The 144,179-nt window shown below is 41.5% G+C and overlaps 5 protein-coding genes across 11 annotated transcripts in view; all 5 read left to right on the forward strand.

Annotated features, from left to right (window-relative positions):
• Window positions 1-2,844: 2,844 nt before the first annotated feature.
• Window positions 2,845-32,807, forward strand: LOC108695697 (guanylate cyclase 2G). Its single transcript, XM_041570025.1, has 22 exons — window positions 2,845-3,282; window positions 6,240-6,588; window positions 7,629-7,753; window positions 9,783-9,956; window positions 12,220-12,364; window positions 12,779-12,914; window positions 16,456-16,559; window positions 19,100-19,266; window positions 19,572-19,721; window positions 24,066-24,152; window positions 24,364-24,468; window positions 25,502-25,573; window positions 25,663-25,831; window positions 26,178-26,333; window positions 26,447-26,624; window positions 26,892-27,032; window positions 27,585-27,777; window positions 29,064-29,238; window positions 30,361-30,459; window positions 30,661-30,752; window positions 30,854-30,961; window positions 32,446-32,807. Exons 1-22 carry the CDS (start codon window positions 2,845-2,847, stop codon window positions 32,449-32,451), a joined length of 3,369 nt encoding a protein of 1,122 aa, XP_041425959.1. The 3' UTR covers window positions 32,452-32,807.
• Window positions 32,808-45,544: 12,737 nt separating this feature from the next.
• On the forward strand, window positions 45,545-57,798 carry LOC108696003 (pleckstrin homology domain-containing family S member 1). Of its 2 annotated transcripts, XM_041570110.1 has the most exons (14): window positions 45,545-46,063; window positions 48,621-48,667; window positions 48,907-48,977; window positions 49,891-49,997; window positions 50,105-50,242; window positions 50,788-50,914; window positions 50,995-51,087; window positions 52,074-52,115; window positions 53,297-53,389; window positions 53,546-53,596; window positions 54,153-54,232; window positions 54,615-54,701; window positions 56,274-56,409; window positions 56,605-57,798. In XM_041570110.1, the coding sequence occupies exons 2-14, from the start codon at window positions 48,634-48,636 to the stop codon at window positions 56,701-56,703; spliced, it is 1,158 nt and encodes a 385-aa protein (XP_041426044.1). In that variant the 5' UTR covers window positions 45,545-46,063; window positions 48,621-48,633; the 3' UTR covers window positions 56,704-57,798. The 2 variants fall into 2 exon arrangements, with proteins under 2 accessions (XP_041426044.1, XP_041426045.1); XM_041570111.1 differs by lacking the exon at window positions 53,546-53,596.
• Window positions 57,799-59,099: 1,301 nt separating this feature from the next.
• Window positions 59,100-99,011, forward strand: casp7.L (caspase 7 L homeolog). 2 transcript variants are annotated; one of them, XM_041568399.1, is made up of 8 exons: window positions 59,100-59,237; window positions 63,895-64,025; window positions 94,278-94,423; window positions 95,718-95,846; window positions 96,561-96,736; window positions 97,795-97,933; window positions 98,243-98,476; window positions 98,789-99,011. In XM_041568399.1, exons 1-7 carry the CDS (start codon window positions 59,235-59,237, stop codon window positions 98,473-98,475), a joined length of 957 nt encoding a protein of 318 aa, XP_041424333.1. In that variant the 5' UTR covers window positions 59,100-59,234; the 3' UTR covers window position 98,476; window positions 98,789-99,011.
• Window positions 99,012-103,477: 4,466 nt separating this feature from the next.
• Window positions 103,478-120,592, forward strand: LOC108696004 (pleckstrin homology domain-containing family S member 1). Of its 4 annotated transcripts, XM_018224970.2 has the most exons (17): window positions 103,479-104,477; window positions 109,182-109,229; window positions 109,697-109,758; window positions 111,536-111,648; window positions 111,781-111,915; window positions 112,272-112,332; window positions 113,509-113,574; window positions 113,892-113,954; window positions 115,569-115,634; window positions 116,089-116,184; window positions 117,104-117,184; window positions 117,267-117,343; window positions 117,764-117,883; window positions 118,017-118,118; window positions 118,397-118,532; window positions 119,142-119,230; window positions 119,895-120,592. In XM_018224970.2, the coding sequence occupies exons 2-16, from the start codon at window positions 109,199-109,201 to the stop codon at window positions 119,208-119,210; spliced, it is 1,278 nt and encodes a 425-aa protein (XP_018080459.1). In that variant the 5' UTR covers window positions 103,479-104,477; window positions 109,182-109,198; the 3' UTR covers window positions 119,211-119,230; window positions 119,895-120,592. The 4 variants fall into 4 exon arrangements, with proteins under 4 accessions (XP_018080461.1, XP_018080462.1, XP_018080459.1 ...); XM_018224972.2 differs by lacking the exon at window positions 115,569-115,634 and having other exon boundaries at window positions 103,478-104,477; XM_018224971.2 differs by lacking the exon at window positions 113,509-113,574.
• Window positions 120,593-135,949: 15,357 nt separating this feature from the next.
• Window positions 135,950-144,179, forward strand: part of LOC108696005 (pleckstrin homology domain-containing family S member 1) — a 13,501-nt gene continuing 5,271 nt past the window's right edge. Inside the window, exons 1-9 of one of the 2 annotated variants that reach the window (XM_018224975.2) lie at window positions 135,950-136,053; window positions 138,803-138,916; window positions 139,385-139,446; window positions 140,553-140,665; window positions 141,056-141,196; window positions 141,793-141,835; window positions 142,184-142,252; window positions 143,271-143,366; window positions 143,510-143,608. In XM_018224975.2, the coding sequence (XP_018080464.1) occupies window positions 138,886-138,916; window positions 139,385-139,446; window positions 140,553-140,665; window positions 141,056-141,196; window positions 141,793-141,835; window positions 142,184-142,252; window positions 143,271-143,366; window positions 143,510-143,608 (654 nt within the window). In that variant the 5' untranslated portion in view covers window positions 135,950-136,053; window positions 138,803-138,885. The remainder of the gene's footprint in view (window positions 136,054-138,802; window positions 138,917-139,384; window positions 139,447-140,552; window positions 140,666-141,055; window positions 141,197-141,792; window positions 141,836-142,183; window positions 142,253-143,270; window positions 143,367-143,509; window positions 143,609-144,179) is intronic. The other variant, XM_041570112.1, reaches the window with a different exon arrangement.

The raw sequence follows: 144,179 nt of genomic DNA on the forward strand, positions 1-144,179 counted from the left end.
CTCGCCCCACAGGTTACTAGGGACTGCAAAATACCAATCCTGGAATCCTAACAGCCAACATTTCTGGGTGGGGGTATTGGAAAGGAAACACCCTCCACCAGGACCGGACTGAGAATTAAAATAGGCCCTGACATTTCAGCTATACAGAGGCCCAATCAGCCCACACAGAGGCTCAAACAGCTCCCACCAGCCCACTAAATAGTGACTTTCTATGGCACCTTATAGCAGCCCCTCTGGCATTTGCCAGAACCCACATATTGCCAGTCCGGGCCTGCCCTCCACCCTCTCATTGGCTGTAGGTACAGTACTTCCTGGTTATGTCACAGGACACTTTCCCTCACTCTCTCATTTGCTATAAGTACTTCCTGGTTTCCCCACAGGACACTCCCCCTTACTCTCTCATTTGCTGTAAGTACTTCCTGGTTACCCCACAGGACACTCTCCCTCACTCTCTCATTTGCTGTAAGTACTCCCTGGTTACCTCACAGGAAACTTTCCCTCACTCTCTCATTAGCTGTAAGTATTTCCTGGTTACCTCACAGGACACTCCCCCTTACTCTCTCATTTGCTGTAAGTACTCCCTGGTTACCTCACAGGACACTTTCCCTCACTCTCTCATTTGCTATAAGTACTTCCTGGTTACCTCACAGGACACTCTCCCTCACTCTCTCATTTGCTATAAGTACTTCCTGGTTACCTCACAGGACACTCCCCCTCACTCTCTCATTAGCTGTAAGTACTTCCTGGTTACCTCACAGGACACTCAGGACAATCATGTTCTTTATTGGCTATTATTCCCTCACACACATCTACATTCTGTAGATTCATTTCTATTTCTCCGCCAATTAATATCTAGAATCTCCTAATCTGATCAGGGTCGGGTCAGGGGGGGGGGTCAGGGCCCACCATGGCTGACACATCAGGGCCCTGCCGCCCCCCCCCCCAGTTACAAGGCCTCTCCTGCTGCCTTCAGGACACTGGAAAAAACCCGGTGAGCCTCGGCCTTCATGGGCCCCGCTGACCCAGACAGCATCGCTAGACATTGCTGGTGCTCATGACCTCCTTCTGCCCAATAGCGTATGGAAGGCAAGAAGCAGGTGGGCGGAGGGGGGGGCGGCCTCGCAACTAAGGGTGGGGCCCTGATATGTCAGCCCCGTTGGGACCTTACCCCCCAGTCTGACCCTGGTCTCCGTGCTCCCCCTCTGCACGGGGAGGTCAGGAGCTCCAGCAATGTCTTGCGATGCTGTCTGATATCCCAATAAATAGTACTAAGTGATGTCATTGGTTATAATTGGAGCTTAGTGATGTCATTTCTGTCACATGACTCACTGAAACTTGTGTATTGTAATAAATAAAGTACCCCCTGTTGCAGAATATGAAGATATTAGAAGTCACCTTGGAGATCCATGACCTGTATAAAAATATATTTATATATCTAATATAAATGGTCATGGGACTCCTTGTTAACTTATAATATCCTTACATTTTACAAGAGGGGGCACTTATATATAGTCACTATATAACAGAAACTGAGCAGGCCACAAACAGTGAGTTGCAGTTTCACTGTTTATTTTTATGATGCTATGCTTGCAAACGGTAATATTTTGGCTATTCATTGCCATATATTAATGACAAAATGTGCCTTATTGAAATATATATATGATATATATAATCCTTATGTATCCGCACTGTACCTGAGCAATCACTGGGGTGCAAGGTCAATCTTCAATCATGTAATCATAACGTGGAAGGAATCATCCCTGGGCCAGCACTTCCCTTTGTGAAATCAGTATCTTTTATTTAAATACACATTTTACAGTGCTCCAAAGTTTCGGTCCATGCTGGGACCTTTTGCAGGGACCAGACGTTGGAGCACTGTAAAATGTGTATTTAAATAAAAGATACTGATTTCACAAAGGGAAGTGCTGGCTCAGGGATGATTCATTCCACATTACAATTATATATTTATATAATACACAAAAGCCATGAATATCTTGTAAATTATATCCTTATAAACGGTGAGTTCTGATGTCATCAGTTATAAACGGTGAGTTCTGATGTCATTTCTGTCACATGACTCCCTAAAACTTGTGTATTATAATAAATAAAGTACCCCCAGTTGCAAAATATGAGGATATTAGAAGTTACCTCGGAGTTCCATGACCTGTATAAAAGCACTCGACCTTCGGCCTCGTGTTTTTATATGGTCATGAAACTCCTCGGTAACTTATAATATCCTTATATTTTACAAGAGGGGGTACTTTATTCACTATATATTTCCCTTTAAATTGCTGCTGGACACTAACAGTATGGGCCTCTCCAGTGGAAGCCTCTCCGGGATAAGCATAGCCTGGGTCCCATTCTGGCAGACCCCACAATATTTCTCTTGATTTAGTTCTCATAAGTCTCAAGGAACCAATTTGTGAAATGACCTCTGTTCTGCAGATGTGCTGCCCCAATGGCTGGTGCTATATATATATATATATATATATATATATATATATATATATATATATATATATATATATATGTATATATATATAAAACAGATGATAATTTATAAGCAGAGAATGAAAGGGAATCAACTGAGACTCCTCAAGAGGATGAAATTACTTTACCGATACTGTGCCAAAGCAGGTGTTAGAACAAGCAAGTTGAGGCAGAGATCTCTGGGATGAAAGGGTTACAGAACAAACAGAGAGTAGGCTGGGGACCGTGGCCTCCTACTAATTAGAGCTGATTAATTGGAGTCACATGAGAATTAATTGGAAGGTTCCAGCCACAGGTATAAGTAGGGCATCTGGAGAGGCAGTGGAGTCTTCTTGAGCAGAGAGGATCCCTGACATGGCCAGGAGGGAAATCAATGTTCCTTATCTAATCCTCTCACTACTCCCCCCTCCTGCATTGGTATCTGCCCTGCTGCTTTCGGCTCTTATTCTCTATGCTCCCAACTGCCAGGGGCAAATACAGACCCTCACCAGCCTCAATTTTTCCCTTGGACTTGGAAGTGGAGGCTCAAGCTCTAAGATAGTGGTAGGATTCCAAGCACCCTGGAACTTCTCTTATCCTTTTAGCGCCCAACGGTTGGGTTCAGCAATCCAATTGGCTGTGGAAAAGATCAACCAAGAGTGGGACTTGTCCTTCCTGGATAACAATACATTGGAGTTTGTGTATGCCGACTGTGGCTGCAACTCCAAACGCTCCCTCAGCAACTTCATCTCTCAGTACCAGAAGCACCACATCTCTGCCCTGTTTGGGCCTGTGTGTCCTGAGGCGGCTGAGGTAGGAACCATTGTTTTGTCAGAGAATAGTCCCGTCCATGGAATATTTTGTAAAAGAGCCACATGGGTCCGTAGAGGAGACTCTTACCATTAAATGTTGCAGATGGAAGTCACCTAAACAACTTCAGCTGATTTACTTTACAATTGTTATGATCCTCAATGACTTCTAATATCCTTATAATTTACAGAAGAGGGAACATAATCCCTCAGAGTTCCCTGAATAACACAGCCTGCAGCCTTGTGCCTTTATATGGTCACAGAATAACCCCTCAGTGACTTCTAATATCCTTATCATTTACAGTAGGGGGTACATTATCCCTTATAATACATGAGTGATACTCAGAGTTCCCTGTATAACTCAGCCTGCAGCCTTGTGCCTTTATATGGTCACAGAATAACCCCTCAGTGACTTCTAATATCCTTATCATTTACAGTAGGGGGTACATTATCCCTTATAATACATGAGTGATACTCAGAGTTCCCTGTATAACTCAGCCTGCAGCCTTGTGTCTTTATATGGTCACAGAACAACCCCTCAGTGACTTCTAATATCCCAATATCCTTATCATTTACAGTAGGGGGTACATTATCCCTTAAAATACATGAGTGATACTCAGAGTTCCCTGTATAACTCAGCCTGCAGCCTTGTGCCTTTATATGGTCACAGAACAACCCCTCAGTGACATCTAATATCCTTATCATTTACAGTAGGGGGTACATTATCCCTTAAAATACATGAGTGATACTCAGAGTTCCCTGTATAACTCAGCCTGCAGCCTTGTGCCTTTATATGGTCACAGAACAACCCCTCAGTGACTTCTAATATCCTTATCATTTACAGTAGTGGGTACATTATCCCTTATAATACATGAGTGATACTCAGAGTTCCCTGTATAACTCACCCTGCAGCCTTGTGTCCTTATATGTCACAGAACAACCCCTCAGTGACTTCTAATATCCTTATCATTTACAGTAGGGGGTACATTATCCCTTATAATACATGAGTGATACTCAGAGTTCCCTGTATAACTCAGCCTGCAGCTTTGTGCCTTTATATGGTCACAGAACAACCCCTCAGTGACTTCTAATATCCTTATCATTTACAGTAGGGGGTACATTATCCCTTATGACACACAAGTGATACTCAGAGTTCCCTGTATAACTCAGCCTGCAGCCTGGTGCCTTTATATGGTCACAGAACAACCCCTCAGTGACTTCTAATATCCTTATCATTTACAGTAGGGGGTACATTATCCCTTATAATACATGAGTGATACTCAGAGTTCCCTGTATAACTCAGCCTGCAGCCTTGTGCCTTTATATGGTCACAGAACAACCCCTCAGTGACTTCTAATATCCTTATCATTTACAGTAGGGGGTACATTATCCCTTATAATACATGAGTGATACTCAGAGTTCCCTGTATAACTCAGCCTGCAGCCTTGTGCCTTTATATGGTCACAGAACAACCCCTCAGTGACTTCTAATATCCTTATCATTTACAGTAGGGGGTACATTATCCCTTATAATACATGAGTGATACTCAGAGTTCCCTGTATAACTCAGCCTGCAGCCTTGTGCCTTTATATGGTCACAGAACAACCCCTCAGTGACTTCTAATATCCTTATCATTTACAGTAGGGGGTACATTATCCCTTATAATACATGAGTGATACTCAGAGTTCCCTGTATAACTCAGCCTGCAGCCTTGTGCCTTTATATGGTCACAGAACAACCCCTCAGTGACTTCTAATATCCTTATCATTTACAGTAGGGGGTACATTATCCCTTATAATACATGAGTGATACTCAGAGTTCCCTGTATAACTCAGCCTGCAGCCTTGTGCCTTTATATGGTCACAGAACAACCCCTCAGTGACTTCTAATATCCTTATAATTTAAAGCAGGGGGCGGATTAAAATACCAGCTAGGATGCAACCTTATCAGCAAATAAAGTGCTAAGTACAACTCATTAGCAAAATCAGCAGTGTTGCTGGCTAGACGCCTGGGGTGAACTCTGATCAATTTAGGGCCCCTAATAAATTTTTCATCATTTTCATTCCTTTTTGAACACATACTAAAACTGCTTATCAATCAGTGTATCACTGGACCCCTCCAACTCATGGTCTCGTCTGCTTCTTCCATTGTTACACCCTTGGCACGTGCTGATAATTATGGTACAGTAAACTTCGCAAAGGGGACATCAGTTGCTATACCATCTTCAGCCAGCAGATGGCAGTAAATAGTATATCCAGTTCCCACCATGCCACCTGTAGACAGAGAAACTTCAGTATGTTTGATCAAAAATGATGGGGAGCTGCAAAAATCGTGGGAGTAGAGCAAGCCTCAAAGACAACTCCACCAGTTAAATAGCATTGTGCAGACCAACTGCATGAATATGTTCTGCAGTCCAGTAAAACATTCCCCTGGTCACAGTGTATTAATTGATATTTTGTCTCAGCTACCTTCATTTGTCAAGCTGAATTGTGGTTATTACATCAGAATATATATAGTGGTATAGTTCTATGGGATCTCTCTATACAGGCTATGAGCAAACTTAGGGGCTGTTCCTGCTGAATTGTGCTTAGTACAGGGAATACCTATGTGCCATAGTTTTATGGGATCTCTCTGTACAGATTATGAGCAAATTTAGGGACTGTTCCTGCTGAATTGTGCTTATTACAGGGAATACCTATGCTGCCATAGTTTTATGGGATCTCTCTGTACAGACTATGAGCAAACTTAGGGGACTGTTCCTGCTGAATTGTGCTTAGTACAGGGAATACTTAAACTGCCATGCTTTTATGGGATCTCTCACAGGCAGAATGCAGTGGAATCAATTAGCCAATATGTTTGGTTGCGCTCAACAATGCATCTCAAACGCTCCAAAAAAATGCTGTGTGTTGGAGCCCTTATAGCAGCAACTTATTTGGATCTCATTTTCTTACTAATTTCCAGGTGACGGGTCTTCTGGTTTCCTCCTGGAACATCCCCATGTTTGGTTTTGTCAGTCAGACCCCCAAGCTGGATGACCGGCTGGTGTATGATACTTATATCAAGATGGTGTCCCCCCTGCAGAGGATCGGGGAGGCTCTGGTGAAAACCCTGCTTTTTTTTAAATGGGACTACGTAGCTTTGTTTGGTGGGGCAGTGGCAGAGTCCACCTGGGACAGAGTCGATGAACTATGGCAGTCCCTGGACAATCACCTATCAGCCAACTTCACCGTCACCGCCAAGATAAAATACGACCCCGTGAGTCCAGATAGTCTTCAGAAAAATCTTCAGGCTGTGGCTCTTGTCTCGAGAGGTACTCAGTACTGCTATAATGTTTTAAATGGAAACTACTCTATATTGTATATATTGCAAGTGTTGTACTAAGGGGGCCCTCCTGCTCTTCTGCTCAGGGTAAATGGCCCCAGTGGTGGAACTATAGAGACCAGTAGCCACAGGGGAGGCCTGGCTGTTCTGTTTGGGGCAACAGGTGACTTTCCCCACACACATGTTTTAATTATGTGTCAAAGTGGCCCTTGATTTTGGCTGGGGGCCCAGAATAATCATTTTGTGTAGGGGGCTGGGACCCCACTAAATAACCCTTTTTGTCCCCCACTCCTTTATCCTCCACAGTTTGGCAACCAGCTTCTGTTGTACATAGAAAATTCTAAGAAGAGATCCACTAATAGTGTCCTTTATTAGGACATACATAAGCCTAACGCGTTTCGTGCCTGAATGGGCACTTACTAATAGGCTGATGAAACGTATTAGGCTTACGTATGTCCCAATAAAGTCTTTTTAACTTTATAAATACTTGGGCTACTGCCTTACTAGTAGCGGATCTCTTCCTATTTAGAATTTTCCGTATACTCCAAACAGATTGCTAACCCTTGGACCCAGGGAGAGAACACTTTAAAACTTTTTATTTCTTTATTTTTATCTATAATTTTTAGTTTAGAACAGAGCCATACACCATTGTGTTTAACCAGCTTCTGTCTGCCTCTTCTTAACATTACAAATGTAATTGTTCCAGTAAGGAAAGAATAAGAATTTAAAGGAAATAAATAAGGGAAAAATAAAGACAAAATAATTAGCACTATACGTCCAGTTTTTGTAAACATAAGTAACGTAGTAGCCCTTATTGTTTTTTTTTTTTTATAAAAAACTATTTGACTTCTTGCCCATCCAGGGATTTAAACTGAGAGCTGACAAGTAGTTCTCTAGATCAATAAAACGAATGATGAGAATGCACGTTTACTGTATTGGTTTTTCTGATTTCTGATTATAAGTAGCATTAATAAAGGGTAATAAGACTAGCAGTGGCGCAGTGATCGTCTTTACCTCGTGTTTTTTCAGTGATCGTTTTAGTGACCAGCTCAGTCGATGCAAGATCCATTCTGATTGAAGCTGAAAAACAAGGGTTAACGGACGGAAAATACGTTTTTATTATGGTACAACAGTTTGAGGTCAGCGGTTTCATGGTAAGTAGTACTGGAAGGATTTAAAGGAACAGTCCAGTATAAAAATAAAAACTGGGTAAATAGATAGACTGTGCAAAATAAATAATGTATCTAATATAGTTAATTAGCCAAAAATGTAATGTATAAAGAATGGAGTGACTGGATGTGTAACATAATAGCCAGAACACTACTTTTCAGCTCTCTAACTCTGAGTTAGTCAGTGACTATAAGGGGGGCCCACATGGGACATAACTGTTCAGTGAGTTTGCAATTGATCCTCAGTATTCAGCTCAGATTCAAAAGCAGTGATGACCCATGTCAAGTCTCTGATTGGTTACTGCCTGGTAACCAATCAGTGGAAAGCAAGAGAGCTGAAAAGCAGGAAGTAGAGTTCTGGCTATTATGTTACACATCCAGTGTCGGACTGGCCCGGCGGGATACCGGGAAAAAACCCGGTGGGCCCCGACCCTTGTGGGCCCCCGCCGGGCCAGAACCCTTCTCCCGATATTTCCAATCACTAAATTTTTTTTTAATTCCGGCGATGCGCAGCGCCGCCTGCGCATGCGCGCCGTGTGGCGTTGTTGCGCATTCGCGCCGAACGGCTGGGCCGACAGGCTTTAGTAGGGTGGCGGGGGCCGTAGGGGGGCGGGGGCCGGCGGGGGGCCCCTGGACAGCAGTCCCGGTGGGCCCCGGGCCTCCCAGTCCGACCCTGTACACATCCAGTCACTCCAGCCTTTATACATTACATGTTTGGCTAACTAACTATATTAGAAACATTTTTTATTTTGCACAGCCTGTCTATTTACCCAGTTTTTATTTTTATACTGAACAATTCCTTTAACGGCAATGGCATGGGAGATTTCAGGAGTTTTACACATTTTTTGCAGCCTCAGAATTTCAGAAATCCTCCTCCAATTTGCCTTTCTAAGAATTAACTGAAATAAGAATCACCAGTGCTAATGCTAAGTTACAGTTAATAAAGCACAATTTTGTTTTTCACATGCAGAATTATTTAGAAACAAGGGATGCTTTCTCTAGCTAAGGATCCATGCGTTGAGCTGTTGCTACTTAATGATTATACAGGTATGGGATCCGTTTTCCGGAAACCTGTTATAATGAAAGCTCAGAATTACGGAAAGGCCATCTCCCATAGACTCCCTTTTATCCAAATAATCCAAATTTATAAAAATGATTATTTTTTTCTGTGTAGTAATAATAATAATAATAAAACAGTATCCCAACTAAGATATAATTAATCCTTATTGGAAGCAAAACCAGTCTATTGGGTTTATTTAATGTTTATATGATTTTCTAGTAGACTAAAGGTACAAAGATCCAAATTATGGAAAGATCTGTTATCTGGAAATAGGTCCAATACCTGTACCATCAAACACATAAATACATGAAAATAACATGAAAAAACATTAGATCAAGTAACATCATGTTTCATTAAGGGGCCGATTATCCCTCGATTAACCCTCGATATTCGACTAGGAATTAAAATCCTTTGACTTCGAATATCGAAGTCGAAGGATTTAGGGCAGATAGTACAATCGATAATTCCATCGATAGAACGATTAAATCCTTTGAATCGAATGATTCGAAGGATTTAAATCCAACGATCGAAGGATTATCCTTCGATCAAAAAAAGTTAGCCAAGCCTATGGGGGCCTTCTCCATAGGCTAACATTGACTTCGGTAGCTTTTAGATGGCGAACTAGGGGGTCGAAGTTTTTTTTAAAGAGACAGTACTTCGACTATCGAATGGTCGAATAGTCGTACGATTTTTACTTCGAATCCTTCAAATCGAAGTCGTAGTCGTAGTCAAAGGTCGAAGTAGCCCATTCGATGGTCGAAGTAGCCCAAAACAAACTTCGAAATTCGAAGTTTTTTAACTTCGAATCCTTCACTCAAAGTTAGTGAATCGGCCCCTAAGTTAATATTTCAGGTCTGCCCTCTGGATGCTTTTCAGGTTAATATGTTGCAGTGCTATTATGGAATATCCTATTGACTAGGGCTGTATGTCAATCATACGTGTGTTTACTTACAGGACAATTTCTGGAAAGACACCCTGAAAAGTGAGAATGAGGTTATCTTGAAAGCCTATGAGGCAGTGCTGATGTTAGCCCTCAATTCTACCTATAGCTACGCGGCCTTCATGAAGGAGGTGTATCATAAGCTTACGGAGGCCCCGTTTTATAGCGAAATCATTTCGGAAGCCCAGGTGTGATGATTTTCTTCCTACTTTACCTTTCCATACCCTCCTTTTGTTCCTTCCCATTGGGGCACATTTATAAAAATATAAACCTAATATGACCAAACATTCACACAAGTGTTCCCGACTAAAGCAGAATATTAGAGACACTTCGGGGGGGGGGGGGGCTTATGCAGTGGATTTTGATTTTTTTGTCTGGGGGAGATCTAAATGCATTTAGTGCAGTGATGGAAAATGCATGGATTTTAGATGGAACTCAAAGGGGCAGATTTATCAAGGGTCGAATTTCAAGGGTTAATAAACCCTCGAATTCGACCCTTGAAGTAAAATCCTTCGAATTCGAATATCAGATTCGAAGGATTTTAGCGCAAAAGCTTCCATCAAACGATCGAATAAAAATCTTTAGATCGAAGGATGAAATCTTTAGAATCGAACGATTCGAACGATTTTAAGCGATTGATCGAAGGGTTTTTATTCGACCAAAAAAAACGTAGAAAAGTGCAGCGGATGGTCCCCATAGGCTAACATTGGACTTCGGTAGCTTTAATTTGGCGAAGTACGAAGTCAAAGTTTTTTAAAGAGACAGTGCTTTGATTATCGAATGGTCAAACGATTTTTACTTCGTATCGTTCGAATCATTCGATTCGATCAAATGCGATCACAGATGACCAATTCGATGGTTGAAGTACCTAAAAAATTACTTAGAAATTCAATATTTTTTGATTTCGAACTATTCACTCGAGCTTAGTAAATCTGCCCCAATGTGTGTCTATTCCACAACTTAAAGGGGTTGTTCACCTTTAAAGGAGAAGGAAAGGTTAAAACTAAGTAAGCCTTATCAGAAAGGTCCATCTAAATATACCAGTGAACCCCCAAAGTAGTGCTGCTCTGAGTCCCCTGTCAAAAGAAACACTGCATTTCTTTCCTTCTATTGTGTACTCATGGGCTTCTGTATCAGACTTCCTGTTTTCAGCTTAAACCTCATTGCCCTGGGCAAGAGCATGCTCAGTTTGCTCCTCTTCCCCCGCCCCCTCCCTTCTCTACTGTAATCTGAGCCCAGAGCAGGGAGAGACTCAGGCAGGAAGTGATGTCACACCACGTTAATACTGCAGCTCCTATTCTAAACAAATAGAGAGTTTCTAGAGCTGTTTACTCAGGTATGGTAAAGCATTCTACAGAATAAATATAGCATTCTAGCTTGCTCTATTGCAGCTAATCTATTGGCAATAAAATGCCTCCGTAGCTTTCCTTCTCCTTTAAGTTATCTTTTAGTATGATGTAGAGAGGGATATTCTGAGACAATTTATAATTGGTTTTCATTTTTTATTATTTGTGGTTTTTGACTTATTTAGCGCATCAGCTCTCCAGTTTGCAATTTCAACAATTTAGTTGCTAGGGTCCAAATTATCCTAGCAACCATGCACTGATTTGAATAAGAGGCAGGAATATGAACAGTAGAGGACCTGAATAGAAAGATGAGCAATACAAAGTAGCAATAACAACAAATTTGTAGCCTTACAGAGCATTTGTTTTTAGATGGGGTCAGTGACCCCCATTTGAAATCTGGAAAGAGTCAGAAGAAAAAGGCAAGTGATTAAAAAAACTGTAAAAAGCAAATAATGAAGACCAATTTAAAAGTTGCTTAGAATTGGCCATTCTATGACATATTAAAAGTTTACTTACAGGTGAACCATTTACGTTCACCTTTAAGTTCACTTTTAGTAATTTTCAGAATGGCCAGGTTTTTAATTGGTCTTCATTATTTTTTCAATAGTTTTTGATTCATTTGCCTTTTTCTTTCCAGCTTTGAAATGGGGGTCACTGACCCCATCTAAAAACAAATGCTCTGTAAGGCTAAGCATTTATTGTTATTGTTACTTTGTATTATTCATCTTTCTATTCAGGCCTCTCCTATTCATATTCCAGTCACTTATCAAATCAATGCATGGTTGCTAGGGGAATTTGGACCCTAGCAACCAGATGGCTGGAATTACAAACTGGAGAGCTGCTGAATAAAAAGCTAAATAACTCAAAAACCATAAATAATAAAAGATGAAAACAAATTGCAAATTGTCTCAGAATATCCCTCTCTACATCATACTAACAGTTGATTTAAAGGTGAACAACCCCTTTTAAGGTTTACACTGTGCTCCATGTGATGTCACAGGGCCACATACCCCTCTAATGCAGGGACACAGTATGTTCAACAGCCCACCCCACTCAATGTTCCGCAATAAACAGAGCATATTTGTCTTTATAATTTTGCCTCTAGGTGAGTCCCTATTCTGCATATCTCTATGACTCTGTCCTGCTATATGCTTTGGGCCTGAAGGAGATTTTCCGGCAAGGAAAGAACCCATCAGATGGCAGAGCATTGGTGGAAAGTATAAAAGGCTACAACAGAACAGATTTTTATGGTAAGCTTGGGCCTCTTTAATAGGCAGAATTGGTAGAAGGAGGGATATTTGCTCCAGCTCTGTATTTTGGCTTAGGAATGATACAATTTCCTATTGGAGGGCAAGGGCATAGTACTACAGTATATTTTGGTACAAAAGCTGTGTACTGGCTGAATGTATATCAGTGTTATTAGTGTGTATTCCTGAGAAGGTACTAATAAACAATTTAGTGCAGAAAGCAATTTTCTACCTTAAACTGACTCAAAGATTATCAGAACAATATCATAAATAAACAGTATTCCAACAATAATGTACTGAAAGGATAGACCGTAACTCACAAAAAACCCAAATTGTAAATGACTTTGCTTCAGCTGCTTGAAGGGGTCTGATCAATGTGAGATTTCCAGACATGTTGTGCTCATTTTTGTCATTTAGGGATCACGGGGTCACTGAGCATTGATGATAATGGAGAGAGATTCATCGACTATGCAGTGTATGATCTGCAGCATTCTGATAATACGTCCAGATTTGTTCCTGTGCTGCGCTTCGATAGCCACAAGAAAACTATTATGTAAGTTCAAGGCGCTTGTTCCTGGGAATCATTGCAGTCCTGGGCAGGGCCGCCATTAGAAATAACGGGGCCCCTTACACCAAAATTTTTGGGGCCCCGCCCACCCTCATGCCCAAGCCCCACCCCATATCAAGCCCACTCCACATCACAGTTAAAAGACCACACAAAAAGTAACCCCCACACACACAAGTTATAAAAAGCTATTGATGGTCAGGGCCCCCCTTATAAGTTAAAAAAAATTGGGGCCCCAAAAAAAATGAAGAAAAAAAATGTAAATTTAAAAAAAAACAAAAAAACATTGGTGGCAGGGGCCCCCTTACAAGTTAGAAAAAAAAAACAAAAAAAAAACATTGGTGGCAGGGGCCTATAGAATATTAAAATAATACATTGTTGGCCACGGGATTAAAAATAAAAAAACACAAACTGGTGTTCAGTAGAATTGAACTCAAGGCTTCAGGACTTCAACTTCGCCTCCTTTTGTGACTTCAGGACTTTTCACCACTTGAGGACTTCAATTACAGCTGTTTTCATGACTTCGGGTCTTTTCGGCACTTCGGCTGTTCGGCTTTTCGGCACTTCCGCATTCGGCAACCTGCGAAATGGCCGCACGGCTCGGGCGCTCGTAAGGGGGGCTCGGCTCTTTCAAAAATGCAGCACTGCTGGGCCCCCTTCAGGCCTGGGCCTGGGACACTTGTCCCCCCTGATGGCGGCCCTGGTCCTGGGGAATAAGGATGGGGTGATATCTACAGTGAAGTCAAAATGGCAACATTTGATAGAGCTTAAGAATGAAATCTGGAGACCCATGGCAAATTCAGTGTAGTTTCTCACAACATGTTTCGGATATAAATATCCTTCATCAGGTGCTTGTTGACAAATAGCAGGATAAATACAGGGTCAATCCATGTATAATACCCCAAAACACACAGCAGATAAATACAGTGCCTATTCCATGTATAATACCCCAGAACACACAGCAGATAAATACAGTGCCAATTCCATGTATAATACCCCAGAACACACAGCAGGATAAATACAGGGCCAATTCCATGTATAATACCCCAGAACACACAGCAGGATAAATACAGTGCCAATTCCATGTATAATACCCCAGAACACACAGCAGATAAATACCGTGCCAATTCCATGTATAATACCCCAGAACACACAGCAGATAAATACAGGACCAATTCCATGTATAATACCCCAGAACACACAGCAGGATAAATACAGTGCCAATTCCATGTATAATACCCAGAACACACAGCAGATAAATACAGGGCTAATTCCATGTATAATACCCCAGAACACACAGCAGATAAATACAGTGCCAATTCCATGTATAATACCCCAGAACACACAGCAGATAAATACAGTGCCAATTCCATGTATAATACCCAGAACACACAGCAGATAAATACAGGACCAATTCCATGTATAATACCCCAGAACACACAGCAGATAAATACAGTGCCAATTCCATGTATAATACCCCAGAACACACAGCAGATAAATACAGTGCCAATTCCATGTATAATACCCCAGAACACACAGCAGATAAATACAGGGCCAATTCCATGTATAATACCCCAGAACACACAGTAGATAAATACAGTGCCAATTCCATGTATAATACCCCAGAACACACAGCAGATAAATACAGTGCCAATTCCATGTATAATACCCCAGAACACACAGCAGATAAATACAGTGCCAATTCCATGTATAATACCCCAGAACACACAGCAGATAAATACAGTGCCAATTCCATGTATAATACCCCAGAACACACAGCAGATAAATACAGTGCCAATTCCATGTATAATACCCCAGAACACACAGCAGATAAATACAGTGCCAATTCCATGTATAATACCCCAGAACACACAGCAGATAAATACAGGGCCAATTCCATGTATAATACCCCAGAACACACAGCAGATAAATACAGTGCCAATTCCATGTATAATACCCCAGAACACACAGCAGATAAATACAGGGCCAATTCCATGTATAATACCCAGAACACACAGCAGATAAATACAGTGCCAATTCCATGTATAATACCCAGAACACACAGCAGATAAATACAGTGCCAATTCCATGTATAATACCCCAGAACACACAGCAGATAAATACAGGGCCAATTCCATGTATAATACCCAGAACACACAGCAGATAAATACAGGACCAATTCCATGTATAATACCCCAGAACACACAGCAGATAAATACAGGGCCAATTCCATGTATAATACCCCAGAACACACAGCAGATAAATACAGTGCCAATTCCATGTATAATACCCCAGAACACACAGCAGATAAATACAGTGCCAATTCCATGTATAATACCCCAGAACACACAGCAGATAAATACAGTGTCAATTCCATGTATAATACCCCAGAACACAGAGCAGGATAAATACAGGGCCAATTCCATGTATAATACCCCAGAACACACAGCAGATAAATACAGTACCAATTCCATGTATAATACCCCAGAACACACAGCAGATAAATACAGGGCCAATTCCATGTATAATACCCCAGAACACACAGCAGATAAATACAGTGTCAATTCCATGTATAATACCCCAGAACACACAGCAGATAAATACAGGGCCAATTCCATGTATAATACCCCAGAACACACAGCAGATAAATACAGTGTCAATTCCATGTATAATACCCCAGAACACACAGTAGATTAATACAGGGCCAGTTCCATGTTAATTTAAATTATAATACATCCCAGAACATGTCAGGATAAACACAGTGTTCATTTCATATGTAATACCTAAACCATGGCAAGTAAAGTGCAGTGACAAATGAATGCCTAAAGATGTAGAGGCCCCAGTGAGTCCCTAATTAATGAACAATTTCAATATATCTTGGTAGAATAGGACGACTTACCAATGTTTTTGTGTCCCAAACTTTCATTTTAATTTGGGGTCCAGTAACATCTATTTACGCCACTGATGGGGGGTACTGTATATTGCTAAAGGTATATTGTGATTTATAATATTAGAAGAAATAATTTGTGTGCAGAGGGGTTATATTTAGGTGACCTTGCTCATGGTCACCCATCTACTAATCATCTCAGAGCATAGCCAGTAGGTTGGACACATATCCTATATATTCTGCATATGTTGTTCCCTTCCTATATACTGTATATATATATATATATAATACACAAAAGCCATGAATATCCTGTAAATTATATCCTTATAAACGGTGAGTTCTGATGTCATCAGTTATAAACGGTGAGTTCTGATGTCATTTCTGTCACATGACTCACCGAAATTTGTGTATTATAATAAATAAAGTACCCCCAGTTGTAAAATATGAGGATATTAGAAGTTACCTCGGAGTTCCATGACCTGTATAAAAACACTCGGCCTTCGGCCTCGTACTTTTATATGGTCATGAAACTCCTCTGTAACTTCTAATATCCTTATATTTTACGAGGGGCTACTTTATTCACTGTATAATGGAAGTAGAAATTGTGCTCAACCTAATGCAACTATATGTTGATTGGTTTAGTCCCACCTCAGCACTCCCTTTCATTAACTGGCCAGGAAGCAGTCTCCCCAAGGACAGGCCTCAATGTGGATTCCAAAACGAGTTCTGCCAAGCGTCCGTAACAGGTACATTATTAAAATTCCCATTTGTTGTGTGTTGTGGTGGAGCAATGTGACTGCAAACAATCAAAGCAAACTACAACTCCATGCAAGTAAAACTAGGGCCATTTGTGAGGAGATGTTTAGTTTGAAACGTATTTCATATCAGACATTGATAATGTTTAATCCGCAGCTTTGCTTTTATCTATCCCCAGCTATAAATGGGGGCGGGAGGGGGTTAAAGAGCAAATATCGGGATATCCAAGGTTCAGTAAGTACCCACTGTACTTGATTATAAAAAAGAAGCAATAGTACAGAGCTTTATATTACTAATCATTAGCCAATGATTAACTGTGGGCCAAGCCTTAAATTCTGGATCTGCAGTTACAATTTAATCATTGACTGATGACTGGTGGTTATAAAGTCACTCACACTTTATAATTAGCAAATTAAAGGGACTAAAGAGTAATTAACAAATAATAACATTTTAAAGGGGTTGTTCACCTTCCAAACACCTTTTTTCAGTTCAATGGTTTTCAGATTGTTCTCCAGAGACATTTTTCAGTTACTTTCCATTTTTTTTTTTTTTTTTTTTACAGTTTTTCCAAAATCAAAGTTGGAACCTGTCTCTGGTGTTTGAGTCTGGCTGCTCAGTAATTCAGGTGCAGACTCTAAATTGTTACAGTTTTGCAACATTTAGGGTAAGGCCAGACGAGGAGATTCGGGGAGATTTTGTCGCCTGGCGACTTATCGCCACGTCTTTTGCGTGACTATCTCCCCGAACTGCCTCAGCGTCTTTTCCGCATAGGCTAGAATGAAAAGTCGCCTGCGCTAATGCACACGCTGCGATGCGTTTTCAATAGTCTATGTATAATACCCCAGAATAATAATAATAGACTATTGAAAACGCATCGCCGTGTGTGCATTAGCGAAGGCGATTTTGCGCTGTAGCCGATGCGGAAAAGACGCTGAGGCAGTTCGTGGAGATAGTCGCGCAAAAGACATGGCGGTAAGTCGCCAGGCGATAAAATCTCCCCGAATCTCCTCGTCTGGCCTTACCCTTAGGGCTGAGATAGATGAGAAGCCCTCTTCTTCGGGCGGCTGATCTCCCCAAACTTCCTCCCTTCGGGCGACTTCGGAGAGTGAAGCGTTCTGAGTGCCATGTGTTTTCATCTCTGGAGTATTGTATCAATTCTAACATCTGCCTGTAATGAAACCCAGGGATTCTGCTCAGCAGGGACAAAGATAAGAAATGGATCAACTAAATGTATCAGTTTAGAACAGTTTACAGGGTCGACGACCCCCCCTCCCAGAGCTGCTTTAGAAGGTGAAAAATGACACTTTACACTTCAATATTAGAAACACACAGAAAATAGAAAGAAATGGGAAAAAGTCTTTATTTCTAGTGACCTGTCTGAATCCAACTGAAAGAGTGTTGGAAGGTGAACAACCCCTTTAAATAGGCTTAAAGGGATTGTTCACCTTTCTTTTAACTTTTAGTAAGTTATAAAAAGATCAATTCTAAGCAACTTTTCAGATCTTCATTAATTATTTTTTAATTATTTGCAGTCTCCTTCTGACTCTTTTAAATCCATAAACAAATGTTCTGTAAGGTTACAGATGTATTGTTATTGGTGCTTTTTATTACTTATCCTTCTATTCAGCCCTTCTCCTATTCATATTCCAGTCTCTTATTCAAATCACTCCATGGTCTCTAGGGGAATTTGGACCCTAGCAACCAGACGGCTGAAATTACAAACTGGAGAGCTGCTGAATAAAAAGCTAAATAAGTCAAAAACACAAATAATAAAAAATGAAAACCGATTACTAATTGTTTCAGAATATCACTTCCTATATAATACATGTGGGTAAAGACAGTTATTCTCTGAAAATTTTTATTGTGTTTGCATGCAAGGAAAAGGGAGGAAAAGAAAGACTTGTCTGTTGCTTCTGCATGGAGCCAAGCATATTATATGGAATATAGCAGCTGCTAGAATCATTATTGATGCTATGTTTATATATGATGTTGAGTTTCTATATATGTGTACATATCATGGCACCTTCACTTGGTTAGCTGGGGTGGGAACCTTTAACTGATTTTGCTGTGGGGCAAAGTAACTATGGTATATGTTATATAACAACAATGCATAGGGGAGTTATGATCGGAGAACTGTATATTCATTAGGGATGCACCGAATACACTATTTCGGATTCAGCCGAATCCCCGAATCCTTTGTGAAAGATTCGGCCGAATACCGAACCGAATCCGAATTAGGGGTGGGAAGGGGGAAAAAAATGTACTTCCTTGTTTTGTGACGAAAAGTCACGTGATTTCCCTCCCCATCCCTAATTTGCATATGCAAATTCGGATTCGGATTCGGTTCGGCCGGGCAGAAGGATTCGAACTGAATCCTGGATTCGTTGCATCCCTAATATTCATGTCATTTGCTGTTCCGTATTGGTATGGGGAGCCAGTAACCCAACCTTCAGTTGTTTCTGGGGAATATAAGGCTGGAAGTACCTACCCTGTAATTAATATTTCTCTACTGCTCTCTTGTCATTCCCAGATACCCCAGTGATCGCGCTGATTGCCACCTTTGTGCTCACAGCGGTGGGAGGGTTAATCTTTCTCATTTTCCTTGTGATGCAAAAGTGGAAGCTTAAGAAGCATTTTAATAGTGACAATTGGTGGCACATTAACTATGCAGATATCACCATTCTCAAGGATCAAAAGGTAACAATTGTTTTCCCTTTGGTTTGGCTAAATATATACAAGCTGGCTGCAGGCTGCCTAATATACCCTCATAGTGTACTGAAGAATACATTATGGCAGCTTTCAGCCACATGTATAAATAAACACTGACGGAATGTTTTGTGTATACTAAAACCTCTGCGCTCATACTGTACAGTCAGTGCAGAATGTATGGATAAAGTAATGGCAATTGCCACACATATAAACACAAACATTGAGACAAATGCATGAAACTTGATTGATGATTTCGGCATAAAGTCTTATCAGCACCCAATCTGCCTCCACAGAATACTTCAGGAACCTCCCCCCTGAGTACCCCGACATCCAAAAGACTTGGAAGCTTTGGATCTAGCGCCATGGTCTCAAGCAACCAGAGTTATGGTTTTACCGACAAACTGGGCAAGGAAGCCTTCTATGCAACCATAGGCCTCTATCAGGTACAGCAAGGGTAATCTTCAGCCTGACATTGACATGGGCCCTTTGTGTCTCACAGGTTCTGTACGGAAAGTCCTTGTTTTCTATTGCGTAATGCAGGGATAAATGATGGGCTATTCCATAGACACAATGTATACACAGACAGTAACTGTATAATACACATATATATATATATCTATATATATATGAAAAAATGGCAGAAAGGACCAGCACTCCGTGTTCCAAAAAATTCAACGGTTTATTCAAAAACTCACAGTGTCTCCAACGTTTCGACCCTCTTTGGGGTCTTTATCAAGGATCCTTGAGTGCTGGTCCTTTCTGCCATTTTTTCATATATAACTATATTTGACCTAGCACCCGGCAAAAAAATACAAGTGAAGGAGTGCGGGTATTTTCTACTTTTCTGCTATATATATATATTATATATATAGACACAGTGTCACCCCCATATCCATATCATATATACACAGACAGTAACTGTATAATATATAGACACCCCCATATCATATACACACAGACAGTAAGTGTATAATATATAGACACCCCCATATCATATACACACAGACAGTAACTGTATAATATATAGACACCCCCATATCATATACACACAGACAGTAACTGTATAATATATAGACACCCTCATATCATATACACACAGACAGTAACTGTATAATATATAGACACCCCCCATATCATATACACACAGACAGTAACTGTATAATATATAGACACCCCCATATCATATACACACAGACAGTAACTGTATAATATATAGACACCCCCATATCATATACACACAGACAGTAACTGTATAATATATAGACAGTAAGTGTATAATATATAGACACCCCCATATCATATACACACAGACAGTAACTGTATAATATATAGACACCCCCATATCATATACACACAGACAGTAACTGTATAATATATAGACACCCCCATATCATATTCACACAGACAGTAACTGTATAATATATAGACACCCCCATATCATATACACACAGACAGTAACTGTATAATATATAGACACCCCCATATCATATACACACAGACAGTAACTGTATAATATATAGACACCCCCATATCATATACACACAGACAGTAAGTGTATAATATATAGACACCCCCATATCATATACACACAGACAGTAACTGTATAATATATAGACACCCCCCATATCATATACACACAGACAGTAACTGTATAATATATAGACACCCCCATATCATATACACACAGACAGTAACTGTATAATATATAGACACCCCCATATCATATACACACAGACAGTAACTGTATAACATATATATAAACAGTGCTGTCTATAGGAAGCAATAGTGCAGCTCCCATCCATATGTATAAATACAAGTTCACATAGAAGGAATGCACTGGGGATTCAATAAGTTATAGCCTTATACTGTGCTGAATGTAATCAAAGCTGAACCCCCTTTAGTGCAAATCATATCTGCTATTAACTCTGTGTGTTCCTTCCGGTTTCCTTCCTGCGGTTCTGGGGCCTATGGGAGCAGGTGAAATGTGTACTATCTACTAAAAAGGCTAAAGGTGAAAACAGCCTTCAGGATTCCCAGGTAGGAGGTGGGGTCTGTGACACAATGTCTGGGCAGCGCGCAGCAACTTTATATATAAGATATTATAATAACCGAGGCTGCTGCCCAGTTTTATCAGTGAAAATATATTTTATTGTGAGCAATTTTAACCTATGAAAATTTTCTGTGTCATTTGTCTGTGTCCCCACTTCCCTGTGTGTCCTGCAATGGATGTCTGGCCTGGCCCAAATTTAAGCCCCTGCTCGGTACCCCGCGGCAGATTCCCACCATTTGCACTAAGCCTCATGCACCCTGCAGGCTTCCATCAGATTCCAGTTGGTTCTTGCAACCCTTGGGATGGAACTTATTGGTCACATTAAAGGATAATCATTTACATTCATTATTTTTTTTAATTCCAAGATATTAAGGGGTACACATACTGTTAAAATTAATGCATTTTGTTACAACAGCGCCACCTGCTGGCCAGTTTGTGATCATTGTGACCTCCCAAGTGTCCGCCATTGTGCAGGACAGTCCCGATTTTCACCTGGCTGGCCGCAGTCCAGAATCACCTGTCAAATGAAAGCTTGCAGGCGAGATTGTGACATCACCCACTAATTTTCTGCATTCAAGGCCCATGGCAACCTTGAGAATTTGCAGAGGGGAGCCTGTAAAAACCACTAAATGTGATGTAAAAAGGGGGCGAGTTTGCAAACATACATGCTAATCATGGAAGCATGGCTACAACAGTGGACGTGGTTTCTATCGCCAAACAGGTGTCTTAAAATTTGGGAGGTTTGCGCAAAGTAGTGGAGGGAGTTGTCAGGAGGAAAGAAATAGGGTTGTACTAATGTTCTTCTGGGTTAGGAAATATTTTAGAAAAGCTATTTATCTACTCATTTGTGTTTATTCATATGCATGGGGGCTGCCATGATTACTCTGCTGAGATAATCTCATATACAGAGTGTAATGAATAAATAAGCAGAGGACATGAAGCATAAGGAACTACTATATCCCTACACCCTACAGACAAAGCCAAGGAACACATACTGTATTATACATTGTCATGAGTCTTATAACACACTCAGTACAGAACTCACACAGGGCACACACGTCTCTAACTAACCTGCCCCAACAGGGCTCATCTGCACCTCATGTGTTATCCTGCTCCCTCTAGACTAGAGTGTAAGCTCCTAAGTACTGACCCTTTTCACCTTTTGTATCCGGCACTTGCACATGTTTGTCTGTGCCACACTATGTCATGGATACTTAAATCCCTCTCCAGCTTTCACTGTGCAGAAAATATCTCTTTATAAATATGTTATTTAATAATATTGATTGCCATTGTCTCTTATAAATGTGTATTATAGGGTTTTTACTAAACAAATGGGCACAAAGTTTGCTGTGTTTTCATTTTGCATCTTGCCCCTGGTTTGCACTTGGTGGAGCCAAGAGCTGCTCAATATGGGTAGCCCTAATCTGTCTTTCTTTTATAGAGAGACTGATGACAGGATCTAGCTACCCCTTACTATTCCTGCACTGATAATGGTTCCACAGGAGACTCAATCCAATTAGGAATGTCTCTGGAAAAGAAAACCCTGAGACAGCATAGCTCATATATTATATATTATTACACAGCACCACCTAGTGCCCAGATCTGGGATAAATAGGGGACATACTTCTATAGACTAAGGGCTTCCGTTGTGACCAAACCTTAGGGGAATGCAAAGTAAATTGGGATTACATTTTTCAGTCCCCTCTACCTCTCTCATGCCTACCCATAAAAATGTCCCCTAAGCCCTTTTATTCCCACTGATATATATGTGGAATTCCAGCAGATCACTGATGAGAACCCAAGTGCAAAAAAAAAAGAGATATAACAGTTGAAATGGTTGACAATGTCAGAATTACTACAATTATTAGTGAAATGAGGACATGGCATGCAACTCCTCTGTGGTTAAACTCACTCTAAGTGATTGTGATCTGTGCTGCCGGGTTCTATGTCCAAGAGAGTTACACGTGGTGTATGTGTCATGCAGGAAAGCAACATACAACTACATTTATACCTTTCAGCATACTACAGCAAATCATCTGAAACATCTGAATTTCATGGAAAATTGAAGCAAAGTGCAGTGTCGGACTGGGACAGCAGGGGCCCACCAAAAAACCTTAGACCAGGGGCCCACCAAAAAACCTCAGACTCGGGGTCCACTCTCAGTACTATTTTCTTCCTCTCCTCTCCTCACTCAACCTCTTTTCTCCTAGACTCTTTTTTTTAAATACTATAATCTATTATTCCATCTTTTTAGCCTCTTTTTTAAAAATTTAGCCTAGAAATAGGGAATAGCCATGAAATAGGCCAAATGTTTAGAAGCAGGAGGGCCCACTGACACCTGGGCCCACCGGGAGTTTTTCTGGTATCCCTGTGGGCCAGTCCGACACTGGCAAAGCAGCTTAATATTTCTCTAATTAAAATGAAATGCACCTCCAAATGTAGTTGGGCCCCAACACACAAGCATCACCTATGCCAGTTCTGATTTGTGGCCACAGTAACTGTGCAGTGGCCACAAACAAGCTGCCATATTAGTCTGTGCTTAGATTGTGATCTGCAAGGGGTTATGTAATAAAAGGTGCAAAGCTTGCTACAGTTATAATCGCCTAAAGCAACCAATGAGCAGGTAGCATTTAGGTAGCAAATATTTTATTGGTTACTATAGGTTACAGCACCTGGCAAACTAAGTGCCTTTTATTACATGTGGGGGGTTGATTCTAACGGCTTCTGTTGATTTTAGGGTAACATTGTTGCAATCAGACACCTCTCTGACCAGACAGCTGGATCCCGACTCAGGAGGCCGTCAGTTGTGCGTGAATTCCGCGTGGTAAGACAAATGCTGGATTCATAATTACCAGTTGTCCCTCCTCTCAGTAGACAAAACACCCTAAAAGAGGCAGGGCTTAAAATAAAGTGGGTGGGGTGAGTGGGTAACATGGCATGTTCATTCTCCAGGAATCCATGAACTGTGCCCAGCTGTTGATAAACTGCAACTCCCAGCTGCCCAGGGATGTTAATCAGTCTCTTCCACCTTTCAGATGCGAGAGATGAAAAATGAGAATCTGCTGACTTTTTTTGGAGTGTGCACCGAGCCTCCTAATGTTTGCATCGTAACGCAGTACTGCAAAAAAGGAAGTCTCAAGGTAAAGTCCTGTGCGGGTCCATTTTTTGAAACCCGTTCCCAAAACCCGGACCCACAATCTGAACCTGCAACCTGATATTTTACCTGCTTGTTCTCGCTACATGACCCGCAATGGGCCAACTAACCTTTCAACCCGGTGGACACGCAAAACCGGAAGTGCCGTCACTCCGGTGCCCAGTCTTCCCAAAAATATTACAAACTGGAAGAACCACAAGGGTGGGTGGGAGGTATCAAGCCCACACCTTTGTTGGGTATCCATCTGGGTTACCTGTGGGCTGCCCGCACTTGGCGGCTATTCCGAGGGTTCCTCCCCTTGATGTTTCCCGACCTGATGCAGGACTCAAAGTATGGGTTACTGAATCAACATGGCAGCTACCACAGCATTAGATAATGCCATTCATCCTGAACAGTAACTGAAAACTAAGAGTTACTTTGTGCCCCGGTGCATAAATCAAATTGGCAGTGCAGTCACTGCCAATTTACTGTGTAAAAAAAAAGTCACTTGCCAAAAAGAGATGGTGGCCCGGGTGCCTTGCCCAGGACCCATAGCTTAAAACTTCAATTTAGACCCGAAAGTGACAAGCACTCCAAAGAATCCGCTTCAGCTGAAGATATAATGGAGATTGATTTCAAATTGTTAAAAGCAACAAAGCCTGACGTGTTTCATATCTACACAATGCATACTCATAGGCTAGAATACATTAAATTCAAAAAGCCGTTATATTGGAAATGAGGTCACTTAAGAAGTGATGTCTTAACAAACTTATTAACATAAGTAAAAACGAAGCAATGAACAGTATGTGAACAACAGAGTTTGCCATATACAATAAAAATCCCAAAGTGAAAATTTGATAATATAATTGGAGTTACCTCCCATACACAATTATATACAGAGGAGGATTTCTAGGGGTTTGATTATTCATGAGGTGGTACATCCTGGTAAATCAGAGGCTCTCCTATTGAAATTCCCAAATGAAGGTTGCCGTATGGCATGACTATTATCTGATGGCAAAACTGTTGTTTATCTCTGCCAGGATGTTCTGCTGAACCACGACATTGAGCTGGATTGGATGTTCAAGGTTTCCTTTGCCTACGACATTGTCAATGTAAGTGTTTGAGCATGAACCCATTCTCCTTCTACATAACAAACTAGATTTATATCCCCTTTACTCTTCTCATTCATATTCAACTATAGGGAATGGGATTTCTCCACAACAGTCCCGTGAATTCTCACGGGAACCTCAAGCCGACCAACTGCCTGGTAGACAGTCGCATGCAGGTCAAACTCTCCGGTTTTGGTTTATGGGAATTTAAACACGGGACGAATGTTCGGGATATAACAGGGAAAGATGTCAACTATTCAGGTGGGGGCTGTGAGTAGAGTAAAAACAGTTAAAGTTCACCTAGTTGCTTAAATTACCAGATGCTTATGGTTCTGTTTATTGACTGGGTCCCAGTGAATTCTGGCATAGGTATTATATGACATCATGACCATGACTGTAGACCAGTAAAATTGATTTGTAGACATTCTTTAAAGAATAATAACTGGGCATGTAGGACACACATGGACCTACATCACCAAACCTGATGCCTTGTTTCTTTCCATGAGTAAAGCTTCCTGCATTTTACAGCTGTTCTTTCTGGTCTCATGGAACTGATAATACAGTATAACAATGTTTATGAGTGTTGTTGTCTACCTATTGTTGGTAGAACTCTACTGGACAGCTCCAGAGCTTTTGCGACTGGAGAGATTCCCCTTCCAGGGATCCAAGAAAGGAGATGTTTATAGTTTTGCCATACTAATGAGAGAAGTGCTTCACAGCAGTGACGATGGACCATTTGAAGACCTCTCTTTGGAGCCTCAAGGTGATTTTAGTTTCTACTTGACAATTTAAGTTGTGTGTTCTGGGAGGGGTTATAGTTACTTGCCTGGTTTTAACAGCTACTTATTAAGTGAAGGAAGAATTTGTGCACTGCAGAAATTATCAACAAAATTAAAAACCCTGATTCACGGGTTCCATTGAGACCGTCGCTGTCAGTCGAAAAGTGCAACGAGAGGATTGTGACTATGCTGAAACTGTGCTGGGATGAGAATCCAGAGAGGCGCCCCTCCTTTACCACCATAAAGAGGAGTCTCCGAGATGCCAGCCCTGAGGGGTGAGACACAAGCTTTATGTTTTGCCAGTTCAGTTCTATTATGGGGTTTTCCATCATGGAAACCACTGAGAGCCCTTGTACCGTACCTTTTTTTTCTAAAAAGAAAACTGACAAACCACCAGACCACTATCACATGTCTCCATTTTGTTTATTGCGTAATAATGAGCTGATGGGTATTAGCCTTGACCGGGGTTCACCTGCTTGACCCTATTACTTTCATGATTTTCTTCACAAGTGAGTCTGAGCCCATGTTCGTTATCTTTGTAGACATGTCAGTATCCTGGACAATATGGTGAACAAACTTGAGAAATATGCCAACCACCTCGAGGAAGTTGTGGAAGAAAGGACAGTGCAGCTGACGGTAGAGAAAAAGAAGACCGACAAGTTATTATCTACAATGCTGCCCAGGTGAGCCATCCCATTATACCATTAATAAGTAGTATATGCTTTGTTTCACACTATACGGTCACTTTTATTGTGTATTTCCATTTACAAAGGTTTAAAAAGCTTATTGAGGATATAGTAAAGGCTCCCACAATGCCTGCGTACTTGATGTGATGCACAGAACATGCAAGGCATTGTGGGGATAGAGTCTTATCTAGGGTAAAGCTGCAGTATTTTATCAGTCATCACAGGACAGAGAGAAACTGCATTCAGTATCAGTTACAGTTACATTTACATGCTTACAATGGGCCTCAGAGAACTCTGATGTAAAGATAGCTAGAACCTCAGCCAAGAGCTATGGTACAGGCGAATTTGAGCATTATGCAACCCGCAGGATTTCCACCTAGGTAGGCAGGTGGCAGAATTCTGGGATGTGCCTCTTTATTAAATTTCATGGAATTTTGACCCTGCTCATGTACCCACGGAGCATTCAATTGCCACTTCTATACACTCGTCTATCTGTTATAAAGGCACGTGGATTTTGATGATAATATGTTTATCTGGTTCCTCGTTCAGCTTCATTGCAGAGCAGCTCATGTGTGGCAAGTCTGTAGAACCCGAGAGCTTCTCTTCCGTCACCATTTTCTTCTCTGATATTGTTGGGTTCACCACATTGTGCTCGGCCAGCACCCCCCTTGAGGTGGTCGATTTGCTGAATGACCTGTACAGTTTGTTTGATGAGATCATAAAAACCTATGACGTATACAAGGTACAAGAGACCCTTTCCCTAGCCTGATACACACACAGAGAATAGAAAGACTAACGTGACCTGTTAATAATATCTAATAATATAATTAATAATATATTCATAAAATATTCCCTTTTTATTTCTATGGAAAAGAAATGATGTGCATTTTTTACTTTTAATCTCAAAATTACTATTTTTTGATGTTATACCCCATTTCATTCGTGTTCTGATTTCTAAATGCTTTCAGTCACTCTTTCTGCATTCCACGTTTCCTTTCACTTTTATTTGCCACTCTTTGGGGCAAATTCACTAAGCGCCGAAGCGCCGAACGCTAGCGTCAATTCGCTAGCGTTGGGCATTTTCGTTACTTCGCAAATTCACTAACGAACGCTGGCGTAGATTCGCTAGTGTTACTTCGCACCCTTACGCCTGGTGAATTTTCGCTACGGACGTAACTACGCAAATTCACTAACGCGCGCAGTGTACCGAACACTACCTTTTACGCTAGACTTCCTTCGCCACCTCAGACCAGGTGAAGCGCAATAGAGTAGCTAGGGATTGCTTCAAAAAAAGTCAAAAATTTTTCTAAGTCCCAAAAAACGCTGGCGTGTTTTCTACATTATTGGTGATAGGCTGAAAAAGATCGAAATTTTTTTTGGGGCTCCCCTCATCCCCCCCTACATTTCCTGACTCATGGCAACTTAACTATACAGTGGGCACATGTGTAGGGCAAAATAAAATTTTTATTTGATGTTTTGAAGGTTTTCTAGCCATTTGTAGTGCTGATACGTGTTCCTCCATTGAAATTTGAATTTGGCGCCGTATGCAAATTAACCTTTGCTAGCAAAACTTCGCTTCGCTTGACGAATCAACGCTAGCGCAACTTCGCAAACTTACGCTACCCCTGTGCGCAACTTCGGATTTTAGTGAATTTGCGGAGCGCTGGCGAAACTACGCCTGGCGAAGTGCGGCGCAGTGCGGCGAAGTTGCGCCTGGCGCAACTTCGAATCTTAGTGAATTTGCCCCTATATCTTTTGTGGTATAATACCGTGCAATTACAGTTATGTTTCATTTGTAGAAATAAGTCAAATCAACTGGACTTGCTGTGTTTTTTCCTTGAAGACGTTTCACCAGTCATCCATTGGCTTTGTCAATTCTGAACTGAGAAAGCCAGTTGGATGACTGATAAAACGTCTTCAAGGAAAAACACAGCAAGTCCAGTTGATTTGACTTGTTTCTACAGATATACCATGACCTGGATAAATAAGAATCTTCGCAAACACTTGTTATGTTTCCTTTCCCTGCAGGTGGAGACCATTGGAGACGCCTACATGGTCGCCAGCGGCCTCCCGATACGAAATGGAATTCAGCACGTGGAGGAAATTGCCACGATGTCTCTGCACTTCTTAAGTGCTATGCTGACCTTTAGGATAAGGCACATGCCACAAATAAAATTAAAGCTCCGCATTGGGCTGAATACAGGTGCATAAGGCTTCTCTGAAGCCCATTTTTTTGTGGTCATGGGGCCTCTGGCTGTATGAGGTCCCATCAAATGGCAACTGTCTTACATGCCTTCTTCTAAATGCTGGATGATTTTTGTCTTTGGTGGGGCTACTTAAATACACATTCTACACTGATTCCATCATAGTATACAAGGGCCTATCACATGTACAGCATAATACCCCAGAACACATGGCAAGACAGAAGCAGGGCTAATGCCATGTTTAATAACCCAGAACAAGATAAATACAGTCCTTACTTTGATTTTTTTATGCTTTCAAGAACACAATGCGGGATAAATATAGTAATTATAATACCCCAGGGCACTCATTATCAATTTCATGTGTAGTAACTCCTGACATTCCATATATGTCTTGTAGGAAATTCATGAGCATTGGTTTGAAAAGGCTTTGCTTTACTAAGAAGTCTAAAATCATTATCTATTTGTAGTCAATATGGAACGCTGCATACAAAAGTATTTTCTTTTATTAGAAAAATATTCATTTTTAGGTTTACAACCCCAACAGTTAAGGGCCGATTCACTAACTTCGAGTGAAGGATTCAAAGGTAAAAACTTCGAATTTCGAAGTTGTTTTTTGGGCTGCTTCGACCATCAAATGGGCTACTTCGACCTTCGACTACGACTTCGAATCGAAGGATTCGAACTAAAAATCGTTCGACTATTCGACCATTCGATAGTCGAAGTACTGTCTCTTTAAAAAAAACTTCGACCCCCTAGTTCGCCATCTAAAAGCTACCGAAGTCAATGTTAGCCTATGGGGAAGGTCCCCATAGGCTTAGCTAACTTTTTTTGATCGAAGGATATTCCTTCGATCGTTGGATTAAAATCCTTCGATTCGAAGGATTTTATCGTTCGATCGAAGGAATTATCGTTCGATCAAACTATCTGCGCTAAATCCTTCGACTTCGATATTCGAAGTTGAAGGATTTTAATTCCTAGTCGAATATCGAGGGTTAATTAACCCTCGATATTCGACCCATAGTGAATCGGCCCCTTAATTGATTAAGTGGACTCCTCAGAAGGTTGGCTCTTAACCTCCTTTTCATGGCTCAGTGATACTAACAACTCCTATGTTTATCCAGGTCCTGTGGTGGCTGGCGTGGTCGGAGTCACTATGCCGAGATACTGTCTATTTGGTGACACCGTAAACACAGCATCGCGAATGGAGAGCAACAGTTTACGTAGGTAAACTCTAGATCTTTCAGTAGCTCTCTGGCATCAGTTACCTTGTGATAAAGCCATGTCAGTACAAACAAAATCCACTAATTGTGTTTTGATATTAATTAACTAACGAGATCTGTATAAACAACTTCCCCTTTTTGTCAGTTTGTTGTAGGAAATCTGTTTTTTACAAGTTCAAACAGACCTTTTATTTTTTGTAGCCCTTCGTATCCATGTTTCTGAAACAACAATGGTGGCTCTGGAATCTATTGGGGGCTATGATTTAAAGCAAAGAGGGTCGATTGAGATAAAAGTAAGTGTTAGCTGTGCAGGTTAGTATTTGTAACATATTTGTACTATTGTACTACAAAACTGTATTGATTTTTATGATCTCCTTGTTTCTTTTCGGCACAGGGTAAAGGAAGACTGAAAACATACTGGCTAAGGGGTAAAAAGGGATTTCAGATGCTCCTTCCAGAATTCCCAGAGGACATGGAGGATCCAGTTAATTCTGTATCTGATGTAAGAACTGGTTTCTTTTTAGATTTAATTGCAAGACACACTGGTGGGAATGGCCATATGGACGGCACAATAGCATTTAGGATTGGTTCCCCTTACAAAGAACTTATAGGGCGGATTTATTAAGGTTCGATTTGTTTTTTTCTTTAATTCGAGTTTTCAAATTTTTGGTCAAAACTCACCTGAAAATAACTTGAAAAAATACCTGTCGAGGTCATGTAGGAGTCAATGGCAGAGGTCCCTTGAACCATTTGAAGAGCTTAACAGCCTTCTTGATGTTTTTTGGGAGGGTTTTGCCTGAAAACTCAAATGATTCAAGCGATTTGAGTTTTTTTTCACTGAAAACTCAATCAATTCGAGTTTTCGTGTTGTGGGCATCGAACTCAGGCTTTTCACATTCAAGTTTTTTCTTAAGTAAGGTATCATTCAAATTTTAAGTTCATTCCAGGTAAAAAAAAACTCTAACACTCGACCTTTAATAAATCAGCCCCATAGGGTCATGGCACATGTAGGTTTTCAGTTTTAACCACAACAGCATCACAATACCCCAAATCATCTTCATGTATCCCAAGTTTTCACCTGTATATGCTAATGTGTGTGTGTGTAATTGCATCCCTAACTTGGAATTGAAAAAAAATGTTCTTGAATCCTAGTTAACTAAATAACTGTGATAGTTAAAAAATATTAATAATAAAGTGTCTATCCCTCCAATGAATCTGCTCTCTGGTATCTGGGATACAGAGATACAATATGGCAAGGGCCTGTGCACAAATTACACACCAAGACCAACTGGAAATGATCTCAATATATATTGCTCATCGTTAAGGTGATGGTTTAAGGTTATCTGCCCTATAAATTAGAATGTTATCATTTGGGGGTAGGAATTTATCCTTCCCTTATTGTTTGGTTTCCCAAGCAATTTATACCTGTAGATAGAGAGTGTTGGTCAGTGTAAGGGCAGTTTGGAAAAGGTTCATCCCCATATATATGTAGATATTCCCTGTGGAAGGTGGGGAAGTCCCATTGGTACAGAGATATCAAAGGCCTCCCCATTAGTAGTTTGGGGGTAGATATGTTACTTTTGGACTCCTAGTTTGGATTAGGAAGAGGGACCTTGTCAACAAGTACCAGCTGATGGTTGACTAGTTGCTACATGCAGTTGCTAAAGAAGTCAGAGATGCTTAGTAGAGCAGCATGAAGCTCAAGAGGGTTAGTGATCTACAAGTGTAGGGAATCAAGTTTGATGGCTCAAGGTAGTGGACAACCTATTGAAGTTCTACTTGTAGGGGTTGGAATGGTGGGATTGTGCCATCAGAGTGAGAACTACATCAGTCTATTGAGGGTCTTGCTAAGAGTGAGCACCTTGTGTATCCTGTACTCTGTTTGACAATGAAATTATTATTAATCTTTATTCCTCTTCGTTTTTTTATAATGGAAACCAGTTCAGTGTACAGAGAAATAACCAGTCTCCCTTTGTTCTGTTGCAGCTCTGAGACCAGGAATCTCTGTATCTCACTGTCTCTCACCAGAGGCACAACTGATCCAGCCAGAGATGTCATACACACATTGTCTTTCCTGGGAAGTAAATTACCAGAGCAGAGTCTTATCCATATGATTAACTACCCTTTCGGATCTAGCCTATAACTAGAAGACATGGGCCCATTCTGCCACAGATCAACATATAAGCGATGTTCTGTTACTCAGACTGTTGTGTGTAAGAAACAATATGGCAGCTCCCACCCACATGTATTAATACAAATATACAGAGAAGGAATGCTCTGAGCACATAATAATCTATTCCCTCATATTGTACTATCTAAGGGAATCAATATGGCACCTCCTCCCATATGTATAAATACAAATATACAGAGAAGGAATGTTCTGGGCACACAATAAGCTATACCCTCATACTGTACTGTCTAAGGGAATCAATATGGCACCTCCTCCTCCCATATGTATAAATACAAATATACAGAGAAGGAATGTTCTGGGCACACAATAAGCTATACCCTCATACTGTACTGTCTAAGGGAATCAATATGGCACCTCCTCCCTTATGTATAAATACAAATATACAGAGATGGAATTTTCTGGGCTCACAATAAGCTATACCCTCATACTGTACTGTCTAAGGGAATCAATATGGCACCTCCTCCTCCCATATGTATAAATACAAATATACAGAGAAGGAATGTTCTGGGCACACAATAAGCTATACCCTCATACTGTACTGTCTAAGGGAATCAATATGGCACCTCCTCCTCCCATATGTATAAATACAAATATACAGAGAAGGAATGTTCTGGGCACACAATAAGCTATACCCTCATATTGTACTGTCTAAGGGAATCAATATGGAACCTCCCTCTTCCCATATGTATAAATACAAATATACAGAGAAGGAATGTTCTGGGCACACAATAAGCTATACCCTCATACTGTACTGTCTAAGGGAATCAATATGGCACCTCCTCCCTTATGTATAAATACAAATATACAGAGATGGCATTTTCTGGGCTCACAATAAGCTATACCCTCATACTGTACTGTCTAAGGTAATCAATATGGCACCTCCTCCTCCCATATGTATAAATACAAATATACAGAGAAGGAATGTTCTGGGCACACAATAAGCTATACCCTCATACTGTACTGTCTAAGGTAATCAATATGGCACCTCCTCCTCCCATATGTATAAATACAAATATACAGAGAAGGAATGTTCTGGGCACACAATAAGTTATACCCTCATACTGTACTGTCTAAGGGAATCAATATGGCACCTCCTCCCATATGTTTGAATACAAATATACAGAGAAGGAATGTTCTGGGCACACAATAAGCTATACCCTCATATTGTACTGTCTAAGGGAATCAATATGGAACCTCCCTCTTCCCATATGTATAAATACAAATATACAGAGATGGAATGTTCTGGGCACACAATAAGCTAACGGTATTAGATGCCAGTTGCACATTTATTTTATTATCCTAGTTTAACCCCCCTGCAGTGCCACTAGGTGGAGGCACTGTGCTGTAAACTCCTAGTTTCCCAGTATCTTCCACGAGCAAAGAGGCTAGGCTTGTTGCAAAGATTTGGTGCAGATTTGATGCAGGTAACCAGCCAGGTGTAAGTGCGATCTATTGTACAGGAGTGTGCCAAGAATGGGTTACAGCTGCATATGACACAATAAACAGAGAGGAGTGTCAGCTCACTTTAACTGTTCCCTCATTGCTTACCATATATACTCGAGTATAAGCCGAGTTTTTCAGCCCCCAAAATATGCTGAAAAACTCTACTTCGGCTTATACTCGGGTCAAGCGTAAAAACGGTCGTTGGCGTCTAAGAATAGTCGCCGGCGTCCAGGAGTAGTCGCCGGCGTCCGAGAATAGTCTACAAGAATATTCGCCGGCGTCCAAGAATGGTCGCTGGCATCCAAAAACGAGACGCCGGCACCTCCAATGGGAGCAGAAACCCTCAATTTTTTGATTGAAACTTACCAGAAGCTGCTGCATTTCTCACCCTAGGCTTATACTCGAGTCAATAAGCTTTCCCAGTTTTTGGAGGTAAAATTAGGTACCTCGGCTTATACTCGAGACGGCTTATACTCGAGTATATACGGGTTAGATTTATAACAGTTTGCCAAAACAAAATGTAACTGGCACAGGGGTAAACAATGTAAAAATTATCTCCAAGGAGGCAACTAAGTGGATCTCTGATTTAAATTCTCTGCTCCCATGTGAGGAAATGCTGGGAATCAAAGTCTCATCTGCTTGTTGAACCATAACTGCACTCTTCTTCTGAGCCACTGGGACCTCTTTGAGTTATATGGGTTTGTTTTCCTGTTGGACTTTTGCTACCTCTCTATGCTGCTCTCTTGCCCCTCCTTTCTTGTTAAAGGGATTCTGATTTTTATTATGATTTTATTATGATTTTTAACATTTACTTTTTATTTCTAAATTACAAACTGTTTACGTTGCAAATAATTCACTCTACCATTTCAAATTTCATTCTTGAACTGAGAAATGTTTTTTTTTTAGCTGTAATATTGGTATGGAGGCAGCCATCTCAGTGCAATGTGCCTGATTCTGAGTTTTGAGAAGGAACCTTAAGGTGGCCATATACGGAGAGATCCGCTCGTTTGGTGATGTCGCCAAACGAGCGGATCTCTCCCCGATATGCCCACGTTCAGGTTGGCAATATGGGGCTGATCGGATTGTGGGCCCTAGTACCCAACGATCGGATCCTAACGAATAGTAATGGGCGGTCGGATCGCGGGACCGCATCAACGAATAGATGGGGCCGGATTTTTTGTCCCATCCGATCGAGAGTCGGCCAGATCTCGATCGGGGAAGCTCGTCGGGGGGGCCCCATACACGGGCCAATAAACTGTCCGACGCGGCCCGTGTATGGCCACCTTTACTAGGGTGCTAGTCTATCTCATGTCTACCACGTAGTGGTAGACATGAGAATAACACCAAGTCTTCCACCTAGTGGTAGACATGAGAATAGCACCCAAGCAGGAAAAAAAGCAGCGATTTTCCTGCTTTGGTGCTATTCTCAGGTAGCTTCTATCTGGTTAGCTGACCGTTATTCTGTTGATAGGCTTCTGATGGTCTGCTGGGGAGGGAAGGGAGGGGAGCTATATCACTCAAACCTGCATTGTAGCAGTAAAGAGTGACTGAAGTTTATCAGAGCATAAGTCACATCACTGAGGGCACCTGGGAAACTAACAACATATGTAGCCCCATGGCAAATCTCAAAATGAAATATGAAAAAATATGTTTGCTCTTTTAAGAAACAAATCTCAGTGCAGAATTCTGCTGGAGCAGCACTAATAACTGACGCATTTTCCCGCAACAGTATCCCTTTAACGTTATGTGTTGTCAATTAGCAATTCACCCCCTTTATAAGCCAGTTACAAGCAACAAGCATTGAGCTCCTCAGCCTGATCTAGCCTGTGACTCCATGATATACTTGCCTCATCCCAAGTCTCTGAGCCCTTTCCCTGTTACTGTGCTCTGCTTCTTGCGGATCTCCTGGTACTGACCTCAGACGGCTCTCTCGACCTTCCCACTGACTTTGTTCCTGCTTTGTGTGGATCTCCCGGGAATGCTTTCTGGACTTTCCCTCTGGACTTCTGCCTGTCCCGACATTGACTTGTTTATTGGACCTTTGCTACTTGCTGCCTGTCCCGACGTTTGGCCCATTGACTGGACTTTGCTTTGCCTACCAGTACCTCATATTCTGTTTATTCATTGGTTTCACCTTCACCTTTTCATGGCTTCCGGACTCTGTTCTCCAATTTACAGTTATACTCCGGGTTATCCAGCATATCAGCTCCCTTCTTCTACCTGTCCTCAGTGACGGAACGTAACAACCCACAAGAGTTAAATACTGAAATAGATCTCAATGCTTTATTCCAGACAAGATATAGAAACCAAATTGTAAAGATACTAGTAAATGCATAATTAACAAAAATGAGTGCTTAAATGATAAGGCCCTGTTATAAGATGTTTATGTACCAGTAGGATAAAACCGCAAAAGTCAGAGCAATGAACTTTCTATTGTCTTATTTTGTGCCGTAAGTGCTCTGTGTAATGTCCCACTTTGCAATTATTACACTGTATCAAGCGAATTTCTCAACTTTATGGAATGAATTATTCTTAAAGTGATACTGACACTAAAAGACTATTCTTCAAAATATTTATGTACATTAAAAGTTGCCTATAGGTCATGATGATCATTTTTCACTGATTGGTCTGCTTTTGTAAGTAATTGTTACTCAAAGTTCCTAAACCTGTCTGTTTTCCAACCTGACTTTCCCTTCTTAAAGGAAAACTATACCCCCCAAACAATGCAGGTCTCTATAAAAAGATATTGCATAAAACAGCTCAAATGTAAAACTCTGCTTCATGTAAATAAACCATTATCATATTAATATACTTTTTTAGTAGTATGTGCCATTAGGTAATCGTTAATAGAAAATTGCCATTTTAAAAAATAATGGCCACCCCCTGGGATTGTATGATTCATGGTGCACACAAACATACCAAACAAACCATATATGTTTGGTCACATGAGCCAATTAACAGACAGTTCTGTCTTTTGCTGCCACACTTCTTCCTGTTACAATTAGAGCTGCAGTATTTCTGGTCAGGTGATCACTTCCTGTTACAGTTAGAGCTGCAGTATTTCTTTTCAGGTGATCTCTTCCTGTTACAGTTAGAGCTGCAGTATTTCTGGTCAGGTGATCTCTTCCTGTTACAGTTAAAAGCTGCAGTATTTCTGGTCAGGTGATCTCTTCCTGTTATAGTTAGAGCTGCAGTATTTCTGGTTGGGTGATCTCTTCCTGTTACAGTTAGAGCTGCTGTATTTCTGGTCGGGTGATCTCTTCCTGTTACAGTTAAGAGCTGCAGTATTTCTGGTCAGGAGATCTCTTCCTGTTACAGTTAGAGCTGTAGTATTTCTGGTCAGGCGATCTCTTCCTGTTACAGTTAGAGCTGCAGTATTTCTGGTCAGGTGATCTCTTCCTGTTACAGTTAGAGCTGCAGTATTTCTGGTCAGGTGATCTCTTCCTGTTACAGTTAGAGCTGCAGTATTTCTGGTCATGTGATCTCTTCCTGTTACAGTTAGAGCTGCAGTATTTCTGGTCAGGTGATCTCTTCCTGTTACAGTTAGAGCTGCAGTATTTCTGGTCAGGTGATCTCTTCCTGTTACAGTTAGAGCTGCAGTATTTCTGGTCAGGTGATCTCTTCCTGTTACAGTTAGAGCTGCAGTATTTATGGTCAGGTGATCTCTTCCTGTTACAGTTAGAGCTGCAGTATTTATGGTCAGGTGATCTCTGAGGCAGCACACAGACCATCACAAAATGGTGGCTCAAGGCAAGAGATGTTAAAGGGCAGTTTTTACTTAAATATATATTCCAGTTTGATAAGATTCTTTCATATGCCACTTTATTTGATATGAGCTATCTGTTGCTTAAGTATTCATTTTGGGGGTATAGTTCCCTTTAACCTGTTAGTTAGAGCTTCTAACGCTAATGGACTACTACTGCAGAAATATGGTAGCCCCCTCATAGAGGAACATGGAAGATATATATATATATATATATATATATATATATATATATATATATATATATATTTCATGCAAAGACGTAACAGAGATGCTATGATGATAAATGAAACAAGATGTTTAATTTCTGGTCTCAGTATCTCTTTAAAGGGAAAGTCAACCCCAAAAATAATGTTTGCCTAATAAAACACTAAAAAAAAACCATAAACACAATCAAAGGATAAGTAAAAAAAGAACAGCTGGAGATGTGGGGTGCAGACTTTCACCCTGGATTAGTGATAGGATGTTTTGAACAGAATACTTGGTGAGAACATATAACACAAGGAAAAAGCCAGTGTAGAGCATAATACATAATCTGCAACTCTTTTTCTTTATTAGGATTGTAGGGAAGGAGACAGGAGCAAGTACAGTGATGGCAGCTGTGATGGTGTGCAACTACAACTCTCAGCTGCCTTGTAAGTACACTCTTAGAACATGCAGCCCTGCAAATATACCTTTAAAGGATAACTAAAAACAAATGATTGTGAAATGGATGAGGGGGCTATTCTAAGAACGTTTGTAATTTACATTCATTATTTATTTTTCTTTAATTCCAAGATATTAAGGGATACATGTACTGTTAATATGAATGAATTGTGTTACAACAGCGCCACCTGCTGGTCAGTTTCCCACCAGTCTAACCAGCAAGTAGTCAAGGAAGTTGTCAGGAGAAAGAAAGAGGCTGATGTTCTTCTACTTAGGAATAAAATTAGAAACCTTTCTCACATCTTTCCTAAGCAGAAGAACATCAGCCTCTTTCTTTCTCCTGACAACTTCCTTGACTACTTGCTGGTCAGACTGGTGGGAAACTGACCAGCAGGTGGCGCTGTTGGAACACAATTCATTCATATTAACAGCACATGTATCCCTTAATATCTTGGAATTAAAAATAAATAAATAATGAATGAATGTACATTGCAAAAATTCTTAGAATAGCCCCCCTCATCAATTTTACATTCATTTATTTTAAAGGTTTTCTTATCCTTTAAAAGTCTAGGCAATGCCTACTTGTCTACAGCTCCCATTCAACTCCATACATTCACTTCTTAATCTCTCTGCCATCACAGCTCCTTCCCAAAAATCCCTTTTGTCATCTTTCTTAATGTGCCCCTTCCACTCCATCACCAATCTTCCACCGCCCACCCTGTATATTATCCCCCATCTGTGTAACATCTTTAGTGGAGAGATGGTTATTCCCTAGTGTAGTAGGATCCATAGTAGGTTTGGGCTTATTCGCCTGCACATGGCCCCTCCGAGAACTTTCCATGTTGACATTCTATAAATTGACTATTTCTGCTGCAAGTAAATGCACATCTGCATCCCACTAAAGGACTAGTGCATGGCTGCAGTGGTGCCTGTTTGCTGCAGTGATTTGCTCTGTCCCATAAAGGGCACTCCAACACTGCACTCTATACTGCACTTTGTGTATAAGCAGAGGAAATCATGGGAAACCCAGTTTTGCTCCTAAATTCCCATTTTTACCAGCTGGGTTTTAGGGTTCACCAAGGTCAGCTGCCTGTCTGTTATACCCCTGGGCTACTGTACATACAAATACATTGAAATAAACCCAACTGGAGTACACTGTAATGCATTGTGTTATTGTTACATAAATCATCATTTTCATTCTCACTGTGACCATTTCTGCTTCAAACTTCTGGAGATTTTTTGTTTTGGACTTTTTTGAACTATTTCCTTTAGCTGTCATTCATTTCAAGTCAGATTTCACCTGTCTTTTTAAAACCAGTTTAGACTTGGCTACTTGCTTTTTACCTTAATGGGGAAATACACCTTATTTATAACTAGTATCAGTTTCCTTCTCTGTATATTTGTATTTATACATATGGGAGGAGGGAGGTGCCATATTGATTCCCTTAGACAGTACAGTATGAGGGTATAGCTTATTGTGTGCCCAGAACATTCCTTCTCTGTATATTTGTATTTATACATATGGGAGGAGGGAGGTGCCATATTGATTCCCTTAGACAGTACAGTATGAGGGTATAGCTTATTGTGTGCCCAGAACATTCCTTCTCTGTATATTTGTATTTTATACATATGGGAGGAGGAGGTGCCATATTGATTCCCTTAGACAGTACAGTATGAGGGTATAGCTTATTGTGTGCCCAGAACATTCCTTCTCTGTATATTTGTATTTATACATATGGAGGAGGAGGTGCCATATTGATTCCCTTAGGACAGTACAGTATGAGGGTATAGCTTATTGTGTGCCCAGAACACTCCTTCTCTATATATTTGTATTTATACATATGGGAGGAGGAGGTGCCATATTGATTCCCTTAGACAGTACAGTATGAGGGTATAGCTTATTGTGTGCCCAGAACATTCCTTCTCTGTATATTTGTATTATACATATGGAGGAGGAGGTGCCATATTGATTCCCTTAGACAGTACAGTATGAGGTATAGCTTATTGTGTGCCCAGAACATTCCTTCTCTGTATATTTGTATTTATACATATGGGAGGAGGAGGTGCCATATTGATTCCCTTAGACAGTACAGTATGAGGGTATAGCTTATTGTGTGCCCAGAACATTCCTTCTCTGTATATTTGTATTTATACATATGGGAGGAGGAGGTGCCATATTGATTCCCTTAGACAGTACAGTATGAGGGTATAGCTTATTGTGTGCCCAGAACATTCCTTCTCTGTATATTTGTATTTATACATATGGGAGGAGGAGGTGCCATATTGATTCCCTTAGACAGTACAGTATGAGGGTATAGCTTATTGTGTGCCCAGAACATTCCTTCTCTGTATATTTGTATTTATACATATGGGAGGAGGAGGTGCCATATTGATTCCTTAGACAGTACAGTATGAGGGTATAGCTTATTGTGTGCCCAGAACATTCCTTCTCTGTATATTTGTATTTATACATATGGGAGGAGGAGGTGCCATATTGATTCTATTAGACAGTACAGTATGAGGGTATAGCTTATTGTGTGCCCAGAACATTCCTTCTCTGTATATTTGTATTTATACATATGGGAGGAGGAGGTGCCATATTGATTCAATTTGACATTTTCTAACATTGGTCCCTACTGTTGGCCCCTTTGATTTAGGTGACTTTCTTTCCAAACCCTCAGCCTGTAACCTTGACTCTATATTAATACAAAATTACCTGTGTGTTTGGCCGGTACTGTGTATCTTCTCTGCTTATTTCCTCATTCTCATTTTTCTGCAGCTTCTCTCTTTATAGGTACTGTGTGTGTTAGTTATTCCCCCTTCCACCCCAGCCCCATGAGACTGATCATCTACTCTCCAAGTAGAAAGACATTGTAGCACACATATGGACATTCAGTTGCCACCTTAACTATGGAGACACCTGCAACCAAACCACCCAAGAGTAGTTAGGCAGAATAATAAACCCAATGTGAAACCCCTGCAGTCAACTGGGTTTGAGGTAATCCAGGAGGACACTTGGTCCAATCTACAAGAAGATCATCATCTTTTCCAAGCTGCTTGTTGCACTACATTATTTTGCCAGTGGGGATTTGGGATCAGATGGGGAACTTCACATCTTAGGTTTTTCCGTATCTGACTAGAAGAATGAATCAAATTTGAGACTTTTCCCCCCCAACGTCAATTGAAGCAGTAAAATCTGCATAGTACATGTCTGAAGGTGCTTCCTCAAGTGAGGACCTCGATGCGGTCTAGACTTGGGGATCTTTGGAATTTCCATAATAATCAGACATGAACTTATATATATATATATATATATATATATATATATATAACATTTGTGTCCAAGGACTAATCTCACGATTCTCAAAATTCACTTTTTATTGTCAATGGTCTGTACAAATTACTCAAGGGTCAACTGTGGCCCCATCCATAATCCTAACACATCATCTATAAAATAAAAACAAATACAGTAAGCATCAAATAATGCATTTTTATATACATGCTTTTCTTCAAATAAAGACATATAGATGTTAGTATGGGGCTGTGCACCATCCAAGGTTTATCTATTCAATTTCTGGAGGACACTCAAGATTCCTATGAATCAGATGGAGCACATGGAATACAGCTCTTAATGGATTAATATGGAGCATCCTCTGGGTAGACATTTTCTTATTGGAAGTCAATTCTTTCTGCTCTTTTCATCTCTGAACTTGCTTTTCATAAAAAGTGAACGGAAAATGGCAATGTTATTACAGACTTCCCTGCATTATAAGTTAACTAAACCTCTGAGTAATGAATAGTAGAACCCCTTATCCAGTCTCCCCCTAACTGGCCTTCAGACTGGGCCCCCTTAGCTCATAACAAGGTTACAGATATATAGAAACATTGGGGTGTCACCCTGCTATAGTTCCAGGGGTACCCAGGGTACAAATAATCACTCACCCCAAATCTCCCCCTAACTGGCCTTCAGACTGGGCCCCCTTAGCTCATAACAAGGTTACAGATATATAGAAACATTGGGGTGTCACCCTGCTATAGTTCCAGGGGTACCCAGGGTACAAATAAACACTCACCCCAAATCTCCCCCTAACTGACCTTCAGACTGGGCCCCTTAGCTCATAACAAGGTTACAGATATATAGAAACATTGGGGTGTCGCCCTGCTATAGTTCCAGGGGTACCCAGGGTACAAATAACACTCACCCCAAATCTCCCCTAATTGACCTTCAGACTGGGCCCCCTTAGCTCATAACAAGGTTACAGATATATAGAAACATTGGGGTGTCACCCCTGCTATAGTTCCAGGGGTACTCAGGGTACAAATAAGCACTCACCCCAAATCTCCCCCTAACTGACCTTCAGACTGGACCCCCTTAGCTCATAACAAGGTTACAGATATATAGAAACATTGGGGTGTCACCCTGCTATAGTTCCAGGGGTACCCAGGGCACAAATAATCACTCACCCCAAATCTCCCCCTAACTGGCCTTCAGACTGGGCCCCCTTAGCTCATAACAAGGTTACAGATATATAGAAACATTGGGGTGTCACCCTGCTATAGTTCCAGGGGTACCCAGGGTACAAATAAACACTCACCCCAAATCTCCCCCTAACTGGCCTTCAGACTGGGCCCCCTTAGCTCATAACAAGGTTACAGATATATAGATATATATAGATACATTGGGGTAACAGTCCCCCTGCTATAGTAACAGTACTAGTAAGAGTCATGTGACAGGAATGACAGAACTGAGTAGAGAAGCATCAAAGGATCCTTCCTGTATCAGTAACTTCGCAGATGCCATTTTGTCGGGCCACAAAAAGAAGAAACAAGCAAGGGTCGATGCTGTTACACATTTATAGTATTAGAGCTGTAAAATGAATAGATAACCATTTATGTAAATTATAGGTGAATTTGTTTCCCATCACCGATTTGACGGTAAATAAAAGGGGAAAAAGGGGGACTTTTTGTAAATGTTTCACATGTTTAAAATCTTGTTTGACAACATTGTGCGTGCAGACGTCTTTGCCTGGAAATTCAGATGTATTGTTTGCTTGGATACGCTCTGGCTACTTTAAATAAATACTCTCTTTCATTGCAGGTCAAACACCTTCAGTGTCGGAGATGCCAGGGGCCACCAGAAACACTTAGACCATGGGACCACTTTCCAAACTATTATTCCTCCTCTCCTCACTCAACCTCTTTATTCTCCTACTCTTTTATATCTACTTACTATATATTATTAAGCCTAAGAAATAGGGAAAGACCATGAAATTTTTCATGGTATGCCGGTGGGCCAGTCCGACACTGAACACATTACTGATTAGAGCGCTGAGCTGACGCTCCTTTTCCATCTCCAAGAATGAGTTTTTTTGGGGTATATTGAGCCATTTCAGGAAATGTGCAAAATCTGAGGCTCCCGCCCACATTTGACTCTCATCCATTTTTCTTGGATCCACCCCTTATATCATGAGTTGGTACAGTCCTGAAGAAAAGGGGGCACCCCTATAAGGGCTTTTTGCCTTGATCCCAATAGCCTCATGTGATAGTCTCTCTCTTAGTTCCACTGCACCCCTCTCTGCTCCCCAATATTTATACCCCAGTATGGGAGGTACAGCCTGTCCCTGGCTACAGTGTGTGTGTGTGTGTGTGTGTCCATAAACAGCTTGTTTTGTTTCTCTGCTATTTACCTTAGATACCTGCCCATGTTATTACATCATACCTTCATAATATGTGTCATACACCAGTCATGATGTCCTGCATAGCAACCTTTATTTTGCTTTTCACTGTGATTGGTTGCTAAGGTACCTGTTTGCCATGGAACACATGATTTTTTATAATAGGTAGTACATTTAACACCATGTTTGTACAGTATCACAAGGGATAATGTACCCCCTACTGCAAATTGTAAGGATATTAGAAGTCACTGAGGGGTTGTTCTGTGACCATATAAAGGCACAAGGCTGCAGGCTGAGTTATACAGGGAACTCTGAGTATCACTCATGTATTATAAGGGATAATGTACCCCCTACTGTAAATGATAAGGATATTAGAAGTCACTGAGGGGTTGTTCTGTGACCATATAAAGGCACAAGGCTGCAGGCTGAGTTATACAGGGAACTCTGATTATAACTCATGTATTATAAGGGATAATGTACCCCCTACTGTAAATGATAAGGATATTAGAAGTCACTGAGGGGTTGTTCTGTGACCATATAAAGACACAAGGCTGCAGGCTGAGTTATACAGGGAACTCTGAGTATCACTCATGTATTATAAGGGATAATGTACCCCCTACTGCAAATGATAAGGATATTAGAAGTCACTGAAGGGTTGTTCTGTGACCATATAAAGGCACAAGGCTGCAGGCTGAGTTATACAGGGAACTCTGAGTATTACTCATGTATTTTAAAGGATAATGTACCCCCTACTGTAAATGATAAGGACATTAGAAATAGCAGAGAGAGATTTTATCATGATTTTGTAGAACAAAAGTGATTGATCCAAATGCACGTTTAGGGGCAGATATATCAAAGGTCGAGGTGAATTTTGGAATGATAAAAAATCGAATGTTGTGCTATTTTTTGTGTGCTTTGACTAGGGAATAGTCCAAATTCGATTTGAATTTGAAAAAAAATCAAAAATTTGAATATTGAAAATTATCACGTACTGTCTCTTTAAAAATTCGACTCCGATCATTCACCATCTAAAACCTGCTGAATGGCTGTTTTAGCCTATGGTGGACCTCCTAGAAAGAATGTATTTGGAGTCAATTGGTGGACTTTGAAAAATCAAAGGTTTTTTTTGGGGAAAAACTTCGAATCAAATACGCTATTACTTCGATTCAACGATTCTAATTCTGCCGAATATGGACGAATTCCATCGGAAAATGGACCTATTCGACCCAAAGAAAACTTTGGGGTTAATTTATCAACACTGGGCAAATTTGCCCATGGGTAGTAACCCATGGCAACCAATCAGATTGCTGCATTCATTGTTCTACTTGCAGCTGGTTTCAAAAAGCTAATCACTGATTGGTTGCTATAAGACACTGCCCATGGGCAAATTTGCCCAGTGTTGATAAATGAGCTCCAGTCTGACTTAATTTCAGTCGGTGTTTTTGAATTTGAATTTCGAAGTTTTTTCAATTCGAAATTTGACCCTTGTATTTCAGTTGCCCAACTGGTACAACCTCGGGCCACTGTCGGGCCTTTGAAGTCACAGAACTAGGATTTTGTCCCAATTGTGCTGTATCTGTATTCACATTGCAACATATCAAACATACAGGTCACCTATACAAATTATACACACCCTACTCAACAGAGCTTACAATCTAAAGTGTCACCATATGGCAACCCAGGGCAGAGGGTTATGTATCCATTACCCAGTTGCCTACCTGAATTTGACTTTTTCCTTGAATTTTCATGTTTTTTAAAAGCAATTTATGGGGATTTCCTTCTTTGTCAGCAGGTATGAGGACACGGGGCGGAGCCAGTGATATGTATTAAAAGTGTAAGCTGTGCTTTCAGTCCAGGACACCGACAGAGGAAAGATTTACCTTCCAGGTAAGTACCCTGGTTAATCACATTCTCCCGTTAACTGAGCTAAGTGTACAGTGCCAGCTAGTAATGATACCAGCAGAGCACTCAGTGTGTTCACCTTTAAATTAACTGTTAATATGATGTAGAGGGGGATATTTTGAGACAATTTGTAATTGGTTTAAATTTTTTACCATTTGTGGTTTTTGAGTTATTTAGCTTTTTATTCAGCAGCTCCTCAGTTTGCAGTTTCAGCCACCTGGTTGCTAGCGTTAAAATTCACCTAGCAACCATGCACTGATTTGAATAAGAGACTGGAATATGAATAGGAGAGGCCCAAATAGAAATAGAAATAATAAAACGTAGCAGTAACAATAAACGTGTAGCCTTACAGAGCATTTGTTTTTTAGATGGGGTCAGTGACCCCCTTTTGAAAGCTGGAAAGGGTCAAAAGAAGAAAGCATATAATGAAAATACTATAAGAAATAAATAACGAAGACCAATAGAAAAGTTGCTTAGAATTAGTCATTCTACAACATACTGAAGGTGACCTACCTCTTTAAATCAATATACAGAGTTGTAGTTAAAGGAGAACTCATCCTCAAAATTCCTGCAAAACAACGTCTGTTTGGCTGTTTATATGCTCTGCACTGCTGGTTCTTACTTGTGAAACAATTTAGTGCTGAAGTGCAGCTCTTCTAAAAATCATTGCTATGGTAATATACTAATATAATTATAATAAATATTAGCATATAGTACTATATACAGTATAATACATTTTACTTTCAGTAATAGTATAGTAATGTATTTCCCCATGTGTGTTTGAATTCCTTCTTTTAAGTTCCCGCCACACCTGCTGGGAGGCAGTTCTCTGTATCTATCCCTCATTCTGTAATAAAGTGTTCCCTTACATTTCCTTTCTGTTTTACTCCCTCCGTCTTCATGTTGTGATGCCAGGAAATACTTCCCCTTTGAATACTGTTATTTCCCTTGATATATTTGATTGTATCTATTATATCCACCCTCTTCCTTCTGTCTCCCAAGCTGTACATGTTAAAGGGGTGATTCACCATTTAGTTAATTTTTAGTACGTTATAGAATGACCAGTTCTAAGAAACGTTTCAATTGGCCTTGATTTTCATTTTGTTTTTTTATAGTCTGAATTTGTCGAGCTTTTAAATGGGGGTCATTGACCCCATCTTAAAAACAAATGCTCTGACACCCATTATTCTAGTGGTTGTCGGGGTAATTTGGACCCTAGCAACCAGATTGCTGAAACTGGAGAGCTGCTGATTAAAAAGCTAAATAAGTCAAAAACCACAGATAATAAAAAATGAAAACCAATTGCAAATTGTCTCAGAATATCCCTCTCTACATTATACTAACAGTTAATTTAAAGGCAAACAGTCCCTTTAAGGTCCTGCTGGGCAGTTACTATTTGATGAATCTTTTTTGAGACTGCTCCTCCAAACCCCAAGGCAATATTCAAGGTTGGGGTCTCACCAGTGACCTATAAGGTGGTAGTATAGTCCCCTTCTTTTTTTACACCCTGTATTTGATTTTTCCATCCCCTCTGCTTTACTCATCACATTCTTTAAAGGCAAAGTTCATATTTTAATTCACTTTTATGAAATTTTAGCCAGTTTGGAAATGTAGCAGCTGGTTGTTATGGCCAGATTTACCCTAGCAACCAGGCAGTGGTGATGAAAGCAATAAAAAGCAATAAGTAACAATAACACAGAGCAATAGTGGTGTATAAACGTTCAGTATTATCTATAAAACAACAGGTACTGTTTGTTTTGCATCCACCTCCTGACCATAGACATTTAACCCTTATTTACCTGCCTGTATGAGCTGTTAGATTTTGGGAATACCCAGCAGGCACCTGTACCTTCAGCCCAGCATGTTTTTTTCTAGTCTGAGGCAGGAGAAATGTCAGGAGGAAGAACTGACATTCACTAAAGGGGAACTTCCTTAGAAAAAAAAACTTTCCACCATTCAGTATAAATGCATTTCAAACATATTTGTAAATGTTAATCGCTATGGAAAGCCGGAGAGGTGAAGTTCCCCTTTGTGACACACAGCCATCGTTATGAGTTGCTTTATCTCCAGGAGAGAACAGAAATAGTAGCTACTAATCTCTATGGTTGCCATTAAATCATAGAGACAGACTCGTATTAGTCTTATAAACACTGTTTCACACTCACTCACACTCACTCACACTCACACTCGCATACAACCACCATCAAACCTCACATCATGAGCGGTAACAACTCATAGACACCCTCAAACACATTTCTACTTACTCACACTTACTTGCTCACTCACACTCACACTACACCCTACTGCTGATGTCACTGGCTCACTGGGATTGGTTGCCAAGAATCTCAGTATGACCAATCACTGCTCAGATCCACCACAGGGGTAACAAACTGGCTCAGGCTCTGGGCACTGGGCAACATGGGACCACCAGGTTCTACAGTCTGGCCTTTTAGCTTTAGGAGTCAACTACAAGTAGCAGCTGCAACTCTTATTGTATAACATTACTCTTCTGATATTTTACTGTTATTTTATTTCTGTGCAGACAGAACAAGAGAATGATGCAGCCAGAAAGGTCCGGTGTGACTCCAGGTACATTAAACACTAATTATGGCTTCTGGGCCCAAAATCATATATATATATATATATATATATATATATATATATATATATATATTATTTTTTTTTAATATAAAGTCACTTTTCCTCATATTGTTTTGTAAATCTGAAATGAAAACAGCATTAAAAAATGATATACTGTAGTAGGGAGTAACTACTAACTGTACTGTAACTGTACTGGTGCATCTGCTAACAATCTATTCTTATTTCAGAGCCGTGTGTCCTATACAAAGGATATGCGACAAAATCCCCCCCTGAAATGTTCTTCCTCCAAGTGAAAATGGTAAATAAAGATTCCTTGCAGTTATGGAAATTGAGTGAATACGACTATACTATTAAACGTAGGAGCAAGTTGGGGAGCCCTGTAGTTAAAGGGGTGGATTACCTTTACCTTACCTTTGAATTAACTTTTAGTATGTTTTATGGCCAATTCTGTAATAAAGTGTTCCCTTGCATTTCCTTTCTGTTTTACTCCCTTCATGTTGTGTCCCCCTAGTTCCTTGTGCTGCCAGAAAATACTTCCCTCTTGAATACTGTTATTTCCCTTGATATATTTGATTGTTTCTGTTATATCCACCCTCTCCCTTCTGTCTCCCAAGCTGTACATGTCAAAGGGGTGGTTCACCTTTAAGTTCACATTTAGTATGTTATAGAATGACTTATTCTAAGCAACTTTTCAATTGGTCTCTATTATTTATTCTTTATCATTTTTTTTAATTAATTGCTTAACACTCTTTCCAGCTTTCAAATGGGGGTCTGTGACCCCATCTAAAAAAACAAATGCTCTGTAAGGCTACAGATGTATTATTATTGCTACTTTTTATTCCTCATCGTTCTATTCAGGCCTCTCCTATTCATATTCCAGTCTCCCATTCAAATCAATGCATGGTTGCTAGGGGAATTTGGACCCTAGCAACCAGATGGCTGAACTTGCAAACTGGAGAGCTGCTGAATAAAAAGCTAAATAACTCAAAAAGCACAAGTAATAAAAAATGAAAACCAATTGCAAATTGTCTCAGAATATCCCTCTCTACCCTGTACTAAATGTTAATTTAAAGTTGAACAAGGGAAAGTTCCCTTTAAAATTAACTTCTGGTTGGTCATACATTTGGTCAGCCTATTCTAATCAATGGTGTTATTTTGAGTGATTTGGGGATCAGTTAATTCATCGGGTTCATTGGACTCTTTCTGTGCAGTGGAAGGAGAGATTATTCATCTTATGGACCTATTCGTATGAGTGTAACCTGGTGTATTATGTCACAGATGGAACACACAAGAGAAAGGGGGTGATACCCATCAGGGAGTAAGTACCCAGCAAATATCACCCGTCTATTGAATGGCTGTTTGTCTGGGCTTCTAGTCCGACTTGCGAGCTCTGTTCTCTCTTGTGATTGGTGCTTTTACCCCCAGGATTAAAGATGTCATGAAAGGTTGCGATTGCAACGTGGGCGATATCTCCTCCATCATGATGATACACTTGGTCCACCCTGAGAATGTGCTGCTGATTAGGACAAAAAAACGGAAATACTACCTGATGAACAACGATAAGTAAGTAGCGACGGTATCTGGGGGAGCTGCTGGTCTGTAGGATGTGTGGCTTCTGATGTGATGGATTAGGGCAGGGATCCCCAACCTTTTGAGCAACATTCAGAAGAAAAAGGAGTTGGGGAGCAACACAAGCATAATAAATGTTCTTGGGGTCCCAAATAAGTGCTGTGATTGGCCATTTGGTACCCCCCTATGTGGATTGTCTACATTGAGGTTCTGTTTGGCAGTGCACCTGGTTTTTATACAACCAAAACTTGCCTCCAAGCCTGGAATTCAAAAATAAGCACCTGCTTTGGGGCCACTGGGAGCAACATCCAAGGGGTTGGAGAGGAACATGTTACTCATGAGCTACTGGTTGGGGATCACTGGATTAGAGGCAGCCAACTGCCATCTGACCTGAGCTGGAGTTGACAGCTGGTTTGTCACTTCACTAACCTACAGCCGACCCCTCCGGATATTGTGGGGCTGCATATTCTCCCCAGACTTGCTTTATTTCTAGGGGCGCCACCCTCTCTAATTCCATCCTTGTTTCTAATCACCCACAGAGATGAGATAGAAGCTTGGTATCAGCACCTTACTGCCGCCCGCCAGTGGCAAGAGCACCCACAGCCCCAACAACGTCCCCATCCAGAGGTTTCTCTTTCAATTCCTGTCCCAGAGACCATGTTTAATGTAAGTCCTGCTCTTGGGGTGAATTTGGGAATCTCAGGAAATGTTTCCTATGCCTGGTTTCACATTTGTTTCCCTTGCAGGAAATTAGAAATCCCACTCCATGGCCTATTCCTCGTGATCTCGGGGCTTCATTACAGAAACAAAGAACCCAATGGTATCAGGATCTCAAGCAGGTTCAGTATCCAAACACTGACATTTGCAAGCTGGGGGGCCAGTGAGCTCTAAGCCGTGACCAAGGGGTGTAGGTAGATGCCACTGTATCTTTCTATCCCATAAATTGCATAAAATGAATGAGAGCACGGGGGTCTAAATTGCCAGTCCAGATTATGGCAACTGAGTATCAGGGACTTGCTCCAGTTTTCAAAGCACCATTATATGACCAATGAACAAAAATTGTTCCGATGCTCATAAAAAGTAAAAATACAAGATTATATTCAATCAATAGTAAAAAATACAAACATACTGACCCCGTATGATCCACCTTACGCATTTCGTACCCTCCGCTACTTAATTATAGGAATTTCATCCCACAAATTGGCATACAGAGCCAGGGTCGGACTGGGGGGCCCAGGGCCAACCAGAGCTGCTGCTTCAGGGGCCCCACTGGTCCCCCATCCCCAACGCCCCCCTTCCCACACATACTTTTTCCTTCTTGTGCCCGTGACCAGGGAGGTTCTGGGGCAGCAGCAATAGTGGGTCAGGGCTGACGGGGCCCACTGGGTTTTTTCCTGGTGTCCGGTTGACCCAATCCAACCCTGTACAGAGCCAGTATAATTGAGTAATTGAATAATGACTGCAGCACCGTACCCTAGTTAATGGGTCCTTATATCTTTTACTGAGCCTGTTTAGCTGTGGTTACTGTGGAGCTGAAAACCTGCCCTTCTCCAATGAATACTGAGCTGCCTGAGTTTAGCAGTGCTGCATTCACAGGGGTCAGGGAGGGTGTAATAAGAGGGTGTCCCCTTGCACAGCATTCTTCTTATTATTATTATTGTGCATTATTGTGACGTGCAAGCTAAGCAGTAGTGAGACAGGGTTTGCACTTCGGCACTAACACAGGGTAACCAATCAGATCATAAGCAATGTGGGTCAGAGGAGCTTTCTGTGCCCGGTATCAGTTTCTGTTCTTTCTGTCCTCATCACTGTGTTTGTGTTTCAGGAGAGACCTATCACCTACCCCAACACTAAGACCAAGAAGAGTGTAAGTTGCACTGCAGTCTCTTTACTCCAAACTTTATAAGCACAACAAATCCCTTGGTTTATATCCCTGGGCCCCTACTTGTTCTAGTTTCGGGTGGTACCGTGTTCTGCCTCCAGTTCTGAGCAGCAAGGAAAGTCCAGTCAATGCAACTTCAACCGTAAAAGCAGCGGCTGAGGAGGGCAGGTCTCTGTACCATCAATACTGTATTTATAAACCGACACCAGGAAACCTGCAACTGAAAAATACATGTTCTGGCTCAGCAGCACTTTCCGCATTCCTAAGTGCAGATCTGCTGAGAGAAAGAGAAAAGTTCCCCGGCCCAACCTGTGCTGCATCCCCCTAGTAGAGAGACTGTGTAGTAGTCGTACAATATACAGCATACGTTTTATTTAATTTACTTTGTATTTATTCCACCCGAAAACTATACTTTGCATAATGATATAAAATCTAATTTTAAGCAACTTTGCAATATCCATCCATCCAGTGACGTAACTAGGGCCCGCCCCCCTCCGTACACCCGTAACCGCCCGGGAATTGTGGCGCGTGAGCTGCCGGGGGGGGGCCCTGAGAGGGTGCGGGCCCTGGCCCAATCGCACCCCCTGCTCCCCTGGTAGTTACGCCACTGCATCCATCCCCCTTATCCAGGATTCGCTTCGGGATTCGGCTTTTTTCAGCAGGATTCGGATTCGCCCGAATCCTTCTGCCCGTCTGAACCAATCCAAAGCCTAATTTGCATATGCAAATTAGGGGCGGGGAGGGAAATTGTGTGTCACAAAACAAGGAAGTAAAAAATGTTTTCCCCTTCACACCCATAATTTGCATATGTAAATTAGGATTCGGTTCGATGTCCCTAGTGTATATGAATGGTGTCCGTCCGGCTGTTAATATTGCTCTGCTGGTTCCGATTCGTGATGCATTGTAGCAGCTGACCCGGAGAGCTGACTTCTGCTACTGTTTCAAGAGGGATAAACATATACATAGTGGAGGCAAGCCAATGCAAGACTTGATTGTTCTCAGTAGTGTTGCTATGGGCAAATATGCCAACTAAGCTGCAACCAGAGCAAGGGCAAGGTGCTAATACCAACCATATGTAATATTGATAAAGACATCAATAAAAACACCCATAAATCTACAACACCCATAATCCTCTTGACCCAAATTCTTATCTTTTATATTTCTAGACTGAGCTCAGAGACAATCGTTCTTACAGCAACCCAGACAAATGCCGACGTCCCGTTCATGAAAATCTTATATTACCAATGTTAACCTCACAGGTACCTTCAAGTTTTTTTTTATTTTGCTTTCCAAACTCAGTAGTAGAAAATGTATCAAGGGTTATCACTGACAGGCACAAGGGCAACTAGTACTTGCTAGGAATTATTTTTTAAGTCCATAACTTAACTACTTATTCAATTTCTCCTTTTTTGAAGATTGCAAATGAGGCAGCCGGCTCTGGGCAGTCGGACTCTGAAAGTGACACCGTAAGTAAACTTGTATTTTGTTTCTTGGTATCTGCCTGTATATTGGGGTTTGGGGGGGTAACATGGGACTGCACTGCAGCTTTAAGTGTCTTACTCTTGAGACCTGTGACTTTAAGGCAGCAGAGATGAAGCAATTGTATGGCCACAACTTCATCAAGTCAGTCGATTTTTGCCCAATTTGGCTGCGAATGTTGTAGGGCTGATTTTGATCGTATTGATTTTATTAATGTTTGGGCCTAACCCAGCCTAAGGTTGAAAGGGTGTTTAAGAACCTGTATCTGCACTGACCCTGGAAAGGCAGCAATTATTGGCTTATGTCTTGCCAGTTTCATCATTTTCTTCCAATAATTGCCGCTAATGTGGCCCCTCTCCGGCCCAGACCCTCAAGCTGCATCTGATCCAAATTCAAACTGGAGGTTGGTTCAGATGCAACTTGCACCATGTCCTGGGGGGAATATTTTTTAGGGCCATTGTTTTGGCCAATTTTACTAAATATCAGTAGTATTTCTCTTTCCCAATTACAATGTATAATGACCCCAATTCCATATCATTACAGAGTGAATCGGACCCCCAGGAGAACAGTGAGCCTGACAGCGATGAGGAATTTCCCCATAAGAATGGTCAACCCAGAAATGTGTAAGTACCGACCTGCGCTGCGCACACTGGGGATGATTTATATATGTAGTACCCATAGCAACCAATCAGCAATTCGTTTTCACTAAACATTTGATTGGTAAATGTGTGTGTAGCAAATTAGCCCTATTTATTAGTTTATTGGCTTAAAACTAGATATATTTCAGAAGCATTTCTGCACTGCTGCTTTTGATGTAGCAGAAGTCAGTTCTCTCCCAGCCATGTCTTCCCCTATACCTCACATGATCTGTGTGATTAATACATTATTACATTAGTATTATTACATGAGTATCATTTCTTTATCATGCTGTCTGCCATATTTTAACCTTTGATGTTTCTGTGAGTGATTATAACAATGCACCCCCACATTTTTTTATAATGCTAGTGTGAAACAAAATACCTTCCAGAAGAAAAAAGTGATGATCCCCACAGAAGACCTGAAGAAGTACTTTGATGTTGGAGAATGTTTATAGTAAGGGAACATCCATCTGTACAATGTATACCCCACCTACACTCGTACTTGAGAAAAATATATGGGTCCCAGAAAGGAAGTAGAGACAGAGACTTGAGTCGCAGAAAGGAAGTAGAGACAGACACATGAGTCCCAGAAAGGAAGTAGAGACAGACACATGAGTCCCAGAAAGGAAGTAGAGACAGACACATGAGTCCCAGAAAGGAAGTAGAGACAGACACTTGAGTCGCAGAAAGGAAGTAGATATAGACACTTGAGTCGCAGAAAGGAAGTAGAGACAGAGACTTGAGTCGCAGAAAGGAAGTAGAGACAGACACATGAGTCCCAGAAAGGAAGTAGAGACAGACACATGAGTCCCAGAAAGGAAGTAGAGACAGACACATGAGTCCCAGAAAGGAAGTAGAGACAGACACTTGAGTCGCAGAAAGGAAGTAGATATAGACACTTGAGTCGCAGAAAGGAAGTAGAGACAGAGACTTGAGTCGCAGAAAGGAAGTAGAGACAGACACATGAGTCCCAGAAAGGAAGTAGAGACAGACACATGAGTCCCAGAAAGGAAGTAGAGACAGACACATGAGTCCCAGAAAGGAAGTAGAGACAGACACTTGAGTCGCAGAAAGGAAGTAGAGACATACACATAAGTCCCAGAAAGAAAGTAGAGACAGACACATGAGTCCCAGAAAGGAAGTAGAGACAGACACATGAGTCGCAGAAAGAAAGTAGATATAGACACTTGAGTCGCAGAAAGGAAGTAGATATAGACACTTGAGTCGCAGAAAGGAAGTAGAGACAGACACATGAGTCCCAGAAAGGAAGTAGAGACATACACATGAGTCCCAGAAAGGAAGTAGAGACAGACACATGAGTCGCAGAAAGGAAGTGGAGACAGACACATGAGTCCCAGAAAGGAAGTAGAGACATACACATGAGTCGCAGAAAGGAAGTAGAGACAGACACATGAGTCGCAGAAAGGAAGTAGATATAGACACTTGAGTCGCAGAAAGGAAGTAGATATAGACACTTGAGTCGCAGAAAGGAAGTAGAGACAGACACATGAGTCGCAGAAAGGAAGTAGATATAGACACTTGAGTCGCAGAAAGGAAGTAGATATAGACACTTGAGTCGCAGAAAGGAAGTAGAGACAGACACATGAGTCGCAGAAAGGAAGTGGAGACAGACACATGAGTTGCAGAAAGGAAGTAGAGACAGACACATGAGTCGCAGAAAGAAAGTAGATATGACACTTGAGTCGCAGAAAGGAAGTAGAGACAGACACATGAGTTGCAGAAAGGAAGTAGAGACAGACACATGAGTCGCAGAAAGAAAGTAGATATGACACTTGAGTCGCAGAAAGGAAGTAGAGACAGACATATGAGTCGCAGAAGGGGAAGTGCTCGCTTAGGGTCCAAGGCTAGCAATTATATTCACTGGGGAAGAGGGTCCCTTAGAAATGTGCCCAAGGAATAACATGTTACTTGTCCTTTAAATACCATACTAGAAAAATGAAGGAAAAATGTAAAGAAGGAAGAACATGACAAACAACTCAAATTTTCTTTATTTCCATCTTTAAAGTGTCACGAATTGGAAGCCCCCTAATGATACCGGCTGCCAATTTAACAAGGGGGATCTCATTTACGCCATCAATGGATTCAGGCTGAACTGCCGGCAAATGCTGTTCGACCTGCTGAAGTGCTGCACAGAGGAAGAGGCGAGTGTTGGGTGCTGGTGCGGGTGCTATAGAGTAACATAGGTTTCAGTTCTACCCACAGTTCAGAAGTTCAGGTCATTTAGGGGATCCCCCGGGAACCCTGGTTCTTCTGTCTTCCGTGGCCCTTTGATTTGAAATGGCAGGTGGGTTCCCCAATATCTTGTTCAGTTGCCTAATGGGTTCATTGTCTTTTAGGTGACCCTGACTGTGCTCCGTAGCAGGGTGGTGCCTCTCTTCCATTCAATGGGCTGCTCCTGCACTTCCCCTGGCTCCAACGCTGAAGCTTTCCATTAATTTCCATTGGTCGTTTGTCCTCCTTCCCTAAAAAAGCTAATGAAGAAACAAGCCCAGGCCAAGCTGGATATTCATTTATGCAGTCGCTTGGGGTCTGGAGCAAACACAGTCATAAAGCGTCGGATCTCATTTATCAACATGGGACCAAATGGAACTATTCCGGAGCAGATTTAAATGAAAGTTCACCATGGTAACATGTCATATTGATGCCTATGGGGTTCTTAAAGGCCTATGGATCAAATGGTGAACTCTAACGTTCATAGTTTTACTACGCTGAACTCTAATTTCACACTTTGATCAATCTACCCCTAAATGTTGTCTTGTGTATAATAAATATCAGCGTTATATGAAGGAGAGATGGGAATAAAACTTATGGTGCAGTCAATGGATAACAACAAAAAATGGTTAAATACTAAGGGGCAACAGCCAGTGCTCTACTCCCCTCTCCCTGTAATTCAATCTTTTACCTGAGTGCTCAATCCACTCTGAGGATTCAGTAGTCAGTAAAGTATGGCGACAGTGAGCACAGGAGCTTGCACTTTATTATTTAGGCATTATATCCACTTACTACACTATACAGCCCCTAACACAAAGCATTAATAATCTCAAAAGAGACTATTTTACTCAACATGTCATTGCAGCAGTGTGGTACAGTGAGTCCTTACCTGCCGCAAATATATTGGCCCTAAACTGCACCTGAATTTGCTTCTGAATTGCACCAGTGCAAGTGCCCTTAGCAGCCAATCAGCAGCAAGTTTGGATGAGCAAAGATTTGATTGGTTGTTTCTGATACAGACAGCCCTCCCATTGGCCAGTCACATATAGAACATGAATTCCGTTGGAGCAGAAAAAGAAAAAAATAACAACAATTTCCTGGTGTTTCTATAGAATCAGTAAATGACAGTTTTTTCATTACAATTCACTTGTGTTCTGCTCAAACCTCCAGTTCATTGGTCGTGTGATACAATTATTTACAGATCTCTGTAATGTGTCAGTACATACTCATGTATGATCCTCGTTATGTTTATACTTTTATATTTGTACTTTTATATTTGTACTTTTGTTGCCTCATTCTGTGACCCCCCCTCCCCGAAAATAAACTTCTGTAAAAAATAACCAGCTCCTTTTATTTAAATCACTGGAACATTTCACTCAACTCTCAGATTCCTGTTCCCAAAATGGATAATATTGTTGTAGATAAATGACCATTTCTGTACAGACTATGAGCAAACTTAGGGGACTGTTCCTGCTGAGTTGTGCTTAGTACAGGGAATACCTATGCTGCCATAGTTTTATGGGATCTCTCTGTACAGACTATGAGCAAACTTAGGGACTGTTCCTGCTGAATTGTGCTTAGTACAGGGAATACCTATGCTGCCATAGTTTTATGGGATCTCTCTGTACAGACTATGAGCAAACTTAGGGGACTGTTCCTGCTGAATTGTGCTTAGTACAGGGAATACCTATGCTGCCATAGTTTTATGGGATCTCTCTGTACAGACTATGAGCAAACTTAGGGACTGTTCCTGCTGAATTGTGCTTAGTACAGGGAATACCTATGCTGCCATAGTTTTATGGGATCTCTCTGTACAGACTATGAGCAAACTTAGGGGCTGTTCCTGCTGAATTGTGCTTAGCTTAGTACAGTAAAAAACCAGTGCTCAAAAATACCCCAGACCAGTGCAATGTTCTGCTTACAGGCACAGCAGTACGGAGTATCAGATAAGAAGTTATTACTGGTGCCTTAAATTTTGTGGGTACATTATCCCTTATAATACATGAGTGATACTCAGAGTTCCCTGTATAACTCAGCCTGCAGCCTTGTGCCTTTATATGGTCACAGAACAACCCCTCAGTGACTTCTAATATCCTTATCATTTACAGTAGGGGGTACATTATCCCTTATAATACATGAGTGATACTCAGAGTTCCCTGTATAACTCAGCCTGCAGCCTTGTGCCTTTATATGGTCACAGAACAACCCCTCAGTGACTTCTAATATCCTTATCATTTACAGTAGGGGGTACATTATCCCTTATAATACATGAGTGATACTCAGAGTTCCCTGTATAACTCAGCCTGCAGCCTTGTGCCTTTATATGGTCACAGAACAACCCCTCAGTGACTTCTGATATCCTTATCATTTACAGTAGGGGGTATGTGATTGTTTATTTAAATACACATACAACACATACTACATTTTACATTATTTTAAATCATCACAGCAGGTAAGTAATATGCTTATACTGTAAATAAATGATAGATAAATAGATAGATGATCTCATGTAACACACATATACTGTATATATATATATATATAATTGCTGCTAGGAGTAAGGAATAATATAGGGCAGGTCTTTCTCCTGTTGGAGGTTTTGTCTCAGTGACTGGTGACAATAAAGTTGGTTAAATCCCACAGTCTGGGGAGGTGGAAAGTCTGATCTCTATTTCCTTAAAGGGGAGGGGAGAGCAGAAGTGACAGTGAGCAGCCGACACTGAGGATCTGGGACAGGAAACATCACAATCAGTTAATGGTAACACTCGAATTGTTTCTATGGGGGGGGGGCGGGGGGTGTAACATGTAGGGGTAACTGGATACAATGTGTCACTTCTGGGGGTTATTGTCTCACTTCTGGGGGTTCCAGGTTTCTTTTCAGAACTGGATCAGCACTTGGGCTCAGTCCTATAGAGAGAGACAGACAGGGGGTTAATTTCTCCTATTTGTTGCTTTGTGTAACAGTTTGTAGGATTGTGATACATTGTGTCCTGCACTCACTGTTCAGCCTGGGACTGGATAATGAAAGTAAAAGTAAATGAAAGTTTCCCGCTTTGTTACTTGTGTTGTGGGTGTGACTTCCCCTACTGATTCTCTGCACTTGTATCAAACTCTTCTACACACACTGTTGTGTGTCCGGCAGTGTTTGTGTGTGTGTGTGTTTGTGTGTCCGGCAGTGTGTTTGTGTGTCCGGCTGTGTGTGTCCGGCAGTGTGTGTGTGTGTGTGTGTGTCCGGCAGTGTTTGTGTGTCCAAATGTGTGTGTGTCCGGAAGTGTGTGTGTGTCCGGCAGTGTTTGTGTGTGTGTGTGTCCATCAGTGTGTGTGTGTGTGTGTCCGGCAGTGTGTTTGTGTGTCCAGAAGTGTGTGTGTGTGTCCAGAAGTGTGTGTGTGTGTCCGGCAGTGTTTGTGTGTCCAAAAGTGTTTGTGTGTGTGTGTGTGTGTGTGTGTCCGGCAGTGTTTGTGTGTCCAAAAGTGTGTGTGTGTCCGGCAGTGTGTTTGTGTGTGTGTGTCCAGCAGTGTTTGTGTGTGTGTGTGTATCAGGCAGTGTGTGTGTGTGTCCGGCAGTGTGTGTGTCCATCAGTGTTTGTGTGTGTGTGTCCGGCAGTGTGTTTGTGTGTCCGGCAGTGTGTTTGTGTGTCCGGCAGTGTGTTTGTGTGTCCAAAAGTGTGTGTGTGTCCGGAAGTGTGTGTGTGTGTGTGTGTGTCCGGCAGTGTTTGTGTGTCCAAAAGTGTGTGTGTGTCCGGCAGTGTGTTTGTGTGTGTGTGTGTCCAGCAGTGTTTGTGTGTGTCCAGCAGCGTTTGTGTGTGTGTCCGGCAGTGTGTTTGTGTGTCCAGCAGTGTGTTTGTGTGTGTGTGTCCAGAAGTGTGTGTGTGTGTGTGTCCGGCAGTGTTTGTGTGTCCAAAAGTGTGTGTGTGTGTGTGTGTGTCCATCAGTGTGTGTGTGTGTGTGTGTGTGTGTGTCCGGCAGTGTTTGTGTGTCCAAAAGTGTGTGTGTGTCCGGCAGTGTGTTTGTGTGTGTGTGTATCAGGCAGTGTGTGTGTGTGTCCGGCAGTGTTTGTGTGTGTGTGTATCAGGCAGTGTGTGTTACACTTATCTCTTTGGGGCTGATTTATCAACATTCCAATTCAAGTTTTTACCATGATTCCAATTTGTTTTCTGCTAAACTCCAATTCGTTTCACTGAAACTGGACTTTATGGGATTTATCTCAAAAACTTGAATGGAAACAATGTGCCATCTGAAAGCTGTCGGCTTCATGTAGAAGTTACCGGGAGTTGCTCTTGACAAAACGTGGGTGTTTTTTGTTTTTAAATTCAACATGAATGTTTTCAGTTCAGTGAAGATTCAAATTCACAAATTCAAATTTTGATAAACAGACCCCCAGCATTTCAAGTTATTCCCTCGTGTAGAACCCAAATGCCTCCCCTTAGATCAACATGTGGTCCCTGGCTCCTCCCACCCAGTCCTGTACCCGGTATTTTATAGGGGTGCCCCCTGCTCTCTGTGTAAGTCATTAAATGGGGGGACGTGATGCATCTCATACATTTCTGAATCCACCCACATATTCCTGCTTCACCTTTAACTTCACTTTCAATATGTTATAGAATGGCTAATGGCTAGCAGCTTTTCAATTGGTCTTTATTGATTTTTTTTTATTGTTTTTGAATTATTTCCCTTCTTTTTCTGACTCTTTCCAGCTTTCAAATGGGGGTCACTGACCCCATCTAAAAAACAAATGCTCTGTAAGGCTACAAATGTATTGTTATTGCTACTTTTTTATTGCTCATCTTTCTATTCAGGCCTCTCCTATTCATATTCCAGTCTCTTATTCATATCAGTGCATGGTTGCTAGGGGAATTTGGACCCTAGCAACCAGATGGCTGAAATTACAAACTGGAGAGCTGCTGAATAAAAAGCTAAATAACTCAAAAACCACAAATAATAGAAAATTAAAACCAAATTCAAATTGAATGCTAATTTTATTTTGAATGCAAGATTCAAAAGTGACTCAACCCCTATGACTTGCACCCAGTACCCAAATACAATTACAACTGGGGTATAACTGGGTCATTGGTCGCAGTCACACTGGAATTATGGGTAATAGAATGCATTAGGGATAAACAGTGGGACAAAACTGCACATTGCAATAGTAAATGACCCCTATAAAATCCACCAACTGCATCGTTTGTTTATATGCATGCTGCAGTCTGCACAGCTTCTATTCAGCCATGTTTAGATGAAGTGCTAGTTAGGAATGTTACAGGTATATTTTACAGGGGTATAGTTTGAGTTGTAAGTTCAAGTGCACCCTAAGAATAAATGTTACTGATTCTATAGAAGTAGGGACAGAGACTGGTGTCAGTTCAGTGATTCGGGAAGGATGGGTGCAAAGTGCAGTTTTTGAAATGACCCTTTGTGAGCTCTGTATAAACAAACTGTTCCTTTAGCTGAAGCTTTTGTTAGGCTTTGAGGGAAGAAGCAGCTCACTACACAGGGGGTTTCTCTGGGGACTGGAGATCAGTAACGTAATTAGGGGACGCGGGGGCCGGGGTGCAGACCATGCAGGCGGGGCCCCCCATCCCCATCCAGAGGATTTTTTTTGGCGGATTCACGTCCCCTTTATGTTCTTAATTTTAAATATCAAAGTGCAATTGTGGACATTCCATGTAATGCTGTGCTACCCTAGTCTTAGCACTAACCCTAACCCTAACCTTAGCACTAACCCTAACCCTAACCTTAGCCTTAGCACTAACCCTAGCCTTAGCACTTACCCTAACCCTAACCTTAGCCTTAGCACTAACCCTAACCCTAACCTTAGCACTAACCCTAACCCTAACCTTAGCCTTAGCACTAACCCTAACCCTAACCTTAGCCTTAGCACTAACCCTAACCTTAGCCTTAGCACTTACCCTAACCTTAGCACTAACCCTAATGAGCCTATGAGTAAGTGCCCAACCTTGGCATGAAAAGTGTTTGTATATGAACTAATAAAGATTTTCATCTCTGCTCCTTTTCCAACTAACAGTAAGTCTGTCCCCCCTTTGTTTTCATCGTTACTTAATCAATTAAATGATGTGGCCTTTGGACTGAGTGTCTGCTTGAGATTAGACTTCTGGGAATGACTTTACAATGAAATAAGGAACTTTTTGAAATCTACATTTATTTTGACCAAAGCTCCAGCAGTAGAGATACACACCACTGTAAATCAGTTTAACCCTAACCGTAGCCTTATCAGTGACCCTAACTCTAACCCCAGCAGCAGAAAGTGAAAATGTGTTTTGAACTTTGTGCTCTGATGCAAAAACCACATCAAGTCTTATTTATTGAGCTCGGCCTGAAGAGATTGGTACATTCCATGTGATTCAGTGTCGCCCCTAGGCCTAACCCTAACACATTCCATCTGATGCTGTGTCGCCCCAGCCTTTACCCTAACCCTAGCCTTGTCCTAACCCTAGGCCTAACCATAGCCTTAGCCTTAGTACTAACTGGAACTCTAACCCTAATACACTAGCACTAGCCATAGTACTAACCCTAGCCTTAGCTCTAACTGTAACCCTAGCCCTAGCCTTAGCTTTAACACTAGCCCTAGCACTAGCCTTAGCACTAACTCTAACCATAACACTAATACTCTAGCCCTAGCCTTAGCACTAACTCTAACCATAACACTAATACTCTAGCCCTAGCCTTAGCACTAACTCTAACCCAAACCCCAGCCCTAGTCTTAAGCTTCTATATATCCACCTGTTATTCCACACTACATATGGGTGACCCCTGTCATATATGAGATGGATGAGAGTTCTGGTTGCCAGGGTCACTGGCCACACTCCTATTACTCACACAACATAGTTTTGGGGTTTTCCTTGCCCCCCCCCCCAGCACTGCTCAGCCTTGTACAGACGGGCTGTGGACCCCCCTGTGCTTATTCTGTGTCCCCTGTCCCAGTGAGACAATGAGATCTATTACTATTACACTGGTATGTGATATTAAATGGCAGGAGATACTGGAACAAAGAGGGGGGACCCACAGGGAACACAAACCTACTAAGGGCCCGTGGGCTTTAGAGTTGGGTCAGAGAATGAGCGGAGCCATAATGTCAGGGGCTGGGGCCCAACTAGGGATTATACATTTACCAGCAAGTACTTTGCCTTTACATTTATAATACAAGCCCCAGCGTTGGCTGCTAGTTTACCAATAAGGCCAGTGAAATAGTGACCAGGTGACAACCTTAGTGGCACAAATGCTGTTGGTGTTTAGAGACGTGTGGGTCGCTGGGCTTTATCCTGGGGCCACTAGAACCTGAACTCACTGGGAGATGCTCTGCTACTGGCAGTCCAGTCTGACCCTGGGGGCCAATGTTCTGACCCTCAGCCTCTATATTGGGTTTCTCATGTATTTTGAGTCATTTTCCTTAATTTCAGATGGATGAGAAAGAGGAGGCTCTGGTGCCCGAATCTGACATCAAGGACGAGCCACGCCCCGAGGAAGAGGAGGGTGAAGACTCAGTAGATGCGAAACCTGACAGAAGCCAGAGATTCTCCATTTTCAGCAGGTGAGATGAGAAAGGGACCAATAGATCTGGGGGGGTCCTGCACCCTGCGCTACTACTTTACATCTACTGACATATCTGCTACATTGCGCTGGTGCCATTACCCATAGCAACCAATCACACCTTTGCTTTCATTTTCTATCTGGTAAGTGCTGATTGGTTGCAACTGGTAACTTAATTAGAATTGAATATGTAGGTTAATAAATAAGCCCCACAATAAATACTGTGCATTTTAAAGTGTTTGAATCCCTTAATGTAGGTGCTCTATCATCATGGCTGTTACCCCCAAGTTTCTATATTTTATTAATAAGAATATTTCTGCACCCCCTGGGCCCCCTTCAGAGGCTGCTCCTGGTGTTCCTGTTGCTGCTCCTTATCCCTGTTACTTGTTTCTCTGAACGGCCTCCAGGGGGCAGACTCTGCTCAGTCTGTAACCCTAAGCCTAACCCCAACCCTAACCCTATCCCCAACCCTAACCCTAACCCTATCCCCAACCCTAACCCCTAAACCCAACCCTAACCTAACCCCTAACCCCAACTCTAACCCCAACTCTAACCCCTAACCCTAACCCCTAACCCCAACCCCAACCCTAACCCCAACCCCTACCCTAACCCCAACCCTAACCCTAACCCTAACCCCTAAACCCAACCCTAACCTAACCCCAACCCTAACCCTAACCCCAACTCTAACCCCTAACCCCAACCCTAACCCCAACCCTAACCCTAAACCCAACCCTAACCTAACCCCCAACCCTAACCCCAACCCTAACCCCAACCCTAACCCTATCCCCAACCCTAACCCCAACCCTAACCGCAAACCTAACCCCTAACCCTAAACCCAACCCTAACCCCAACTCTAACCCCAACCCTAACCCCAACCCTAACCCCAACCCTAACTCCAACCCTAACTCCAACCCTAACTCCAACCCTAACTCCAACCCTAACTCCAACCCTAACTCCAACCCTAACTCCAACCCTAACTCCAACCCTAACCCTAACTCCAACCCTAACTCCAACCCTAACTCCAACCCTAACTCCAACCCTAAACTCCAACCCTAACTCCAACCCTAACTCCAACCCTAACTCCAACCCTAACTCCAACCCTAACTCCAACCCTAACTCCAACCCTAACTCCAACCCTAACTCCAACCCTAACTCCAACCCTAACTCCAACCCTAACTCCAACCCTAACTCCAACCCTAACTCCAACCCTAACTCCAACCCTAACTCCAACCCTAACTCCAACCCTAACTCCAACCCTAACTCCAACCCTAACTCCAACCCTAACTCCAACCCTAACTCCAACCCTAACTCCAACCCTAACTCCAACCCTAACTCCAACCCTAACTCCAACCCTAACTCCAACCCTAACTCCAACCCTAACTCCAACCCTAACTCCAACCCTAACTCCAACCCTAACTCCAACCCTAACTCCAACCCTAACTCCAACCCTAACTCCAACCCTAACTCCAACCCTAAACTCCAACCCTAACTCCAACCCTAACTAACTCCAACCCTAACTCCAACCCTAAACTCCAACCCTAACTCCAACCCTAACTCCAACCCTAACTCCAACCCTAACTCCAACCCTAACTCCAACCCTAACTCCAACCCTAACTCCAACCCTAACTCCAACCCTAACTCAACCCTAACTCCAACCCTAACTCCAACCCTAACTCCAACCCTAACTCCAACCCTAACTCCAACCCTAACTCCAACCCTAACTCCAACCCTAACTCCAACCCTAACTCCAACCCTAACTCCAACCCTAACTCCAACCCTAACTCCAACCCTAACTCCAACCCTAACTCCAACCCTAACTCCAACCCTAACTCCAACCCTAACTCCAACCCTAACTCCAACCCTAACTCCAACCCTAACTCCAACCCTAACTCCAACCCTAACTCCAACCCTAACTCCAACCCTAACTCCAACCCTAACTCCAACCCTAACTCCAACCCTAACTCCAACCCTAACCCTAAACCCAACCCTAACCCCTAACCCTAACCCCAACCCCAACCCTAACACAGACCTCTGGTGACGTGTAGCCCCTATTGTTATTTTCCTTCCTTCTGTTTTTCCTCTTTATTTGTTATTAGTATTATTATCATTATATTGTGTTTGGGGCAAATTATTAGAACTTGTTACAGTGTTTCAGTTGTGAATATTAAAGGAGAACTTAAGAAGTAGCTAGAAATGTTGTACATGATGTTTTGTGCTTCTGTACCAGCCCAAGGCAACCACAGCCCTTTAGCAGTAAAGATCTGTGTCTCCAAAGATGCCCCAGTAGCTCCCCATCTTCTTTTCTGCTGATTCACTGATTCACATGCTCTGTGCTGCTGTCACTTACTGAGCTTAAGGAGCCACTCACAATATACAGTACACATAGAATAGAAATGTCACAATATAAGGCTGATTAGTAATTAATACACATAATTACTACATGGCAGCACAGAAACCAGTGCAATTAGCATCAGAATTGAATAATCAGCAAACCTGTAGTATCAGCTTATAATACACAAAAGCCATGAATATCCTGTAAATTATATCCTTATAAACGGTGAGTAGTGATGTCATCAGTTATAAACGGTGAGTAGTGATGTCATTTCTGTAAAAATTTGTGTATTATAATAAATAAAGTACCCCCAGTTGTAAAATATGAGGATATTAGAAGTTACCTCGGAGTTCCATGACCTGTATAAAAACACTCGGCCTTCGGCCTCGTGTTTTTATATGGTCATGAAACTCCTTGGTAACTAATAATATCCTTATATTTTACAAGAGGGGGTACTTTATTCACTATATATTACAGCCAGGGAAGCTCATTTTCTGCTGCTGGATAATTAGTGACGAGCCCTAAGCTTAGCTTCTCAACAGGCAATCAGTAGTAATGGGCAAATTTATTCACCAGGTGCGAATTTGCGGCGAATTTTCGCGATTCGTCGCCAGCGAATAAATTCGTGAAACGCCCGGGAAAATTCGCGGCAAAAATTCGCCGGCGTCAAAATTTTTTTTTTTGAAAAAACGGGTCCCAGCGTAAAAAACGGGCGCCGGCGTCAAAAACGGGCGCCTGCGTCGAGAAAACGGGCGCTGGTGGCAAAAAACGGGCGCCATTTCGCGAATTTTTCGCCGTTTCGCAAATTTCGCGAATTTTTTGGCGAAGCGAAATGGCGCAAATTCGCCCATCACTACCAATCAGAGCCCACTGAGCATGTGAGTGTCACAGACACTTTCCAAGATGGTGACCCCCTGTGACAAGTTTGAAGTCCTGGATCATTGCTGCTATTGACAAGCTCAAACTTTAGCCTCGTGCAATAAGTTCACTATATAAGATAGGACATTTTTAGCCCTATTCATTTTTAGGGTTTAGTTCTCCTTTAAATGCACCGAGGCAAATGGTGCGGCTGAAGGCACAGTCCTGTCTAATATCTGTTTATGGGGGTGAGTCAGGGAAGTTGGGGGAGAAAATGGAAAATGGGGGGGGGATATTTGGGGAAAAGCTGAATGCAGAGGTCGCAGTTCACGGTGCAGAGGAGGTTTGACTCTGGGGAAGGAATAGAGAAAAGTGGGGGAAATGATGGATTGGGGGAGGAGGAATAAAAACCCCACTAGATATTTGTCAGGAAAGACTCGGGTTCATTCCCGTAAAGGTTCAAGTTATTTACCTTTAACCCTTTAAGTGCCACAGAACGTAGAATCTACGTTCTGTGGATCAAAGGACCAAAGTGCCACAGATCGTAGATTCTACGTTCTGCAGCACTTCCGGGTTTGCGAGCGGAGGAGCGGCTGTTAGAGCCGCTCGCTCCGCTCCTTCACGATCCCCTGCCCCTAGGCAACGAGCAGAGCAGGGGATCGAGTGGCCCCTGGGGCGCGATCGCCCAGGGGCCCAAAAACAGCAGCAGGCACGTGTTACTTACGTGTCCTGCTGCTGCAGCCTACACCGCGCCGGAGATCTCCGCCCCCACAGCACAGGGACACAGATGACGTCGCAGATGTCTTCCAGAGGCTCTTCCTGATCGTGTGCAACAGTCTCCAGCGACTTTTTCAGGTTAGTGCAACAATTACACACACAAACACACCAACACACACTTATTACAGTAATACACACTTAGATTCACACTTACACACACTTACACATACATTTTTGGGGATTGGGGGGGTCACTTACACTCACTGCACTTACACACACGTGCACACGCACACACGCGCACATAACATGTAATTTACCATTTGTACACACGCACACGCACATACATGGCATTGTGGCTTTTTTTTTTTTTTTCTTATCGCATCGTTTCTTTTTTTGGCTGAAAAAAATGTTTTATTGCCATTACGAATAGCGTATTCGCTAACCGTACTGTGCAATATCTTTTGTATGTTATTTCGGTGATTATATTGCAATTTTGGGTATTTTGGTGCATTTTTAGCCATTTTATTGAATTTTTAGCCATTTTATTGCATTTTCAGCTCTGCGTATGTTGTGTTCACTTGTTTCTAGCCGTAGAACCTGTTTGGCCCAGCTAAAATATTCAAACTGTGATTCTGACGGCCGATAACACTAGTCTGGAAAAAAAAACATTGATTTTTGTGGTTTTATTGAATTTTTTTTGCATTTCACTCTTTACTGCCTTATTTTGTTTTGCCTTGTAAATTTTTTCTACTATATATCCATTTGGGGGTCTCTGTGTGCCACATAGTTTGGTATATCTATGCATATTGGGCATCAAAGTGTTCAGTAGACCCCTGGCGTTCATATTTAGGATGTTTTATGCTGATAAGTTATGAAATGTGTGGCATATAATGGGGTAGAATTGAAGCTTTGTGACGATTTTCAGAAATTTGATAAAAACCGTTACGTTCAGCATTGCTTTGCAGTTTGGCAGTTTGCAGTAGAAACACTTATTTACCCATATTGGATTCGTCAGAATGTGTACTTTCTGAAAATATATGGTTTTCTGGGGTCTCTGTACTGTTAGGGGGTCTAATGTCGCATAATACACACACCAGGTGCTCATATTGCAGCAGCCAGCGCGTCAGCCGTGAAAATGTATATACACTATTGTCATTTGGGGGTCTCTGTGCGCCACATAGTTTGGTATATCTATGCATACTGGGCATCAAAGTGTTCAGTAGACCCCTGGCGTTCATATTTAGGATGTTTTATGCTGATACGTTACGAAATGTGTGGCATATAATGGGGTAAAATTCAAGCTTTGTGACGATTTTCAGAAATTTGATAAAAACCGTTATGTTCAGCATTGCTTTGCAGTTTGGCAGTTTGCAGTAGAAACACTTATTTACCCATATTGGATTCGTCAGAATGTGTACTTTCTGAAAATATATGGTTTTCTGGGGTCTCTGTACTGTTAGGTGGTCTAATGTCGCATAATACACACTCCAGGTGCTCATATTGCAGCAGCCAGCGCGTCAGCCGTGAAAATGTCTATACATATTGTCATTTGGGGGTCTCTGTGCGCCACAAAGTTTGGTATATCTATGCATATTGGGTATCAAACTGTTTAGTAGACCCATATGTTTATATTTAGGATGCTTTATGCTGGTAATGATACATGGACAATACGATGCTGGAAAGTTGAAGCTTTGAGGCAATTTCCAGATATTTCACCAAAACCGCCAAATTTGGCAAAGCCTTGCGACTCAGTAGTTTGGAGCAGAAAGGCATGGGTACCCATTTTAGATTCGGTAGAATGTGTACTTTCCAAAACTATATGGGTTTTGGGGGGCAAACATATATTTCTGTGTTTTTACCCCACAAAAATGCAGTCAATGTGTTGATTTCTCATTAGCTGAAGTTACCCACGGAACTGTTTGTATGCGCAAACTTCATTTTGGGGCCTCTAAATGCCAGATACTTTGGTAAACTTATGAACAATGGCCACCAAAATGTTCAGAGGAACCCTGGCAATCATATTTAGGGTGCTTTTTCTTAGTATGTAATGATACATGGGTGATATGGTGCTGGGAAGTTGAAGGTTTGAGGCAATTTTCAGATATTTCACCAAAACTGACAACTTTGGGAAAGCCTTGCGACTCAGTAGTTTGGAGCAGAAAGGCATGGGTACCCATTTTAGATTCAGTAGAATGTGTACTTTCCAAAAATATATGGGTTTGGGGGGTAAACATATATTTCTGTGTTTTTACCCCACAAAAATGCAGTCAATGTGTTGATTTCTCATTAGATGAAGTTACCTACAGGACTATTTGTCTGCGCTAACTTCATTTTGAGGCCTCTAAATGCCAGATACTTTGGTAAACCTATGAACAATGGCCACCAAACTGTTTGGAGGAACCCTGGCAATCATATTTAGGGTGCTTTTTCTTGGTGCATAACGATATATGGGTGATATGGTGCTGGGAAGTTGAAGCTTTGAGGCAATTTTCAGATATTTCACCAAAACCGACAATTGTGGGAAAGCCTTGCGACTCAGTAGTTTGGAGCAGAAAGGCATGGGTACCCATTTTAGATTCGGTAGAATGTGTACTTTCCAAAAATATATGGGTTTTGGGGGTAAACATATATTTCTGTGTTTTTACCCCACAAAAATGCAGTCAATGTGTTGATTTTTCATTAGCTGAAGTTACCCACGGGACTGTTTGTATGCGCTAACTTCATTTTGGGGCCTCTAAATGCCAGATACTTTGGTAAACCTATGAACAATGGCCACCAAACTGTTTGGAGGAACCCTGGCAATCATATTTAGGGTGCTTTTTCTTGGTGCATAACGATATATGGGTGATATGGTGCTGAGAAGTTGAAGGTTTGAGGCAATTTTCACATATTTCACCAAAACCGACAATTGTGGGAAAGCCTTGCGACTCAGTAGTTTGGAGCAGAAAGGCATGGGTACCCATTTTAGATTCGGTAGAATGTCTACTTTCCAAAAATATATGGGTTTTGGGGGTAAACATATATTTCTGTGTTTTTACCCCACAAAAATGCAGTCAATGTGTTGATTTTTCATTAGATGAAGTTACCCACGGGACTGTTTTGTATGCGCTAACTTCATTTTAGGGCCTCTAAATGCCAGATACTTTGGTAAACCTATGAACAATGGCCACCAAAATGTTCAGAGGAACCATGGCAATCATATTTAGGGTGCTTTTTCTTGGTGCATAATGATACATGGGTGATATGGTGCTGGGAAGTTGAAGGTTTGAGGCAATTTTCACATATTTCACCAAAACCGAAAATTTTGGGAAAGCCTTGCGACTCAGTAGTTTGGAGCAGAAAGGCGTGGGTACCCATTTTAGATTCGGTAGAATGTGTACTTTCCAAAAATATATGGGTTTGGGGGGTAAACATATATTTCTGTGTTTTTACCCCAAAAAAAATGCAGTCAATGTGTTGATTTCTCAGTAGCTGAAGTAAAGTCCTGATCAATTTGGATGTGCTAACTTCATATTGGTGTCTCTAAATGCCAGATACTTTGGTAAACCTATGCATAATGGGTATCAAACTGTTCAGTGGACCCCTGGCAATCATATTTCAGGTGCTTTTTCTTGGTACCTAATATAGTTTGGGATATGCGGAGCAGCAAAATAAAACCTTTGAAATGATTTTTCAGAATTTTGAATTTTTTTTTGAAGAACCGCTATGTTCAGACAAGCTTTTATGTTTGGTAGTTGGGAGTAGAGAGACATAGTTACCTATTATGTAATCGGCAGAATGTGTACTTTTCAAAAATGTATGGTTTTCTGGGGTAAACCTACGGTTTCAGGAGTTTTTGCCTTGGAATCTAAAGCATGCCGTTTTCTGCCTTAGTGCTTTCAAAATTCGGCAATATACTGCCGGGAGTTTTCCCTAAAACTATACATATCTGGTATTGGCACGTTCGAGAGACATAAGGCTTTCCAAATCAGTTGGATTTTCATCCGTAAAATGAAATATTTTTCTGGTATAAATTGATATACGAAGAAAAATGGTAATTTTTCTTTTTTTTTTGGTATTTAGCACTATAAATTTTTTTGCACAGGTGGAAATACATGAAAACTCAGGCAGATTTAGAAAGCTCAGTTTCTACCGAAAAAAACAATGTATAGTTTTCCTAGGTAAACTATAGGTTTCCCCTCAGAAAATGCCCCTAAAGTGAGAGAGCACAAAATGTTTCAAAAACGGCTGGCATTTCGCGTAACCAAAATGTGAAATTCTGCTGGCACTTAAAGGGTTAATATCACACCGTTTGGTAATTGGCGCCAAGTTCCTTTGTTTTCCTGGAATGGGACGAGAGACCAGGGGGGGGGTGTTAATGTTAAACAATCAGACCAATGAGTCCAGATAAATAAGCTTTGTTTTCTCCCAATAAAACCTTCTCTATATAATTAGAAAATAATTATCCTACAAACCCAAATTCACTGCCGGACCCTGTGACTTTCACTAGGAACCAACCCCCCACCTTTGTGACACTTCTAGAACATTCCTGACTGACTCTTGTAACCATTCAGCTCTCTCCATACAAACTGTTCATGGACATTCACTTCCTAAAATCCCAAACTACACCCAGTTTATTATTATACACCCATCTTATTATACACCCATCTTATTATACACCCAGTTTATTCTACACCCAGTTTATTCTACACCCAGTTTATTATTATACACCCATCTTATTATACACCCAGTTTATTCTACACCCAGTTTATTCTACACCCAGTTTATTATACACCCATCTTATTATACACCCATCTTATTATACACCCAGTTTATTATACACCCATCTTGTTATACACCCAGTTTATTATACACCCATCTTATTATACACCCAGTTTATTCTACACCCAGTTTATTCTACACCCAGTTTATTCTACACCCAGTTTATTCTACACCCAGTTTATTATTATACACCCAGTTTATTATACACCCAGTTTATTATACAACCCAGTTTATTATACACCCATCTTATTGTAAACCCAGCTTATTCTACGCTCAGTTTATTCTACGCCCAGTTTATTCTACGCCCAGTTTATTCTACAGCCAGTTTATTCTACATCCATCTTATAATACACCCAGTTTAGTCTACACCCATCTTATTCTACACCCAGTTTATTCTACACCCATCTTATTATACACCCAGTTTATTATAACCCAGTTTATTGTACACCCATCTTATTATACACCCATCTTTTTGTACCATCAGCAACAAAATATATGGAAGAACTTTAATACTGATAGTAAGTACTCTAATAAAGAACCTTTTGTTATATCATGTAAGGAAACTTTAGGTAAAGTCTCGTGGGCATGAGGATTCCATTTTAGTTTTTGGCAGGGCCACCATCATGATGTTACTCAGTGTTGGACAGAAGCCATTCGGGGTCTCTGGGGACTGAAGCTGTAGATCCCTCTGCCCTACACCAACTGTCCCAGATCTCCCCTGTACTGAATGCCAATCATGCCCACCCAGTCCCACCTTGGGGTAAAGAGAGTAATTATTATTAATAATAAGGGAACTCTGGGGGGGTAGAGCCCTACTAACATAGTAGCAGAGATTCCTAATTGTGGTCCTGTGTAGGACGCTACTCACAAAGGGGCCCAGGGGACTAATGAGCTAGTAATTGCCCCCCAGGGGAGATGAACCCTAATAACTAAACTGTATGTGGCCCAATAAATCCTGATTCTAATCCTGAGGGGGGTTGATTAGGCTTTGGGGCTCAGTAAAGACAAATGAAACCAGTGACATTTCCCGCATCATTGTCTGGTTTGGTGCCTTGAGAACATGCTGATCCCCCCCGCCCTGATCTCCCCCATCCCCCCCGATCTCCTCTCCTGATTTCCTTGTTCTTCTTGTTTATTTAAATCATTTACTTTCTGGCGAGTGAGACGAACATTTGCCCCGAGTGCATTTCCAGTTTGTCTGGTTCCAGCAGGAACACGTGGGATCCAGTAAGTTACTAAGTATTTGGCACATCCAACATTCTTGGCTTTGTTATTGTGGGGAGGGAGCCAGTGAATAAATGACACGATTAGACGTCACTTAAAGTCAGAACTCGGGGGGTTGTACAAGTATGGGGGGGTCCCACAAAGCAGGAGCCGAATGCAAAGGGACAACTGTGCTCCCTTTAAATCATTCACGTCTTGTAAAGGGAAAGGGCTGCAATGCAACAAAAACACTCTGTGGGACATTCACTAAGATTCGGAGTTGCACCAGCGTCCGCTTCGCCGCACTTCGCCAGGCGTATTTTCGCCAGCGCTCCGCAAATTCACTAAAACCCGAAGTTGCGCTCAGGGGAAGCGTAAGGTTGGGAAGTTGCACTAGCGTTAATTCGCCTATTACGATAGCGATGCTTAATTTGCATACGGCGCCAAATTGAATTTACAATGGAAGTATTCGTAGCATCACTACACAAGCCTGGAAAAACCTTCAAAACATCAAATAAAATTTTTATTTTGCCCTACACATGTGCCCACTGTATAGTTAAGGTGCCATAAGTATGTAGGGGGAAGGAGGGGAACCCCCCAAAAATAAAATCTATCTTTTTCAGCCTATCACCCATAATAAAGAAAAAACGCCTTTTTGAAGCAATCCCTATCTACTCTATTGCACTTCGCCTGGTCTGAGGTGGCGAAGGAAGTCTGGCGTAAAAGGTAGCGTTCAGAAAAATTTGCGTAGTTACATCCGTTGCGCAAATTTGCCAGGCGTAAGGGTGCGAAGTAACACTAGTGAATTTACGCCAGCGTCCGTTAGTGAATCGGCGAATTAACGAAAATGCACTGGCGAATTCACGCTTGCGTTAGGCGCTACGTCGTTTAGTCTATGTCCAAAATCCCTGGAAATTTAGCAATTGCCCAGCTCACCCTCCCCCCCCCCCAGGGAAAGAAAGACAGAAGAGGCCAAAGAAGTAATAATAATAATAATAATATAGTGAATAAAGTACCCCCTCTTGTAAAATATAAGGATATTATAAGTTACCGAGGAGTTTCATGACCATATAAAAGTACGAGGCCGAAGGCCGATAGTTTTTATACAGGTCATGGAACTCCGAGTTATATTTTGCAACTGGGGGTACTTTATTTATTATAATACACAAGTTTCAGTGAGTCATGTGACAGAAATGACATCAGAACTCACCGTTTATAACTGATGACATCAGAACTCACCGTTTATAAGGATATAATTTACAGGATATTTATGGCTTTTGTGTATTATATTATTATATGCACACACAGGCTGCAATTACAAATGGAACAATGGAATCTTATAAAGGAGTGAAACTGCTACCAGTCAAAAGCCCCCTAATAAAATCTGTAGGAAACAAATGGCAACTAATAAATGAATCATCGTGACTAATAATAGAAAGAGAAATAACAAATAGCCGGATGTGGCCGTTTCATTGGAAGTGCTGGTTGCCTCATCAGAGCAATCATGGCCGCTCCCAGGCAGTATAAACAATCACAACTTCATTTCAACACTCAGACAGGCAGCTTCATTGATCGTGAACCAAGTTTGGGGGTGCAGTTTGGAGGGGGTATAGTTATGCTGCTAGAGGGAAATTTCCCAGCTCTCTGTCCTTGTACAAGATTTTAGGGTCACATGTATTGAAGAGAGAATTGACTGTATATTTAACTAGAAAGGGCTAGTGCCCCATGGTGAGCTCTGTTTCAGCCCTTGATAAATGCCCCCCTATAGAATGGTGGACACAGGCGAGTTTAAGGGGCTGATCCAGTTTCTGTTGTTATATAACTGTAACTAAATATCACATTCCTTCCTGCTCAATGGCTGCAAATTTCCCCTCCTGGGTGACAACGAAGGTGTTTTCACATTCATTGTGCCAAAAAGGTTTGTTCTTAGATCCACTTGACACACTTACTGGTATATTTCACTGGTGTGAGAATGTGGGGCCCTTAGAGTTGGTTGTGTGTTTTCTGTGCATTGGGATTTGTTATTGTATTTTACTCATTAAATGGGTACGGCCATGGCTATGAAATGTCACAATTCTTTCTTTCAGTGTTTATATGTATAGTGATTAGATCACTACAGACCCCCATAGTAGTAGTAGTCGGCAAATAAAAAAACAAACACAGCATTAATATGCCTAATGAGTGCTCTCCTCATTTCTCTTTAATTTGAATTACTTATATCAGGAATTTGGTGACCTGACTGAGGAAAATTGCACTCCAATCTTAAATTGAGTTGGCAGTGGTTTTTTTTGGACATCTTACTACTTGAGACCCTCTATAACCTTCAGGGGTTGGTAATATCTGCTCCCAGCAATATGTCTCAAGCTAAATGGCACTGAAGGGGCACCAGGTGGGGGAGGCCATCACACCCACAACTAATATTCCATCCAAATGGTTCCAGTGCCGTACATAAAATGTTTGGATTTGGCCCAAATCAGTAACTGTACCAGTAGAACAAAGCTACAAGGAAGTGCACAAAAAAAATATAATAGTATAGTCTGTTTAAAAAATTTAAAGTGGCAGCACCAGCAAAAATAGTGCATATGCAATGGAGATCCTCTTCCAGCTGTCAAATGGTGAGTCAACCTACTCCCCTGTACTGATATAGATATCCAAGATAGAGATCCAATAGATATCCTTCTCTAAAAGGAACATTTTATTTTTCACACCAAGGAACACGCAAATGGACGCATAATGCAGCAACGCGTGTTTATAAATCATTCACCACCCTCTAGACCAGGAGAGATCTGTTCCAGCTCCATAACCACGAGGGTCACTATTATGTTGTTTTTTTAAAATGTCAGAGTTCATTATGATTAACCTTGTTCTTGTTGATGTTCCATACATGGTGGGCCACTCTGGTACCTATAGATCTAGTGCTCCAACCTACATAAAGTTTCTTGCAGGGGTAAATAAGGAGGTGCACTGCATCAAGGTAGAACATACTAACAGGTGTCCCATTTCTTTGTTGGAGCAACTATACGTGCCCTTCCAACCTCAAATAGGTTCTGCCTGTAAAATGTGCAAAATTCTTTTGACAATGCTCTTAATCCTGTTGGAGGCGTCATACAATTTTGTATGAAAACTAAAACATGATGGTGGAATTCTGGGTTGTGACTTAACTGTTGGCAAATCCTCCCTCACTGTGGTGGTAGCTAAACTCTTGGCTTCATTAATTCATTGCGTATTGTAATCTTTTTCTAGAAGGAGGAACTTACAATATAGGAACTGACAAGGGCTCCATAAAGAGTAGAATTAGAGGGTCCTGCTCACATGAGCTTACAGTCTAAAGGCACGAAGAACAATGGGCACATACATTTGTTGGAAAAACTGGTCATGATTCTTTATGGTAGAGTTCTGCTTCAGTTCGATTACCTGCAGAATACCCGCAAAGTCGTTGGGTTATGGGTAGAAAGTTTTGGGTACTGAGCTAAGGTGCGGGACTGGTCCCACCCACTCTTGCTAAAGTTGTGACAATTTTTCTCCCTACCCGTCTGATTAGGCTCCTGTGTGAAGGCACTAATGGTTTCATGGGTCAGGGAGAAGGTCTAGTTTGGGGAACATACTAGATGGTGAGTGTGGGTCAGGTTTCAGGTCAGTGGGTCTGGGTCGGACATGAGTCTGCCCCACTAGACCCGTGCAGAACTCTGCTTTATGTCTTGTTGACCTTGGGTAATTTAGGGTGTATCCAATGCACTCCTCTATACAATTGGGTCTTTATGGAGAATAGACATCTGCTCTACTAGATACTCCTGAAATCCCCACTTGAGGGTCAGTAAGGGAGAGATGTGGGGTGAAGACTGGATGGCTTATATACATGGCTATTTACTATATCTGTAACTTTATTGTGAATGAATGGGGTTCGGCCAAAGTTTTGAACTTCAAGAATTATTACATGAAAGGAACAATATGAAAAAATGTCAATGAGGAAATATCGGTGTCACAAACGGCACTAGAGTAGAAAATATATGGGAGGAGTCGGCATTGGACCGTGTCGGAGGCTGAGGAGAGACCCAAACTGCGGGGAATACAGAAGGGACGTTTGTCAAAAGAAAAGTTTATTTTTCTGCAGAACATTTGGGTGAGGCCCTAGGCTCTGGGTCATTGTTACCCTAGAAATTCCTACACTAGAAATCATCTAGAAATTCCGGTTTCCATTAGAACAGAACCAAAAAAAGGGGGTTTTTATTTACTAAATGTGGGAGGTACCTGGGCCGTGCCGCAGTTTTGTCCCTAGAGAACCAATCACAAGATGGAGTGGGTGCTGCTAAGGGTGCCAGGAGCCCTGTGCTTTACAGCTGCCATTGACTGTGGGTTGAGTTCCCCTTTGTTGTCGCCTTTTTACTGACTGAATAGTGAGATTATGGGGAGTGTAACACAATGCCACTACACCCATGTGACTCCCTCCTGCCAAAGACCTGAGCAATTTGTACATGTTTAAAAAAAAATCATGTGACCCCTCCCCCACACACAATTTGCAGGACACTAGTGCTGTGCGGGCTGGCCTGAAGCCTGTGGCACCCACGGGTAGCCGGAGATATCTTCGGGCCGTGGACGGGTTCGGGCTGAGCTTTCGCCTTCATTCACCCAGCCCATGGTCTTCTTTTGCCCCACTTACGCCTCTGTGTGTGCAACTTTTTATATACTTACAGGGGGAGCATGCTGGGTTAGGGTCAGGTGCGGGTGGAGGAGCAGCAGGTTAGGGTTTGGGTGGAGGAGCAGTGGGTTAGGGTTGGATGGTGGAGCAGTGGGTTAGGGTTTGGGTTGAGGAGCAGCAGGTCAGGGTTTGGATGGTGGAGCAGTGGGTAAGGGTTTGGATGGTGGAGCAGTGGGTTAGGGTTTGGGTGGAGGAGCAGTGGGTTAGGGTTTGGGTGGAGGAGCAGCAGGTTAGGGTTTGGATGGTGGAGCAGTGGGTTAGGGTTTGGGTGGAGGAGCAGCGGGTTAGGGTTTGGGTGGAGGAGCAGCAGGTTAGGGTTTGGATGGTGGAGCAGTGGGTTAGGGTCTGGGTGTGGGTGGAGGAGCAGCGGGTTAGGGTGGAGGAGCAGCAGGTTAGGGTTTGGATGGTGGAGGAGTGGGTTAGGGTTTGGGTGGAGGAGCAGCGGGTTAGGGTTTGGGTGGAGGAGCAGCAGGTTAGGGTTTGGATGGTGGAGCAGTGGGTTAGGGTCTGGGTGCGGGTGGAGGAGCAGTGGGTTAGGGTTTGGATGGTGGAGCAGTGGGTTAGGGTTTGGGTGCGGGTGGAGGACACATATGGGACACATTCAAACTCCATCCCTGGCAATTGGTTGTACCACCACCAAGGCAATCTACCCAGGCTTGGCATAGTCATGGGGGTGCAATCATGTGCAGTTTCTTAGGCCTGAGCAGGGGCCAAAGTTGCAAAATTTAGATTGTAAGCCTTGTGGGGCAGGCACTAGTTTCCATATAGAAAAGGGTCTGACTGGCCCCATGTTGAGCTGCACCCCTTCTCCCAGAAGTTACTTAATGAGAACGCAGGTCACGTCTCCTCTTCTCTCCACTTCACATCACACGGGTTCAAGGCAGATTTTGTTTTTCTTTCGCAGAACCAATTCCTGGTTTGGTTACACCGACTCGATTTCAGGTATTTCTGTAACACTTTCCTTTGCGGAGATAAAGGTTAAAGTTCAAAGAAAAAAAAAAACAACTTTCACTGTCATTGAAAGGCAACAGATTCCTTGGTGTTTATATTTGGGGAATTGGAACTATATGGATTTCCAGGTGTAAATGTAGAACATGGTTTGGTATCTGGGGTATCTCCCTCCCGTTCCCCAATCACTAACTGGTTGCTAACATCAATGAGTAAAATCCCATTAGTTCTTATTTACACACAACTTGTTCTTGGGAAATTGATGCCCTTTAATTTGAAGTGCTGTCAGATACAATGTACTCTTAACCCCTGCCAAAAAATAGTATTGCACTCCCAGCAGTGCGCTTCCTAAATGAGCCCCAATAACTTATATACTGTGGAAATTTATTAGCAGTAATACCTCCTGCCACCTGCAGATGGAGCTCTGCTGCTCTTTCATTTGTTACTTGCTGACAATTTCATAGTCAATTCCATCTGTAATAATATCAGTGTGGGGTTTAGCAGTGTCTATATATTATACAGTTACTGTCTGTGTGTATATGATATGGGGAGAGGTGGCTATAATTCTTATATACACTTACGTCTGTGTGTATATGATATTGGGGTGTTATATTTATACAGTTACTGTCGTGTGTATATGATATGGGTGACTCTATATATTATACACTTACTGTTCTGTGTGGTATATTGATTATGGGCACGGTGTCTATATTATATTACAGTTTACGATGTCGTGTGTATATGATATGGGGGGTGTCTATATATTATACCCACTTACCTCTGGTGTAATATGATATGTGTCTATTATATTATACAGTTACTGTCTGTGTATATGCATATGGGCTTAGTGTCTATATATTACTACATACTGTCTGTGTTTATGATGATATGGGGGTTGTCTATAATTATTACCACTTTACTGTCTGTGTGTATATGATAATGGGGAACTCGGGTGTCTATATAGTTATACAGTTACTGTCTGTTGTTATGATAGGGGTGTCTTATATGTATACACTTACTGTCTGTGTGTATATGATGATCGGGGGTGTCTATATATTATACACTTACTGTTCGGTGTATATGATAGGGGTGTGCTATATATTATACACTTACTGTCTGTCGACTATGATGATTGGGGTTGCTATAATTATAGCAGTTACTGTGCTGGTGGTATATGATATGCTTGGTGTCTTATATTATACACTTACTGTCTGTGATGTATATTGAGTTGTATGGGGGTGTCTATTATATTTACGTTACGTCTGTGTTGTAATATGATATGGGAGGTTGCTATATATTAGTACACTTACATGTCTTGTGTATATTGCAGTTGGTGTCATGATCGGTGTCTATTATATTATACATTACTGTCTGGGTGATTATGATCATGGGGGGTGTCTATATATTATACCAGTGACTTCTGTGTTATATGATATGGGGTGTCTATATATTATCACTTTACTTGAGTCTGTGTGTATGATGATATGGGTGCGTTGTCCTATAATATACAGTTACTGTCTCTGGTGTATATGATATGGGGGTGTCTAGCTATATTATACACTTACTGGTCTGTGTGTATATGATATGGGGTGTCTATATAATACAATTACTGTCTGTGTTGTATATGATATGGGCGCGTGATCTATATATTTATACAGTTACTGTCTGTGTGGTATATGATATGGGCGTTCTATTTTATATTATACAGTTATGTCTGGGTATATAATATGGGGTCTAATATTATACACTTACTGTCTGTGCTGTAATGACTATGTGGGGTGTCTATATATTATACAGGACTGTCATGTGTGTATCATGAATATGGTGTCTAGATAGAACACTTACTGTCGTGTGTATCATGATATGGGGGGTGTCTATATATTATACACTTACTGCTCTGTGTTGTATATTGATATGGCGGTGTCCTATATATTATACAGTTACTTGTCTGTGTGTAATGATAGGGCCTCGGGTCTATATATTATACACTTACTGTCGTGGTGTATTGATATGGTGGCGGGTGTCATTATATACTTATACAAACTTAACTGTCTGGCGTGTATATGATATGGAGGTGTCTATAGTATTATTACACTTTACTGTCTGGGGTGTTTATATGATATGGGGTGTCATATATATTATACACTTACTGCGGGTTGTATATGATATGGTCGGTTGTCTAGTATATTATACAGTACTGTTGGGTTGTATATATATGGGCGGTGTCGTTATATATTATACAGTGACTGTCTGTGTTATTGACTTTATGGGCGGGTGTCTATATATTATACACTTACTGTATTGTTGTTTGATATGGGGAGTGACGGTCTATATATTATACACTTCTGCCTGTGGTATTGATTATTGGGTGTGTCTACTATTATACACTTACTGCCTGCTGTGTATATGATATGGGGGGTTGTCTATATATTATACACTTACTGTCTGTGTGTATATGATATGGGGGTGTCTATATATTATACACTTACTGTCTGTGTGTATATGATTGGGGGTGTCTATATATTATACACTTACTGTCTGTGTGTATATGATATGGGGGGTGTATATATATACACTTACTGTCTGTGTTGTATATGATATGGGTGTGTCTATATATTATACACTTACTGTCTGTGTGTATATGATATGGGGTGTCTATATATTATACACGTTACTGTCTGGTGTATATGATATGGTGGTGTCTATATATTATACACTTACTGTCTGTGTGTATATGGACTATGGGGGTTCTATATATTATACACTTACTGTCTGTGGTGTATATGATATGGGGGTGTCCTATATATTATACACTTACTGTCTGTGTGTAATATGATATGGGGTGTCTATATATTATACAGTTACTGTCTGTGTGTATATGATATGGGAGGTGTCTATATATTATACACTTACTGTCTGTGTGTATATGATATGGGGGGTGTCTAGTATTTATACAGTGACTTGTCATGGGTTATCATTCGATTTGGGGTGTATATATTATACACTTACTTTCTGTGTGTATATGATTGATTGAGGTGGGTGTGTCTATATATTATACACTTACTGTCTGTGTGTATATGATATGGGATGCTTAAAGAACATTACTCTGTGTTATTATGATATCGGGGTTTCAATATCGTTTGTATATATGGGGTGTCTATATATAACAACGTCATAAATGGTGGCGGGCCACGAGGGCTGTTCATTATATATACCAAGTGACTGTGTTGATATGATATGGGACGGTGTCTATATATCTATACAGTGACTGTCTGTTGAATATGATATGGGGTGTCTATATATTATACAGTTACTGTCTGTGTGTATATGATATGGGCGGTTCTATATACTACAGTTACTGTTCTGTGTGTATAATGATGATGGGTGTGTCCTACTTATATCTTACCAGTGACTGTCTGTGTGTATATGGATATGGGAGGTGCGATATAATATAACCTTACTTCTGTTGTGTAGTATGTATCGGGGCTGTCTATATATTATAACAGTTCACTGTCTGTGCTGTATTATGATAATGGGGTGACATATATATTATACAGTGACTGCTAGTGTGTATATGATATGGGCGGTTCATTATTATACATACTGTTCTGTGTGTATATGATATGGGGCGTGCTATTATATTGTACAGTTTACTGTCTGTGTGTTATATATATGGGTCGGTGTTCGTATTAATTATACAGTGACTGTCTGTGTGTATATTTGATTATGCGGCTGTGTCTATTATATCTATACGTTACTGTCTGTTATATGATATGGGGTGTTCTATATTATACACTTACTGTTCTGGTGTGTATATGAATATGGGGTGTCTATAATATTATACAGTGACTGTGTGTATATGATATGGGTGTCCTATAATATATTACAGTGACTGTCTGTGTGTTAATGATACTGCGTGTCTATATATTATAACACTTACTGTCTGTGTGTATATGATATGGTGGGTCCTATATCATACAGTGTACTGTGTGTATATGATATGGGTCGTCATATATATTATACAGTGGACTGTCATGCGTGTATATGTCATGGTGGTGTCTATATATTATACAGTTACTAGTTGCTGTGTGTAGTATTATATGGGCGTGTCAATTATTATACTAGTGCACTGTCTGGTGTGTATATATTGACTATGGGCCGGTGTCTTTATATCTTACCAGTTACTGTCTGGTAGGTATATGATCTGGGGGGCTGTCTATTATATATACATTACTGTCCTTGTGATGTATATTTGATTATGGGGTGATTCTATATATTATACAGTGACTGTCCTGCTGTGTATACTGAGTATGGGGTGTCATATATATTTATACAGTTTACTTGTGGTATATGATATGGGGGTGTTGTGTATATATATACAGTTACTGTCTGTTGTATAATTGATATGGGGTTGTCCATATATTATACAGTACTGTCTGTGTGTATATGATAATGGGTGGGTGTCTATATATTATACACTTACTGTCTGTGGTCATGTATATTGATATGGGGTGTCTATATATTATACACTTGACTGTTCTGGTGTATATGATATGGGACGGTGTCTATTATTTATTATACACTTACTAGTTCTGTTGTATATGAATGGAGGTTTTTATATTTACATTCTTACTGTCTTTTTTATGGTTGTCTTATATTATACATCTTAACTGTCTTGGTATATGATATGGCGGGTTATATATTATACACTTACTGCCGTGGTATGACTATGATATGGGGGTGTCTTATATTATACACTTACTTCGTGTGTATATGATATGGGGTGTCTACTTTATTATTATCAGTTACTGGTCTGTGTGTATATTGATATGGAGGTGCTGTCTATATATTATACAGTTACTGTCTGTGTGTATAGTGATATGGGGCTTGTGTCGTATATATTATACAGTTACTGTCTGTGTGTATATGATCATGGGCGGGTGTCTATATATTATACACTACTGGTCGTGTGTATATGATATGGGGTGTTCTATATATTATACACTACTGTCTGTGTGTATATGATGATGGGGTCGTATATATTATACACTTCTGATCTGTGTGTTATATGATATGGGGCGGTGTCTATATATTATACACGTTACTGTTCTGGCTGTATAGTATGATGTTACGGTATGTCTACTTACTATTATTACACTTACTGTCTTGTGTTATATGATATGAGCTCGCCCGGTCGTCTATATATGTATACACTTACTGCCTGTGTGTATATGATATGGGGTCTGTCTATATATACTACCACTTTACTGTCTGTCTGTGTAGTATGATATGGGTGTGTCTATATATTATACAGTTACTGTCTGTGTGTATATGATATGGGCTGTCTATATATTATTTACACTTACTTGTCTGTGTGTATATGATATTGGGGGTCTATATATTATGTAAAAAACCAAGTTTTAAATTGGTTCTTGTGTGTATATTATATGGGTTCTATATATTTACACTTACTGTCTGTGTGTATATGATATGGGAGGTGTCTATATATTATACTCACTACTGTCTGTTGTATAGTGGATATGGGGGTTGTCTATATGATATAAACTTACTGTCTGTGTAGGTATATGACTACTGGCGTGTCTATATATTATACACTCTACGTCTGTCGTGTATATGATATGGGGTGTCTACTATATTATAGCACTTACTGTCTGTGTGTATTATGATATGGGGTGTCTTATATATTATACACTACTGCCTGTGTGTATATGATATATGTCTATTATATTTACACTTTACTGCCTGTGTGCGTATGATATGGTGGTGTCTATATATTATACAGTTACTGTCTGTGTTGTATATGATATGGCGTGTCATATATTATACACTTACTGTCTGTCTGTATTATGATAGGGGTGTCTATATATTATACAGTACTGTCTGTCTGTGTATATGATATGGGTGGTGTCTATATATTATACAGTTACTGTCTGGTGTGTAGTATGATATGGGGGTGTCATGATATATTATACAGTTACTGTCTGTGTGTATATGATATGGGGGTGTCTATATATTATACACTTACTGTCTGTGTGTATATGATATGGGGGTGACAGTGCAGGTGAGTTCATATAATACAAAGTGACAAAGTGCAGGGATGTAGTTCCCGTGTGATTGTGGGTCAGTAGAGGGGGTGAGGGAGGTACATGATCTCAGCAGGACACAGAGTGGGGGGCAGTGAATAGACTTATGGAAAGGTCGAGGTTGTGCTGAGTCAGGAAAGTTGTGGGCGGCTAAATGTTACTCGTCTCTGATTTGGCAGCAGCTTTGGAGATGGTGGGGAATCGTCAGTCCCAGAAAGAAGGAGTAACTTAGCTGGCGGGTGATACTCTCAGATGTGGGGTCGGACGGTGTCTCAGGTACCCACTGCCCATGAACCCCACATCTCACCCCCTGTACCCAAATTTGCTTCTATCCAGATCATTGGGTTCCCAGGTTCCCCCATGTCACAGAACCAGGTTCTATTGTTTTTTCTATAATTTTATAGAATTAATTATAATTTACAAACGTTTGTTTTCTAATTACTAAACATTCCCAATCTGGATCCATTCCCTGAAATAAATGAGTTTGTTTAAACAAATTGTGCCTCAAACTCATCTGATCAGAAAAGCTTCAATGAGTGGAGTGTGGCTGAATATTGTTACTCTCTGTTACTCTCTGTTACTATTGACACTTCAGGGAAATAAACATTTCCAGAGAAAGTTCCACAATTACTGGGTTGGAAGTGGAAATTGCAGTGATAGAGAATAATCAGACATTTGGTCTCTTTCACCCATTCTGGGAGACTTTGTGATGCGTTTCCTGTTAACTGTTACATTTCCAGATCAATCAGATTCTTCAGATTCTCATAGAAAATATTTCTCAGCAGCGACAGAATCGGGGATTCTTTATCATTTGGCTGCATGTGCTTTCTCCTGAAATTACTCGATAAAACGTTTATTTTCCTTTATCTCTGGAGCCTGTCTGGCTGTTGGCTTCATCTTTTATATTAGGCATCTTTTAATTACTACTGACTTTTGTTGCAGGTGATAGGGACCTTTGGGGACCTCAGATTGTAAGCTCACTGGGGTAGGGACTGAGGTGAATGTGATCTGTACCTTTAGATTGTAAGTTTACTGGGTTGTGACTAATGGGAATGTGATAGGGACCTTAGATTGTAAGCTCACTGGGGTAGGGACTGATGGGAATGTTATAGGGACCTTAGATTGTAAGCTCACTGGGGCAGGGACTGAGGTGAATGTGATCTGTACCTTTAGATTGTAAATTTACTGGGTTGGGACTAATGGGAATGTGATAGGGACCTTAGATTTTAAGATCACTGGGGCAGAGATTAATGGGAAATTTATAGGGACCTTAGATTGTAAACTCACTGGGACATGGACTGATGGGAATGTGATAGGGCACTTAGATTGTAAGCTCACTGGGACAGGGACTGATTGGAATGTGAAAGGGACAATAGATTGTAAGCTCACTGGGACATGGACTGATGGGAATGTGATAGGGACCTTAGATTGTAAGCTCACTGGGACATGGACTGATGGGAATGTGATAGGGAACTTAGATTGTAAACTCACTGGGGTAAGGACTGATGGGAATGTGATAGGACCCATAGATTGTAAGATCACTGGGGCAGGGACTGATGGGAATGTGATAGGGCCCTTAGATTGTAAGCTCACTGGGGCAGGGACTGATAAGAATGTGATAGGGACCTTAGATCCTAAACTCACTGGGGTAAGGACTGATAGGAATGTGATAGGACCCATAGATTGTAAGATCACTGGGGCAGGGACTGATGGGAATGTGATAGGGCCCTTAGATTGTAAGCTCACTGGGGCAGGGACTGATAAGAATGTGATAGGGACCTTAGATTGTTAGCTCACTGGGCAGGGACTGATAAGAATGTGATAGGGACCTTAGATTGTAACTCATTGGGGCAGGGACTGATGGGAAAAACATATAATCCCTGTATATAGAGTGATGTGTAAAATGTTGGTGGTATATAAATAAAGGATAAGAATAATTTATGTTGGTTTGATAATGCATAATACAGACATACACCTGTTCAGCATATAGTCAGTGTATTTATATATATTTATGCCCAAGAGCTAATGTTTTGCATGTTCTGACACATTCCTGCTCTTCAAACATGGAATAAAGCAGCAGAAATAGGATAAAAATAATTTAAAACTGGGGAATTAAACATAAGGGATGGGGCACACTGGGCGATTCGGGGAGATTTAGTCGTCTGGCGACTAATCGGCTCGTCTTTGCGGCGACCAATCTCCCCGAACGCCTTACCTCTGTCTTGCACCAGCTATAATGTAATATCGCCTGCGGCATTGCACACGCGGCGCTTCAGGGACGCAAATCGCCAAATACGCCCCTATCCTTATGTTTCATTTTGCTTCTCAACCCCATATTTTTAATGATAATTAATCTCCCTAATCCTTGTTTTAAATAAAGTCATGCTGTGGGCACATTCACTTTATACAGGGAAATACAGAGTTTGTGCAAAGAGGGATTTTATGTTCCTTTGCCGGTCTCCTGGTTTTACTGCTCTTTTTTTTTTATCTGTTTCTGATTTGTTTTCTTTAGGTTTCAGTATAAAATATGCAAATGTTATTGTCATTGTTTATTTGGATGTTTAATACCCAGTGACTTAGTGCAGCTCATTGTTATAAAGAGAAGGTAATGGAATTCCCCACAGGTTCTTAAATACAGGATTGTGTTTGCTCTGCAAATATTTACCCTTTCAGTCTTCAACCAAAAGTATTTTTCATTCAATTTCCCTTTTGATCCTTGTTATTAACTTACAGCTCTCTGGATTCTTTATATGGTCATCGAACCCCTTAGTGACTTTGAATATCCTTATCATTTACAGTAGGGGGTACATTATCCCTTATAATACATGAGTGATACTCAGAGTTCCCTGAATAACTCAGCCTGCAGCCTTGTGTCTTTATATGGTCACAGAACAACCCCTCAGTGACTTCTAATATCCTTATCATTTACAGTAGGGGGTACATTATCCCTTATAATACATGAGTGATACTCAGAGTTCCCTGTATAACTCAGCCTGCCAGCCTTGTGCCTTTATATGGTCACAGAACAACCCCTCAGTGACTTCTAATATCCTTATCATTTACAGTAGGGGGTACATTATCCCTTATAATACATGAGTGATACTCAGAGTTCCCTGTATAACTCAGCCTGCAGCCTTGTGTCTTTATATGGTCACAGAACAACCCCTCAGTGACTTCTAATATCCTTATCATTTACAGTAGGGGGTACATTATCCCTTATAATACATGAGTGATACTCAGAGTTCCCTGTATAACTCAGCCTGCAGCCTTGTGGCCTTTATATGGTCACAGAACAACCCCTCAGTGACTTCTAATATCCTTATCATTTACAGTAGGGGGTACATTATCCCTTATAATACATGAGTGATACTCAGAGTTCCCTGTATAACTCAGCCTGCAGCCTTGTGTCTTTATATGGTCACAGAATAACACCCTCAGTGACTTCTAATATCCTTATCATTTACAGTAGGGGGTACATTATCCCTTATAATACATGAGTGATACTCAGAGTTCCCTGTATAACTCAGCCTGCAGCCTTGTGCCTTTATATGGTCACAGAACAACCCCTCAGTGACTTCTAATATCCTTATCATTTACAGTAGGGGGTACATTATCCCTTATAATACATGAGTGATACTCAGAGTTCCCTGTATAACTCAGCCTGCAGCCTTGTGTCTTTATATGGTCACAGAACAACCCCTCAGTGACTTCTAATATCCTTATCATTTACAGTAGGGGGGTACATTATCCCTTATAATACATGAGTGATACTCAGAGTTCCCTGTATAACTCAGCCTGCAGCCTTGTGCCTTTATATGGTCACAGAACAACCCCTCAGTGACTTCTAATATCCTTATCATTTACAGTAGGGGGTACATTATCCCTTATAATACATGAGTGATACTCAGAGTTCCCTGTATAACTCAGCCTGCAGCCTTGTGTCTTTATATGGTCACAGAATAACACCCTCAGTGACTTCTAATATCCTTATCATTTACAGTAGGGGGTACATTATCCCTTATAATACATGAGTGATACTCAGAGTTCCCTGTATAACTCAGCCTGCAGCCTTGTGCCTTTATATGGTCACAGAACAACCCCTCAGTGACTTCTAATATCCTTATCATTTACAGTAGGGGGTACATTTTCACAAAGCTGCTGATCCATGAAGCTAGATGTGTCCATAATATGAGAACAGTAGTTGGGATTGCTGGGCCCCCATATGTATATGACCCACTTTACAGCTGCAGAATAAAACTCTCTAATGCAGTGTTGTCCAACTGGGGGCCCACAACCCCCCACACACACACACACAAACACAAACAAACACATCATGAAAGTCTGGCTGCAGTGACTACTTACTTGGTATACGTTTAAAATAGATGAGTACTGAGATGAACTGGTCTCTGCATAGTTTAAACCTTAAATTCAAACAATAAGCTCCTGCATTCTTCACACTTATGACACCTCTTTTTTCACGCCCTTAAAGCCTGTTCTGTTCACATCAAAGACTCCGACTGAAACTGCCCACATTGTTCACCTGTTCAACCTCCTACAAACTGCTGGAGGGACACCAGTATTATATCTCTGTATGTGGCACAATATATTCATTTTAGAGAGGTCCTGGGTTTTCCTGTCTCCTGCTCTGTTCTGCCTGCCCTATTCTCCCTATGTGTGCCATACTCTGCCTGCCCTATGCTTTCTCTGTGTGTGCCATACTCTGCCTGTTCTATGCTCCCTTTGTTCTAAAGTTCTTTTAAAGGAGAAGGAAACCCTGTAGAAAATAAACCAATACCCCCACCCCAAGTAGACCCTCCTCCCCCCAGGCTAACTGCCCCCCGGTGAAATGCCCCATACCTTATACTTACCCCTCGTCACAGATTCTGGCAGCGGACTTCACTGCCAGAATCTTTGCCTCAAAAACCACAAATCCTCAGCCCGTTAGAAATACAGGGTAGAAGAAGAGGAGAACAAGATTGAATTGAGCAGTTCGCTACTACGTGACCACCCCTAAAACCTAATTGTTTTTTCAAAAATTTAGCTTAAAGCGGTTGTATTTTATTAGCGATTTTGGATGCGGGGTGGTCACATAGTAGCAAACTGCTCAATTCAATCTTATTCTCCTCTTCTTCTACCCTGTATTTCTAACGGGCTGAGGATTTGTTGAAATTGAGGCAAAGATAGTCCTTCAACAGCTCAGGGCTTAGATAATTACCAAGACCACAATCCCATTTACCCTGTATCTCTCCTCTTTGTAGTGTCCCAGGGATAGAAAACTATTGGAACAACTCCGCCATTCTTCATTTCAAATTCAGCGCTACTTATTTATGAATTTGAGCAGTTTCGTGATATAATTTATTCTATTTTTCTATTGGTCATGTATTCATTTTAGTAATTACCAACTATATTTAATTATTTTAAACTGAAATCATCACTATTTATTAGCACCGCACTTTAGATTAATTGGTACCACCTACAAGGAATTTTATGAATTCCTATAATTTAATTATTGATTGCCGCTGAATTGGTTTTATTAGTTAATCCAATTGATTGTATTTAATACTGCACTTTAAAAGCACTTTAGAAACAATTCAAGTTTCTCATTACCCATTAAGGTGGGATTATTGCATTACATATTTTTATCCTTTTTGTGGTTAGTAGGAAGGAAGGAAGTAGTAAATTGGCTTTGGGGTGACCAATTTAAGTAATAATGCGATAGAAGCGGGGTATCCTTTTCTCTCTATATTGGTATTAGGTACAGGGTAGGGATAACTGTTTTTTAGATACATATAGAGCAGGGGTCCCCAACCTTTTTTACCCGTGAGTCACATGCAAATGTAAAAAGAGTTGGGGAGCAACACAAGCATGTAAAAGTCCCGTGGGGTGCCAAATAAAGGCTGTGATTGGCTATTTGGTAGCCCCTATGTGGACTGGAAGCCTACAGGAGGCTCTACTTGGCACTATACATAGTCTTTATACAACTGAAACTTGCCTCCAAGCCAGAAATTCAAAAATAATCACCTACTTTGAGGCCACTGGGAGCAACATCCAAGGGGTTGGAGAGCAACATGTTACTCACGAGCTACTGGTTGGGGATCACTGATATACAGGATAGGAATGGTATTTCAGCTTTAGTTGTGTTTGACCCTTAAACTAAATATACATTGTAGAAGGCACTTGGCCTTTCAGGAAAAGCTTTTATTGCTTTGTGTCAGATTTTTGTGACAAATCTTCATTGACACCAATTTTAGAAGAATTTACTAATCTATTCAAATATTTGACAATAATGTTTGTTTTTGCCTCTATTTTTATCCCTGAAACTAATAATAGCTGTAAATGGTTGTTGGGCACATTGCTCTGTGTGTGCCGTTTATTTTAGATCTGCCCTTTGCTCATGAAGGAATGTGAAGCACTTGTTACCCCAGGTAGAGATTTATCTCACGAAACACTTTTTCAGAATTTGCACAGAAACCAGCCTAAATATACCCCGAGCTGAGGTTGCACGGTTTGATGTTTATTTAAAGAGACGGCACACGTATATACAGTTTATATAATGGGATACAAACAGGAGCCACATAAACGTGCAGTTAAAATCAGTGTCCTCGGGGTGAAACAATACACTGGTATCTGAATTAGTTGTAAAAAAATATATATAATTTAAATGGCACTTAACCCTTTTGTATTGACTTACACGGCAGAGAATATTGGTGCTAATTGCGTCCCTGTTCTTAAAGGGATACTGTCATGGGAAAAAAAATGTTTTCCAAAATGAATCAGTTAATAGTGCTGCTCCAGCAGAATTCTGCACTGAAATCCATTTCTCAAAAGAGCAAACAGATTTTTTTATATTCAATTTTGAAATCTGACATGGGGCTAGACATTTTGTCAATTTCCCAGCTGCCCCTGGTCATGTGACTAGTGCCTGCACTTTAGGAGAGAAATGCTTTTTGGCAGGCTGCTGTTTTTCCTTCTCAATGTAACTGAATGTGTCTCAGTGGGACATGGGTTTTTACTATTGAGTGTTGTTCTTAGATCTACCAGGCAGCTGTTATCTTGTGTTAGGGAGCTGCTATCTGGTTACCTTCCCATTGTTCTGTTGTTAGGCTGCTGGGGGGGGGGGAAAGGGAGGGGATGATATCACTCCAAATTGCAGTACAGCAGTAAAGAGAGACTGAAGTTTATCAGAGCACAAGTCACATGACTTGGGACAGCTGGGAAACTGACAATATGTCTGGCCCCATGTCAGATTTCAAAATTAAATGTAAAAAAATCTGTTTGCTCTTTTGAGAAATGGATTTCAGTGCAGAATTCTGCTGGAGCAGCACTATTAACTGGAGACAAAAAGGAACACCAAGAGCCCCAATAGTGTAATATGTTTTAACAAGGAGTAATGGTAGAGTAAACAAGTTAATACTCACAAACCAGGGTTACCGCTAGGCAACCACTGTATAGGCAGATGGGGAAATTATCCTGACCCCACTCAGGAATAAGAAGTCGCTCTCTGTAAAAGAAGAAAGTGGGGATGATACCCCTCCACTCGGGGTGGACTCGATATGGTAGTAAAACAAAACAGAGGCGCCAAAAGGATAAAAATAGCTAAAAGCACTTAAAAACCCAATGGGTAATTCAGAGGAGGTAGTAATAAACTTACCTCCTCCAAGCAGACACCAACAAAAGTGGTAATTTTCAATAGTGCCTGATGAAGCAGGAAATGCCTGCGAAACGCGTTGCAATACAGTTTTGTGAATAAACTACTATTGAAAATTACCACTTTTGTTGGTGTCTGCTTGGAGGAGGTAAGTTTATTACTACCTCCTCTGAATTACCCATTGGGTTTTTAAGTGCTTTTAGCTATTTTTATCCTTTTGGCGCCTCTGTTTTGTTTTACTAGCACTATTAACTGATTCATTTTGAAAAAAAGAATTTTTCCCCCATGACAGTATCCCTATAAATTTAAAGGGCAAGTAACACATTTATTTTGGCCTAACGGCAGGAAATTTCCTTCTAAGCGCCTTTCCAATAAATATTAATTTTCAGTGCTTTGTGTAAATGTAATTGCTGCTGAAAGCAACATCCCTTTCTGGTCGCTCATTCTTACTCTGAAACAATGTAGCATTAGTCAGTTCTGCTCTAGGTGTGTTGGTCAGCTGACTTCTTCTATATTGTTTCAGGAGTCAGAACCAGGAGTGCAGAGAATGCACCTATTTAAATGTAAAAAATACAATAATAACAATAATTTCATTACTGCTCCATTTAATGCTAAGGGGAACCAAACATGAATGTGAGTGACAGACAAGAAGCCTCTGCACTTATAACCCGGGGGCATTTGAGATATTTTATCGTAGTATTTTTGTGAAATGCATCCAAAAACAAAAGTCCTATTTGCAGTCTCAGAGGGGTGGGGTAGTACCACCAGTGTAAACATTACTTGCTCCCCTTGTCTGGGCCAGCAAAGCTCCATGGTCCTGTTCTGCACCCAAGAGGAACTGCTACTAAACCCAAATAGGCGTCTGTTTTAGATTTGCTTCTGGTTCTAGGGGGTTGATTTGGATACCTGTTACTTGCATAAGCCTTAGCCATGTCACTGGCAAGTTGGGGTTCCTTCAATGCTATTTACCTTTTCTCTCCTCACAGCACCAAGAAGAAAAAGGTAGAAGACAAGCCCCCCAAAACAAACAACAATGTGCGGATTGTTACCCCGGCTTTCCAGTACAAGATGAATAATGGGAATGTTGGCAGATGCATCATAATTAACAACAAGATCTTTGACAAAATCACAGGTACTCGTTTGTGTCCTCGTGACTTGGAACCAGCCCAGCCCGCCAGTGCCATCCAAAGTCAACAGGACTCTCCCATGGGGCTGGCGTTCTTCTCTCTTTTCCCGTAATTGGGTCCAAGTCACAATGCTGGACTCACAGTGTTGTGAGCAATAAGGATCCCGCAAATAGGACTGGGAAAAGCATTTTGCAAATAACTGCCTCCCCCAAACCCATGGCCCTAGATCATGTCATCTGAGCACAATGATCACACGTGAGCTCCTTGGCACTAGATCCTCTTTGTATTGAAATTTAGAACATTTTTGGTCCTGTACCAGATCCAACAAAGATTTAGCAATAGGATCATGAAGTCCCATTCCATGTGTATAAAACAATTATGGACCATGAGACAGCTGCCATATTTGCATTGCTTTACTGGCATGGCCCAAATACCTGTTCTTGGGTACCATCAACCAGGGTAGGTTTAGGACATGATCCATTAAAGCTAGGGATGCACCGAATCCAGGATTCGGTTCGGGATTCGGCCAGGATTCGGCCTTTTTAAGCAGGATTCGGATTCGGCCAAATCCTTCTGCCTGGCCGAACCGAATCCGAATCCTAATTTGCATATGTAAATTAGGGGCGGGGAGGGAAATCATGTGACTTTTTGTCACAAAACAAGGAAGTAAAAAATGTTTTCCCCTTCCCACCCCTAATTTGAATATGCAAATTAGGGTTCGGATTCGGTTCGGTATTCGGCCAAATCTTTCGCAAAGGATTCAGGGTTTGGCCGAATCCAAAAAAGTGGATTCGGTGCATCCCTAATTAAAGCTTCCTAAAAAGTCATTAAAACTTTTGGTAATTGAAGAAGACCACCTAAGATAAGTCCAAGAGGGGGTTCTAGTCTGAGATAAGACTAAGGTTGAGGAGTCAAAGCTAAGTTTGGGAGGAGGTTCTTGTGATCTTGACCAAGTAGAGACCAATATAAAATAAGTTATTGATATGACCATAATACTGGTGATTGTGGCTGTTGCATCTGTGTCAGTGTCACCTGGTCTTGGAAGCAAAACCAACACAAAGAAAGACCAGGCGCAACATTGTACATGGCCAAGAGAAGACCAGATGGAGACCATGTAGGACACTATTGATACCTCTTTATACAGTTATTCTCATTGTTGCATAGAAAGAGCTATAATGACTTGACTTGAGGAAAGGCTTCTGGAAAATTAGAGACAGAGTTTATGGGGTCCCACAAATTGCCTGTAAAAAAAGATGGTCCCCGAATCTATTGAACCATGGTTTTGTGTTGCTCAAACAGGTATGGGCGCTCGCAATGGCACGGATATCGATGCCCGAGAGCTACTCCGCTGCTTCAAGGGCCTTGGCTTTGACGTTAATGTTTACAACAACAAGAGCTGCGAGGAGATGGAGAACCTGCTACGTACCGGTGAGTGAGTTGTGCAACCAATGGGGTTTAGCCCAATACTGAACCTTCCAAAAAAAAAGATTTGACAAATCCAAAGCCTGTCCAGTTCACAAAAATGAAAATGAGAAAACTAGAGAGAATACAGAAAAGAACAACCAAATTAATAAAAGGAATTCCGCCTGAATCCTCACCGCTGACACTCTGCAGAACACAGAAAAGACTGATTGTCAGATACAGAACACGATGATCTGAAAACCAGACTCTACCTCGGGATCATTTATTGGTCGGGATTTAATGTTGTCGTTAGTTTCAAGGGATCCTTATCACCTCCACCAACCCTGTGTCAGTAAAATATGCAGTTTATCAAGGGAATGTTTTTACAGGGAAGCACAACACTAACATAAGATATTACAGACATACCTTTCTGCAAGCACAGTCAGCATAGTTTGAAGTTCTCAGGAGATCCTATCATCTTCTATAAAATCCCAGTTATTTTTCAGCCGAGCATTTACGGGAGTTGTTATTGTTGTGGAACATAAAATTTGTAGCTTTAGTGGAACAATATGTAACTCGGCATTACCTGTCAGTTTGTGTGTAGGTGAATAAATGGTTGATTAAAGGAATGAGCACCATAATTGCATTTGGGTCACTGTAATATTCTAGTCCTATTCCCCCTGCCGGATACTTCCCTTCTGTATAATGGAACCCTCCTCATTTATTTTCCCTTTATTTCAGTGGCTCAGCAAGACCACAAGGACAGCGCCTGTTTTGCCTGCATATTCCTGAGCCATGGGGAAGAGGGGCTGATCTATGGCACAGACGGGGCAATGCCCATAAAAGTACTGACCACTTTATTCCGTGGGGACAATTGCAGATCCCTTGTGGGGAAACCCAAACTGTTTTTCATTCAGGTAGGTACATGTTCTACCAATGGGTGCTCTTTATGTAATTCTGGCACAGATCCCATCTGATCCCCATTGTAAGCAGCAGTCCTGTCCTGCTTTATGGCAGCTGAGATTCTAGCTATCTGTATAATAGAACATTCTGTCCCAGTGGCTGCACAGATCCTATCTGATCCCCATTGTAAGCAGCAGTCCTGTCCTGCTTTATGGCAGCTGAGATTCTAGCTATCTGTATAACAGAACATTCTGTCCCAGTGGCTGCACAGATCCTATCTGATCCCCATTGTAAGCAGCAGTCCTGTCCTGCTTTATGGCAGCTGAGATTCTAGCTATCTGTATAACAGAACATTCTGTCCCAGTGGCTGCACAGATCCTATCTGATCCCCATTGTAAGCAGCAGTCCTGTCCTGCTTTATGGCAGCTGAGATTCTAGCTATCTGTATAACAGAACATTCTGTCCCAGTGGCTGCACAGATCCTATCTGATCCCCATTGTAAGCAGCAGTCCTGTCCTGCTTTATGGCAGCTGAGATTCTAGCTATCTGTATAACAGAGCATTCTGTCCCAGTGGCTGCACAGATCCTATCTGATCCCCATTATAAGCAGCAGTCCTGTCCTGCTTTATGGCAGCTGAGATTCTAGCTATCTCTATAACAGAACATTCTGTCCCAGTGGCTGCACAGATCTTATCTGATCCCCATTGTAAGCAGCAGTCCTGTCCTGCTTTATGGCAGCTGAGATTCTAGCTATCTGTATAACAGAACATTCTGTCCCAGTGGCTGCACAGATCCTGTCTGATCCCCATTGTAAGCAGCAGTCCTGTCCTGCTTTATGGCAGCTGAGATTCTAGCTATCTGTATAACAGAACATTCTGTCCCAGTGGCTGCACAGATCCTATCTGATCCCCATTGTAAGCAGCAGTCCTGTCCTGCTTTATGGCAGCTGAGATTCTAGCTATCTGTATAACAGAACATTCTGTCCCAGTGGCTGCACAGATCCTATCTGATCCCCATTGGAAGCAGCAGTTCTGCATATTCTATCTGTATAACAATGACTTATCCCAATTAGGCCTGCAGAGGGCATGAATTTGATGATGGGCTGGAAGCAGATTCTGGGTCGGTGAATGATTCCCTGGAGACGGATGCCAATCCCAGGCACAAGATTCCAGTGGAGGCAGATTTTCTCTATGCATATTCTACTGTGCCAGGTGAGGATATTCTAAGGGCAGAAATTAGTTTTATTGGATTTTACAGATATCTCTTATTTTGGGATGTGTTAACATTATAGTAAAGCTAAACTAGGGTACCCTATATAATTAATAGTGTTTATTGCATGTTCACACATTCACAAGTATTGTATATTGGTGCCATGTTGGTGCCCATAAAAGTTCCCCTGATCTGTTAGTTAATGCTAAGAGAAATATATGTTCTCTGATATGAATCGTTATTAAGACCATGCCCCACGTTAGTCGCCCTTCTCTAGATGTTTCTATTATATTTCTATGTTTTACCTATAGGATATTACTCTTGGCGGAATCCTGGAATGGGGTCTTGGTTTGTCCAAGCTCTTTGTAGTGTCCTTAATGAATACGGGAAAGAATTGGAAGTCATGCAGATCCTGACCAGGGTCAATTTCCTGGTGGCGACCCAGTTTGAATCCTATAGCGATGACCCACAATTCAGCAAGAAGAAGCAAATCCCTTGCGTGGTCTCTATGCTGACAAAGGAACTCTACTTTAAATCCTGTTAACATTCCGGGTCAACAGAATTTCATCTTAAAAAGGTTTACAGAACGGCCCTGGATAACAGCCTCAGATGGTTTATGGTTAGAAAGTGATATGTTGCCTTTGAGAGAGTGTTAATTGGTGAATTGATATTTTGGGTTTGCGGAATCCTGGCATAGAACAATATGTTGTTACTTCTTGGCATTGGGAATCAAAAGGAAATGAAATATATTTAATGGGCAATTACACACACACTTATTGAAAGCACAACCCGAGACAATATATTTGTCTAATCCAAGCTCCTAAATTCTAATTACACTGGCAGAACAAGGGATTGATATTCAGAACAAAGATTATACTGTATTTAGCATCATGGACCCCATCCAAGTGCCGGCACAAAGCTTCTCCGTTCTCTAAATTCAAAACAAATTAGGAAACTAAGACTAGTGAAGTATAGACGATCATGAGTTTCACCTCCAAACAGAATGTCATTCATTATACAGTTATATATACATTTTATAAGGTTTGCTGTAATCTCTATATAAAATTGTTTCATTTATAACTCAAGGTATAAATTGTTTTAATTTCATTGTAATGTACCTACATACATACAGTCATATTCATTCCTCTCTGGTATCACATTGTGCAATTAACTTTATTATAAGTATAATGTACCCCCTGCTGTAAATGATAAGGATATTAGAAGTCACTGAGGGGTTGTTCTGTGACCATATAAAGGCACAAGGCTGCAGGCTGAGTTATACAGGGAACTCTGAGTATCACTCATGTATTATAAGGGATAATGTACCCCCTACTGTAAATGATAAGGATATTAGAAGTCACTGAGGGGTTGTTCTGTGACCATATAAAGGCACAAGGCTGCAGGCTGAGTTATACAGGGAACTCTGAGTATCACTCATGTATTATAAGGGATAATGTACCCCCTACTGTAAACGATAAGGATATTAGAAGTCACTGAGGGGTTGTTCTGTGACCATATAAATGATAAGAGACAGAATTGGACTTGGTGGTTCCGGGGTTCTCCATCTGTTACTGATCTTCTAGCAGAATTCCCTTAGTCAGATGCTCAATGTTCTTGTACTTGGACAACTGGAGCCTCATGTAAAATATTAATGATACTATTTTGCCTTTCTGTGCCCATTATCCCTCAGTTACAGGCCCTGACCTAAAAAGAGAAGAATCTGGGGAAGCAGTTGCTTTCCCTGTGTGAACACCCGCTGTGAAAGTCCAGAAATTCTTGGTTTTTGGGTGATTACCTTGTTGCACCACCTCATTTATCCTAATTAACGTCTCACCCCAAGGGACAAATTACCATCCTTGCCAGGGGGAAAAATATATTGGGCATCTTGGAAATTTTACTGGAATATATGGGGGTTCTTTTAGGGGTTTATACAGTTTTCTCTATTGTGGAAGAATAAAAGGAAAATATCTGTGATTATTATGCCAGAACAACGACCATGAAATGTGCATGCCCCCCCCCTTTACAACCAGTGAATCCCACTCTTGAGTTTCTTTGGGCCCCCATTGTTATGGGACCCCTATCTGTACCTGTCTAATAAGTGTGTGTGTACAGCTTTAATGTGTCTTATTGAATATTTTCAGCATTGTGATGCGGGTGGTAAACCAATACATGACACATTAGCATGAATAGAACGTTGGGTAGGTGAGTGCTTTCTGTGTGTGAAAGGCAAAGCCGGGGAAACTTGGGGATTTTAGAGAAAAGCTGCTGCATTGTTTCAGTAGCAGAGACCAAGCCAACAAGACATGGTTGTATTGAGCAGATGTTTAGGTTACACATATAATGGAAGAGGGAAAAAACCTGTTGTGCAACTTCTCACAATACAGAGTGAGGGTTGTGTAGATGGTATGCGGCAACACAAGATTTTATCAGCTTTTGCTGCACAAACTTCTGTAACATACTCGCCCAATCGGAACCTTGAGAGGCAGCGGGATACACTCAGACGCACACGGAAAATCCCTGTGGATTCCGGTGTTCACCGACACCCTTTTGGGGCCCCGGGCTTTCTGCTGCAGAACTAACAAGGAATAGGTGTGTTAGGTAAAACCAAGTCTGAAATGAGGTACCAACAAGGATTAGGCAAAAAAAACGTAGTCAAACGGGCAAAGGGTCAAGGCAGGAATCAAAGTCAAAAACAGGCAGGAGTCAAAAAACAGAATTATCCAACAAAAAATGACGCTTCACCAGGGTCTGTAAACAGAAGTCAGCCTGGGCACTGTCAAAATGGAGAATTCCCCTTTTAAAAGGAAATTTGGCGGCAAAAATGAAACTTTGGTACTGAATGATGACGTCATGACACTCAACAGCAAAACACAAGCGTCATTGTGCTCAGCGTCGAACCCAGCATCAGTTGTGCCGTGACATCATCGCCGCCTCAGCCGGGAAGAGACGCCGGGAGGTAAAAACAGCCGAGAATCTCCTGGCACGTCATAGGGGCTGGCCACACAGGCAGATTCGGTGAGATTAGTCGCCAGGCGACAAATCTCCTCTTCTTCGCGGCGACTAATCTCCCCGATCTGCTTTCCCCTGCCTTCCGCCGGCTAATATGTAAAGGCGATTTAGCTGGAGGCAGGCAGGGGAAGGCAGATTGGGGGGTTTGGCTCCGCGAAGAAGAGGAGATTTGTCACCTTGCCCCAGAGTCGGAGTGGGACACCAGGGGCCCACCAAAAGTTTTTACACCAGGGCCCACTCTCACTATTATTATTCTTTCTCTCCTCACTCAACCTCTATTCTCCTAATCTCTTTTCTTTACATACTATAATCTATAATTCCATCTATTTAGCCTCTTTGTTCTCATAGAAATAGGGAATGGCCATGAAATAGGCCGAAAGTTTAGCAGCATGAGGGGCCACTGACACCTGGGCCCACCGGGAGTTTTCCTGGTATCCCAGTGGGCCAGTCCGACACTGCCTTGCCCTACTGTTACTGTATTTGTATTCTTAACCCATATTGTCTCAACTTTGCCCTACTGTCTCCATCTGGCCCTACTGTCTCCATTTTGTCCTACTGTCTCCATCTTACCCTACTGTCTTCATATTGTCCTACTGTCTCCATCTTGTTCTTCTGTCTCCATCTTTCCCTATTTTCTACATCTTGTCCTACTGTCTCCATCTTGCCCTTCTGTCTCCATCTTGCCCTACTGTCTCCATCTTGCCCTACTGTCTCCATCTTGCCCTACTGTCTCCCTCTTGTCCTACTGTCTCCCTCTTGTCCTACTGTCTCCCTCTTGTCCTACTGTCTCCGTCTTGTCCTGCTGTCTCCATCTTGTCCTACTGTCTCCATCTTGTCCTACTGTCTCCATCTTGTCCTACTGTCTCCATCTTGCCCTACTGTCTACATCTTGTCCTGCTGTCTCTATCTTGTCCTATGGTCTCCATCTTTGACCACTGCTAGTATTCTGTCCTACTGCCCCACTTCTTCCATATGTTCCTAGTGTTACCACCTTGCTATACTTTTGCCATTTTGCCATCATGTCTCCATCTTGCCCTGGTAACTAGACTTGGTCTACCGATGTTTCTGAGTTTACTATTCAGGGCAGATTCTAGTTATAGTTTTTTTTATCAAGAATGTTTTTGGCTTGGGGTTAGTTACTGAAATAATGCAAATACCAACGGAAGGAGGGAGGTTTTCTACCCTACAAAACACTGTACCAGCTGGAAAATCCAACTCTTGAGATGATCTCTGATAATAACAAGGAAGTTTTTGCAGAATGTGTTTTGGGTTTGTGCCATAATCTCACAAATACTGTTTTTTGTAACTTGCTTTTATGTCCCGTCTGATACCGACACTCATTTACAATTTGTATTTGGTTTAATCATGAAACACCCATTGATTTATCCCTACTTTATGGGGCATTGGTGTATAATCCGTGCTCTGTAATGTGTGTGTTCCATATTGTGGGGGTGCTGGTACTGCGTCTGACCCTCTTTCATCTTGTTACTTAATAACTTAACAACCTCCAGAAAATAGTGGTTTCCTGTCAGGTCCAGCTTTGGCCCTTGCTGTACAGCCCAGGCAGTTGGAGATGGAAGGTGGGACTCTAATCCCCCAGTACAGCGCTGCTTAGTGTGTCTGTCTGTTTTATATACAACATAGTGGAACAGCCGATGAACAGTCTTGGAAAAGAAAAGACTTCTGCTAATTTGTTTGTCAGAACCAGCAGTGCAGAAAGGGGCAGACAGACAATAACAATGACATTTACAATAATTATAAAGCCAATAAGAATGAGGAGGCTGCCCTGGGGCACATTTCTATCAAGTGAATATTTTGGCTCAGACCTCCCCTTTCCTGGAGAGACTTGTTAGTCTGATGTAACTTATTAAAATGACAGAAATGACTTTTATGATGTAATTGTGTATTATGAGCCTGTCAGCCCGTGTCTCACCTTTTATTGTACGTATTTAACTTTATAGTGTTACTGTATAAGCAGCAGTGTCCCGATACAGCTTTGGGCGGTGTAAAATAGACATGGAGTCAAAATAAAAGTTGAAGAGGAAAACAAACAAATTCATGAAGGGCATAGATGGCCAAGAGTATGTGTAATACCCCTCGGAATTGGATATTTAAGCCACTCCCATCACTGGAAACTGCATCATACAATGACATTCCTGACAATTCTGTGCTTCCTACTTTGTGGAATAGTTTGGGGGGGACCTTCCCTGTTTCAGCACAATTATGTCCCGATTCACAGATCCGGGGCCATACAGATTGAGTTTCTTGAGATGGGAAGAACCTGACCTCAACCCAACTGAACCCCCGTGGGATGAATTGGAACCCCAACTGTGAGCCTGATCCCCAACATCACTGCCCAACCTCACTAATGCTCTTGTGGCTGAATGGAAGCAACTCCCAGTAACAACTCCCAGCAACAATGTTCAACATCTAGTGGAAACTTCCCAGAAGCACCGGGGCAGTTATAGCAGCAAAGGGAGGATCAACCCAACTGAACCCTTGTGGGATGAATTGGAACCCCACTGTGAGCCTGATCCCCCACATCACCTCACTAATGCTCTTGTGGCCCCAAAGAGTGCCCCAGACTAGGGTATTTTTTCCCTCTGTATCTTTTGTGCATCAGTCAGACATTCAGACTTGAAGCAAGTGCAGTCTGGGGCCCCAGGGGGTGAGCCTTGCCAAGTACAATGAGCCCCCCACAAAAAAGCCATTACCCACCCCAGTCGCAGTCATTATGCCAAAATCCTGCGCATGATCTGCAAGTCACTCCAACTGGCCTGCAAGCCCCATCCTCACGTGAGATCCACAATTTGCCCTTTCATGTCTCTTGGGACTCGCTCTATCCTGGGGCCCCTGACTAGAGTACCCCCTGTACCCCCCATCGGTGTGAGAGATAATTCATTATAGTCACTACCTGACAAATTGACTCCCCTCCAGTTACTCGGGTTTTAATTGTCCTTTAAAATATGGAATAACTTGCAAATAAAGGAGCCAATAAGAATTGATTCAGTTGGATTTAAACATGGGTCGGAGACCCCTTTCCACTGGATTCCCAGACATTAGCTTTGCTGGGCTTTATTATTGTCCCCCCAACCAGTACAATCAGGGACCCTCCGTCGTACCCTCCCATTTCAGTTGTGGTGGATCCTTCACTGGCAGATACTGCCCCTATTTCTACCCAAACTCACACAGTCAGGGTCATTTATCAACACTGGGCAGTAACCAGTAACCAATGAAATCGTTGCATTCATTGTTCTACCTGCAGCTGACTGAATAAAGCCACTCACTGATTGGCTGCTGTACTTCACTGCTCATGGGCAAATGCACCCGGTGTTGAGAAATGAGCCCCAGTTACTTTTGTAAAGCAATTTGCCCAGAAATGCCCCGGAAATGGATAAAAAAAAACAAAAAGACATTGAAAAAGACAAACAACCAGAAATACCAGATTCATCTGACGTCTATAAAGTACAGACACCTGTAACTGCTGCAAAACATTCAACTTCAGTCGCTCGGGGACAGAGGAACGAGCAGATTTCAGTGAGTATCAGGGAAGGGATTTGTTCTGTACACGGGGGTGTTGGGTACAAGGGAGCTGCTGCCTTTACTGTTGCTAGGGAAACACTGTAGCAACGCGATTGTATCTCTGCTCTCTCCTGCCAATACTGTAAATACTACACAATACATTTTGTATTCCTGTTCTTCCCCTTTCTTTTCCTTCCCCTTTATCTTCCATTCCTGTCACTGATGTGTTGTTGTTCATAAAGAAATACTGTTACTGAACATGAGTAGCAAATGGTCTTCCCAATTATTTCCTGGTTTTTATATGGTGCCGGCACATTTCTACAGTCTAAAGACCCTATCACATTCCCATCTGTCCCGGCCTAGTGAGCTTACAGTCTAAGGTCCCTATCCCTTTCCCATCAGTCCCCGCTCCAGTGAGCTTACAATCTAAGGTCTCTATCCCATTCCCATCTGTCCCGGCCTAGTGAGCTTACAATCTAAGGTCCCTATCCCTTTCCCATCAGTCCCCGCTCCAGTGAGCTTACAATCTAAGGTCCCTATCCCTTTCCCATCAGTCCCTGCCCCAGTGAGCTTACAATTTAATGTCCCTATCACATTCCCATTAATCTCTGTCCCAGTGAGTTTACAATCTAAGGTCCCTATCACATTCCCATCACTCCCTGCCCAATGAGCTTACAATCTAAGGCCCTATCACATTTCCATCAGTCCCTGTCCCAGTGAGCTTACACTCTAAGGTCCCTATCACATTCCCATCTCTCCCTGCCCAATGAGCTTACAATCTAAGGTCCCTATCACATTTCCATCACTCCCCGCCCCAGTGAGTTTACAATCTAAGGTCCCTATCACATTCCCATCACTCCCCACCCCAGTGAGCTTACACTCTAAGGTCCCTATAACATTACCATCACTCCCTGCCCCAGTGAGCTTACACTCTAATGTCCCTATAACATTACCATCACTCCCTGCCCCAGTGAGCTTATAGACCCCCGCTGGCTGAGCACTGGGCACACGAAATTCAAATAACTGCCAAAATCTCAGGTTCCTTTAAATGAAACTTCTTTTCCTCTAGTCTGAAGGGGAGGCCTCTGGTACGTGATTCTCTTTATGGGTAAAAAGGTCCCCTGCTATTTGTCTATAATGTCCTCTAATGTACTTGTAAAGTCTAATCATGTCCCCTCACAAGCGCCTTTTTTCCAGAGAAAACAACCCCAACCTTGTCAGTCTCCCCTCATAATTTAACTCTTCCCTCCCTCTAACCAGTTTAGTTGCACTTAGTCTCTGCACTCTCTCCAGCTCATTTATATCCCTCTTAAGGACTGGAGTCCAAAACTGCCCCCATACTCCAGATGAGGCCTCACCAGGGACAAAGGGTAAGATTGGGGTACACTGAGGCCTGAGTATGTGCCCCAGGGGAGCAAATAAATTGTATTAAAATGTACCAGTAGCTTTGTTGTAATATCACCCCCAGGCTTGGCCCATGTATTACCAGTACCCGTCACCCAGAATACTGGCAGGGGCAGAACTACTAGAGGTACCAGAGGGTCCTGTTGCAGTTTACACACTGGATCTGCAGGGGAAGGGTTAATGGACAATGGAAGATGATATTTATTATATAATTTAAGGAGAACTCTCGTTGTTATGCCCAAGTGGCAAAGTGAAATGAGTTCCATCATGAGTGGGTATAGGGCACCGCTGTAGGGAATCTAATCTCTGTGTAAAGACCAATTGCAGAAGGAATCTCACTCTCCCCTTCATACAAAGAGTCAGTTGTAAGCTGTAAATGTAACTCAGTATTCTGTGGCTGAAACCAGAAGAGCTTACAGTCTGCAAGCCCAGTCATAGTGTAGGTAGGCATTGCTTCAGAGGTACAAGCTTGGGGTGTCACTAGAGAGATTTCGGGGTAACGGCTATTAGAGAAAAGGAAAGAGATGTGAGTAAATTTACTGGCATTTGACATATTTAAGGAATGGAAGGAATCTGGTGCCGCAGACTCTGGAAAGTCCTTTGATGCAGCAACGTGATACAATGAGATACAACGTGATACAATGAGATACAACGTGATACAATGAGATACAATGAGATACAATGAGATACAATGAGATATACAATGTGATATAATGGGATAGAGTGAGATCCTGTGTGATACAATGAGATACAATGAGATATTGTACAATATGATACAATGATATACAATGTGACACATTGAGATACAATATGATACAATGATATACTATGAGATACAATGGGATAGAATGGGATACAATGTGTTTTAAGCAAACCTGCACTGTCACTTTGTATTCCTGCACTTACATGAAGTGGTCACACACCTCTGGCACATTTACTCACCTGTACTACTGTACTCACTTGTACTCACCTGTACTCACTTGTACTCACTTGTACTCACCTGTACTCACCTGTACTCACCTGTACTCACCTGTACTCACTTGTACTCACCTGTACTACTGTACTCACTTGTACTCACCTGTACTACTGTACTCACTTGTGCTCACCTGTACTACTGTACTCACTTGTACTCACTTGTACTACTGTACTCACTTGTACTCACCTGTACTCACCTGTACTCACCTGTACTACTGTACTCACTTGTACTCACCTGTACTACTGTACTCACTTGTACTCACCTGTACTACTGTACTCACTTGTACTCACCTGTACTCACCTGTACTCACCTGTACTCACTTGTACTCACCTGTACTACTGTACTCACTTGTACTCACTTGTACTCACCTGTACTCACCTGTACTCACTTGTACTCACCTGTACTACTGTACTCACTTGTACTCACTTGTACTCACCTGTACTCACCTGTACTCACTTGTACTCACCTGTACTACTGTACTTACTTGTACTCACCTGTACTCACTTGTACTCACCTGTACTCACCTGTACTCACTTGTACTCACCTGTACTACTGTACTCACTTGTACTCACCTGTACTCACCTGTACTCACCTGTACTACTGTACTCACTTGTACTCACCTGTACTACTGTACTCACTTGTACTCACCTGTACTACTGTACTCACTTGTACTCACCTGTACTCACCTGTACTCACCTGTACTCACCTGTACTCACCTGTACTCACTTGTACTCACCTGTACTACTGTACTCACTTGTTCTCACTTGTACTCACCTGTACTCACCTGTACTCACTTGTACTCACCTGTACTACTGTACTCACTTGTACTCACTTGTACTCACCTGTACTCACTTGTACTCACCTGTACTCACCTGTACTCACTTGTACTCACCTGTACTACTGTACTCACTTGTACTCACCTGTACTCACCTGTACTCACTTGTACTCACCTGTACTCACCTGTACTCACTTGTACTGACCTGTACTACTGTACTCACTTGTACTCACCTGTACTCACCTGTACTCACCTGTACTCACGTGTACTCATCTGTACTACTGTACTCACTTGTACTTACTTGTACTCACCTGTACTCACTTGTACTCACCTGTACTCACCTGTACTCACTTGTACTCACCTGTACTACTGTACTCACTTGTACTCACCTGTACTCACCTGTACTCACTTGTACTCACCTGTACTCACCTGTACTCACTTGTACTGACCTGTACTACTGTACTCACTTGTATTCACCTGTACTCACCTGTACTCACCTGTACTCACTTGTACTCACCTGTACTACTGTACTCACTTGTACTTACTTGTACTCACCTGTACTCACCTGTACTCACCTGTACTCACCTGTACTCACCTGTACTCACTTGTACTCACCTGTAATCACCTGTACTCACTTGTACTCACTTGTACTGACCTGTACTGACCTGTACTCACGTGTACTCATTTTTACTCACCTGTACTACTGTACTCACTTGTACTCACCTGTACTCACCTGTACTCACTTGTACTCACCTGTACTCACTTGTACTCACCTGTACTCACCTGTACTCACTTGTACTCACTTGTACTGACCTGTACTCACCTGTACTCACCTGTACTCACCTGTACTCACCTGTACTCACCTGTACTCACGTGTACTCATTTTTACTCACCTGTACTACTGTACTCACTTGTACTCAACTGTACTCACCTGTACTCACCTGTACTCACCTGTACTCACCTGTACTCACCTGTACTTACCTGTACTCACCTGCCTGGAGGTGTTATACACTGAAACTTTCTGCCAGACCTGAATCCACAATATCTTGCAGAACCCCAAGGTCATGTGACTTTATACAGTAAACCCCCATTTTACATTTTTAAGAGGATCAGGAAAAAAACATATAAAATCAGGCAAAATTTAAGATCAGCGAAATGCATTATATGAGGGTGAGACCATAAAAAATGGTGTAAAATAAAGAAAAACTTTCACTGTAGCAAGAAGCTATTTTTAAACATTTTCCTCAAAGTTTATTATGAAGATTATGATTTTTTTTTTGGGGGGGGGTTTAATAATGAGCTTAATGTTAAAGTGCAACTCTTTGTGACTCTGCAGCTTATGGTTGAGCCTATGGGCTGATGTGTAGGGTTCATAATTAGGGCTCATTTAATTAAGCAGAAATAACCCCAGGGCTGGGCTAGACCAATGGGATATCAGGTAAAACCCGATGGGCCCCGTCCACCAAGACCCCAGGTTTGGGAAGGCGCCTGGGGTTGCGGCTGGGGGGTGGGGCACCCAAAGGGACCCCCAGTCTGATGCTGAATTATCCAATTATCTCTGCAGGAAGCCGCCAGACAAGGATGACGACAAAAAATCTCAGTCAGGGATCAGGTAAGGGCAACTTTACCTTTAATTATTGACTTTATTACACTACTAATAGGCTCAGGGGGTCATTTATTAAAATGAAAGTGAAAATGAACATCACAACAGGCCAAATACTGATGGCACTCAAGGCTACTTAACCCCCAAACCCCCCCGTGCCAATCAGTAAACCCCTCGCCCTTCTGCTCATTCACCCACAGCTCAATCTACCCCCCCCAGCACTCACAGCCCTCTCATTGCACCCCAATTGCACCCAAGGTACTTGCTTGCCTCTTCTGAATCCTGCATCACAACCCCCAGTAACCAATCAGCAGTCAGCTCTGATCAGTTCCAGGCAGTTAATATGATGAAATGACATTTGTGATTGGTTGCTATGGGCGAATGCCCCTGGTTACTGTATGTCTAGCCAAGATTCATATGAAATTGAATGTGACGCGCACTTATAATCAAATGTAAGTTCTTCGCTTCGTTTTCAGAGCAAGTGATCAAACGAGGATGCCTGATAAAGTCTCCGCCCACGTCTTTCCTCAACAGAGGGGTAAGTACCATAGAGGTGAGTACCCCAGACTCACTTTAATTGCACACTGTGCCCCTTATTTATTACAGGGACAGTCGCCCAAACTATAGGCCGTGAGTTGTTCTTGAACTAATTCTCTCAGTGGTGGGTTTGAGTTGTACATGAATGGGACCTGTTTTCCTGAATGCTTGTGACCTGGGGGGTTTTCGGATTATGGATCTTTCCGTAATTTGGATCTTCATACCTTAAGTCTACTAGAAAATCTTATAAACATGAAATAAACCCAATAGGATGGTTTTGCCTCCAATAAGGATTAATTATATCTTAGTTGGGATCAAGTACAAACTACTGTTTTCATTTTACAGGTACGGGACCTGTTATCCAGAATGCTCGGGACCTGGGGTTTTCCAGTTAACAGATATTTCCGTAATTTGGATCTTCATACCTTAAGTCTACTATAAAATCATATAAACATTAAATAAAGCCAATAGGCTGGTTTTGCCTCCAATAAGGATTAATTATATCTTAGTTGGGATCAAGTACAAGCGACTGTTTTATTATTACACAGAAAAAGGAAATCATTTTGAAAGCTTTGGATTATTTTATTATAATGGAGTCTATGGGAGACGGCCTTTCCGTAATTTGAAGCTTTCCAGATAAGGTACAAGGTATAAGAACCATTATCCGGAAACCCGTTATCCAGAAAGCTTCGAATTACGGAAAGGCCGTCTCCCATAGACTCCATTTTATACAAATAATCCAAATGTTTAAAAACAATTTCCTTTTTCTCTGTTATAATAAAACAGTCGCTTGTACTTGATCCCAACTAAGATATAATTAATCCTTATTGGAGGCAAAACCAGCCTATTGGCTTTATTTAATGATTATATGATTTTCTAGTAGACTTAAGGTATGAAGATCCAAATTAAGGAAAGATCCATTATCTGGAAACTCCCAGGTCCCGAGCATTCTGGATAACGGGTCCTATAATTGTAATAAAACAGTAACTTGTACTTGATCCCAACTAAGATATAATTAATACTTATTGGAGGCAAAACCAGCCTGTTGGGTTTATTTCATGTTTATTTTATTTTCTAGTAGACTTAAGGTATGAAATTAGAGAAAGATCTGCTATCTGGAAAACCCCAGGTCCCGAGCATTCTGGATAACAGGTCCTATACCTGTACAAGCTACTGTTTTATTATTACAGAGAAAAAGGAAATCATTTTTAAAAAATGTCATTATTTGATTAAAATGGTGTCTATGGGAGATGGGCTTCCGGTATTTTTCGGCTTTCTGGATAAAGGGTCCCATGCCAGTGTTACTACAACAATCAAAGGACTGCAGATTGGGCAACACGGTGTATAAAGCATTACAGTCAGCATCATTCAGTGTTACTAGGGATGCACCAAATCCACTATTTTGGTTTCGGCCAACCCCTGAATCCTTCGTGAAAGATTTGGCCGAATACCGAACCGAATCCGAATCCTAATTTGCATATGCAAATTAGGGGTGGAAAGTGAAAGACATCTTAGACGTCCTTGTTTTTCGACAAAAAGTCACATGATTTCCCTCCCCGCCCCTAATTTGCATATGCAAATTAGGATTCGGATTCGGTTCGGCCGGGAAGAAGGATTCGGCCAAATCCGAATCCTGCTGCAAAAAGCCGAATCCTGGCTGAATCCCAAACCGAATCCTGGATTCGGTGCATCCCTAAGTGTTACCATCTCAGCACGGGCATTTTTATGTAGTGAGTCATTTATATATTATATTTCTGATATATATTTTTATTATCCAGTGGAAAAGACGTGAGTTTAAGCTTTGCAGGAGCCCCGACGATATCTTTACCCTCAACTACTACAGCTGGGACGGAGCCACCGAGGCCAAGAAAGGCTCCATAAACATCAGCGAGTAAGTGGGAGACCTACGGGCTCACCCCCTAAATCTGAACTGTGATACAACTACAACTATACATAGAACTACAACTATACACACTGAGCAAATACTGATATTTACAGAAAATATTCTTTTATTGTTCATCAGGATTCAGAGCATCACTAAGGGCTCAGCTTGTAAAGAGGACCTGGCGGCCACCCTGAAGACCTGTAAGTGCTCCCCAGAGAACGTCTTAGTGGTACGGACAGACAGACGCACTTACTTCCTGGCTGATGAAGATCCGTAAGTTACAAATAACTGATTTCAGGGATAACGTAAAGGTTTCCCATGTGTCTCTGCTTCCTTTCTGGCAAATCCCAGCGGCACAGCCTTGCTTTGTGGCAATGTCATTAGTTCTATATACACAATATACAGGTATAGGATCTATTATCCAGAATGTGTAGGACCTGGGATTTTCTGGTTGAGGGATCTTTCCATAATTTGGATCTCTATACCGTACATCTACTATAAATCATGAACATAAAAACAGGAGATGGCTTTCCCGTAATTAAGAGCTTGCTGGATGAAGGGTTTCTGGATAAGGCATCCTATACCTGTGTATATACATTGGGTTTATGTTTGTCTCTTATCTTGCACAGGGAGGAGATTGAGGATTGGTACAATCACCTCACAGAATCAATGGAAAGGAGCCAATCAAATGTAAGAAAACCACTGTCTGGGGTGTGGCATAGAATCAGGCCTCTGGCCAACTGTGGGGCCAGGGGAAAGGGCCAGGTTGCCCTTATATGAGCCCTTATATGGAGTCCTGGGCAAAATGTTGTCTCTATTTGGCCTTACAGCGACCATCTTGTCCAGTTAATGGCATCTATGTTTACTGACTCTTCCTTCTCCTACTGCCACAATCGTTCCATATTGTTGCCATCTTTTATTTTTGTTCCCTTTTGCCCTATTCCCTATTGCCCTACAGCTGCCATTGTGTTTCATGTGCCATTGTCTCCATCTTGCCCTACTGTTTTCCTATTACCCTAAAGTCTCTACCTCATTCTACTCTTTCCATCTTGCTATCTTATCACTTTTCTAGTAGCACATTCCTATTCTGTCTCCATCTTGCCCTACTGTTTCCATTTGCCCTACTGTCTCTATCTTGTCCTACTGTCTCACTCTTGTCCAACTGTCTCTATCTTGCCCTTCTGTCTCCACGTTGCCCTACTATCTCCACCTAGACCTATTGTCTCCATCTTGCCCTACCATCTCCATCTGCCACAATCTTGAGCTGGCCATACATATGGATATTCCTGAGGTGAGTGATAGTGGGCTGATCTGATCGTGGTCCCTATGGCCCAAAGATCGGATCAAAACGAGTGGTCAGATAGAGTGCCACATCAATGAACCAATGCGATCCTCGATCCTACAGGATTTTTAAGCCTGACCAATTACCATCTGGCCGCCTTAACTGCATTAACAAATTGAGAATGGTCAGACAGGCTGTGGAGGAACCCATATATGGCAAGGGAGCTAACACTTCAGTTTGAAGGTGCCATGTGGGTAGCATTTATTAGCCTGTATATGGGCAATTTTGCATGGTATGTTATGATCAAATGAAGGCATGACAGTAGTGGTGGAAAGGGGCATCCATGCCTTGTGCCATTGAGAAAAGGGAATGTCCTGAATGTAGTGCTAGGTCCCTTGAGGATTTGTAATACGGCAAACCTGTTTGGCAGCTTCTGACAGTAAATGCAATAAAAACAGTACTTACGGGACACAATGGTCAACAAACAGCAGCCTATAAATAGGAACCCTTTATGTGAGAGGGTTTAACCCCTTATTTCCCTTCTTGATCCTCTAACATTGATGATATTTTTTCTTTTTTTTAAGGGCAAAAGAGACAACTTTTTCATTCCAATTTCTTTGATTTCAAGACCATACACTGGGCCCTTTTCTGTAAGAACCTTCACATTCTATGCAAATGTATATACTGTGCATTTATGTACAATATGGCACCTCCTCCTCCCATATGTATAAATACAAATATACAGAGAAGGAATGTTCTGGGCACACAATAAGTTATACCCTCATACTGTACTGTCTAAGGGAATCAATATGGCACCTCCCTCCTCCCATATGTATAAATACAAATATACAGAGAAGAAATGTTCTGGGCACACAATAAGCTGTATGGTATGTCTCTTTAAGAGGTTGTTAATGAAAAATTAAAATGTTTGGAATCATAATTAATTTCTTAATTTTTTTCCCCACAGCCACATTATGACAGACACACAATTGATTGCTTTGGTTTTGATTTTAATGAGCCGTCTCTTATGGTAAGGTGTCACTTGCTCTTCTTTCTTCATTTCCATTTCTGAATACAGGAATCGAACCCCAAAGTTACACGTCCCCTGTTCATTTATATATGAGTAAATAATAGAGTGAATACATATTCCATAAAGTCCCATGTTAGCAAAATAACAACTTCTTTTGGCAGTTCTTATAAAGTTTAGCAATATACACCCCTTTATCTGCAGGGACCGTAATTATCCCCAAAAACTGTTAATGAGCTTGGAACTGTCCAAATGGATTCAGCGGATAACTTTTAGTATGTTATAGAATGGCTATTTCTAAGCAACTATTCAATTGGTCTTCATTTTTTCTTTTTTATAGTTTTTCTAATTATTTGCCTTGTTTTTCAGACTTTTTCCATTTTTCAAATGAGGGTCACTGACCCCATCTAAAAAATAAATGTTCTGTAAGGCTACAAATGTATTGTTATTGCTACTTTTTATTCGTCATCTTTCTATTCAGGCCTCTCCTATTCATATTCCAGTCTCTTATTCAAATCAATGCATGGTTGCTAGGGGAATTTTGACCCTGGCAACCAGATTGCTGAAATTGCAAACTGGAGAGCTGCTGAATAAAAACCTAAATAACTCAAAAACCACAAATAGGGTCCCAATTCCCCTAGCAACCATGCATTGATTTGAATAAGAGAATGGAATATGAATAGGAGAGGCCTGAATAGAGGCATAAAAAGTATTAAAAAGTAATAAAAAGTAATAATAATACATATGTAACTTTACAGAGCATTTGTTTTTAGATGGGGTGAGTGACCCCCATTTTAAAGCTTGAAAGAGTCAGAAGAAGAAGGCAAATAACTAAAAAAAAACTAAAAGAAATAAACAATGAAGGACAATTGAAAAATTGCTTAGAATAAGCCATTCTATAACATACTAAAAGTTAACCTAAAGGTGAACCCCCCCTTTAACCTTTTATTCAGCATCACTCCAGTTTGTAATTTCAACAAACTTGTTTCTAGGGACAAATTACAATTCATTTGTAGCTTTACAGAGCATCTGTCGTTAGATGGGGGTCACAGACCCCCATTTAAAAGCTCGAAAGAGTCAGAATAAAAAAACTAATAATTTTAAAAAACTATAAAAAAATAAAATAATGAAGACAAATTGAAAAGTTGCTTAGAATTAGCCATTCTATAACATACTATAAGTTCATTTAAAGGTGAACAACTCCTTTTAAAAAGTTTATGTTTTGTCCTTTAAAAGAATGTTGAATTTGCATGCAAATAAGTGGCACGGCTATGGGGGCTATGTGTGCTCCCACCTATAAATGATTATACCTGGGCAGGTGAGACCAACTGGAGGTCCAGAATTTACTGGATACCTGGGCAGGGTCCTGCTGACTTTCTGTGGATAACATGGTAGTAATTAATCTCCCTAAAAGTTCCAACATATGGAGCAAACGAGAGGCTGTTTCTGTCCCAAACATTGTCCATTTCTGGGAACTGATTCCTATGGCAGTGTTGCCAGCGCATGGCAGAAATAACAACATTGGCATCAGATTTACTCGCCATTGGTCAGTTGCTCCTATGGAAATAATCTGCAAGGGGAACCCTAAAATGTATTTACTTCATTTTTCCTATGCAGGTCAATGGGATCCGACCCAAATCCTATCCAATAACCAGTGACAGGTTCCATGAGCCAATCATTGATGTAAGTTACAAAGCCCACGTCCAGTGAGTGCAAACCATGGGCACCCCCTAATGGTGGATTCCCAAACCTCTCTCCCCTGAGCAGGTGATGGACTACAGCTCCCAGAATCCTCTCTGATATATTGACTCTCTCTAAAGGGTGACTGGAGTCTTGCCAAGAGCAGAGATGACTGGGGATGATATATGTAGTCAGGACCAGCAGTGAAGAGAGTAGCAAGAGACAGACTAATACTTCTCAGTTCAAACCAATTTAAAACATTAAATAGTTTCAAGTGTTGAATTCATACATGGGGGTTTAGAATAAATATTGTCTTTCATGATGCTTAATTCTGTGATGTGTGTTTTCTGCCTCTTTAAGGCCAATTTCAATAGGTCAACAGCCATTACAAGTTGTCAGGGTTTAACTTTCCCTTTTCACATTGTTACATCTTCTGTTTTGTTGGTTTTTTCTACAGCTGAATAGATTGAGCAACCCGAAAACTGACTTGATCCCCTCCAGTGAGCCCTTTCATCTGTATGAAGATATAACACCTGCATTGCCTCCTAAGCAGGTAACTGGCACCTTCAACTGCTGAATAAATATAGAGACATTTATAGCACTCTGAGCTGCTGTCACCTGAACTCAGGGGCCCACTCACAATATACAGTAGATATACAAAATAACAGTAATAATACAGCACAACCCCTCAGTGACTTCTAATATCCTTATCATTTACAGTAGGGGGTACATTATCCCTTATAATACATGAGTGATACTCAGAGTTCCCTGTATAACTCAGCCTGCAGCCTTGTGTCTTTATATGGTCACAGAACAACCCCTCAGTGACTTCTAATATCCTTATCATTTACAGTAGGGGGTACATCATCCCTTATAATACATGAGTGATAATCAGAGTTCCCTGTATAACTCAGCCTGCAGCCTTGTGCCTTTATATGGTCACAGAACAACCCCTCAGTGACTTCTAATATCCTTATCATTTACAGTAGGGGGTACATTATCCCTTATAATACATGAGTGATACTCAGAGTTCCCTGTATAACTCAGCCTGCAGCCTTGTGCCTTTATATGGTCACAGAACAACCCCTCAGTGACTTCTAATATCCTTATCATTTACAGTAGGGGGTACATTATCCCTTATAATACATGAGTGATACTCAGAGTTCCCTGTATAACTCAGCCTGCAGCCTTGTGCCTTTATATGGTCACAGAACAACCCCTCAGTGACTTCTAATATCCTTATCATTTACAGTAGGGGGTACATTATCCCTTATAATACATGAGTGATACTCAGAGTTCCCTGTATAACTCAGCCTGCAGCCTTGTGCCTTTATATGGTCACAGAACAACCCCTCAGTGACTTCTAAAATCCTTATCATTTACAGTAGGGGGTACATTATCCGCTATATAATTGTAATGGAACACAAGATACTTTTCTCCAATGACCATGTCCTTGTGATGTTTATTAACAGAAAGGAGGCAAAGTGAGCAACTCTGCCCCATCAGAACCAGTCACCCAAAATACTGTTTCCCCGCCCAAGGTTATCCCCCAGGTGAGTTCTGCAGGACTGACATTTTGAATTTTGGGGGGTATCAATGCTGACAGTAGAATGACTCTGAGTCTTTATTTTACAGATGAAAGAAGAACCTTTAGATTTCTCTGACATGAGTGACTCAGAAAACATTGATTCCTACATGAAAATGAAATCTGTGTAAGTACCACATGGTCTGGAAATGTCTCTTTAATGCAGACAGTGGGTGGGATTAGAACACTCTGATGGAAATTTACAGGGGGCGGGGCATGGAGTCAGTGACTCAAGTTGTGGGTGGGAATAGAAGATGCTGATGGAATCTTACAGGGGAGGGACAGTGAGTCTTTGACTCAATCAGTGGGTGGAACTAGAACACTCTGACAGACACTTACAGGGGGAGGGGCAGGGAGTCTGGGACTCAAGAGGTGGGTGGGACTAGACGACTCTGATGGAAGCTTATATGGGGAAGGACAGGGAGCGTTAAACTGATATCGTGGGCTGAGCTTTTACTTCCTCCTTTTCTTGTCTTCTTTGTCCCATACAAAGGGGCTTTACCTGCTGAGAAGGAGAGTTTAGAGTAATAAATGGTTTATGTTGCAGAATAGAGAAATGCCAATTAGAAATAAAGGATAAAAGAGACCCGGAATGTGCAGAGAGAACAAAACAAGCCTACGTACCCCAAGGGGGACAATCCTTGAAAAGAGAGTCAAATGAATTAAAGTAAGTGCTTTATATATTGAACAATTATAATTCACTGAGTTCTGCAGTTATTCAGTTGTCGATTCTGTTTTCACATTTCAGTAAGACGGAGTTGTATCTCCCCCCCCCCTAATATATGATATTTATTCCTTAGTAAAGAAGATGAACCAGACGATCCCCAGGCAAAAGAAGTGAAAGTGTCAAGAGATGAGCTGCAGCAATACTTAGATGTGGAACAGCTTGGAGACTGTGTGTGGTGAGAAACAAAAAGATTTCCTGCTCAGGAGCTGCCATATTGCTTCCCTTGCACACACAGTATGAGGCTATACCAGCAGCTACATAGGCATAACTTATAGTCTGTACAGAACCATTCTCATTGGCTTATAGTGCATTTTCATCTAGACAATCATTAATAGTGCTTGTATGTCTCAAGGGGAGCTGGGAGTTGCAGGTCAGTAAGAGACAACACTATGAAACAAAAACGTCTCTGTGTCTGATTTATTTGATCCCCCCATTCATACTCTGTCCTTGTAGTGTCTGTAATTGGAGGGGCCCTAAAGACACCCCTTGTCTGTTCAACTATGGGGACCGAATTGAGACCATGAACAGCATAAGGCTAAAGAGCCAGGAATTCTTTCTACAGCTACTAAAGAGTGCAACAAATAACGAGGTATGATTTCCCCCATAATGAATGAGTGAATGAATGTGTGATAAAATGTATGAGTGAATGAATGAGTAAGTGAGAGAGTGAGTAAGTGAAGTAGTGATTAAGTGAGTGAGTGAAGGGGTGAGTGAATGAGTGAGTTAGTGAATGTGTAAGTGGGTGAATGGGTGAGTGAGAGAGTAAGTGAATGAGTAAGTGAATTAATAAGCGAGTGAATGAATGAGTGAAGGAGTGAGCGAATGAGTGTGTGAGTGATAAAATGTGTGAGTGAATGAATGAGAATGAGAGAATGAGAGAGTGAGTAAGTGAATGAGTGAGTGAGTAAGTGAGTGAATGTGTGAATGAGTGAATGAATAAATGATTAAGTCAGTGAGTAAAGTAGTGAGTGAAGGAGTGAATGAATGAATGAATGAATGAGTGGGTTAGTGAGTGAATGAGTAAAGGAGAGAGTGAATGAGTGAATTTGTTAGTGAATGAATGAAGGAGTGAATGAATGAGTAAAGGAGAGAGTGAATGAGTGAATGAATCAAGTAATGAATGAATGAGTGAATGAAGTGAGTGAGTGAGCACATTGAGATTGGGATGGAATAAGCATTTGATTCCTCATGTTCTCAGGTGACTCTGACAATTACCCAGAACTCTAACGCCACCATTCTGCCCGCGAGCAGCTGCTCCAGCACATGATCCTGATCCCAGCAGAGATGGTAAGCTTTAGGCTTTCTTCCAATTCTGTGTTATTGCTGCAGCAGAGAAAAGTCCCTCTAACAAATGTATATTTGGTAAAACACAAGAAGGGAGATAGGGGGGTAAATTGGCAACTTTATATGATCCCCCAAATGCCCAAATGTTCTAAACTGACAACTTCTTGTCTTTTTCCCACAATACAATGCGGGTACTTGCGTGAGTGCCAATTTTTGCCCCCGATTTGTAACAAAATCTGCACCAATTTAATGAATTGAGCTTCATCAGCAGCAGCATTTACACGTAATTCACCTGCACACTCAACTGCTCATATAAGTTTCTTGCACCCCGTTCCTTGCACCCCGTTCCTTGCACCCCGTTCCTTGCACCCCGTTACTTGCACCCCTTTCCTTGCACCCTGTTACTTGCACCCCTTTCCTTGCACCCTGTTCCTTGCACTCCGTTCCTTGATCCCTGATCCTTGCACCCTATTTCTTGCACCCTGTTCCACTCAGCAGAACCTGCAATGCTTCTGGATTTATGACCCATATTTTTGTAAAGTGCCTGAAGGCATTGGCACTTTGCTGGTGCGACTAAAACAAATGATACTCAGTAATTAAGAGCAGCTGAATTTACTGGTTAATTCCCTGAATAATGAGCTTTTTGTCTGTTTCATTTCACCGTTAGGATCCAGATAATGGGACATGAACCTGCCAGACTGACAGACACCCAGGAGGATTATGGGACACCCCTTGTATCCGTCATGGGGCCCCAGTGCAAGTGTATCATTTTGTGATCCTTTGACCTATTGACTTCGCCTTTAGGGTCCAACCAGTGATGTGACCCCAACACTATGTCCTCCCCGCCCCCCATGGCTTTGCCTTGGGAACAAAGATCAAAGAGAATCTGGTACAGCCAATGAATAATCCAAAGAATCATATCACAGATACAGAAATGACATTTACATATAACTTTAAAGTTGTTTAGTAAATAAATATTGGGAACTTACTTTACATTATAGTTTCTTCCATTAGGCAAAACAAATTTCCTTTAATGGCTCCTGCTACAAGTTTTACTGAGATTAGCAGCAGTGCAGCGTCACGGTGATGTTGCTACAAGACAAGACCACTGATCATTAGGGGTGGCTCACCTTTAAGTTAACTTCTAGTATGTTGTAGAATGGCTAATTCTAAGCAACTTTTCAATTGGTCTTTTAGTCTTTTTTTTTTAATAGTTTTTTAAGTATTTGCCTTCTTCTTCTGACTCATAGCAGCTTTCTAATGACTCAAATGTCTCTAATCTTTAAGGCTACATATATTGTTATTGTTACTTTTTATTACTCCTCTTTCTATTCAGGCCTCTCCTATTCATATTCCAGTCTCTTATTCAAACCAGTGCATGGTTGCTAGGGGAATTTGGACCCTAGCAACCAGATGGCTGAAATTCCAAACTGGAGAGCTGCTGAATAAAAAGCTAAATAACTGAAAAACCACAAATAATAAAAATTAAAAACCAATTACAAATTATCTCAGAATATCTCTCTCTACAACATACTAACAGTTAATTTAAAGGTGAACAACCCCTTTAAGTAACCATAATTATCCTGTGCGGCTGCCATAAGTCATGATGAAACAGCAGATCTGAGACTTTCAACTGCTCAAAGCCTTTATTTATGCCCCTGCCCCCCCCTGTAACCCCCCCCCCTGTAACCAGCACCCCCAGTTCCAGGCCCTATAGACGTTTTATTCCTCACTGGTATGAGCTGTATGACACTGTTTCTACTGAATGTGCTTTTTACATGGGGAAATATGTCCAATGATTTACTTATAATTAGGAATGCACCAAATCCACTATTTTAGATGCGGCCGAAGCCCCGAATCCATCGCGAAAGATTCGGCCGAATACCAAACTCCGATTTGGTTCGCCCGGGCAGAAGAATTCGGCCAAATCCAAATCCTGCGGAATACGACTGAATCGTGGCCGAATCCTGAACAGAATCGTGGATTTGGTGCATCCCTACTTATAACACTACAGGGGGGCTATGGGAGAGAATAAGGAGGATTAAGAGAAGCTTTGGCAGGACCTGATTGCTGAGCCACTAACACCTTCCTGGGAGGACAAAGGAAAATAAAGTAAAATAACCAGACCCAGGTCGGCTAGAAGTTGCCCATTGACCCCCTCAGATAGACAGAGAGTGATGAGCCCCAATTGTGACTCTCCATAACCCAGAACTAATGGGGGCAAGGAGAAGAGAATATCCCCCCACATTATACCCTGGGCACATGCCGCCCCCTAGTTCTGTTCCTGAAAATAATTCAAGTTGCATCTCGTAAGGGCCAAGTGCGCAGGAGCCTCAGTCTCTCCCCAAACAAGAAACTCCTGTTTTTCAGGCGCTGACTGTTCCGTGCGTCATTTTGGGGGCATTTATCCTCATAACTCGGCCTGCTCTGTCTGTGTGTGTGTGTGAGTGTGTGTGTCTGTCTGTGTGTGTGTGTGTATCTGTGTGTGTGTCTGTGTGTGTGTGTCTGTGTGTGTGTGTCTGTGTGTGTGTGTGTATCTGTGTGTGTGTGTGTATCTGTGTGTGTGTGTGTGTGTATCTGTGTGTGTGTGTGTATCTGTGTGTGTGTCTGTGTGTGTGTGTCTGTGTGTGTGTATCTGTGTGTGTGTATCTGTGTGTGTATCTGTGTGTGTGTGTCTGTGTGTGTATCTGTGTGTGTGTGTCTGTGTGTGTGTCTGTGTGTGTGTGTGTGTGTGTATCTGTGTGTGTGTCTGTGTGTGTGTGTCTGTGTGTGTGTATCTGTGTGTGTGTATCTGTGTGTGTATCTGTGTGTGTGTGTCTGTGTGTGTATCTGTGTGTGTGTGTCTGTGTGTGTATCTGTGTGTGTGTGTCTGTGTGTGTATCTGTGTGTGTGTGTCTGTGTGTGTGTCTGTGTGTGTGTGTGTGTGTGTGTGTGTGTGTGTGTCTGTGTGTGTGTGTGTGTCTGTGTGTGTCTGTGTGTGTCTGTGTGTGTGTGTCTGTGTGTGTCTGTGTGTGTGTCTGTGTGTGTGTCTGTGTGTGTCTGTGTGTGTGTCTGTGTGTGTGTATCTGTGTGTGTGCGTCTGTGTGTGTCTGTGTGTGTGTCTGTGTGTGTGTGTCTGTGTGTGTGTCTGTGTGTGTGTGTCTGTGTGTGTGTGTCTGTGTGTGTCTGTGTGTGTGTGTGTGTGTGTGTCTGTGTGTGTCTGTGTGTGTGTGTCTGTGTGTGTGTGTCTGTGTGTGTGTGTGTGTGTGTCTGTGTTTGTGTGTGTGTCTGTCTGTGTGTGTGTGTGTCTGTGTGTGTGTCTGTGTGTGTGTGTCTGTGTGTGTGTGTCTGTCTGTGTGTGTGTCTGTCTGTGTGTGTGTGTGTCTGTCTGTGTGTGTGTGTGTCTGTCTGTGTGTGTGTCTGTCTGTGTGTGTGTGTGTCTGTGTGTGTGTCTGTGTGTGTGTGTGTCTGTCTGTGTGTGTGTCTGTCTGTGTGTGTGTGTGTCTGTGTGTGTGTGTCTGTGTGTGTCTGTGTGTGTGTCTGTGTGTGTGTCTGTGTGTGTGTGTGTGTGTGAGAGCTGCCATATTGAGTTATATTTTCAGCCAATGAATTGGCATATTCCAATGGTCATTAAAGCAGAGTGTGAGTTTCACTGGGCCAGTAGGTTCATGGGAGCCCAGCATCACATACATACCTGAGATTAACCTTGTCTGACCCTAGTAAATTGCACATATTGTCAGCACTTACTACTAGACGTGATCCTGTTAATGTTTTTACTGTAACACTTTTGTCAGGCCGGCTGGGAGACTTTATGTTGGGCTGGAATTGCCTTTATCCATTATGTACAATGCCAATTGTTTGTATTATCTTGTTTTGTTGGTTTAGTTACCCTTTTGTGCAACGGATGTAGGGAATACACTGGTACATTATATACGAGTAATTGGATTTATATAACAGTTAATTAATTTATATAAGAGTAAATGGATGTATATAACAATAAATTAATTTATATAAAAGTAAATGGATGTATATAATAGCAAATAAATGGTACATAGCAGCTGAAGTTTAAAAAAAAAAAAAGAACCAGGTTGTGCATCAGGTAAGGGTAAATATCATTTAACCACTTAAATGTTGTTCAATATTGTATATAAACTATTACTTTCCTTACTATACACAGCCTGTGTATTTTATTTAGATACAACCAATTGTACATAAAGCTGAATGGGTCAGACCTAATTACTACTGGGAATGGGAGCACCCGCTGGGCCTCTGCTAAAAAAAGAAACAAGTGGGGGCCTTACATTTACAGAAGAGAAAGAGACAGACACAATGACAATTACACAGAACTATAAACCCAGTGAGAATGAGGAATGAATGGATATTGGGAAGTTGTATCAGGAGTCAGAAGCAGCAGTGCAGAGAAAGGGACAGACACAATGACAGTTACACAGAACTATAAACCCAGTGAGAATGAGGAATGAATGGATATTGGGAAGTTGTATCAGGAGTCAGAAGCAGCAGTGCAGAGAAGAGAAAGGGACAGACACAATGACAATTACACAGAACTATAAACCCAGTGAGAATGAGGAATGAATGGATATTGGGAAGTTGTATCAGGAGTCAGAAGCAGCAGTGCAGAGAAGAGAAAGGGACAGACACAATGACAGTTACACAGAACTATAAACCCAGTGAGAATGAGGAATGAATGGATATTGGGAAGTTGTATCAGGAGTCAGAAGCAGCAGTGCAGAGAAGAGAAAGAGACAGACACAATGACAATTACACAGAACTATAAACCCAGTGAGAATGAGGAATGAATGGATATTGGGAAGTTGTATCAGGAGTCAGAAGCAGCAGTGCAGAGAAAGGGACAGACACAATGACAGTTACACAGAACTATAAACCCAGTGAGAATGAGGAATGAATGGATATTGGGAAGTTGTATCAGGAGTCAGAAGCAGCAGTGCAGAGAAGAGAAAGGGACAGACACAATGACAGTTACACAGAACTATAAACCCAGTGAGAATGAGGAATGAATGGATATTGGGAAGTTGTATCAGGAGTCAGAAGCAGCAGTGCAGAGAAAGGGACAGACACAATGACAGTTACACAGAACTATAAACCCAGTGAGAATGAGGAATGAATGGATATTGGGAAGTTGTATCAGGAGTCAGAAGCAGCAGTGCAGAGAAGAGAAAGGGACAGACAAAATGACAGTTACACAGAACTATAAACCCAGTGAGAATGAGGAATGAATGGATATTGGGAAGTTGTATCAGGAGTCAGAAGCAGCAGTGCAGAGAAGAGAAAGGGACAGACACAATGACAGTTACACAGAACTATAAACCCAGTGAGAATGAGGAATGAATGGATATTGGGAAGTTGTATCAGGAGTCAGAAGCAGCAGTGCAGAGAAGAGAAAGGGACAGACACAATGACAGTTACACAGAACTATAAACCCAGTGAGAATGAGGAATGAATGGATATTGGGAAGTTGTATCAGGAGTCAGAAGCAGCAGTGCAGAGAAAGGGACAGACACAATGACAGTTACACAGAACTATAAACCCAGTGAGAATGAGGAATGAATGGATATTGGGAAGTTGTATCAGGAGTCAGAAGCAGCAGTGCAGAGAAGAGAAAGGACAGACAAAATGACAGTTACACAGAACTATAAACCCAGTGAGAATGAGGAATGAATGGATATTGGGAAGTTGTATCAGGAGTCAGAAGCAGCAGTGCAGAGAAGAGAAAGGGACAGACACAATGACAGTTACACAGAACTATAAACCCAGTGAGAATGAGGAATGAATGGATATTGGGAAGTTGTATCAGGAGTCAGAAGCAGCAGTGCAGAGAAGAGAAAGGGACAGACACAATGACAGTTACACAGAACTATAAACCCAGTGAGAATGAGGAATGAATGGATATTGGGAAGTTGTATCAGGAGTCAGAAGCAGCAGTGCAGAGAAAGGGACAGACACAATGACAGTTACACAGAACTATAAACCCAGTGAGAATGAGGAATGAATGGATATTGGGAAGTTGTATCAGGAGTCAGAGGCAGCAGTGCAGAGAAAGGGACAGACACAATGACAGTTACACAGAACTATAAACCCAGTGAGAATGAGGAATGAATGGATATTGGGAAGTTGTATCAGGAGTCAGAAGCAGCAGTGCAGAGAAAGGGACAGACACAATGACAGTTACACAGAACTATAAACCCAGTGAGAATGAGGAATGAATGGATATTGGGAAGTTGTATCAGGAGTCAGAGGCAGCAGTGCAGAGAAAGGGACAGACACAATGACAGTTACACAGAACTATAAACCCAGTGAGAATGAGGAATGAATGGATATTGGGAAGTTGTATCAGGAGTCAGAAGCAGCAGTGCAGAGAAAGGGACAGACACAATGACAGTTACACAGAACTATAAACCCAGTGAGAATGAGGAATGAATGGATATTGGGAAGTTGTATCAGGAGTCAGAGGCAGCAGTGCAGAGAAAGGGACAGACACAATGACAGTTACACAGAACTATAAACCCAGTGAGAATGAGGAATGAATGGATATTGGGAAGTTGTATCAGGAGTCAGAAGCAGCAGTGCAGAGAAGAGAAAGGGACAGACACAATGACAGTTACACAGAACTATAAACCCAGTGAGAATGAAGAATGAATGGATATTGGGAAGTTTTATCAGGAGTCAGAAGCAGCAGTGCAGAGAAAGGGACAGACACAATGACAGTTACACAGAACTATAAACCCAGTGAGAATGAGGAATGAATGGATATTGGGAAGTTGTATCAGGAGTCAGAGGCAGCAGTGCAGAGAAAGGGACAGACACAATGACAGTTACACAGAACTATAAACCCAGTGAGAATGAGGAATGAATAGATATTGGGAAGTTGTATCAGGAGTCAGAGGCAGCAGTGCAGAGAAGAGAAAGGGACAGACACAATGACAGTTACACAGAACTATAAACCCAGTGAGAATGAGGAATGAATGGATATTGGGAAGTTGTATCAGGAGTCAGAAGCAGCAGTGCAGAGAAAGGGACAGACACAATGACAGTTACACAGAACTATAAACCCAGTGAGAATGAGGAATTAATGGATATTGGGAAGTTGTATCAGGAGTCAGAAGCAGCAGTGCAGAGAAGAGAAAGGGACAGACACAATGACAGTTACACAGAACTATAAACCCAGTGAGAATGAGGAATGAATGGATATTGGGAAGTTGTATCACAGTATCAGGAGTCAGAGGCAGCAGTGCAGAGAAAGGGACAGACACAATGACAGTTACACAGAACTATAAACCCAGTGAGAATGAGGAATGAATGGATATTGGGAAGTTGTATCAGGAGTCAGAAGCAGCAGTGCAGAGAAGAGAAAGGGACAGACACAATGACAGTTACACAGAACTATAAACCCAGTGAGAATGAGGAATGAATGGATATTGGGGAGTTGTATCAGGAGTCAGAGGCAGCAGTGCAGAGAAGAGAAAGGGACAGACACAATGACAGTTACACAGAACTATAAACCCAGTGAGAATGAGGAATGAATGGATATTGGGAAGTTGTATCAGGAGTCAGAAGCAGCAGTGCAGAGAAGAGAAAGGGACAGACACAATGACAGTTACACAGAACTATAACCCAGTGAGAATGAGGAATGAATGGATATTGGGAAGTTGTATCAGTAGTCAGAAGCAGCAGTGCAGAGAAGAGAAAGGGACAGACACAATGACAGTTACACAGAACTATAAACCCAGTGAGAATGAGGAATGAATGGATATTGGGAAGTTGTATCAGGAGTCAGAAGCAGCAGTGCAGAGAAGAGAAAGGGACAGACACAATGACAGTTACACAGAACTATAAACCCAGTGAGAATGAGGAATGAATGGAAGTTTATTACAATTACATGTTCTTACATTAAACAAGTTTTAAGGGGTTTATATAAAAGCCGCTTGTGTGTGTTTGAGGTTGTGGTTCTTGCCAAACTCTCCTGCATTGACCCGGGTGCCGCCACTTGCACAGATCCTTCAAACATAACCTGGTGCCAAATCAGATATGGAGATGTAAGTGTTTCTCACTGTGACCCAAGTCAAGTAAATATTCTGCAACTGGAATTTTCTCCTCTTTGAAATTCACCTTTAGGGATAAAGTCTGGTTGAAACGAGAGATCCATGTGCTTCTTCCCATTCTACATATCTGTTAAATTTCCATAAAGATCTACAGTGGATCATACAGTAAGTTGTACAGTAAGTCATAAAGTGGCTCATGGGAGAGGGTTGTGTTGCTCAGGCGTGTGTAGTAGTGTAGTAGTGTAGTAGTGTAGTAGTCACCTGATTGATGATGCCCCAGGAAGTTGCCACTTTATCAACAGTCTAGTCTGTGGCCAACAATCTGCACTGACTGGAGCAACACCCTTGCATTGCACCAACAGGCACTTTACGTGGTCTTACTAAACATAAGGGATATACAGTGAAACCTCAATTTAACATCCCCTGTTTTTAAGTTTTCCCTCATTTTACATTGTTGTTTTGCGGTCCCACCTATATATTATGTATAATACATGTCCCTGATTTTACAGTTTTCCTTGATTTTACCAAATTTTTTTCTGGTACCCTGAAAAATGGGGGTTCTACTGTATCTCTAACTCTAATCCTTACCCTTACCCTAAACCTAATCCTAACCTTTAACCCTACCCTAATCCTAACATCCAACCTTAATCCTAACCCTAATCCTAACCTCCAACCCTAACCCTTACCCTAGTCCTAATCGCCAACCCTAATCCTTACCTTAATACTAACTCTCCAACCCTAACCCTTACCCTAATCCTAACATTTACCCTAATCCTAACCTCCAACCCTAACCATTAACCTAGAATTAACCTCCAACCTTAACCCTACCCTAATCCTAACTTCCAACCCTTATCCTAATCCTAACCTCCAAACCTAATACTAACCCTAATCTCCAGTTCTAACATTTACCCTAATCCTAACCTCCAACCCTAATCCCAACCCTAATGCTAACATATAACCCTTACCCTAATCCTAACCTCCACCCCTAAACCTAACCTTCAACCCTAACCCTAATCCTAACCTCCAACCCTAACCCTTACCCTAAACCTAACCTCCAACCCTAACCCTTATCTTAATCCTAACCTCCAACCTAGAACTAACCTTCAACCCTTACCCTACCCTCATCCTAACCTCCAACCATAATCCTAATCCTAACCTCCAACTCTAATCCTAACATGTACCCTAATCCTAACCTCAGACCCTAATTCCAACGCTAACTCTGAACCCCCAATCCTAATCCTAACCTCCATTCCTAATCCCAACCCTAACCATTATCCTAAACCTATCCTCCAACCCTAACCATTACCTAATTCTTACCTCCAACCCTAATCCTAACCCAAATCCTAACTCTGCCCCCAACCAGTCATTGTTATTTAAAGCTGTCTAAAAAATTCCAAGTTAAATCAGCCCTGATTTGCAGACTAAATGGTGCACCCTGCAAGAGTTGTACCCTCTACTTGCAGAAACCTCTACATGTCAGTCCTGTGTATCGGCACGTGCAGCCATGATGGAGGCCGGTCACATACTATAATGAAGCAGCACCCTCTGGGGGTGGCATGAAAATGGCAGAATGTTGGGTGGGATTTGCCAAGCAATAACATTTAAAGTAACCACCATTTAATCAGAAAAGCTGTGCAACTCGTAGCCTGTATAATGCAATGAATCATTTCATTCTGTCCACATACAACCAATGAAACAGCAGAATTAAAAGGAGACTGGTTTGTACACCTATAAAACATTCTGGTGCTATTCCAGCAATAACCAGTAAACACCTAAACAACTTCCACATTATCTACTCGTGCCAGGGGCCCTTATGGGAAGGAATGCTCATTAAACACAGTAACGCTCTGTTCTTTTGCTCTGCCCCAAATGAACCCCAGTGCACTTCTATATACACATTATGACCTATCTATAAACTCACATTTATAACTGTGTATGCCAATATCTATACTAACTAATTGTAGCTCTTGAGATCCCAATAGCCTATTATATTCTGCTTATTCACAAAATTATCCAAGCCCCTCATAAAGGCATTAATAGAACCAGCCATCACCTGGCAGTGCATTCCCCAACCTCACTACCCTCCCTGTTAAGAACCCCCCTACTAATAAAGTTCAGTTTTTCTCATCTTTGTTTAAAAAGATGCCCCGCTATCTGTCTATAATGTCCTCTAATGTACTTACAAAGAGAAATCATGTCCCCTCACAAATGCCTTTGCTCTAGAGAAAAAAACCCAACCAAAATCTGTCCAAGCACTGATGTCAGACCAACAGGCTTATAGTTTTCAGTCTGAGAACGGTATCTATTTTTAAATAGCAGCACCACATTGGCAATTTGCCAATATCTCAGCACCATGCCAGATTTCAATGAATCCTGAAAAATGAAGATCACAGAGCTAAGCTTATTTAGTACCCTGGGATAAATACCATCCTGTCCCAGACCTTTGTTCCCCTTTACATGTTCAATTTTCTTTTGAATTTCCTCCTGAGTGACCCATCTATAAATACTGCTTTTATTAGAATTCGGTCTGTTAAAACGGAAGCCTTTATAAACTGCTTCCTCATTTGTGTAGACAGATAAAAATAGATTAGAATTTCTGCTTTTTCCCTGTTCTCATCAACCAATTGACCTCCCTCTGATATTAAGGGTCACACCGTTTTTTTGCTTCATTTTCTTTCTTTTTTTTTTACTATTTACATATTTAATGCAATTCCCTTTTCTATCTCAATTTTGACCGGATAGCTTTTTGCTGATTTTTTGGCCTCTTTGTATCTGACAAAAGTTTTAGCTGTCCCAACTGGCTTGAATGCCTTAAAACAATAAAGGTTTTGCTTTGCAACAACATTCCTTGCTTACCAGGGGACTATACTGTCCTGTATACTGACATTTCTGTGTTTAACCCTGTGAAACACCTTTCCCAGTTTCCCATGTTGCAGAGATGTCTTGTACTGGCACAGTTTGCACTTAGTGTTTGCACGTAGTCTGCAAAAAAGTCTGGAATTTTCCCAGTGCAGGGTCAGGCTGGTTTGTGAGCGACTTTGCCTTTAACCATAAAAACAGCCCCGGGGGGGGGGGGGATGATGAATATACTGTATATACTGTGTAAAACCTGCATGCAAGCCCCTTATATACACTACTGCTTTCCTGCACACACAATCCATTAATCCCCCTTTTCTCTGAATTCCAAGTCTGTGCTTCGCAAGGGCATCACTTCTACAACTCCCAGCATCCTCTGACAGCCCAGCTCATCTTCAGAGTTCTGGCTTTATGCCCAAAGGAAAATACATTACCTATTCGGCCCTCCCTGGGGCAGGTGAGGGGGCACATGTCAGTGAAAGGGGAGGACAGAGGGGGACATTCATTTTATGCATCTTTGTACGTAGAGGCGGTGGAACGATATCTGTGCCGGAATCTTTAATAGAATTGAACAAACACAGTGACAAAGGGAAGCAGGCGAGTCCTGAAGTTACAATAACACTCTATTCTATTACAAATCTATTATAATCAACGAGCCAATAAAAACACAATGCTGCTGTTTATTGGTCTGAGAGTGTTTGCAGAGAGCTGCTCCCTTCCTCTGAACTCGCCTCTCGTTATAATTTATAGATTAAATGGCTTTGATCATGGCACCTTACCAGAATTGTAATTTAATATAAAGTAGCAGGGGCGGTTGGCCTTTAAATTCTGTAATAAGCACCACAGCATTTCACTTCTGACTGGTTGCTAGGGTCCTACTTACCATAGCGACTGGACAGTTAGATCACAATGAAAGATGAACAGGGCCTGAGTACAAAAGAAAGGCAGGCTACAACTCCCAGCATCCTTTATTAGATTGAATGGCACTTTAAATGTATAGAAGGCAATCATTATTACAAATGTATTAGCCATATAGATAACCAGCATAGTAAAAACACTTACAGAAGTAACAATACAGAAATAATTCAATTAAAGGGCATATAAACCTTCCGGGGGGCCTGTGGTGCATTTGCTGAAATCGCTGTCTTGAGATCCTTTTTATTTCCTGGTGTCCTACTGATTTGGATCGAGTATTTACCAATATGAATGGGAATGTAAGTGGATCATTGAGTCGGTATCACTGGTTCCTTTTTCTAATTCTCTGTAGGGTGTAACATTCGTCTGATCCCCCATTGCCTCCTGATTTCCTCACTGTGGACCAACAAAAAGACTTGGGTGCTGCTCCGGGGCCCCTCATTGAGTGTGAGCTCACATATTGGCACAGTCTGGCAGAAGGGGTTGGTTTGGGTCACGCTCTGTTCCACGCTCTTGTTGTGAATCTTCAGTCACTCGCACTTTGTGTTCTTACCTGTCTGATCTCTATACTGTGCTTGTGTTGCTGCAGTCCTGGGTCTGCTTACATTGCTTGCAGCTGGGCATTGTGGGTATAAGCTGCAATGCATGACTGTGCTGCCCCCATCTGAGCATCTTCTCTCGGGGGTCTCTGTCCCGGATGACATTGCCTCCAATTGGCCCCTTCAAGATTTTCCCACTCTGAGGGACACCCGACTCTGTATCCAGCCCAGGCTGTGATTGGCAGCAAGTCCTAGATAATGTGTAAGAGAGAATTTGTTTTCAAAACACATCAGTTAATAGTGCTGCTCCAGCAGGGTTCTGCACTGAAATCCATTTCTCAAAAGAGCAAACAGATTTTTTTATATTCAATTTTGAAATCTGACATGGGGCTAGACATATTGTCAGTATCCCAGCTGCCCCCAGTCATGTGACTTGTGCTCTGATAAACTTCAGTCACTCTTTACTGCTGTACTGCAAGTTGGAGTGATATCACCCCCTCCCTCCCCCCAGCAGCCTAACAACAGAACAATGGGAAGGTAACCAGATAACAGCTCCCTAACACAAGATAAAAGCTGCCTGGTAGATCTAAGAACAGCACTCAACAGTAAAATCCAGGTCCCACTGAGACACATTCAGTTACATTGAGTAGGAGAAACAACAGGCTGCCAGAAAGCAGTTCCATCCTAAAGTGCTGGCTCTTTCTGAAAGCACATGACCAGGCAAAATAACCGGAGATGCTCCTACACACCAATATTATTGTTAATTATTTGCAGTGTAATTTAGAAATAAAAACTACATCATAAAAATCATGACAGTATGGGTGACAGAGAATGTGATTCGTGGGATCCCACTCTCTGCCAGAAAACTATAGGCCTGTTAGTCTGACATTGGGGTGGAAAGGTTTTTGTAAGAGGAAAAAACAGATACATTGAAATACATTACAAGTCACATTCCTATGAGCTGGTGCCAGAATGGTTTTATGTGCAATAGATCTTCCTAGACCACTGTAATTGCCTTCTGTGAGGAGGGGAGCAGAAACTTAGACTCTTGGGGGGCAGAGGATGTGGAAAAGGGGGTGTAGCACAACAGGAATACTGCTACTTGTATATAATACTGTACTTTACTGGAATAAAAGAACATGGAAAAACAAGAATAGATCAGCATTTGTGTGTGTGTGTGTGTGTGTGTGTGTGTGTGTGTGTGTGTGTGTGTGTGTGTGTGTGTGTGTGTCGGCACAAATCTGAAATATGTTCATTGGAATGTCTCAGATATTTCCTACCATTAACTGCTCAAGTGTCTCACTTTCCACTGATACAGACAGAATACTTTCCACGCTTTCAATATAGATGATTATAGATCAGTGATATCTTTATAATCAAGAATTTTACAATTTTTTGTACTATATGGATTTTGCCCCTGATGAAGACCACTGTAGTGATTGAAACACATAGGGCAAATTGCTGGACCTAATTACTAATATGTAAAAGTGTTTATGATACAATAAAATTAGGTTTTTATATAAATGAGTGTGCAATCCCTATATTTTGTATTTTCCCCATTGTAAGCAGCAGTCCTGTCCTGCTTTATGGCAGCTGAGATTCAAGCTATCTGTATAACAGAACATTCTGTCCCAGTGGCTGCACAGATCCTATCTGATCCCCATTGTAAGCAGCAGTCCTGTCCTGCTTTATGGCAGCTGAGATTCTAGCTATCTGTATAACAGAACATTCTGTCCCAGTGGCTGCACAGATCCTATCTGATCCCCATTGTAAGCAGCAGTCCTGTCCTGCTTTATGGCAGCTGAGATTCTAGCTATCTGTATAACAGAACATTCTGTCCCAGTGGCTGCACAGATCCTATCTGATCCCCATTGTAAGCAGCAGTCCTGTCCTGCTTTATGGCAGCTGAGATTCTAGCTATCTGTATAACAGAACATTCTGTCCCAGTGGCTGCACAGATCCTATCTGATCCCCATTGTAAGCAGCAGTCCTGTCCTGCTTTATGGCAGCTGAGATTCTCTGTATAACAGAACATTCTGTGCATAAAGTGCTGGCTCTTTTTGAAATCACATGACCAGGCAAAATGACCGGAGATGCTCCTACACACCAATATTATTGTTAATTATTTGCTGTGTAATTTAGAAATAAAAAAAGACATCATAAAAATCATTACAGAATCCCTTTAAGATATATTTTTCATTTGGCGCAATGTGCAGAGTTCATCTTTCCCACCTGCCACTGTTACGGGTGAATTTACATGGGCCCCACTGCCTCTAATGAGAGATTTCTGCCTGAGTCGGACCTCACATGATTGGACTGTGTTTGATCATTTAGGGACAGACTATACAATACTCACACGCAGGGTCTTTTTTTATTTATAGACAAGTGATGCAACTAGAGTGACATCTTCAAGGTGGTGCCTATATAGAAAAACAAAATTCCCTCTTTTTTCCATTCCCCCAACCCACAGCCATTATTCTCTCTTTTAAAGAATAAAGTCACACCTGCTTCACCTGAATAATCTTTTTGCGTCTACTGACCGGCCATTGAAACAGAACCCTATGAATATCATTACAGGGAAACCCCGGTTCATTTGCTCACTGGTACTTGCCCAACCTGACTGATCCGCTGAGTAATTCTCCATTTAGTAACAACACATTTGTGACCTCTATGTAACATAAAGTGGGACGTGAGGATCAACACAAAATCACCCCACTCTCTACTGAGTCAGTCAGAGCACAGTATAGCACGGAGGGTTAATCTCTGCCTGTGTTATATAGCTGGCAGGGAAGCACACAAGCATGGGTAACAGAGAATGTGATTCATGGGATCCCACTCTCTGCCAGAAAACTATAGGCCTGTTAGTCTGACATTGGGGGTGGAAAGGTTTTTGAAGAGGAAAAAACGGATACATTGAAATACATTACAAGTCACATTCCTATGAGCTGGTGCCAGAATGGTTTTATGTGCAATAGATCTTCCTAGACCACTGTCATTGCCTTCTGTGAGGAGGGGAGCAGAAGCTTAGACTCTTGGGGGGCAGAGGATGTGGAGAAGGGGGTGTAGCACAACAGGAATACTGCTACTTGTATATAATACTGTACTTTACTGGAATAAAAGAACATGGAAAAACAAGAATAGATCAGCATTTGTGTGTGTGTGTGTGTGTCGGCACAAATTTGAAATATGTTCATTGGAATGTCTCAGATATTTCCTACCATTAACTGCTAAAGTGTCTCACTTTCCACTGATACAGACAGAATACTTTCCACGCTTTCAATATATATGATTATAGATCAGTGATATCTTTTTAATCAAGAATTTTACAATTTTTTGTACTATATGGATTTTGCCCCTGATGAAGACCACTGTAGTGATCGAAACACATAGGGCAAATTGCTGGACCTAATTACTAATATGTAAAAGTGTTTATGATACAATAAAATTAGGTTTTTATATAAATGAGTGTGCAATCCCTATATTTTGTATTTTCCCCATTGTAAGCAGCAGTCCTGTCCTGCTTTATGGCAGCTGAGATTCTAGCTATCTGTATAACAGAACATTCTGTCCCAGTGGCTGCACAGATCCTATCTGATCCCCATTGTAAGCAGCAGTCCTGTCCTGCTTTATGGCAGCTGAGATTCTAGCTATCTGTATAACAGAACATTCTGTCCTAGTGGCTGCACAGATCCTATCTGATCCCCATTGCAAGCAGCAGTCCTGTCCTGCTTTATGGCAGCTGAGATTCTAGCTATCTGTATAACAGAACATTCTGTCCCAGTGGCTGCACAGATATTATCTGATCCCCACTGTAAGCAGCAGTCCTGTCCTGCTTTATGGCAGCTGAGATTCTAGCTATCTGTATAACAGAACATTCTGTCCCAGTGGCTGCACAGATCTTATCTGATCCCCATTGTAAGCAGCAGTCCTGTCCTGCTTTATGGCAGCTGAGATTCTAGCTATCTGTATAACAGAACATTCTGTCCCAGTGGCTGCACAGATCCTATCTGGTCTAATTTTCTGATTGGCTACAAATCGATGTTGACCTTTGAAAACAAATTTCAGAAGCTAAAACCCCAACTACACAATTGTAGTCAGTCCATTTCCGTTGCAAACATACAAAATAAAAAGATGGACATATTTAGATAAATGTTCACCCTTTAATAATAACTCTAATCCGCTGTCTCCAGGAAACACTTAAGCAAAAAAGACACAAAAGAAACTCACAAACTCCGTTCCCCAAACCATCAATAGAAGGAGCCTTTGGTTTTCCCCTTGTCTCTAATACCTGGAAAAAAAATCCCTGTTCAACCTGTGGCCCCAACGGGGATTTCCTGGTAGATCAGGTTTCAGTTGTGTGTGACACAGAGAGGAGGGAGCGCCGCTGAGTACAAAAGCAACAACCCCAGGTACAAGTCACACAGGTGGAGAGGAAGCCACAGGTTGGAGAGACTTACCTGTAAGTGCCGGGTTCTGATTTAACCCACATAAACTCATTCATTCGCAATCATTGTACTGCTGAAGCCTGTGGAGCTGACCACTAGGGGTATAGTTCAACTACAACCACAGGTTTGATATTGTGTTATACTGTGTTATAATTTTTTCCGATCATTTTTCTGAGTGCTGCTTTGCTGACAACCTACAGGTTCATTATATATTCGGGCAGCTTGTCCAATGAGATGCTGGTTTGAGAATAGAGAGATCTGTAGCAGCTGTTATGTGTTCCCAAGACTAATTTCCAATAGGGAAACTCGGAGCTCTGTACTGGGGGACCTGCTGCGTCCCTCCTGCTCCAATTATTTTACTCCACAGGTTCCTACTAGAAGTAGTATCTGTCTGGCTGTTTATGTTCTCTGCACTGCTGGCTGGGAGCAAAATAGGAGCTGATGTACAGGAGAACGGATATCTGCTACATTGTTCAGGAGTCGGAACCAGAGAACAAGGGACAGACACTGTTTTCACTGTTATATTTCTTCTGTGCAAACTCAGGAATCTTAGGGTCGGAGTTAAAGAGAGATTTTCTATTTTTCTTTTACATGATAATAGATAAATCAGTAAATCCTTATAGACGACTGTGCAGAATATTGACTTTCTCTGGAGTCGCAATCAAATCAGGGACTTGCTGCTTTGCTGATGGGAATGAGATCTAGGATTTTATTTGCTTTGCCAAAACTGGACTGAGGAGGGGGACACTTTGTGCCAAATTAGGATCAGCTACAGAAGAAGCTCAAAGATAAGGCGAACAGCAGAGGGCGCTTCTGTGTTCCCTGTGGCACCTCTGCACCTTGGTCCCTTCATATTCCCTGCAGGGATGCACAGAAAGTGGTGGTTATAGCACAAGAGCTTGCAATCTACTGTTTGTGTGTTTTTTTAAATCAGATTGTATGAGGCAATTCTATTGAAAATATCTCAAGGGCAGGGTAAAAGGACGGACTGGGAATTCATTCCAGAGTCACTGCTATATATATATGTATATGTGTATATATATATATATATATATATATATATATATATATATATATATATCTATATATATATATATATATATATATATACATATATATATATATATAGTGATTATGTAAAGGGGAAGACGTTGGGTGACGCACCATATAAAATACTCACTAACGATGATGTAATATTGGGGGGCGGACCTTGGGAGGAGCTTCAATCACACAACTACAGTATATAGGTCACCACTTGCACAGGAAAATTGGAGGCCATTGGAGGAATAAACACAGTAGCTTTTGGGCAATTACCTGAGAGCAGGTACAGTGGATCTATCTCAGACACTGCTCCAGTTCCATAGAAATCACTTGGCCAGACTTCCTTATGACTGAGCCCTATTCCCTCTATGGATTTAATTGTCCCCCAATGTCTTATCTTTAGCTTCCTTTTTGCTTTCTATCCAATTACAGTTCATTTTACCCATTTCCTCTTTTTAAAGAAGATGCAGAGCATGTTTTACTATGTTCTTCAATGGGCAGGTTTCAATTGGTCTTCATTATTTTTAGATTTTGAATGATTTGCCTTCTTGCTCTGGTTCTTTCCGGCTTTCAAAAGGGGGTCACTGACCCTAAAAGCTGAGAGGTTCTGTGACCATATAAAGGCACAAGGCTGCAGGTTGAGTTATACAGGGAACTCTGAGTATCACTCATGTATTATAAGGGATAATGTACCCCCTACTGTAAATGATAAGGATATTAGAAGTCACTGAGGGGTTGTTCTGTGACCATATAAAGGCACAAGGCTGCAGGCTGAGATATACAGGGAACTCTGAGTATCACTCATGTATTATAAGGGATAATGTACCCCCTACTGTAAATGATAAGGATATTAGAAGTCACTGAGGGGTTGTTCTGTGACCATATAAAGACACAAGGCTGCAGGCTGAGTTATACAGGGAACTCTGAGTATCACTCATGTATTATAAGGGATAATGTACCCCCTACTGTAAATGATAAGGATATTAGAAGTCACTGAGGGGTTGTTCTGTGACCATATAAAGGCACAAGGCTGCAGGCTGAGTTATACAGGGAACTCTGAGTATCACTCATGTATTATAAGGGATAATGTACCCCCTACTGTAAATGATAAGGATATTAGAAGTCACTGAGGGGTTGTTCTGTGACCATATAAAGGCACAAGGCTTAGGGAATGCCAAGGTAACTATTAATAGCCTGATATTTTGCAACAGGGGGTACATTATTATTTATAAATTCAGTGAGTAATGTGGTACAAATGACATCACTAAGCATGAATTATAACGTATAACATAGTTAAAGATGTCATTTACAGGTTATTTATGACTCTTGGGTATTACATATGGATATTCTATGACACAGTCAGGGCAGGGAGTGTTAGGTTAAGTCAGGCTGGTGCAGGTCAGACTGGATCATTCGGGAGTTAAATCTACAGTTTTTTTCTACTCCTTAAAAATTAGTATCAGGGTGAAAAGAAATGCAGGTCTGCACCAATCACATTGCACTATGGAGGTTGCCCAGTCTTTTTTCTAACCTCTTCCCACTGTGAATATAAATCTGCTCTTTACTTATATATTATCTCAATTTATGTGATATTTATAATTCACACACAATGTTGATGCAATTGGAACTGTCATTATAACTATATAATAGAATAAGTCTGACACGGTGATCTATATGTTTTATACCAGTCCTGTTTATATTAACGCCGTCTCCTTTCTGCAGCAGAGGTACAAGGAATAATCAGAGGTACAAGGAATAAGCAGAGGTACAAGCAGAGGAATAATCAGAGGAATAAGCAGAGGAACATGCCTCCCAAAAGACCCAGCATAGTATCAGGTTAGTACATGAATCAATCAGGTGCTGTTCAGTTCCTTTTATTCAACAGGTAATGTCAATATTTACATTCTGCATTCCTAACAAACCACAAGCAACCCCCAGGAATCATAGGGCAGAACCAGCAGTGCATGTGTCCAAACTCTGCAGCCTGACCCTCAGCACCCCAACATAAATCTCCCAGCATTCCCCCACCTGCACTGCTGCTGCTCCTGCTAGCAATTGTAGTTCAGCAGTAACCTTGCCTGATTTTACCTGTTGCATTCTCCTACATTCCCCCAGTAAATTAGTGATACGCCTGAATATCAGCCAAATCTGTAGCTCAGATGTACAGCTCATAAACACTGAGATGCTTTTCCAAAGACCCCACACTGAATATATTGCTGTTCTGTGTCTTCCCTGAAACATGTTTGATAAGACCTATGATTTATCAGCTGGACCTAAAATTAATTTTTTTGTTTTTTTTTTCAGACGGAGAAATTATTAAAGAAGGAACACTTATAAAATCCCCTCCCCCCTCAATTGCGAAACGGGTAAGGAAACCTCATATGGTTAAAGGGGACTCTCTGTCCAGTTGACTGTTCCTGCTGAATTGTGCTTAGTACAGGGAATACCTATACTGCCATAGTTTTATGGGATCTCTCTGTACAGACTATGAGCAAACTTAGGGACTGTTCCTGCTGAATTGTGCTTAGTACAGGGAATACCTATGCTGCCATAGTTTTATGGGATCTCTCTGTACAGACTATGAGCAAACTTAGGGGACTGTTCCTGCTGAATTGTGCTTAGTACAGGGAATACCTATGTGCCATAGTTTTATGGGATCTCTCTGTACAGACTATGAGCAAACTTAGAGGCTGTTCCTGCTGAATTGTGCTTAGTACAGGGAATACCTATGCTGCCATAGTTTTATGGGATCTCTCTGTACAGACTATGAGCAAACTTAGGGACTGTTCCTGCTGAATTGTGCTTAGTACAGGGAATACCTATGTGCCATAGTTTTATGGGATCTCTCTGTACAGACTATAAGCAAACTTAGGGACTGTTCCTGCTGAATTGTGCTTAGTACAGGGGATACCTATGTGCCATTGTTTTATGGGATCTCTCTGTACAGACTATGAGCAAACGTAGGGGACTGTTCCTGCTGAATTGTGCTTAGTACAGGGGAATACCTATGCTGCCATAGTTTTATGGGATCTCTCTGTACAGACTATGAGCAAACGTAGGGGACTGTTCCTGCTGAATTGTGCTTAGTACAGGGGAATACCTATGCTGCCATAGTATTATGGGATCTCTCTGTACAGACTATGAGCAAACTTAGGGACTGTTCCTGCTGAATTGTGCTTAGTACAGGGAATACCTATACTGCCATAGTTTTATGGGATCTCTCTGTACAGACTATGCGCTATGGTTACATAGTGTTACTAATAGTCTTACTGTTTAAATATCATGCTACATGGCAGTACAAGAATCATTGCAGTCTGCAGAATGTATCTGAAATGATTTAGAGTTGTGGATTTAATTAGAGGCCATTATTAAAGATGGAATGGGAATCCTAGGCCCACTCTAGAAACATATTTTGGGGTGCTCTGTGCCAAAATGACATTTTACAGACATTTAACCAATTTCTTTGTTGCAGTGGAGGAAACGCTTCTTTGTTCTGCGAAAATATGTGGGAGAAGCTTACACACTGAGTTATTACTCCCTGGACAGAATGAATGAAGAACAGAAAGGCTCCATCAATATGAGCGAGTGAGTAGCAGTCACACACAGGGTTAATTAGTCATTCATTAGAGGCATGGCCGCATAGAAATCAGGTACAATGAAATTTTCTATTACCGCACACCTCCTTCCACTTATCTGCGTAGTGGTGCTGGTCTTCCGTTGACCCTGCCAGGTCTCCTTACTGCTTTGTAATTTTGAAAAACGGTCCTGAAGAAGGGAGGCTGTGTCCCCCCGAAACGTTGATTATTGATTGTTGGTGGCATTAATAAAAGGGGCACAATCCCCGACTGCAACATTGGTGTGTGCGGACCGTTTTTCAAAATTACAAAGCGCATAGAAATCAGTACAGGCTTCCAGCACCAGTGAGTTAACCCTAACGTGTCCAGCTTGGTGACTGACAGTGACATTCCTTTGCAGGATCAAGAAGGTAGAAAAAGGCTCCGATTGCCCCAAGGAGGAACTTGCCTCGATCCTGAAGTCCTGCAGGTGTAGCCCCGGGCAGGTGCTGGTGATCCGCACGAAAAAACGTACCTACTTCCTCATCACTGATGACACTGAGTGAGTTTAACCCTAACGACAAGCGTCTCTGCTCAGCTAATTCAAGTGGCTGTTCACCTTTACGTTAACTGTTACTATGCTATAGAATGGTCAGTTGTAAAAACTTTTCAGTTGGTCTTCATTATTCAATTTTTTCATTATTAGCTTTCTTTATCTGACTCTTTCCAGCTTTCAAATGGGGGTCACTGACCCCATCTAAAAAACAAATGCTCTGTAAGGCTACAAATGTATTGTTATTGCTACTTCCTATTACTCATCTTTCTACTCAGGCCTCTCCTATTCATATTCCAGTCTCTTATTCAAATCAATGCATGGTTGCTAGGGGGATTTGGGCCTTAGCAACCAGATGGCTGACACTGGAGAGCTGCTGAATAAAAAGCTAAATAAGTCAAAAACCACAAATAATAGAAAATGAAAACCAACTGCAAATTGTCTCAGAATATCCATCTCTACATCCTACTAACAGTTAATTTAAAGGTAAACAACCCCTTTAACGGTTTCTTGCAACTGATATGGTGATACAGTAGCTGAGACCCCACAAAGTGAAGAGGCCTCTTTCTCACCCACATTAACTCTTTGTTTCTAATGTTTTGCAGGGAGGAGATTGACAGTTGGCAGAAGTGCCTGAGTCACATTTTGGTAAGATACTTTCCCTTTAATTGTGCCTCGCCGTGCCATATTAAGCCATGCACACTCACACAGACACACTGGCATCTCTATAGACTAGGGTTGCCACCTTATCCCTTTATTACCAGCCACATATTGAATTCCACATCATGTCTGGCTAATTAGCAGTTTATTTAGATGCATGCTGCAGACTGAACTGATTTCTCTGCAGCCATGCAGCAAGCATCTAAATTAATTGCAACCCTACAGTAGGCATATATATATATATATATATATATATATATACACACACAGTATAATCCTAAACTCTGTCTGAGCCCAATCTGCTCCTCTGATATCAAGGTGTCTTTCTTTCTGCAGTTCAACACTGATAACAGGCCCTATTCCTTCCCCAGAGACCACCCAAATTCTGGGACAATGATGGAACAGGTGAGTTTCAACATAATTACTCAATTATTCACAGGCCCCCATGTGAGACAATAGCCCTACAATTCCCCCTATTCGTCTCCTCTTAGATTGTAAGCTTTGATGAGCAGGACCCTCTCTCATGTTAAAGGGACCCTCTCTCATGTTAAAGGAACAGTAACATAAAAAATGAAAGTGTTTTAATGTAATAAAAATAAAATGTTGTGTTGCCCTGCACTGATAGAACCCGGTGTATTTGCTTCAGAAACTCTACTATAGTTGATATAAACAAGCTGCTGTGTAGCCATGGGGGCAGCCATTCAAGCACAGGATACACAGTAGATAACAGATAAGTACTACTATAGTTTATATAAACAAGCTGCTGTGTAGCCATGGGGGCAGCCATTCAAGCACAGGATACACAGTAGATAACAGATAAGTACTACTATAGTTTATATAAACAAGCTGCTGTGTAGCCATGGGGGCAGCCATTCAAGCACAGGATACACAGTAGATAACAGATAAGTACTACTATAGTTTATATAAACAAGCTGCTGTGTAGCCATGGGGGCAGCCATTCAAGCACAGGATACACAGTAGATAACAGATAAGTACTACTATAGTTTATATAAACAAGCTGCTGTGTAGCCATGGGGGCAGCCATTCAAGCACAGGATACACAGTAGATAACAGATAAGTACTACTATAGTTTTTATAAACAAGCTGCTGTGTAGCCATGGGGGCAGCCATTCAAGCACAGGATACACAGTAGATAACAGATAAGTACTACTATAGTTTATATAAACAAGCACAGGATACACAGTAGATAACAGATAAGTACAGATCTGGTTAAAGGATAAATAAAACAATCTCTATGTACAATGTTCTTCCCGACTCATTACTGCCAGTATCTCGGGTTATACAGTTCGTTATCCAATGGGTTTAGCTGGGAGGGAGAATCTGATTAAATTGTGCCCCAAAAATGCTGTTTCTGAGAAAGAAGAGTAAAATTAAAAGGTTTCTTCCTGTGTTTTGATTCCAGGAGACTCAAAGGCAAAGATCCAAAACCGACCCATCAATCCCAACCTCCTCGTATCAGCCCTTTGATTTCTACACTCCTCCCTTTCCCCTCCAGCAGGTAAGAGACTGCCCCCATTATGTCTTCATTAGTAGGGCGTGGAACTGGAGCATTAAAACTCCCAGAATGCTCTGCTGGTCAATTTGTAGTGCAAGTCATTCCCTTCTAGGCTTTGTATGACCCGACCTTTGCTCTGTGTATAGGAGGAGGTATCAATGAGGGTCCTCAACCCGTCCGATCCCCCCAAACGTACATCATCCGTGGTGAATGGAGACCCTGTGTGCTTCTGCCCTTGTGCCCACGTGAGTCACACTTCATTACAACCCGCCAGCGATAATCTGAGACAATTTGCTATTGGTCTTCTTTTTTTTAAAAAAAAAAAAAATATTATTATTATTATAACATCTCCTTTTGTTCGTCAGCTCCCCAGTTTGGGATTTCAGCAGTTATCTGGTTGCTATGGGTCCAGTTTACCCTAGAAACAAAAGTGCAGGATGAATAGGAGAGGCCCCAAAAGATAAGGAATAAAAGTAACCAATAACTATAAAATTGTAGCCTCACAGACCAATAGCTTTTTTGGTTGCTGGGGTCAGTGACCCCCATTTGAAAGCTGGAAAGAGGCAGAGGTAGGAAGGCAAATCATTCCAAAACAATAAGGATCAAGGATCAATAAGGATCAAGTAATAAACTGCTAAGAATAAAAATATAAATAAAAAAATTTAATTTTTGTATAATGTCGAGAGGGATATTCGGAGACGATTTGCAATTGGTTTTCATTTTTTATAATTTGTGGTTTGTGAGTTATTTAGCTTTTTATTCAGCAGCTCTCCAGGTTGAAATTTCAGTGCCTATCTGGTTGCTAGGGTCCAAATT

This window comes from Xenopus laevis, chromosome 7L (genome assembly GCF_017654675.1).
Source record: "Xenopus laevis strain J_2021 chromosome 7L, Xenopus_laevis_v10.1, whole genome shotgun sequence".
Lineage (NCBI taxonomy): Eukaryota > Metazoa > Chordata > Amphibia > Anura > Pipidae > Xenopus > Xenopus laevis.

Coding starts and splice junctions, on each gene's coding strand:
- LOC108695697 (XM_041570025.1), top strand. CDS start 2,845: ATGGCCAGGAGGGAAATCAATGTTCCTTATCTAATCCTCTCACTACTC. Junction 12,915..16,455: donor AGCCACAAGAAAACTATTAT/GTAAGTTCAAGG, acceptor TGATTGGTTTAG/TCCCACCTCAGCACTCCCTT. Junction 24,153..24,363: donor TTGTGCGTGAATTCCGCGTG/GTAAGACAAATG, acceptor TCCACCTTTCAG/ATGCGAGAGATGAAAAATGA.
- LOC108696003 (XM_041570110.1), top strand. CDS start 48,634: ATGATGCAGCCAGAAAGGTCCGGTGTGACTCCAG. Junction 48,978..49,890: donor TCTTCCTCCAAGTGAAAATG/GTAAATAAAGAT, acceptor CTTTCTGTGCAG/TGGAAGGAGAGATTATTCAT. Junction 53,390..53,545: donor TACCAATGTTAACCTCACAG/GTACCTTCAAGT, acceptor CCTTTTTTGAAG/ATTGCAAATGAGGCAGCCGG.
- casp7.L (XM_041568399.1), top strand. Junction 96,737..97,794: donor CCAAACTGTTTTTCATTCAG/GTAGGTACATGT, acceptor TATCCCAATTAG/GCCTGCAGAGGGCATGAATT. Junction 97,934..98,242: donor TGCATATTCTACTGTGCCAG/GTGAGGATATTC, acceptor TTTTACCTATAG/GATATTACTCTTGGCGGAAT.
- LOC108696004 (XM_018224970.2), top strand. CDS start 109,199: ATGACGACAAAAAATCTCAGTCAGGGATCAG. Junction 111,916..112,271: donor TTCCTGGCTGATGAAGATCC/GTAAGTTACAAA, acceptor TATCTTGCACAG/GGAGGAGATTGAGGATTGGT. Junction 117,884..118,016: donor AGAGAGTCAAATGAATTAAA/GTAAGTGCTTTA, acceptor TTTATTCCTTAG/TAAAGAAGATGAACCAGACG.